Here is a 121896-nt window from a genome sequence, read left to right on the forward strand (position 1 = left end):
CGCCTTCATTTTCACTGCAGCATTACTTAAAATAGTGAAGATATGGAAACAACCTGTGTCCATTAGCAGATAAATGGATAAAGATAACGTGGTGTGTGTGTGTGTGCGTGTGTGTGTGCACACATGTGTGTGCATGTGCACACACGCGCACGTGATAGAATACTATTTCGTCATTAAAAAGGATGAAATCTTGCCATTGCAACAACATGGATAGACCTCGAGGGCATTATGCTAAGTGAAGTAAGTCAGACAGTGAAAGACAAATACCATATGATCTCACTTATATGTGTTTTGTTTAAAACAAAAACAAAAGTTTATAGATACAGAAAACAGATTAGCAGCTGCCAGAGGTAAAAAGTGAGGGAATGAAAAATGGGTGAAGGGAGTCAAAAGGTACAAATTTCCAGTTATAAAATAAATAAGTCATGGGAATGTAATGTACAGCATGGTGACTAGAATTAATAACAATGAAAATTGCTAGGAGATTACATCTTAAAAGTTCTCATCACAAGAATGAGAAAGAAACGTTTTGTAATGATGTAGGGTGACAGATGTTAACACTAAACTTACTGTGGTCATCACTGTGCAATGTATACAAACATCAAACCATTATGTTGTACACCTTAAATTCATATGCCAATTATACCTCATTTGAAGAAAAGGATAAAGTAAAGAAGACCAAATGAGGTATGTTGTTTTTGTTTGGTTATTTTATCTGTGGTAGTGCTATAAGCCAATGGATCCAGGCCTCGGTCAGTCAAGACTTCACATAAAAGGTCTGAGTTGAATATAGTTGATTTTGGAGTAAGTCCAAAGAAGGAAGAGGATCTACTCTGAGATGGCAGCACAAGAGAACATTATGCCAGGAAAGAGTTTAAAAGCCAGGAAATGAATCAGGCTTATGAATGGAGGGAGTCAAACACATCACTAAATCAGGAGGAGCAGGCAGATGGAAAACCAGAAAAATGTACCCAACTTTGAAAAACACCCATTGCAGTGGAGCTTGAGGTCAGACAGGCTGATGTTTTACTGGTTTATTCATCTATCTCATTGTTCTTTTTATCCATAACATCCTGGGTCAGGGTAATTTCCATAAGGCAAGACATATCTACTTTCTTTATGTTGTGCTCCTTTAACAGAGAAACAATGTTTCCTACATACTGATCTGTTGTCTGGTATTAGCCTTTGTACTCCAAAAAAAATGGGCTAAAAGGAAGAAAACATTTAATATAAACAGAGTCTTTTTTTCAAAGATGGGAATTTGGCATATATACTAGCGTTGATTTTCTGAAAATTATTCATTCACTTATTCAAATAATGCATTTTAACTCTAGATAGAGCAGGGTAGCGTTAAATGCTAGACAGTCTGCCTACTACCAAATGGCCACAACTTTGACGTTTAGTAATGTGAATTTCAAAGAAAACAGAAATTCTCTAGTTCTCCACTTATGTTGATACTGCTCAAAGCAAGCTATTAGGTGTAAATCTGAGAAAACAAACAAAACAATCTATGCCTTGGAGAGCTAAGCAAAAGGAGTTTCTAATTTGTTTTGTTTTGTTAAATTCCATGGGCTTTATACTTTGTCAAAAGATTGCCCTCTTTGCATAACTTGATAGATAGTTTTATAAATCTTATATTTATAATTGGACATTTGGGAAAGGCATCTCTAAGAGGTATTTGAGTATTCTTATCAATTATTTTAAAGATCACAAAATTAGTATCTAGTGATCTTTTAAGGTTTCTTTACAAATCAGTACAGTCAAACCCTCACCTTAACTGAAACAATATTATTTTCCTATGCAATAAAAATTTTCCAGTTATAAAAAGTACATATACTATTTTATCTGTCATGTTTTATCTACTTCAAGCTATAAGCCTTAACACTTCACTGTGCTGAGAGAGTGCGGACAGAGGATGTCCAAGTTTTGTTCATAAAGTCTTAGAAAAGGGGGTCTGTAGGTAGAGAAACATTCCATGGAAATACTTATGAAACCCAAACCAAATTGCCCCTGATATTGGGAGGTTTATTATGGCTTCTTTTTATTTAACGTATAGTCACTGATAAAGTAAAATACCTGTAAAATGAACCTTAGAAAGTCAAAGATGTGCTTAATTCTCTTCTAACAAAATGGTGGGGAAATCTAGAAATTGAGTTTCTTTGTATATGCTTGAGGTGTGTTTAATTTCTACTTCTTTAGTTTTCCTTTAGAGTTTAATTTTGCTGCTTATTATAATGCTAAGTTATATAAAGTGCTTAGAATAAGTATAAATATGTATTTTTTTTAAATCTTCACAATAACCCTATGAGCTAATTAATGGTTACCCTTATTTTATGGATTAAGAAACAGAAACACCAAAAAATGCAAATAACTTGAGATGAAAGTTATTGCCTTGTGTTTTGATGTTGTCACTGATATTCAACTATTCAAATATCACAAGTAAACTGTTTCTTGCTTTTGTAAGTTTTATTTTATTTATTTGAGACAGAGACAGAGACAGTGTGAATGGGGGAGGGGCAGGGAGAGCCAGAAAGAGAATCCCAAGCAGGCTCTGCACCACCAGCTCAGAGCTGGACACAGAGCTCGAACTCACGAAATCATGACCTGAGCCAAAACCAAGCGTTGGATGCCTCACCCACTGAGCCACCCAGGTGCCCCACAAGTAAACTATTTCTTGAAGGATAGTCATATAATATAAAATAACAGAAAGAGGAATATTTTTTCCTAATTATTGATTTTTGAAGTTAAAATATAATTGCCATTTTAACATACTGTACTTCCTTCAAGTTGAACAACCAGATACAACATGCATATGAGTTTAGGATCAAACTAGGCATTTTCATTAGAAATGAACATATCCAAATATAAATCATTATTTGAAAATTTTTCAGCTAGCATAAATAGCAAAGATTTTTATATGAATAAAGTAGGTACAAGTGTCTTGCCTCTTTTCTCTTTAGAATTGATTTTTTTTCCAAATATAAATAATTTTTAAATATATTTGTTGACTTCACATCTGCATCTAATCCAAAAAAAAAGGATTGAATTGTTACCTGTAAGTATTAGTGTAATGGCAATTTCTTGTTGTTAAAGTGACCATCCTTAATAAGTATTATAAAATTACAGATGGTCTAGGCAAGTCTTTCATTTGTCAGTTTTGAAATAACACAGTCATACTCAGGATGCAGTAAGAACGCAAAACTCCAGCCAGGTGTAGGATATAAAGCATGATCATTTCCTGAGAGAGGGCTTAGAGCCCCTTCTTCCCAGGTGCTTCGGTATTTTTTTAACAGTCTTCTATTCGCTTCTTCCACAGGGAACAGCGGAATTCCAAGCATCTCCCTTATAACTTTCAAAATAGGTCTTCCCACTATTTGCAAAAAATAATGTGATTTTAAAAAGCTACTATCAAAAGTTTTAGACAGTTTACTCAGAAGCCATTGTGAATCACAGGGAATTATTTTGTGGCCAAATGCTGATTCTGATCATCTAACTAGGTTAATAGGCCATTGAAATTCTTTTCCCTTATTTTACGCTAATCTTTATGTGGGGGGGGTGGAGGGCAGGTTAGGATACCAAATATCAACAGATCAGTTTTTCTGTGGCTTTTAAGAACTAGCTAATGAAAAGTAACAAGTCTGTGAACTACATTCTGGAGCTTAGAGAGAAAGAGAGTGACAGAGCATGAGCAGGTGGAGGGGCGGAGAGAGAGGGAGACACAGAACCCTAAGCAAGCTCCAGGCTCTGAGCTGTCAGCACAGAGCCCGATGTGGGACTTAGAACTCATGAACTGTGAGATCATGATCTGAGCAACATCGGGTGCTTAACTGAATGAGCTACCCAGGCGCCCCATGAACTTGGTTTTAGACTGCTATAGCTTTGAAACTGAGGCTTGTAAGGGCTATCTATAAAATGAGAGACTGAGTATATCATCTTCAAGATTCACTTTCAGCTATGTATTTTGATTTTATTCTATCTCTTTTAAATCTTATCTATAGGAAAAACTGAGAAATTGAATGTCCTTTTTCCAGTAAGTTCCTTGATTATAAGCAGAAAATTTTAGAACTGGGAAAGAAGCAACTTTACCCTAGTGTTGACTAATTATGTTTTCAAAGTATATTTTCAAGGAAATGATTTTGGGAGTTCAATCTGCCAACTATAGTTTATTATTTTGGAGCCTAAACTTAATACAGTATTAAATTCCCTATACAATTTTTTGGCCAGTTATTCTCATTTTTACAGGTCTCTTTTCCAAGGGGGAAGGAGTGATAACAAAGAACTGGTAAAAACAGAATGCTAATGTAAAGTAGAAAAGTAGTACATGCACAAAAATATAAATCATGGTTAGTTCAAGGCAACATTACATTTGCAGTGATGATACACAATCCTTTCTGAAAACGGTAGTAATTCCAACTATCTACATGGACATGTTGGAAAAATTTGGCTGCTGTGGTAAGCAGGCTCTAAGATAGCCCTCAGTGATCCCCACTTCTTGGAATCCACACCTTTGAATGAAAGCTGATCTTTCTGGAATGTACTTGAGACGTAACTCCATATCCAACTAAAAGGCAAGAGCCCATCAGAAAAATCTTATTCACTTATACCATAGGTAGAGCAGATCATCCATTTTTTAGCTGTTCTGCATTTGAAAGATTCAACTGTCAGTAGGAAGAAATAGTGCAAACTCTAACTATGACCTAAAACTACCCCAAATCATTATACATCTGAAATACACCTCCATGTTTTTGCATGAGAGTATCATTCATTCCCACATGAACTTTGAGAAATTTTGGAAGGATAAAATTAACACGTTAACATGACAATCACACTTTGAAGCTCTTGTTATATGCCAATTGTTTCATATAGTGTTCTTTATAAATTAGCCCACTCATAAAAAAAAAACCTAGGGCACTTAGACAAGCATATTATTGAAGGTCATATCTAGCAACTGATAGATCAGAGCTTGTATACAAGTCTATCTATCAGATTCTGAACCGTCTTTTTCCCGATGGTCCTATTCCCATCCCTCAAAGATCTGCTTGAAGAAGGCAGCACCCAACTTCCCAGGGAGTGTATATTCAGGCCCTTTCAGATGTCAGCTATCATAAATCCTTGTTTCCTCACAGGGCCAGATTTCCTTGCATCTTTCATTATCGGCAATGAATGTTACTGTTTTAGAATTCTCCAAAAAGTGTTCAGATTATCTTCTCAAAGGATGAGCCCCTTCAAAAGATGTCTTTCCGGTAGTACAGAATGGCTTTTCTTATGTCTTCTGTCAATTTCTTCTCACTCTCTTTGTCTGTCTCTCCTATTGCCAGATGTGTATTCCTTTCATATTATTGGAGAGCTCACATTCTGTTCTATTTTGGTTTCACACCCTCCATTAACTCTAGCAACTCTTCCATCTCTAACCCTGCAGAGTGTTGTGGAGAAGTGCTCCTTAAACCCTTTCCCTCTCTCAAGCATGCTGTATAATCTGTTTATGATGCTGGCATTCACCTTTGGCAGGAAGGAGGAATTCTCCCACCAGCCACCGAAACAGCCTTCCAGTTTCCATCCCCCTAGTTAAGGCTAGCAATGGTAACATAAATCTTGCCTCTTAGGGCACAGCTCTTAACAACTTGCTTGGCTTGGCAATCGGAAACAGACACATACACTGTCTTCTATGTAAGCTGATTTGAGCAGGTTTTAAGTTTCCATATGGGAATGAATGGGTAGGGATGGCAGGGTTAGTTTTCAATTTTGGCTCAAGCCTCCTAAGGAGGAAACACTCTCTGCTGGGCCAGCTAAGCTGCACATTAATTCTTTAACCCACCCTTTCTGGAAGGGAAACAATCCTCTCAGGTGAGCAAGCCTACGAGTAAGGCAAGTGGCCTATGAGTCAGTGCACAACTCCATTCTGCTGCAATATTGCCAATTGAGAAAGAAGACTTAGCTAAATAGCTAAAACTCCATTACCCTCTATTTTAGTGTTTGCCATAATATGCTTCTGAAATATTTATCAAGTGGAGATGTAAGAGTAAATTAACAAATATGAGTTAAATTATCTTAGTGTACCTGTGACAGATAACAGCAACTTTTTTCTTTAATTTTTTAGCCAGATATTTGATGGAATTTAGCAGCACCAGGAGCTTCCCAACCAATCTGTCATTTCCAAATGTGGGCATGGGGGTTTAATTGAGGCAATTTTAGAAGCTAAGAAGAAATATCAAATGTCCCAGATCTTTCATATTCACTGAAGATAATTAGACGTAACAGAGGAAGGAACTTTGTTCCATGCAACATCAATTTCCATGCCCCCCTCTGCTCTTCAGCTAGTATTTATTAAGTACTTGGTATGGAACAGATGCTGCGCTAAGCCCTGGGCTTAGAATAGTGAACAAAACCTGACCCAGTCCCTATTGCTGTATGGGGGTTGGCATTAACCAGATACTCACAGTGTCTTTATAAGCTGAAATAAATATTCTGGACAAAAGGAATATGGAGTAGATCGAGTGTAGGACTGGTGCATGATCCGATCTGTGATTTTTTTAAAACATAATTGCTGAATGTAGAAAATCAATTGGAAGAAAGCCAAGTAATTACTCATTAGTAAGATGCTCTGATGCTGTTCTGCAAGGGAACTGACTTTTCATATTAGTTAATAAAAATACACTTAGAAGAAATCTCATTTTATGTGCACTTGTCTAGAACTTTGAAAAAGAAATTTTACATCTATGTGGGAAACATGTAAGCTGGGCAATATTCAGGCTAAGCTACTCTATGTTCATGGAACTTTTAATGTTTTATTATGTATTCCTTTCATGCATGTTTTAACTGGAGTAGGGTCTGAGTGGGTGGCAAGCAAGTACCCTTTGTTAAAACTTGCTCTACTCATTTTCTCTATAAAGCTTCAGAATATGGCTACCAGTGGGACCAGATTCAACTATTTGTTATTTCTGAATCCAAGTATTAGGTCAACATAGATCCTTAAAAGAAATCACAATGCAAAATATATTGTCATAATAGATTCCTCTATGTATTTCCAGAAAAGAACATTGACTTAGGAAATTCAGCTAACAAACATGATATAGAAATGTTAGATTAGAATAGTATAAGAAAACGGTAAGTTTCTATTGAAAGTGACTTAAATAAACAGATTTCAAAATGTTTAATGAGACAATTCTCTCACCTTTATCTTTCTACCTTTATACAATATATATTTTTATATGTATTGTCTCTGAAAATTCTATTATTCTTCCATTATTCCTCTATAATCTTTTCCTATTTAACCTCAAATTATTTGAAATGCCATCTGTTTACCACTTCCTATACAGTCTAGACTTCAGAAAAATCTCTAAAATCATACTTCCTTCCTTCCCTTGCATTTCAAACTCTTCTATTTCACAAGGTAGGAACTAGAAATACCCCCATTACAAATGTCATCAAAGTTTACCACAGAGGGAAAGTATGCTTAATCAAAATAAAAATTATTTTCTGCCTATCAATTTATGAATTTGAAAACCACTGGTCACATTAGCCATACACATATAATTATTGGTTAATTTATGTTGAATTCAATACATGTAAGTTAGTTGGATAGTTCCACAAAGAGATGCTGTCTGATTAAATGTACATTTGCATGTAAATTTTTATAAAAATTAACATATCATCATAAAGTACAAATTCCTTAAAATCATACCAAATTTATGAATGTTACAAAACTTGTTTCGATGTGGTATTAAACTGAAAGAAACAGAACAAATACATTCAATTTTTTTCTGAAAGTTTTTAAGAAGCATATAGTTTATAAAACAGTTGGTGGGTCAGAATCCTCAATATGCTAATAGAAACATCTGCAGAAAATCTGGTTTTGTTTTACTTATCGTGGTAAGTAAACATAAGATAGCCACAAAGGGAAATGTATCTTATAAAATCTTATTTTTATGAGCCAGATCTTTGATATTAAAAGGAAATTATATCAATTACAATAACACTTAAAGCACTGAAGGGCCTTTTTCATGGAATTATTTTAATATGGAAAGCTGACAACACTTTTTAATAGAAAATACTGTTTTAAAAGGCATTTAAAAAAATCTTATCAGCAAAATTAGTGCTCCCCATTTTGGACATGAAATATTGCAAGACATCTGCATTTCTTTTAATGTTGCCAAAAGATGGTGTTATGTCTTCACTTGTTATTTGACTTAAAGTCAAATGCTTCCTAAGAGGTGGGGGTGGGAGGTTAAGCAGGAAAGAGAAGGAGAGGTTCTCCTCAAGACATCTATCATAATATAAGAGTATATTCTTTGTCAAATCTACTTATTTTCCAAAAATTAAATTCCTTCCAAATAACTCAGTATAAGAACTGACCTTACCAACAATATACTTATGGGGCTTATGGGATGCTATGTTTTAAATTTATTTAATTAAAATCTTCCGACCTTTAAGTATAAATAAGAAGGAAGGCACCTACTTTTAAAAATAATAGTGGCGCCTGGGTGGTTCAGCCAGTTAAACGTCCAACTTCAGCTCAGGTCATGATCTCACAGTTCGTGGGTTCAGGTACCATGTCGGGCTCTATGCTGACAGCTCAGAGCCTGGAGCCTACTTCAGATCTACGTCTCCCTCTCTCTCTGCCCCTCCCCTACTCATGCTCTGTCTGTCTGTCCGTCTCTCTCTCTCTCTCAAAAATAAACATTAAAAAAATTTTTTAATAATAATAATGATAATCAAGAGGGGCTTCTGGGTGCCTCAGTTGCTTAAGAGCCGGACTTTGGCTCAGATCATGATCTCGCAGTTCATGGGTCTGAGTGCCTGTGTGGGGCTCTGTGCTGACAGCTCGGAGCCTGGAGCCTGATTTGGATTCTGTGTCTCCCTCTCTCTTCCCCTCCCCTGCTCATGCTCTGTCTCTCTCTGTCTCTCAAAAATAAATAATGTTTAAAAAAATTTTTTAAAGAAAATAATAAAAGTAATAATCAAGAGCATGATGTAGTGAAAAAGGAAAGGCTGAAAGCAAAGGCAAGAACCATGTACTTTCCTTGACTCTTTAGTCACTGATTTGCTATGTGACCTTGAAAAGTCAAGGAACAACTTGAAGTGTCTCTTTACTTATCTGTGAAGTAAATACATATTAATGGTTACCAGCTGTTTCCAGAATTGATAAGTTTGGGTGTGATCCTCCCATGTTACAGTAATACACCCCAGCTAGGCCTGCCTGAGCCTGCTATCAAAAAGAATAGGGTATATCAGGAAACATCAGGCCGGTGGCAGATACCACACAGGCTGCCCAGCTGGAGGGAGTCCAAGATGGCGACTAGAAAGATCCTGAACTCACCTCCTCCTGCAGCATACCAAATCTGTAACTACACATGGAACAAGTCCCTCAGAAAAAGACCTGAAAACTTGCTAAACATTTCCTTCTCAGCTACAAAAAAGAAAAGACGGGGAGAGGCTGAGATGTGATCTTGTCATAAACCCCAGCACCAGTACAGCAACACACAATCTGAAAGGAACTTATAAATCCAGAGCTTCTCTCTGAGGGGAGAAAGGTTGGCACCCCACATCAGGCACCCCAACTTTTGTGATCTGCACCTGAGAGATGAGACCCCAAAATATCTGGCTTCAAAAACCAATAGGGCTGTCATCCACAGGACCCAAAGGGCTGTAGCAAACTGAGAAGCTGCCCTTAAAGGGCTCATGCACAAACTCACTTACCCTAGAGCCCCAAACAGAAGTAGCAGTTTGAAAAACACCCAGTCTAAATGTGAAGGATTCATTTGTTAATTTTAAAGTGTCCTCCAGATGGGCAGGGGCTTGTTAGGACACTCTCTGGGGAAAAGCCACAGTCAGGTCTAATTTTCAAGCATTTTCTCTACCTTGTTAAAGTCAGCATCAGGCAACTTTTTTTTTATTCTCAGTGGGTTCTATCTTCACGCTCCCCCTCTGTGATGCTCCACAGTGCCAGTATCTCTGGGGCAGGGAGGGGGCTTTTATACACACAGCTGATGTGCTGGTTTTTACATGTGGTGTCCCAGTTTTTGCAGGTGTAGCCCAGGGAGCACCCTTTGATCTCCTGGCTCTGGTGGCCAGGGGACTTGTACTCCTGGGTCCCATGGGACTCTAACAATCAGAAAGACAGTTCTTGGCAGACTACCACACTTAGGGCACTGCACAGATAGCAAATTAAAACACACCCCAAGTTTTTCTGATAAAGGTCCTATTTGGTTGTCTGGGAGCTTTGGCCTGAGGGACAGGCTTCTGGCTGAGCATGCTCATAGGAGACTACAGAGGTACTCAGGGAAGGAGGCCAGTGGATTCATTCTTTTTACTTTCTCTCTTTTTACTTTTCTCTCACCATTATCACCATTATCTCTCTGCCTTTCTCCTTTTTGCTGGTATCTTCCAGGAAGAAGCTTATACCCTTGTCTGATGCCCTGATTTTTGCAGTTCCTGCTGGGGGATACCTTTATATCACGTGGTTCTGGTGGCCAGAAGGGCTTCTGCTCATGGGTCTCACAGGACTTTGTATATTTGCATACTTTAAAAGTTGTTGCCTGAGGTTCTGGTTTTTAATCAGCCTGATAAGGTGCTGAGATCTCCCCCTTTGGGACACTGATAGGTCTTATCACACCCTCACAACTGGGAACCATGAAAAATAAAATAAGCTGCTTAGACAATCACAAGGATTCAAAAGACTACTGAAGGATAGAGCAAGGCTGAATGATAAGGTTCATCTCTCCTACATGAGGCCATTCTTTCAAGATTGAAAGAGGTGGATGTTACATTTAATACATAGAAACACAGAGTCAAGCAAAATGAGAAAACAGAGGACTATGTTCCACATGAAAGAACAAAACAAAACCTCAAGAAAAAAAATGAAACAGAGATAAGGAATTTACTTGATAAAAGTTCAGAGTGATAATCATAAAGATGCTCACCGAAACTGGGAGAAAAATGAATGAACACAGTAAGAACTTCAACAAAGAGAGAGAAAACATGAAGTACCAAATACAAGTCACAAAGCTGAAGAATACAATAACTGAACTGAAAATGACACTAGAGTGGTTCCACAGCAGACTGAATGAAGGAGAGGAAAGAATTTTACCAGCAGGTGAGCATGCAGAGAATGAGGCTGGGTGCATTGGGAGATAGGCCCTTCTTCTAGTCACTGCAATTAGGAAGAGAGGGCAAAAGTGCAAGGGGGAGAAAATAAGACAAAAGAGGGACACAAAACAAGCACATTTTTGAGCACCTACTATAAAATGCAGACAGCCATAGTAGTTCAGGGTAAAATGATGAAAATTAAAGAATTTGACTCTTAGTGGAAAAACCTTAGCAAAATTCCTGAAGTACCAAAGTGCTAAAAAAAAAAAATGTTACTTTCATTGAGGTGGCTTCAGATCCAAACTGACTAGGTTCAGATTCCTATTCAAATATACTATTTGTGTAACTAATTAATGATTTTCCCTTTGTCTCAGTTTCCTTAATTATAAAATGAAGGTAAAGATACTACCACTCAGGACTGATGCAAGGACAAATATGTTAATAATTGCATAGCACAAAGAATAGTGCCTGGCCAATTAATGTTCTCTGGGGCAAAAAAAGGCTATATGGTAATTTGTATTCTCTCAGAGAAAGATATAACAAGGATGGTATTATGTTTATGATTCAAAGAAATCTAATAGAAAATAATTTTAAGGAAGATAGCACTGCACAGTATGCTATTATTAATCTTGAAATGCCTTAATGAAAAATATCAATTGGTGTTTTATTTATTCCATAAATGTTTACTGTTTACTCACTATATGCAGATTTTGAAGAGATTTCTTTCAAAAAGCTCTTCTCATTATCTGACAAAGGTTAAGGTAAGAATAAACTTTCTACCAAGTACATTATATTCATTAATTTTATTCCCAGGAGATTTTTTTCCTCCAGTTTTGTATCTCCTTCCTAAAAAGACTTTCAACTTCCTGCTTTCTCTTCACTTTGGTCTCTGCAATCAGTCCTTGTTATTGTTTCCATTCTCATCTCAGGATGCTTCTCCTTTAGGAAAAGCCTCCATCAGTTCTGACCCTTTGTTGTCAGGCTTTGTATCATGGCCTGAGCACAGATAGAGCCAAATTAACCACGGCAGGGAGATTGCTGTTGTATAACAAACCATAACCAAAATGAGTAGCCTGATACAATAGCCACTTCATTTGTTCATTATTCTCTGAATAAGCTAGGAAATTCTGGTCTGGGCCAGCTTGATGGATCCCTATAATCAGATGGTAACTCCGCTGAGGCTAATGGTTTAGGATGGCCTTATTCATAACTAACTGGGTCTAGCAGGCCTCGTCTCTGGAAGAAGAGACAACCTATCTCTGCTTCATGTAATTTCTCATCCTTCAGTAGGCTATTCCTGGTTTCTACCCACAAATCCTGAAAAATGAAAAGAGAAGAGGCAAGTCCCCAGGTACAAGCACTTTTTAAGCCTCCACTAAATCACATTTGCTTGTGTCCCATTGGCCAAAGCAAGTCACACAGTCAAGCACAGATTCAAGGAGAGAAAAAAAATAGATTCCTCCCCTTGATTAGAGGAGTTTTGCAAAAAGGCAGTATACAGCATGCAAAGATAGGAAGAATTTATGACTCGTTTTCACAGGAAGCTAAAATAAATAAATGAGTAAATAAATAAATAAATAAATAAGGCAAGACATCACAAATATTGGGGAAAAATAAAATTTTTGATATTTGAAAATTCAAAAAAGCATTGAAGTGATTATAATGGAAAAATCAGTACTAGGGTATATTTCTTTACACTTATAATGATATAAGATCTTGATGTTTTAAATTACATATGGAGCAAATATGGACACCAATTTCTTTTCATTACTTAGTGTCTTAGTGCATTTGTGCTGCTAAAACAAAATGCCATAGACTGGATGGTTGGGGTCTGATAGTTCCCACACCTGCATTTTAGACTCTCATAGATACACATCATTTTCATAGTATTCATCATAATTGTAACTAATCACCATTATCAATTCTCCCAGGAAACTGTAATCTCCATGAAGACATAGGCCACACCTGTCTTGTGTCCTGTTGTATGCATCTCCAATGACTGACCAATAATGGACCCTTGATAGGGGATAGTTGAATGAACGGCAAAGCAGGAGAGAGGAAAGAACAAAGAGGTAAGTACACAAACATATGTTTGAAATTGATGGAGAGGATGTGAGCTGAGTAAGGGAATATAGTAGAGAGGCCTGCCAGCACAAGTTAACAAAGGAAATGATTATCCACTGAGGGAATGATAACAAGTAAAGATATATTCTGTAGGAATGACAATATAAGAAGGGTATGAGCAAAGATTTCCCATTTTGAGGGATTACAAGGCCCAAAGTGAAACTGAGACTAAGGGTGATGACAGTGGGGATAAATGGGACATTGGGCAATCAAACAGTTTGATAAATCAAAAATCCAGAAATAGTACAGTAGGCCTGGGCAAGAGGGGCACCTGCCCTGGGTTCCCACCCTGTGAAAGACTATTCTCTGGCCCCCATCCAGTCCTGCTCCTCCCGAGAAGGCAGGGAGCCCACCCAGAGTCCATATACCTCCTTTTAGATCCTATTTTGAATATCTGGGACCCAGAAATTCCATGTAAAGATTACTCTATATGTCTGTCCTCCTGAGGGTGGATCACACAGCTATAGTATACTCTCTGTATCAAGGGGAGAGCAAGACAGGACTGCTTTAATGGCAGTTTGCTCATGTGGTCTGGAGTATCTACTCACTTTTTATATATTTAAATATATATTCATTTTAAAATATAATATATTTAAAAATTTAAAATATACTTAAATATGTTATATTATATTACATACCATTCTATTCTATATGATATTTAAATATCATATATTTAAATATATGGCATATAGACCTCCATTTTTTTTTTTTTAATTTTTTTTTCAACGTTTATTTATTTTTGGGACAGAGAGAGACAGAGCATGAACGGAGGAGGGGCAGAGAGAGAGGGAGACACAGAATCGGAAACAGGCTCCAGGCTCTGAGCCATCAGCCCAGAGCCTGACGCGGGGCTCGAACTCACGGACCGCGAGATCGTGACCTGGCTGAAGTCGGACGCTTAACCGACTGCACCACCCAGGCGCCCCAAGACCTCCATTTTTAATCTTGACACCAGCTCTGCAATGTTAGGGGTAGGCCTAGCCAGGATGTTTACCTTCTATTAGAAAGCTATGATTCTGAAATGATCTTTCACTTTAAGCTGGTTATGGACTTCTTAATATTCGTAGCTCTTATTTTTTTTTATTTAAAAAAATTTTTTTTAACGTTTATTCATTTTTTTATATGAAATTTATTGACAGATTGGTTTCCATACAACACCCAGTGCTCATCCCAAAAGGTGCCCTCCTCAATACGCATCACCCACCCTCCCCTCCCTCCCACCCCCCATCAACCCTCAGTTTGTTCTCAGTTTTTAACAGTCTCTTATGCTTTGGCTGTCTCCCACTCTAACCTCTTTTTTTTTTTTTTTTTTCCTTCCGCTCCTCCATGGGTTTCTGTTGAGTTTCTCAGGATCCACATAAGAGTGAAACCATATGGTATCTGTCTTTCTCTGTATGGCTTATTTCACTTAGCATCACACTCTCCAGTTCCATCCACGTTGCTACAAAAGGCCATATTTCATTTTTTCTCATTGCCACGTAGTACTCCATTGTGTATATAAACCACAATTTCTTTATCCATTCATCAGTTGATGGACATTTAGGCTATTTCCATAATTTGGCTATTGTTGAGAGTGCTGCTATGAACATTGGGGTACAAGTGGCCCTATGCATCAGTACTCCTGTATCCCTTGGATAAATTCCTAGCAGTGCTATTGCTGGGTCATAGGGTAGGTCTATTTTTAATTTTCTGAGGAACCTCCACACTGCTTTCCAGAGCGGCTGCACCAATTTGCATTCCCACCAACAGTGCAAGAGGGTTCCCGTTTCTCCACATCCTCTCCAGCATCTATAGTCTCCTGATTTGTTCATTTTGGCCACTCTGACTGGCGTGAGGTGATACCTGAGTGTGGTTTTGATTTGTATTTCCCTGATAAGGAGTGACGCTGAACATCTTTTCATGTGCCTGTTGGCCATCCGGATGTCTTCTTTAGAGAAGTGTCTATTCATGTTTTCTGCCCATTTCTTCACTGGGTTATTTGTTTTTCGGGTCTGGAGTTTGGGGAGCTCTTTATAGATTTTGGATACTAGCCCTTGGTCCGATATGTCATTTGCGAATATCTTTTCCCATTCTGTTGGTTGCCTTTTAGTTTTGTTGGTTGTTTCCTTTGCTGTGCAGAAGCTTTTTATCTTCATCGGGTCCCAGTAATTCATTTTTGCTTTTAATTCCCTTGCCTTTGGGGATGTGTTGAGTAAGAGATTGCTACGGCTGAGGTCAGAGAGGTCTTTTCCTGCTTTCTCCTCTAAGGTTTTGATGGTTTCCTGTCTCACATTCAGGTCCTTTATCCATTTTGAGTTTATTTTTGTGAATGGTGTGAGAAAGTGGTCTAGTTTCAACTTTCTGCATGTTGCTGTCCAGTTCTCCCAGCACCATTTGTTAAAGAGGCTGTTTTTTTCCATTGGATGTTCTTTCCTGCTTTGTCAAAGATGAGTTGGCCATACGTTTGTGGGTCTAGTTCTGGAGTTTCTATTCTATTCCATTGGTCTATGTGTCTGTTTTGGTGCCAATACCATGCTGTCTTGATGATTACAGCTTTGTAGTAGAGGCTAAAGTCTGGGATTGTGATGCCTCCTGCTTTGGTCTTCTTCTTCAAAATTCCTTTGGCTATTCGGGGCCTTTTGTGGTTCCATATGAATTTTAGGATTGCTTGTTCTAGTTTCGAGAAGAATGCTGATGCAATTTTGATTGGGATTGCATTGAATGTGTAGATAGCTTTGGGTAGGATTGACATTTTGACAATATTTATTTTTCCAATCCATGAAAAGGGAATGTCTTTCCATTTCTTTAAATCTTCTTCAATTACCTTCATAAGCTTTCTATAGTTTTCAGCATACAGATCCTTTACATCTTTGGTTAGATTTATTCCTAGGTATTTTATGCTTCTTGGTGCAATTGTGAATGGGATCAGTTTCTTTATTTGTCTTTCTGTTGCTTCATTGTTAGTGTATAAGAATGCAACTGATTTCTGTACATTGATTTTGTATCCTGCAACTTTGCTGAATTCCTGTATCAGTTCTAGCAGACTTTTGGTGGAGTCTATCGGATTTTCCATGTATAATATCATGTCATCTGCAAAAAGCGAAAGCTTGACTTCATCTTTGCCAATTTTGATGCCTTTGATTTCCTTTTGTTGTCTGATTGCTGATGCTAGAACTTCCAGCACTATGTTAAACAACAGCGGTGAGAGTGGGCATCCCTGTCGTGTTCCTGATCTCAGGGAAAAAGCTCTCAGTTTTTCCCCGTTGAGGATGATGTTAGCTGTGGGCTTTTCATAAAAGGCTTTTATGATGTTTAAGTATGTTCCTTCTATCCCGACTTTCTCAAGGGTTTTTATTAAGAAAGTGTGCTGGATTTTGTCAAAGGCCTTTTCTGCATCGATTGACAGGATCATATGGTTCTTCTCTTTTTTTTTGTTAATGTGATATATCACGTTGATTGATTTGTGAATCTTGTACCAGCCCTGTATCCCAGGAATGAATCCCACTTGATCATGGTAAATAATTCTTTTTATACGCCGTTGAATTCGATTTGCTAGTATCTTATTGAGAATTTTTGCATCCATATTCATCAGGGATATTGGCCTGTAGTTCTCTTTTTTTACTGGGTCTCTGTCTGGTTTAGGAATCAAAGTAATACTGGCTTCATAGAATGAGTCTGGAAGTTTTCCTTCCCTTTCTATTTCTTGGAATAGCTTGAGAAGGATAGGTATTATCTCTGCTTTAAACTTCTGGTAGAACTCCCCTGGGAAGCCATCTGGTCCTGGACTCTTATTTGTTGGGAGATTTTTGATAACTGATTCAATTTCTTCGCTGGTTATGGGTCTGTTCAAGCTTTCTATTTCCTCCTGATTGAGTTTTGGAAGTGTGTGGGTGTTCAGGAATTTGTCCATTTCTTCCAGGTTGTCCAATTTGTTGGCATATAATTTTTCATAGTATTCCCTGATAATTGTTTGTATCTCTGAGGGATTGGTTGTAATCATTCCATTTTCATTCATGATTTTATCTATTTGGGTCATCTCCCTTTTCTTTTTGAGAAGCCTGGCTAGAGGTTTGTCAATTTTGTTTATTTTTTCAAAAAACCAACTCTTGGTTTCGTTGATCCGCTCTACAGTTTTTTTAGATTCTATATTGTTTATTTCTGCTCTGATCTTTATTATTTCTCTTCTTCTGCTGGGTTTAGGCTGCCTTTGCTGTTCTGCTTCTAGTTCCTTTAGGTGTGCTGTTAGATTTTTTTATTTGGGATTTTTCTTGTTTCTCGAGATAGGCCTGGATTGCAATGTATTTTCCTCTCAGGACTGCCTTCGCTGCGTCCCAAAGCGTTTGGATTGCTGTATTTTCATTTTCGTTTGTTTCCATATATTTTTTATTTTCTTCTCTAATTGCCTGGTTGGCCCACTCATTCGTTAGTAGGGTGTTCTTTAACCTCCATGCTTTTGGAGGTTTTCCAGACTTTTTCCTGTGGTTGATTTCAAGCTTCATAGCATTGTGGTCTGAAAGTATGCATGGTATAATTTCAATTCTTGTAAACTTATGAAAGGCTGTTTTGTGACCCAGTATATGATCTATCTTGGAGAATGTTCCATGTGCACTCGAGAAGAAAGTATATTCTGTTGCTTTGGGATGCAGAGTTCTAAATATATCTGTCAAGTCCATCTGATCCAATGTGTCATTCAGGGCCCTTGTTTCTTTATTGACCGTGTGTCTAGATGATCTATCCATTTCTGTAAGTGGGGTGTTAAAGTCCCCTGCAATTACCACATTCTTATCAATAAGCTTGCTTATGTTTATGAGTAATTGTTTTATATATTTGGGGGCTCTGGTATTCAGCGCATAGACATTTATAATTGTTAGCTCTTCCTGATGGATAGACCCTGTAACTATTATATAATGTCCTTCTTCATCTCTTGTTACAGCCTTTAATTTAAAGTCTAGTTTGTCTGATATAAGTATGGCTACTCCAGCTTTCCTTTGGCTTCCAGTAGCATGATAAATAGTTCTCCATCCCCTCACTCTCAATCTAAAGGTGTCCTCAGGTCTAAAATGAGTCTCTTGTAGACAGCAAATAGATGGGTCTTGTTTTTTTATCCATTCTGATACCCTATGTCTTTTGGTTGGCGCATTTAATCCATTTACATTCAGTGTTATTATAGAGAGATACGGGTTTAGAGTCATTGTGATGTCTGTATGTTTTATGCTTGTAGTGATGTCTCTGGGACTTTGTCTCACAGGGTCCCCCTTAGGATCTCTTGTAGGGCTGGTTTAGTGGTGACAAATTCCTTCAGTTTTTGTTTGTTTGGGAAGACCTTTATCTCTCCTTCTATTCTAAATGACAGACTTGCTGGATAAAGAATTCTCGGCTGCATATTTTTTCTGTCTAGCACACTGAAAATCTCGTGCCAATTCTTTCTGGCCTGCCAAGTTTCAAAAGAGAGATCAGTCACGAGTCTTATAGGTCTCCCTTTATATGTGAGGGCATGTTTACCCCTTGCTGCTTTCAGAATTTTCTCTTTATCCTTGTATTTTGCCAGTTTCACTATGATATGTCGTGCAGAAGATCGATTCAAGTTACGTCTGAAGGGAGTTCTCTGTGCCTCTTGGATTTCAATGCCTTTTTCCTTCCCCAGTTCAGGGAAGTTCTCAGCTATTATATCTTCAAGTACCCCTTCAGCACCTTTCCTTCTCTCTTCCTCCTCTGGGATACCAATTATGCGTATATTATTTCTTTTTAGTGTATCACTTAGTTCTCTAATTTTCCCCTCATACTCCTGGATTTTTTTATCTCTCTTTTTCTCAGCTTCCTCTTTTTCCATAACTTTATCTTCTAGTTCACCTATTCTCTCCTCTGCCTCTTCCATCCGAGCCGTGGTCATTTCCATTTTGTTTTGCATTTCATTTAAAGCATTTTTCAGCTCCTCGTGACTGTTCCTTAGCCCCTTGATCTCTGTAGCAAGAGATTCTCTGCTGTCCTGTATACTGTTTTCAAGCCCAGCAATTAATTTTATGACTATTATTCTAAATTCACTTTCTGTTATATTATTTAAATCCTTTTTGATCAGCTCATTAGCTGTTGTTATTTCCTGGAGATTCTTCTGAGGGGAATTCTTCCGCTTGGTCATTTTGGCTAGTCCCTGGTGTGGTGAGGACCTGCAGGGCACTTCCCCTGTGCTGTGGTGTATAACTGGAGTTGGTGGGCGGGGCCACAGTCAGACCTGATGTCTGCCCCCAGCCCACCGCTGGGGCCACAGTCAGGCTGGTGTGTACCTTCTCTTCCCCTCTCCTAGGGGCGGGATTCACTGTGGGTTGGCGTGGCCCGTCTGGGCTACTTGCACACTGCCAGGCTTGTGATGCTGGGGATCTGGCGTATTGGCTGGGGTGGGTAGGCAAGGTGCACGGGGGCAGGAGGGGCAGACTTAGCTCGCTTCTCCTTAGGTGATCCACTTCAGGAGGGGCCCTGTGGCAGCGGGAGGGAGTCAGATCTGCTGCCGGAGGTTTGGCTCCGCAGAAGCACAGAGTTGGGTGTTTGCACAGAGCGAGCAAGTTCCCTGGCAGGAACTGGTTCCCTTTGGGATTTTGGCTGGGGGATGGGCGGGGGAGATGGCGCTGGCGAGCGCCTTTGTTCCCCGCCAAATTGAGCTCTGTCTTCCGGGGGCTCAGCAACTCTCCCTCCCTTTGTCCTCCAGCTTTCCCGCTTTCCGAGCAGAGCTGCTAACTTATGTCCTCCCAGACGCTAAGTCGCGCTTGCTGTCGGAACACAGTCCGCCCTGTCCCTCCGCTTTTGCAAGCCAGACTCAGGGGCTCGGCTTGGCTGGCGAGCCGCCCCTCTGCCCTGGGTCCCTCCCGCCAGTCCGTGGAGCACGCACCGCCTCGCCGCCCTTCTTACCCTCTTCCGTGGGCCTCTCGTCTGCGCTTGGCTCTGGCGACTCCGTTGTGCTAATCCTCTGGCGTTTTTCTGGGTTATTTAAGCAGGTGTAGGTGGAATCTAAGTGATCAGCAGGACGCGCGGTGAGCCCAGCGTCCTCCTATGCCGCCACCTTGCCAAAGAGGCGTTTATTCATTTTTGAGAGAGAGATAAACAGAGCATGAATGGGGGAAGGTCAGAGAGAGAGGGAGACACAGAATCTGAAACAGGCTCCAGGCTCTGAGCTGTCAGTCCAGAGCCTGACACGGGGCTCGAACTCACAGACTGGGAGATCATGACCTGAGCCGATGTCAGACGCCCAACCGACTGAGCCACCCAGGCGCCCCTCATAGCTCTTATTTTTATGTGGAAAGTTAACCAGACTTTTCCACAACTATTGACTTAGGTTTAAAATTCCACATACTCTTTTCAATGAATGCTGAGTCATGCATTTGCTCTAGGGGTTTTCTGAAGTCAGGGAAATGAAGAAAATTAGGCAGAGATGAAGAACCTACAGGTATATGGTAGTTGATGATTTCAAAACCCTTTCGTGTATATTGTTTTAATTTGGTTCTTAGAACGACCCTGTCAAAATAGATAGGGAAGATATTACTTTCTTTCTTGACAGTTGAGAACAGTTGAAACTCCAAGAGCTTGCATCATGATGAATAACAGAACTCAAATCTGAACCCAGTCTTCAAATATCATTTTATGTTTCAAGTAAGGAAGGAGGTGAGGTATTTACAAAATTTGAGGTTTTTTTTTTTTTCTTAGCAAAACAAGATATATAAGCCTACAGTGAATACTCACGATGAGAAGATGGTGTAACATTTTTTTGAAAAGAAATAAATTCCTCTGGTTGGCTTCTGTTTGAAATCTCTGACTTCATCAATTTGCCTGGTATCCAGCTGGCTTATGCCCTAGAAATCCTGCACTTTTCTTTCATTAAGGGGAGAGAAAAGGAACAAAAAAGGGAAACAAAGGATATAATTTTAGGGATAGTTTTCATCTAACCCTTTATTTTTACTTGAGGTCATTGAGGCTCAGAAAAGTTAAGTGAGTTGCCTTAAATCTCAAAGAGATAAAAGGAAGAGCTGGACCATGAAGCCACATCTGATTCATATCTCTGAGGCTTCCCCTCACTCTGTGTCCTATGAAATAGACTTTACTCCATTCAATTAATTTTATTCTTTCTTCCTTAATTTCTTGTCACCTTCTATTCTTTTTAATATGTCTCTGCTCAGTTATTCAAACTTACTAGTTTGAAGCAATATATAAGAAATGCAAACAGGGGCACCTGGGTGGCTCAGTAGGTTAAGCGATTTCGGCTCAGGTCATGATCTCATGGTTTGTGAGTTCCAGCCCCATGTCAGGCTCTGTGCTGACATCTCAGAGTCTGGAGCCTGCTTTGAATTCTGTGTGTACCTCTCTCTCTGCCCCTCCCCAGCTTGCAGACTGTCTCTCTCTCTCTCTCTCTCTCTCTCTCTCGTTCCTTCTCTCTCTCAAAAACAAATAAAAACATTAAAAACTTTTTTCAAAAAAGAAATGCAATCATATATCTTATATTTTAATATATACATTTTGTATATATACTTCTGGTGTACAAAATATTTTATGTTCTTATTTTCACTATGCATTACATTATATGCATATTTTATGTCCTATTATATTCATACTTATCATTTCTAGTGGTCATAGCATTGCAGCAAGTTGATGACTCATAATTTATTTAACCCACTTTCCTATTTTTAACATTGAGACTATTTCAGTATTTTCTATTGTTGTTAGTGCTCCTATGACCATTTTTATTAATACACCTTTTTTATTCTACTGAATTATTTTCTTAGGATAGGTGTCAAAAAATGGTATTACTGAGCTAATGTGTAGAGATATTTGTATAGTTAAGTATGTGATACTGTGACATATATTGCTATATTGTTTTTTGGAAAAAAGATATATTAAAACAATGCTCTCCACTGGATGTTGTATGGAAACCCATTTGACAATAAATTTCATATACTGAAAAAAAATAAAACAAAAATAAAACAATGCTCTCAACAGAGCACGGTATCATTCCAATCTTACTAGTACTACATATTACATACCATTCTTTTCACTAGTTTCATAGGTATAAAAATGATAATTTGCTTTAGTTTATATTCCTTTGCTTACAAATAAGATAAATATTTTATCTGATTAAGCTTGCAGGAGACCTTCCGGAACAGGACCAAAGACGACTCAAGGCCTGCTTTCATTCATGCACTTGACTCTTAGGTGCTCCTGTCAGCACCTCCCTCCTCAGCCTCACGTAGGCAGGGTTAGAGTTCTCAGAGCATACAATAATTTTATTAAAATGGCTCTTCACACATACTCTTCAGTCTCCACATACTCTGACCCTTTTAATACCTTTGTATGTGTAAGAATGTTAAGAGTTGTCAAACTGGTTTTCAATAATCTCCTTTGAAAATTGGCATCTTGTACTGGCGCACCTTTTTGGAAAATCACAGCTTTGAATCTTGGTGCCTCAGTTAAAACTTCTGATTTAATAGTCTGCTGTAAGTATTTTATAATCATCTATCATTGAAATCACTTTATCATTTAAAAACCAAAAAGAGAATAGTTTCCCCACATGTATTTAATATAGTCATTTAAATTTTCTGTCAGGCTTTCTTTTTCTTTTTCTTTTTCTTTTTTTACTTAGCTCTCCAACTTCAACCAGTTATGCTTTTCTCTTGTTATGTGCTATAAAATACGGATTGATCTTCCTAGTGTGGTTATATAGTTATCCTATTACTCTGTCCATCATTCTAAATGCTTACTTACTTTCTTTTATTTCAAAAAGTTTATTTTTGAAATAAAATTGTTTTCCTATAGGATCGGATCAGTTTTTGGTTTCTCCTTTCTTTCACTAATCAGCATTAAGTTATTGTTATATAGTAATATGTTCTATCTATGGTTGGGTGGGACCTTTATGTCATTTGATAAGAGTTTATCATGCATGTAAGAATAGTTTGCAAACCAGGAGCTTTCAAACCAACAGTGGAATGAGCCTCAGAGTTATATTGTTATAAGATAGTGTATTAAGTAACAGTGCAGAGGCTTTTAATTCTTTATAATGATTGCTATAGCATTAGACTTTTCCCAGTGATAGGGGATAGCTTAAAAGTGGTTACCTCATGTCAATTTTGGGGCACAGCTTGTTTCATCTATGTTACTCTTCTTTAAAATATTACCTTACGCTGAGTTTTGAATTATCATTGGACTGAGGTTTTGATGGGAATGACATTAAAATATAAATTAATTTAGGAATAATTATAATAGGAATAACAAATTAAAAAAAACATTAATACTGCTTACAATGGGACAGATGGGTGGCTCAGGTCATGATGTCACGTGTGTTCGAGCCCCATGTCGGGCTCTGTGCTGACAGCTCAGAGCCTGGAGCCTGCTTTGGATTCTGTGTCTCCCTCTCTCTCTGCCTCTCCCCTGCTCATGCTTTCTATCTCTCTCAAGAATAAATAAACATTAAAAAAATTTTTTAAAAATACTGCTTGCAATGGACCAAATGCTGTTCTATTATAAATTATAAAGCATATGTGCTTTCCAGTATTAACTCATTTAATTCTAACAACAACTGTGGTCAATTTAATTATTGGCCCCATTTCATCACCTCATCCTGCATCAACAACTTTTTGGTAGCCTCATCCTAGGAAGAATGCATTTCCCACCCTTTGACTCTGGGTGTAGTCATAAAATTTGCATTGGCCAGTGAGTTATAAGCAGATAAATGGAGTGTTGATATGTGCTTGCTTGGTTGGGCTTTCTCTCTTGAGCTTCAGCTATGCCCTGAGAAGAACATATGTCCATCCCACTGATCCTAGGAAGAGATGAGAAACAGCTGGAGCAGAGCTGGCCCAGTGAATGCTCAAATCTGTAAGAGTACATTACTGTTGCTTTAAGCCATTGAGCGTTGGGTAGTTTGTTAAGTAGTGTTGTTTGGTGATAGATAAGTAACATGCCACACTATGAAGTAGGTGTTATTATTATCCATATTTTACAGATGAGAAAAATGAGGCAAGGAGAGGCTCAGTAAGTTACTGGCTAGCAAGTGGACTAGCACTAATTATACACCATAGTACATGCACCATAGTGCATGTTTTTGATCATCTTTATAACACTGAGTCCTTAGTTCAGAAAAAAGCTTATTCAAAATCATCTATTTAAATATTTTCAACTCCCAATATATAAATATATACTTTTCTTTATAAGGACTTTACACATCTCATCGAGTTTATTCTAACATTTATATGTTTTGATGATTGTCAGTTTCTTTGAACAGATTTTGAGCTAAAATCCTTTTTTCCTTACAAACCTACTCTGTTCATCAGTACTTCAATACAATAGAATTCTATCATTGTCACTGTTGGTAAATTCAGAGAAAGAAAAAAGCTTTAGCAAGTTATTTGCAGAGACCTTATTCCAATGCATTAGCACCTACTGTGTTCCCCAGTTCACTGTCTTTTTCACTCTTGACTTTATTGGCCTTTCTTACTTCTTGGTGTGTTAGTTTTCTGGTCCTTGGCTATTTGATATTCTGTTCTCTTATGATATCTTTCTCTTGTTTTCCGTCTCTTTGTACAACCATCTGATGTAACTTAAGCTTGTTTTATTCACATGTAAAATGGTAATAATAGCATCTATCTACATAGGTTGTGAAGAGCGCTGGATAGTATGTGAAAAACCACATAGTTTAGTGCTGGAACCATCGCATTATGGAGTAATATTCAATAAAAGTTGCCATTGTTGCAGTTTTATTCCTCTTGCTACATCTTGGTTACATTGTGGGCTCCATTTCATCTTCCCTATCCTTAAAATAGTTCTGTCCTAGTCCCCTTTCTCACCTCTTATCTCCTATCTTCCCTTGGGAAATTTTATCCACCCTATCTACCTGTGAATACAATTTTCTCTTCTGTGTTTTATACCCTGAGGTCCAGACCCATATATCTGCCTATCTACTGCACTCCTCTATTGGGATCTTTCAGAGATCTCAAGTTCAATAATACCAGAGTAATTTTTTTTCCATCTATTCCTCAAACTTGCTAGTCCTTTCATGACTCCTACCATTATAAATGGTACTACAAGGGTATCTGGGTGGCTCAGTCGGTTAAACATCTGACTTTGGCTCAGGTCATGATCTCATGGTTCCTGAGTTCCAACCATTCTGGGCTCAAAGCACAGAGCTTTCTTCCAATCCTCTGTCTCCCTCTCTCTGCTCCTCCCCTACTCGCATGAGCATGCTTGCATTCTCTCTGTCTCTCTCTCTCAAAAATAAATAAATGTTTTTAAAATTTTAAAATAAATAAAGAGGAGAGGGGAGCAGCCAAGATGGCGGAACAGCATGGAAGTCTTTTGTGTGTCTCGCATCCATGAAATACGGCCAGACTAACAGTAAACCATCCTATACCTAGAAAACTGATTGGAGGATTAACACAACAACCTGCACAACCTGAACCACAGAATTCAGCAGGTACGTGGCACGGAGAGGTGAACTTGGAGAACTTCTTGCTTTTGCGAGCTGATAGGACAGAGACTGGGGGGGAGTGGTGGTGGGGAGAATACAGGAAAAGCACCCCTCCCCAAAAGCAGCTGGAGAGAAAGTGGAAAATTGGAAACAGCCAGAGGGACTAAGCTAAAAAGGTAGAAAGGAGAAAGGAGAAAGGAGAGAGTTTAAATCCTATTAAGACTGTAAACAAGGGGAGGCTTATGGAAACCAGTTTGACAATAAATTTCATATGTTGACTAAAAACAAACAAAAAAACACAAAACAAAACAACAAAAAAAAAGGGAGGCAAAGTCTGCAACTCTGCAGCTTGATACCTGGCAGTGCTGTGGTGGGGAGGGCAAATCCCCAGGACCAGAGTGGGGTCCAGGAGGTTTTCGGGCCACATGGGGAAAAGCTGTTCCACTGCTGGCAGGATATTTGGTAGAGACTGTTGAAGCCACCTGGTCCCAGCAGACCCCAGAAAATGGCCACATTTGCTGGTGCTGGAACAAGGTCGTTAAGGGTGAAGCCTGGTGCCAGATGTGTGTTGTGATTTTCCATAATCCCTGAAAAGCTGCTGGTATACTATCTCACGAACTTGTTCTGGGGTGGGCTGGCACCTGGCCTCAGTCTTGGGGCACCAGCAGCAGCAGGGTCCAGCAAGGGTTTCTGGGTGCAGCCGACATTCAGCCATTGCTCATTTGGCCATTGCTCGGTGAGACCCTCCCACAGAGGGGCGGAATGGGTCAAGGCCACAGTCTTTCAGAAGTAAGGGGCCAGGGAAAACAGCCACATCTGAGACAAAACTCAGGAGAGAGGTACTGCCTGGGGCCTGGTCACAGACAGTGAAAAAGTGGGGAGTGGACGAAAGCTGAAGACAGAGGACGGGTGCGCAATTGATGATCCGGGAGAACAGAGTTCCGATACTAGAGACTGGGTGGCGCCATTTTCACCATTTCCGCACATGCACATACGCATGGCACCTATGGGTGCCATAACACTCCACCCCAGTAGGCTAGCAGCGCCATCTAGTGGAGAGCCGTTACACCGAGCCTGGCCCAACTGGGCCAACCTTGATCTTCAAGAACACAAGTCTCACTGCCTGCTTAGTTTATGGACTATAAAGCACTACATAGTCTGACTTCTAGGGGAAAACAAAATAATTTCAGTACTACTTCAATCTGTCAGCAGGTCCATCTATTCAATTTTCTTTCTTTTCTTTTTTCTCTTTTACACTTTTCTTTTTCTTGAATACAGAAAGAGAAAAAATTCATTTTTATTTTCAATTTTTATTAAAAACATTTTTCTTTAATTTTTATTACTATATTTTTTACTTTTGTGTAAATTTTTTTCAAATTCTATTTTACTTCCATCATTTTATTTTAGTCTACTACAGTGTATTTACTTTTTCAAATTTTCAAACAATTTCCTTTTTTAAATTTTTTTGTTTCTTTCCTTTTTCTTGAATACAGAAAAAGAAAAATTCATTTTTATTTTTAATTTTTATTACAAATATTTTCCTTATTTTTTTCTACTATATTCTTTACTTTTGTGTATATTTTTTCAAATTCTATTTTACTCCCATCATCTCATTTTAGTCTACTTCAGTGTATTCATTTTTTCAAGTTCTCAAACGATTGCCTCTCCCCCCCTCCCCTTTTTTTTCTCTAATCTGTCAAACCACTTTCAACACCAAGACCAAAACACACCTAGGATCTAGCATCATTTATTTGATTTTTGTGGGTGTGTGTGTTTTTAATTTTAATATTTTTTAAATTTTAATACTTTTTTAATTTTAATTTTTCTACCTCATTAATTCCTATTCTCCCTTTAAAACGACAAAACGAAGGAATTCATCCCAAAAGAAAGAGCACAAAGAAATGATATCCAGGGATTTAACCAACAGAGATACAAGCAAGAGGTCTGAACCAGAATTTAGAATCACGATAATAAGAATACTAGCTGGAGTCGAAAATAGATTAGAATACCTTTCTGCAGAGATAAAAGAAGTAAAAAATAGCCAGAATGAAATTAAAAATGCTATAACTGAGCTGCAATCACGGATGGATGCAGCGGCGGCAAGGATGGATGAGGCAGAACAGAGAATCAGTGATATAGAGGACAAACTTATAGAGAATAACAAAGCAGAAAAAAAAAGAGTGAGATTAAGGCAAAGGAGCATGATTTAAGAATTAGAGAAATCAGCAACTCTTTAAATAGGAACAACATCAGAATCATAGGGGTCCCAGAAGAGGAAGAGAGAGAAATAGGGGTAGAAGGGTTATGTGAGCAAATCATAGCAGAAAACTTTCCTAACCTGAGGAAAGACACAGACATCAAAATCCAGGAAGCACAGAGGACCCCCATTAGATTCAACAAAAACCAACCATCAACAAGGCATATCATAGTCAAATTCACAAAATACTCATGCAAGGAGAGAGTCATGACTGCAGCAAGGGAAAAAAGTCCTTAACCTACAAGGGAAGACAGATCAGGTTTGCAGCAGACCTATCCACAGAAACTTGGCAGGCCAGAAAGGAGTGGCAGGATATATTCAGTGTGCTGAATCAGAAAAATATGCAGCCAAGAATTCTTTATCCAGCAAGGCTGTCATTCAAAATAGAAGGAGAGATAAAAAGTTTCCCAGACAAACAAAAATTAAAGGAGTTTGTGACCACTAAACCAGCCCTGTAAGAAATTTTAAGGGGGACTCTTTGAGGGGAGAAAAGATGAAAAAAAATATATATGAATAAATAAATATCAAAATCAACAAAGATTAGAAAGGACCAGAGAACACTACCAGAAACTCTAACTCTATAAGCATCATAATGGGAATAAATTCGTATCTTTCAGTACTCACTCTAAACATCAATGGACTCAATGCTCCCGTTGAAAGACATAGGGTAACAGAATGTATAAGAAAACAAGATCCATCTATATGTTGTTTACAAGAGACCCACTTTAGACCTAGATACACCTTCAGATTGAAAATAAGGGGATGGAGAACCATCTATCATGCTAATGGTCAACAAAAGAAAGCTGGAGTAGCCATACATATATCAGACAATCTAGACTTTAAAATAAAGACTGTATCAAGACATGCATAAGGGCATTATATCATAATCAAGGGGTCTATCCACCAGGAAGACCTAACAATTGTAAACATTTATGCACCAAATGCGAGAGCACCCAAATGTATAAATCAATTAATCACAAACGTAAAGAAAATCATCGATAGTAATACAATAATAGTAGGAGACTTCAACACCCCACTCACAGAAATGGACAGATCATCTAATCAAAAAATCAACAAGGAAACAATGGCTTTGAATGCGCAGTGGACCAGATGGACTTAACAGATATATTCAAAATATTTCATCCTAACGCAGCAGAATACACATTCTTCTCCAGTGCACAGGGAACGTTTTCTAGAATAGACCATATACTGGGACACAAATCAGCCCTAAGTAAGTACAAAAAGATCGAGATCGCACCGTGCATATTTTCAGACTACGATGCTATGAAACTCTAAATCAACCACAAGAAAAAATTTGGAAAGGTAAATACTTGGAGACTGAAGAACATCCTACTAAAGAATGAATGGGCTACCCAAGAGGTTAACGAGGAAATTAAAAAGTTCATGGAAGTCAATGAAAATGATAACACCACAACCCCAAACCTCTGGGACACAGCAAAGGTGGTCATAAGAGGAAAATATATAGCAAACCAGGCCTTCCTAAAGAAGGAAGAAAGATCTCAGATACACAACCTAAACTTATGCCTTAGGGAGCTGGAAAAAGAACAGCAAAAAAACCCAAAACTAGCAGAAGACAGGAAATAATAAAGATTAGAGCAGAAATTAATGCTATCAAAACCAAAAAAACAGTAGAACAGATCAATGAAACTAGAAGCTGTTTTTTTTTAAAACAATTAACAAAATTGATCAACCACTAGCCAGTTTGATCAAAAAGAAAATGGAAAGGACCCAGATAAATAAAATCAAGAATGAAAGAGGAGAGATCACAACCAATACGGCAGAAATCAAAGCAATAAGAAGAGAATATTTTGAGTAATTATATGCCAATAAAATGGACAATCTGGAAGAAATGGAAAAATTCCTAGAAATATATATACTACCAAAACTGAAACAGGAAGAAATATAAAATTTGAACAGACCCATAACCAGTAAGCAAAATCGAATTAGTAATAAAAAATCTGCCAAAAAACAAGAGTCCAGGTCCAGATGGCTTTCCAGGGGAATTCTACCAAACATTTAAGGAAGAGTTAACACCTATTCTCTTGAAGCTGTTCCAAAAAATAGACATGGAAGGAAAACTTCCAAACTCTTTCTATGAAACCAGCATTACCTTGATTCCAAAACCAGACAGAGACCTCACTAAAAAGGAGAACTATAGATCAATTTCCCTGATGAACATGGATGCAAAAATCCTCAACAAGATAGTAGCCAACCAGATCCAACAATACATTAAAAATCATTCACCACGACCGAGTAGGATTTATACCTGGGATGCAGGGCTGGTTCAATATCCGCAAAACAATTAACGTGATTCAGCACATCAATAAAAAAAAGGACATATGATCCTCTCAATAGATGCAGAGAAAGCATTTGACAAAATATAGCATCCTTTCTTGATAAAAACCCTCAAGAAAGTAGGGATAGAAGGAGCATAGAGATCATAAAAGCAATATATCAACAACCCAACTCTAATGTGATCCTCAATGGGGAAAAACTGAGAGCTTTCCCCCTAAGGTCAGGAACAAGACAGGGATGTCCACTCTTGCCATTGTTATTCAACAGTATTGGAAGTCTTAGCCTCTGCAATAAGACAACACAAAGAAATAAAAGGCATCCAAATCGGCAAGGAGGAGGTCAAACTTTCACTCTTCGCAGAGGACATGACAGTCTATATGGAAAACCCAAAAGATTCCACCAAAGAAACTGCTAGAATTGATTCATGAAGTCAGCAAAGTTGCAGGATATAAAATCAACACACAGGGATCAGTTGCATTCCTATACACTAACAATGAAGCAACAGAAAGAAATCAAGGAGTCGATCCCATTTACAGTTGCACACAAAAAAAACCATAAAATACCTAGGAATAAATCTAACTAAAGAGGTGAAATATCTATACACTGAAAACTATAGAAAGCTTATGAAAGAAATTGAAGAAGGCACACAAAAAAGTGGAAAAAGATTCCACACTCCTGGATTGGAAGAACAAATATTGTTAAAATGTTGATACTACCCAAAGAAATATACATATTCAATGTAATCCCTATCAAAATAACACCAGCATTCTTCACAGAGCTAGAACAAATAATCCTAAAATTTGTATGGAATCAGAAAAGACCCTGAATAGCCAAAGCAATCCTGAAAAAGAAAACCAAAGCAAGAGGCATCACAATCCCAGACTTCAAGCTACACTACAAAGCTGTAATCATCAAGACAGTATGGTACTGGCACAAGAACAGACACTCAGATCAATGGAACAGAATAGACGACCCAGAAATGGACCCACAAACGTATGGACAACTAATCTTTGACAAAGCAGGCAAGAATATCCAATGGAATAAAGACAGTCTCTTCAGCAAATGATGCTGGGAAAACTGGACAGCGACATGCAGAAGAATGAACCTGGACCACTTTCTTACACCATACATAAAAATAAATTCAAAATGGATGAAAGATCTCAATGTAAGACAGGAAGCCATCAAAATTCTCAAGGAGAAAGCAGGCAAAAACCTCTTTGATCCTGCCTGCAGCAACTTCTTACTCAACACGTCTCCAGAGACAAGGGAAACAAAAGCAAAAATGAACTCCTGGGACCTCATCAAAATAAAAACTTGTGCAGAGTGAAGGAAACAATCAGCAAAACTAAAACGCAACCGACAGAATGGGAGAAGATTTTTGCAAAAGACATATCAGATAAAGGGTTAGTATCCAAAATCTATACAGAACTTATCAAACTCAACACCAAAAAAACAAATAATCCAGTGAAGAAATAGGTAAAAGACATGAATAGACACTGCTCCAAAGAAGACATCCACATAGCCAACCGACACATGAAAAAATGCTCAACATCACTCATCTTCAGGGAAATATGAATCAAAACCACAATGAGATACCACCTTACACCTGTCAGAATGGCTAACATTAACTCAGGCAACAACAGATGTTGGCAAGGATGTGGAGAAAGAGGCTCTCTTTTACATTGTTGGTGGGAATGCAAGCTGGTGCAGCCATTCTGGAAAACATTATGGAGGTTCCTCAAAAAACTAAAAATAGAACTACCCTACGACCCAGCAATTGCACAATGAGGCATTTATCCATAGGATACAGGTGTGCTGTTTCGAAGGGACACATGTATCCCCATGTTTATAGCAGCACTATCAACAATAGCCAAAGTATGGAAAGAGCCCAAACGTCCATTGATGGATGAATGGATAAAGAAGATGTGGTATACATATATATATATATATATATATATATATATATACACACACACAAACACACAATGGAGTATTACTCAGCAATCAAAAAGAGTGAAATCTTGCCATTTGCAACTAGGTGGATGGAACTGGAGGATATTATGCTAAGTGAAATTAGTCAGTCAGAGAAAGACAAAAATCATATGACTTCACTCATATGAGGACTTTAAGACACAAAACAGATAAACATAAGGGAAGGGAAACAAAAATAATATAAAAACAGGGAGGGAGACGAAACAGAAGAGACTCGTAAATATGGAGAACAAACTGAGGGTTACTGGAGGGGTTGTGGGAGGGGGGATGGACTAAATGGGTAAGGGGCACTAAGGAATCTACTTCTGAAATCATTGTTGCACTATATGCTAACTAATTTGGATGTAAATTTTAAAAAATAAAAAATTAAATTAAATAAATTAAATAAATACATAAATAGTACTATCATTTAATTATTTATAATAAGTTTATATACCATATAAATTTATATACCATTCATAAATTAAGTTTATATGCCATTTACATATTTGTATTACTTATAAATAAATAAGTAAATAAGTACTACCATTCAGGCAATTTCCTCAAACCAGAAATTGGGCATAATCATTTATTCCCCTTATTTTTATTCTTCAATCACTAACTTCTCTTGGTTTCACCACTGAATATCATATAAATTGATATAATTTTTGTTCTTCTGATTTATGTGGTTCTTATAGTCTTTAATTCATTTGACTTTTATAAATTCATACAATCCACAATTGGGAATGTGCTATTTTCTGGATGCCAGATCAGGCACTGACTTTTACTTAGTAACCTTGACTCTAGATTTCACAGCTATCTAGACTCCTTGAGACCAGACACCAGCACATTTCGATCTCAGGAGGTCAGCACCTTAGACCTTTGGCCCATGCAACTGGGAGAATACTACAAATCCTGACGAAAGATATCACTATGGAAGAGCTGGCTTTAGAACTTAGTTTTTCCTTCTAGTCTTTCCCTTCAGTACATGTGAACTCAGCAGTGCCTGCCCACGCTATTGCCCATGTCATTCACCCACTTAAGCTTTAATGCCTTTCCCTTTTTTCTTGGTCCTGGTGGCTTGGCTATACCCCAACTTTAATTCTTCCTGCCCTCTTACAGAAACTGACTGTTCCCTCAGATGTTCAGACTCTACATTTATCCACCCATTTTTCAGCTGTGTTCCCCTTATTACATTTGATAGATGGCACCAAACTCACCCATTAAGCAACCCTATTAAAATTTTTTGATGCTGTAGCTTCTAAGTCAGTGTTTTTCAAAACTCTATCCACACCAGAATCAGCTGGAGAGCTTTTCTTAACATAAATATTCCCAAACTCTGGATATTTTGATTTGTATCTTGGGTGGAGCTGGGAATTTCCTTATTTAAAAAATCCCTAAAGGAGTCTAATGACCAGCCAGGTTTAGAAATTGATATTCTAAATAGAAAATTGCTACATAAATAATACAGAATTTGACTTACAATTTAAGCAGTAAGAACAGATTTTAAAATTGTTGAAATTACCAGGTTTCTCACTGTAATAATTTTGTTTAAATGTCTACTTTCACACGTTTGAAAAAAAAAAAAAGATCTCTTCTTTGGCAGTTCAGATCTTCTGAGTTTCTAAAGTCAAAAACCTTGTCACTCTTGGGTAGCAATGTTTATACATGGTTGAAACTTTAGTGTCACTCATATTACTCAAATTATTACAGCTTATTTCAACAGAGACTTTCCAAGAAAGGACAGTAAGTGATCCTTACTTAACAATTACTTAATTAGTAATTGTGCTCTCTCTCTAATCAGAGAGCTCTTGTTTCTTGTGACAATGACTCAAAGTAGCTTTAGTTCCGTAGTCTTTTTATTTCTTAAGTTTATTTCTTTTGACAGAGAGAGAGAGAGAGAGAGAGAGAGAGAGAGAGAATGTTATGTCCTGCTCAAAGGACCTCATCACTTTTAATGCCCCCAAATCAAGTTCTAACCCTTCATACTTTTTCAAAGCTTTCCAATATATGGGGTGATCTGAACTTCCTAATATTACTTCCCATACTCTCCCAGTCCAAACATATCTCAGCCAGTTGGTTTTCTCTTTCCTTTTACCTGAAATGCCTTTCCCTTAACTTCTCTTCTCTCCCAAATTTTAATTTTGTTGGTCCTTTCAGGCATAGCTTTAGTCCTACCTCCTGAGTAAGCCTCACCTGAATAATCAGTCCATGCTAATTTCATCTCTAAGCACTTCTACTTCTCTCTCTCTTTCTTTCTCCCCTTACTAAATCAAATGGTACCTTTAATTTTTATAATGCCATTCCATAACTATAGGACTGTGTAATGTGACTATATCTGGGCCGAAATAAATTTATGATGTGGTTCCATTAGTGAAGCTGATGCCTGAACACCAAAAATCCTGGCTCTAAAGTCAGAAAAAAACAGTTCAGTTATAGAGGGTCTTTAACCTGGGATTTCATGAGGACGCTAAAACTACTGCTTGGAGTGTATGAAACCCAATCCTATAATGAGAAATGTGAAGTTTCTGTGCTTATAATACCAGTATATGTACAATAATGTATAGTGCATTCAATAGCCTCTGATTTCATTCTGAAGGTATTCCTCATGGATGTGGGAATAACCATTACCCATTTCCCACTTTGGCTAGGGCACCCAACCAATGGATTTTCCCTCTGAGTCACATCTCATTTGGTCTGCCGTAGCATGACTATTCTTGTTTCTTGGCTCTTACTACTAATTGCAAATAGTTCTTAGTCTCCCCTAATATAGTACTGTTTATTCCAAAATGGCATTTTTAGGGCCAGAATTCTGCCCTTCTATCTTGAATGTGGAGAGCATGCATGCCTTGTGTAAAGATTAGAATTCTCCAACTCTGGCAGCTGTGTTCTCTCTGTGCTGTGTGGCTGGAAAAGACCTTAATGCCTACTTGTGGGAAGATTATCTTTTGAAAAACATGGATTTTGAAGTCAGACAGATTTGCAAGTCTAAATTTCCTGTAAAAGGGGGATAGACAGCTTTTCCTCAGCTGCTGCTAACGTGCTCCATTCTTCTAAGGAAGCTATGGCCAGAATAGGGTGAGGCCCTCACTTCACCCTGTGACTAGCACAGCTCCTGGCAGCACCCACTCAGCACCCACCTGCACCATGGCCTCGGTCTGGGAGCTTGCCTGCTTCTACTCAGCCCTCATCCTGCACAACGATGAGGTGACGGGTCACGGAGGATAAGATCAATGCCCTCATTAAAGCAGCGGTTGTAAATGTTGAACCTTTCTGGCTGGGCTTGTTTGCAAAGGCTTTGGCCAATGTCAACATCAGGAGTCTCACCTGCAGTGTATGGGCTGGTGGACCTGCCCCAGCAGCTGGCGCTCCACCAGCAGGAGGCTCAGGCTGAGGAGAAGAAAGTGGAAGCAAAGAAAGAAGAATCCGAGGAATCTGATGACGACACGGGCTTTTTGACTAAACTTCTGTAATCTGTTCAATAAAAAGCTGAACTCTTAAAACCAAAGAGGGTGTGGATAACAAAATAACAGCTCCCTCAGTTTACAGGTCACATCCCTGTACCACCCCACCCACTAACACACCCAGTCTAAGTCAGATTTCTTTGTTTTAAAATTTCTTCTAATTTTGTTCCTTTTATTCAGAATATTTCAGAATAAACTCCAAACCTTTGGAGTTTGGGGATGATCTGTTAATCTCTTTCCATCAATGTAAACTCCACAAGAACAGACACAGTGCCTGATTTAGCTGACCATTACTTTCCCAGCTTCTAGCATTGGCCCAGCTCCTCAGATATTTGTTCCATGGAAGAATACCTCATAAAATTGGTGGATAAGGAGAAGAGATAAAGCATATAAAGCATTATATAAATACTATACAGCATATGTGTGTATATTTATGTATACACATATATATATATATAATCATTATATACAGCACGTGGTAGGTATTCCATGACTGTTAACATCATCATCATATTATTATTTACTGTTTCTTTTGCTTGAAACCTGAACTGAGGGGCGCCTGGGTGGCGCAGTCGGTTAAGCGTCCGACTTCAGCCAGGTCACGATCTCGAGGTCCGGGAGTTTGAGCCCCACGTCAGGCTCTGGGCTGATGGCTCAGAGCCTGGAGCCTGTTTCCGATTCTGTGTCTCCCTCTCTCTCTGCCCCTCCCCTGTTCATGCTCTGTCTCTCTCTGTCCCAAAAATAAATAAACGTTGAAAAAAAAATAAAAAAAATAAATAAAAAAAAGAAACCTGAACTGAAAAGGACCCTCTTTTGGGGCTTCTGGATGGCTCAGTTTGTTAAGTTTCCAACTTCGGCTCAGGTCATGATCTCACAGCTCATGAGTTTAATCCCCACATCGGGTTCTGTGCTGACAACTCAGAGCCTGGAGCCTGCTTCAGATTCTATGTCTCCCTCTCTCTCTGCCGCTCCCCTGCTCACACTCTCTCTCTCAAAAATAAGTAGACATAAAAAAAAAAAGGACCCTGTTTCTTGCATAGTAACATGGATACTTCTTGTTCTATGTCACTGACCACTCCAACTAAAAGTGGCTAACCCATCTGAAATGTCTGCTGGCGTTCAAGCATCTCGTTAGACCCACGAAGCTGGAAGCCTTACCTTAGTGCTTTCCAATGTCCCAATATTCCGTTCACTCATTACATATTTGGTGATTTAACTTACTGAATTGCTAAGATCATATTTCTCACAGGTTTCTAACACTGCTCATCTCTCCACAGACTAATCAGAATGGTCTCAGGAAAGAAAATAGACTAGCAGAAGGCTACACGTTAGTAACATTAACTGTATGGAGCACACTGCAAGTTTCAAAGGTGCTAAGTTTCCATTTACAAATGTTTTGCCTAGAAACTAAATAGGAACTTTAGCAATAGGAAAGAATTAAAAATAAATTGGCTAAGTGAAACCTAGATTTATGCTCAGGCATTTGGGAGAATCTGACTTTTCATGTGTCAGCCCATAGTAGGTATTCAAGAAAGAACCGTTGAATAAATTTGGAGAAAGAAAAACATGTCTCAGTGGCTCTTGGCATCTGTTGCCTTCTCTCTCAATACATACCCTAAATCCTTTTCCTGACTGAGCAGAGCTTTAAAACCCCATAATTCTAGTACAAGCATGCATATCTTCCCCGTCAGCACAAGCTTTTACAATACTTTCACTCCACATAGTTTTTAAAAAGTGATGAAGTTCCCTGAATTATTAGATGGGAAACTGTGGTTTCTTTACTGCAGGAGTACAGACTGGGCTCTCCGTTCTTGAGGGTGAAATGTGTAACTCCTCTTCCGCCCTACATTCTTGGCTGGAGACGCCCTGTGGGTAAGTTTGGGAAGAGGTAAGAATAAGGGGGCAATTTCAGTATCTTCACGTGGGGAGAAGCTAATGAGGAAGTCAGGCTGGAAAGGCCAGCAACAGGGAAAGGAAATTCAATTTAAAAACTTGTAGTCGAGGCTGCTGGAAAAAAAAAAAAAAAAAAAGAGGCGGGGATAAAAGGAGTAGGAAAAATGGGGAGGAGGGGGGCAGAAGGGAGTAGTAAAGGAAAACTAGAAGAGTAGAAGAAAGGGTATGCTACGCAGTTTGTTGTTTCTCCTGCTCTTCCTCTCTCACTCCCTCCTGAAGCTAGAAAAAGTTTGCAAGCGCAGCCTTCGGGATGGGGGAGAGAGCTCTTCATTTACAGACCAACAACAAGAAGCGCCCGCTTCCCCCCTCCGGATCCGCACCGCCGCGGATTTTCCCCTCTCCGGATGATGGAGGGCAGCCGGCGAAACCCAGAGAAGCGTTAGCCCTGGCGGATCCCGGATCCTGGATCCCGCAGGGATCGAGGAGGAGCGCGCAGCTTTCTCTCTCTCCCGCAAAGCCCCCCCTCCCTCCTCCTCCCGGAAGGGAAAAAGGAGAGCCCGAACCTCTAAACCAACCTTACCCCTCCCCCTCTTCCTGGAGGAGCTAAAGCAGAAAGTACCGTCCTGTGATTCACTGGACAAAAAAGAGGGAGGAGGCAGCCACGAAATCCCAGTGCCAAAACTAAGTAAGTTAGCTGACACAACGCACCCATCTTGCAGCGCGTCGGCCGGGTGCACCCACTCCGCGGAGAGCAAGTGGGCTCGAAGTGGAGTGGCCACCGGGGCAGGAACACCGCTTCGCTCCCTCCGCGCTCCAGAGGCCCGGAGAACTTGGTGCCCGAAGTTCCTGCAGAAAAAGGGTGGTGAGCTGTGGAAAGAGATCAGGAAACTGGGCTTTTATTCCCCCTTACTTCGCCGCCTAGTGTCGGGGAGACTGGCAAACGCTTTGGAGAGGACCGGGAGAAATAGAGAGCCCTGGAAAAGTGGAGAAAGTGGTCAGGAAGTCGGTCCACTTCAGGCAGCCGTTTATCTGTCAGGGTAAGAGCGCGGCGCGGCTGCTCAACCCTCCCCCTCCCCCCCCCCCCCTCCAGTGCCTTCCAGGTGAGGGGACCGCCGGACCGCCGGTCCCCCGACCTGTGTGCGCGGGCGGCTGCCAGAACCTCGCTCCTCAACGTCAAGGGCGCTCTGGCCACAAAAGGTCCCTACTCAAGGTGATTCCTTGCTAGACTTTTTGTCCCGAGAACTTTCGGGTGGAAGCCTTCACTTTTTTTGTGTGTGGAAGCTACTCAGGGGAGCGAGGAGGAGGAGAGAGTCAAATCCGACGGAAAAGAGCAACTCCTTGTTTGTCTGGCGTCCCATCACTTGTAGAAGGTTGAAGCTGTTGGATGTGGTGACAGCCGAGAGGAGCGCAGGACTTCTTTCCAGGTGGGGACCGTCCACCGCCTGTGCGATCTACCCCTCTCCCGCGTGCATGTGTGCGTCGGCGGCCGCACCGGGTGCGTGGTTCTGCGAGTGGAGTCTCAGCCGGGACCCAAGTGAATGGCCCCCAGGGGGTGTGCGGGGCCCCCTCCTCCGCCGACTCCGCCGGCCTGGGTTTGGCCCGGAAAGATGCTAGCCATGGGGGCGCTGGCAGCCTTCTGGGTCCTCAGCCTCCTCACCTACGGTTACCTGTCCTGGGGCCAGGGCTTGGAGGAGGAGGAGGAAGGGGCCTTGAGAGCTCAGTCTGGAGAGAGGCCAGAGCCCAGCACATCTGCCACCTCCCAACCCCATCTCATTTTCATCCTAGCGGATGATCAGGGATTTAGAGATGTGGGTTACCACGGCTCGGAGATAAAGACTCCCACTCTTGACAAGCTTGCTGCCGAAGGAGTTAAACTGGAGAACTACTATGTCCAGCCTATTTGCACACCGTCCAGGAGTCAGTTTATTACTGGAAAGTAAGTGTTACTGCTTCATGTATTTATGCCTTGCAGAAATCTTAAGCATTTAACTAAGACCCCGCTCCTAATTTAAAGAGTAACAGAAAATATGGGGAACGAGAGAATGAATGAATGAAATGTGGTATTGATTTATGTTAGTATTAAAATGGATTCCCTGTTAGTGATCTTGAACAGCTTGTCACTAGTCTAGGCTCATTACTCTGCTTACTCTCAGAGCCTGCTGTGAAGTGCCCTCCAGGTTGTTAAACAAGATCAGGACATTTTGAAGTCTCACCTACCAACCAGATGTCTCCAGAAGGGGTCTCCTTTTCCAAATCCATTTTGACTTTTGAGCATGCTCAGATTTGTTTCACGTATCACAACAGAATTCCCAGTCACCATCACTGATAAGAAGGACAGACTAAAACGTTTCTGCAACTCTCGATTTGTTCTTAAATCTAGAATTGAATAATCAAAGCCACAGGTCCTCATGGCCAGAAAAGAGGTCAAGGAAATAGATGGAAGGCGATATAAAATCAGTGTACAAATGACTCTTTTTGGGTCTTTGGTAATTTTGTCTTACTGGATCACTAAAGACGGTCATGTGCAATTACCAAGGCCATTCTCAAAATGCAGGGAAATTCAATGATAAATGTTCAACAGGAGTCAAATTTCATCTGAAGTTTTCTGCTGCTCTCACAGGTCTGGGAATTTTCTGGTTAACTCTAAGAAAAATCAAGTTATTTGGGTGCTTAAGTAAAGCGTTTTTAATATTGTCGCTTTGCTCAACAGGTAAACCTTCTACTTAAGGTGTTCACTCATTTCCATATTTTCATTCTATCCTACTAGAATATAGGTTATTGCTATTGATTTGGATGGCCAAAGTCAGTGTGTGGAACAGAGATAGTCTAGGAGGTCTGGAGGTCAAGCTACCACTGGACAAAGATAGTGGGGAATCCTTAGTGGCTCAGTATATGTGTCCTGTGATTTCAGTCTCAGGGAACCCTGCTTCAGTGAAGTTGTTGTTGGAATTGAATCCTATAAAAGTAGCCAGTATCCGTTGGAAACATAAAGACTGTTTTGTAAGAATCTCTGTCTTGCAGAGACTTTTGCTTACAGCATGATTTCCACTGCTTAGCAAACTGTCAGAACTTAGCATCATTGCCAAAAAAAGAAAAGAAAAAATCCTATCCTTTCCTTTCTTGAGAGAGAGAGATTAAAAAAAAAAAAAAGAGTCTCACTGTACTTCAGAGTAATTTTAAAGGTTAATTGTGGCGTCAGAAAGTCAAGGGCATTTGATATTTATAAAGTAGCAGATTTTGGCTGGAAAATAAGTCCATCTGGCCGCCTGCAGGTCAAGTTCTTCATGTCTAATCCCAACCACTCTTATATTTGGTTTATGAATTAAATGTGTCTTAAAATCTCACTGAACTTCTTCAATTAATTTATAGAATTTAGATTTACTCAGCTAGCCAATGGTAGTTGAAAATATGTAAATGAATTATATGAATTTATCTTTCACAATAAAGCATATGCTTTAAGGCTTTTCACCAAATAAGAACATTTAGTTCCTAAACATTATCTTGTACTGATAAAATATCTAGGTTTTATCTTTTAATCTTTAGGTTTACCCAATAACATGAAACAGAAATGAAACTGGAAATAATTCCTAGCTTTTTTTTTCTCTTTTTTAAATTGAACATGTTACACAATGTTGCATTTGATTCAGGCGTACAACATAGTGATTCCATGACTCTACATTATGCTGCGCTCACTGCTGTGTGGCTAATTTATCTCTTTTGTCAAAGGGTGACTCTCTTGTTCTTTCAATGCAATCAAACATCTTATGAAAAGGTTTTGTCTCCTATTAAGATTTTCTATTCAGTGCAACAAATTGTGTAAGTGCTTTATAGACAAAAAGTTTAAATAGCTACTGTAATTCTATTTAAATTTTTATTTGAATTAAACAGTTGAAGACATTTTCATTTACAGTTCTCTTTTTAGACTGGAACTTTCCTGTAAATGAATGAGATGTAAGAAAGAAAGTAGTTCTAGAAGCCCAGCTATGGGCCTAATGTGAATAGTGCAGTGCCCAGGGAATATGGTTATTTGTCCTCTTCAGGAGCACATGACTGTACTCTCTGGATCTTCTAAAGTACAACAAAACAAAACAAAAACAAAAAACAATAAAAATCTAAATGGACTGGATTATTTTAAGAAAAAATGGGTTATGTAAAATATAAGAGGATTCAAATATCTTTGCATTTGTAAAGAAAGTTAAAATGATTGAAACTGAGACTACTTTTAATATTAACAAACCTACTCGCGTCAAAATGTAAAAATCTATTCCCTTATACTATACAAATCTGTAACAAATTCCAGATTCCTTTAATCATTTATATTATACTCGTCTGGCAATGTTGAATATCATTCAGACTGTCAGTAAGCACTAGCTGTGTGCGGATCCCTGTATTGAAGATCTGTGGAACAAGTAGGAAGTGGACCTTAATCTTTGGATAGTGGTCTTCAAATTTAAATCAACAAAAATAATCACTCAAAATGCTAGATAAAATGGAGATTTCCAGGCGCAACCAGCAATTCTACTTCAGTATGTAGGGGGTCAAGCCCAGAAATCAATAGTGATTTAACCAACACCTCAGGTTATTGTGATGTTAACACTATTAATACAAATTAAGTGTTCCAGGAGAATGCATTTTTATCTTGTTTAACCTTTATAACACTATGAGATAGTTGCTGTTATTATCTTCTTTTTATATAGTTATGGCAAAAGATTTCAAGAGAGATAGTAACGCAGGGGTTCTGTACATGGGGCTTTGAGAAACAGCCTTATATGTGTTCCAAGTTGGCCTCATGATACAAAGGTTGGTTGAGAAAGTAGCTGCCTACATTTGATTTATTTCAAAGTAATTTTCCCACCTTTTGTTTTGTTTTTCACAGTTTTACACATAGACATGGATAAATGACATCATTTCTTCTTAGAATATAGTGACGTCTTCAGAAAAGGAAAAGTTTTGCAAAATTTAGACATGCATTTTATGTAGACTTTAAAGTAGGAAAAATTGGCCATCTTAACCGAATTTATGTCTTTAGCAATAATTTTGTTTTTTTATTATTTTGTTATTCATTTTTCTTGTTAAATTTTTTTTTCAACGTTTATTTATTTTTGGGACAGAGAGAGACAGAGCATGAACGGGGGAGGGGCAGAGAGAGAGGGAGACACAGAATCGGAAACAGGCTCCAGGCTCTGAGCCATCAGCCCAGAGCCTGACGCGGGGCTCAAACTCACGGACCGCGAGATCGTGACCTGGCTGAAGTCGGACGCTTAACCGACTGCGCCACGCAGGCGCCCCTGATTTTTCTACTTGAAATACCAAGATGAGCATTTTTATAAATGCAAAGGTAACTCAAATGTGTATTTGTAATAGGATATTGATAAATTTATTTCATTTTAAAACAAGCCCTCCCTATTGCGGAGGGTAATCACTTTCCTGACTTCTAACACCTCAGGTTAATTGTTGCCTATGTTTAACTGTATCTTAATGGAATTATAGACAATGTACTCTTTCATGTCTGACTTCTTTCTCTTTACATTATGACTGTAAAACCTTTCTGTGTTGTTGCCTGTAGACATAATTCATTCATCTTCACTACTGAACAGTGTTCTTTTGTATAAATATACTACAATTTATTCATCCAGTTTACTGTTGACAGACATTAGGGTGGTTTCGTGTTGAGCCGTTATGAATAGTGTTTTCATAAACATATCTGTAGGTGTTTGCTGGTGAACATATGTATACATTTCTCTTGAATATCTATGCAGTTGTAGGATTGCTGGGTTATGGGAATGTGTGTATTTGTTTTCTATCAATACTGCCCAACAGTTTCCCAAAGTGATTCCACCAGTTTATACTCTTAGCAATACATACGCTCAACAATGTATGCAGAGTTCTATTTTCTTCACATCTTTGTCAACATTTGATACTGTCTTTTTTGTTTTAGTTATTCTGATTGTTATGCACTGGTATAACAGTATGGATTAAATTTGCATTTCTCTATTGGCTAATGAAGTTGAGCATCTTTTTGTATTTTTATGGACTACTTGAATATTCCCTTTTAAGAAGTGTCTATTTAGTCTTTTCCTATTTTCTCATTAGGTGATTGCTTTTCTTTGTAGTAGTTATTAATATATTTGTTTCTTTGTCAGATATTTAGGTTTTTTGTTTTGTTTTGTTTTGTTTTGTTTTCCGATGCAAACACATGAGGGTTTATTTGCAAGTTCAAGCTTGGGCCCAAGTATACCCGACACAGCGGAGCAGGGACTTGGACGACTTTGTCAGATATTTGCACTGCAGATGTCTTCTTCCACTCTGTGGCTTGCTTTTTCACTCTTAATAGTGTCTTTTGACAAACAGAAGGTTTTAATTTTATTGTAGTCTAATTAGTAATCTTTTTCTTTTTATGTCCTATTTAAGGTATCTTTGACTAAACCAAGGTCATGACAATGCTCTTTTTTTTTTTCCTAAAAGTTTTATTGTCCTATTTTTATATTTAGGTCTATAATTATTTGAAATTAAATTTCTGTTATGGTATACGTCAAGATTCAAGATTTGTTTCCATGTGTACCTCCATTTGGCCCACACTATTTGTTGATAATCACTTTTATATAAATCAGATAAATGTAGACATTGGGTCTTATTTCTGGACTCTATTATGTTCCATTAGTCTCTTTGTCTATCCTTTGCCAATACTACATTCTTAACTACTGTAGCTTTATAATATTGATATCTGGAATTAAGTTCTCCTACTTGTTCTCCTTCAAAATTGCCTTAGTCCTTCTTTACCAGTTCATTCATTGTAATATGAAAGAAGGGAAAATATGGGTGTACAGATGCAAATAGCATGGAAGATTTGGTTTTGGAATATGAAGTAGTTCTTTTCTGAATTATACTACTTTCTAAGTGAAATAACAAATGAGGTCATTAGCTAAGAATAAAGATCTGGAGGTTTAAAGACAGAAATAGAAAATATTCTTCCAGGAGAATGAGAAAGTGAATTAAGTAGAGAAATGCTGTACAAATACGGGGCACTCAGCTGAGCCCACTTGAGATTTGTGGTGATAACTTTAAACAGAAACTATTGTCTGTTTTTCTCGTGCCATGGCCAGGTGCTGGTGTGCAGAAGAATCGCCATTGAAGAGGTAGATTTAACTAGATTTGGAGCTTTGCTAAATGAATAGAGTGGGATCATGGACTCTAAACTTGGCAAGGAAAAGGGGAAGACTAGGAGGGAATTATGTTCTCTAGAAAAGTGCCAGGGTCGATGAATTTGCTATCCGGCTGGGGTCAAGTGAGACACTCTTATAAAGTTGAAAAGCAAGATAGATAATGGTAGTTGGAGAAATGTATGCTTGGGATCAAAGTTGTGTGAGTAGCACAGTTTGGGGAAATGACGGGGGGATGGATACTAAGGTGAGACTGAAGAAAAAATGTTTGGAAATGAGGAAGGCAAGGTGTTAGAAGAGCAAGGTATTGGATGGATCACTTCAGTGGATATTGAAACCATTAACAACAATGAGAGAAGTAATATTCAACAGGACAGTGAACCAAGTGATGGAATCGTTTATGACTGAGAGGTAAGGGGCAGGGCCTGGAACTGGGTAAAGATGTCAGACAGGGAAGATAGTGAGTCTATAATCTATTGCCTTGGTTTTCAAAGGAGTTGAGCTTTTAGAAGGAGACAAGAGCCAAAATTGCCTGGAAGTGTCAGTGAGGAGCTAAGAGGACCCCCGCCCCTGTTTCAGGCTCTGTGATAATTGGGGTATGGGTAAAAGAACAGCTCCAAGTTGAGAGGATGTCAGGGATACCCAGCAATCAACTAAAGCAAGAAGGTGGAGAGAATGTCCAGGAAAGAGGGGAGGTCATATTGAATTTTGCTAATGGCATACTTTCAGTAACAGAAGGCTTCTTGGCTAGGGTTAGAGAGGAGAGGAGAGGGATTGACTGAATCAGAGTAGAGGATGTACAGAGATACATGGAGATTCAAACCCAAGTGAAGAATGATACATTGAGAAGACTGGAGTTATAGTGAAAACACAGATGGTGCTGAAAAGCACGTTGGGTTTTTTTCCCCAGAAGATCTCCTAGGAAATTAGTGTTCAGTTTTAATTATAGCCTCGTCCTGGAGAGTGACTGAGCTGGGGACTCCTGGCCCTTCATTGCCAACTACTGCAGCCATAATCAGGCACATAGTCAGGAGCCCTGGGGGCATCATTTGGTCCAGGAAGATAGGATCCATGTAGACTTCCTCTGTAGACTGCAATGGGCAGTGGAAACAGGGGACCATGTCTGTTGGGAGTTTATAACGTATTGTTTGTAGATATGAAATTATCAATTAATGGGGCTCCTAGGTGGCTCAGTCGGTTGAGTGTCCGACTTGATTTTGGCTCAGGTCATAATCTCTCATGGTGTGTGGGTTCAAGCCCTATGTCAGGCTGACAGTACAGAGCAGGCTTAGGATTCTCTCTCTTCCTCTCTCTCTGCCCCTCCCCTGCTCGCATGCATGTTCGCTCTCAAAATAAATAAATTAAAAAAATCAATTATCAATTAACAATTGTTCTGGTGTTGAAAACCTTGAAAAAGTAATTGAACTCTTTCAGCCACTCTCATAGGAGAAATATTCAAGGAAGCTAAGGGGAGTAGGGTTCAATTATTCCATTTCATAGGCATGCGGGTACACATTTTCCCTCTACTTGTATTGTAAACATAACATCAAGAGTCATGCATGCTTTCTCCCATCTACTTCTTTTATCCAAAGCCTAGTTTTAAGTAGGGTTCTACACACTCAGAGTACACAATAAATATCAGTTACTAAGAGTTCACTTATTACATGCATAAATATTTAGTTAATGCATAAACATTTAGAGAAATGTTTATGGTTAAAAGTTTAGAAGAAACAATTTTTTTCCAAGGCTCACTTGGGCTTTGGCAAATGAATGTAACAACAAATGGAGAGGGTGGCTTTAAAACCTCACATATCCATTTCAAAAAGAACAGCTCAATAGAGGAGACAATTCAACAAATAGCTCCCTCTTCCTATTTGATCATATGGGTTTTTCTGACAATAGAATCATGGTCTAGTAAGCTATTGGCACACTCTTGTAATCCAAGTCCCTAATTTTAAATGAGGCTTTTTAAAAAGATTTCCTTTGAAATGAATCTCTATTCAGGTGATCCTGGTGAGTTTCCTGAATGGCTGCTCTGAAAGGTGGAAATTTATCCAGGTGTAGAGAATTGAGAACATTTTGTTTCATCCAAATGACCTCTTTGAGAGAGATCAAAGGTGAGAGAAGCAAAAGACATAGAGTCCCTGCTTCTAACGTGAGCTCAGTATGAAAGCCTCTTTTATTTCAAAGCTTGATTTCATTCATATTTTTCCTATAGCAATATTCCAGAATTAATTTCACTATGATCTTTTTCCGTATTTCACCTTGATATAATTATTGTGTGTTGCAATGTCCTTCTATCATTGTAGATAGTAAATATTCCCAGTAGTGTTACTTTATTGAGACATGCATTCCCGTGTGCTCCATTGCAAAAAAAGACTTTTTACCTCATTTACTTCCTCTCTCTTCTAATTCACCCAGCATATTTGCTTTACTCAAACATGACTCTCATTACATCACCAGCCTCAGCAAACACCCTTCCTGCCTCACCACTGACTACCAAAGAATAAGAAGAGAAATGAAGTCTTACTGACAACCTTATCATGCTAGTCATTTTTCAAACATCCTGTCATTTGATCTTCATGGCTACCCTGAAGGTAAAATATTTTTATTGAAAAATATTTATGAAATATTTAACAAATGTCTTCCTTTCATGGATGATATATGAAAGTTTTAGAGAAATTACCTAAATTGATCATGATCACACAGCCACTAAGTGGTAAGGCCTGTATGTGAACCTATACTTGTGTGGTTTCAACAAGACCCTTGCTGTTTTCATCACATCATTCTGCACTATATGAAAATTGTAAGCACCTTAGTCAAGTCTTTAAAAAAGTGTTTAGCCTTATTTTCCTCTCTCAACCTTCACACTCAACCCCAGCAAAGAGAATGATTCAGTTTCTTGAGCACGTTACATAGTTCACTTTCTTCTTTCTTTTGCACATACTGTTTTCACTTCTTGGAATTCATACCCTATCTCTCTTTGCCCAAATGTCAGCCACTCAGACTCACCTAAAATACCACCTTTCCTGTGCAGTTTTCCATGATTCCTTAGCCAGAAATAATTTATTCCAGTGATTACCTTTCATAATTCTTTCTATTACTGTCTCATTATGCATGATTTCCCCCTTGTTCATAGCTGTCACTGAAGCTTGTACCTCCCTTGCCAGTCAGTCCCCAGAACAGACCCTGATTTATAATCTCTGTAAATCTCACAGTGCTTTGTACTAATAGACAATAAGCATATGTGTGAAAAATGAATGAATTAATACATGAATTAATGAATAAATGATTATTTCCTTCTGACAGGCAATGTGATAGAGAAGAAATAACATAGACTTTATAGTGAGGAAATATGAATTACAGTGCTGATTCAATGAACAAGTTCCTGACTGTGACCTTTAATAAGTAGTTTAATCTTTCTGAGACTCCATGGTTACATCTGTAATATAGGAATAATGATATTATTTATATTACTAATCTCAAAGGTTATTCCATTGGTCAAATGAGGTAACATGTGAAAACGTTTTGAAAACTTTTAAGTTTATATAGTTTTTAAGTAAAAAGTCTTTTACATTTGGAGCTACCTCTCCATAATTTTTAATTACGTACAAACTTTAAAAGAACAATTTGGTCTTTTTAAAAGTTTTCTGTAGAAGAGTCATATCTCTTTTCCAATTTCTATCTAGCAGTGCAGAGTTAAAATTAAATACCATATGCTTTAAACTTTATACATTTTATCCACCAACATTTTTCACATAATATTATTAGTTATGAGATGTTCGGGAAGGTGACTAGGGGTATATTTTTTTTAAAGCTTCTGCACTTGGAGATTTTGTGTGTTGTTATCATCATGCTTGGCAGAATCTGATGGAATACTGCTAAGCTCATGACAACTGAAAGCAGATGCATATTTAAACAATAAGTTAAGACTACAACACTAAATGAGAAGTAATGGACATAGAGAAATGGAAAGATTACTTCAAATTCCTTCAGTCAACAATAACTTTTTTATTGAATATCATCAACATATCTCATTCAGTTTTGAATGCCAGTTCACCCTTGGGACTACTAGTCAGTAGTTTTGCAATGGTTTTGAATTAAGACATTGCTCTTGGCTTCGCGGGAATTGGAATTTTATATGCTCTATGGCCACTATTTCAGTCACCTCCGAAATGATTATATTGCCTGCAGCATCTGACTGTAACACTAGGACGTGAGTGAAATTTCAACACAGTCGAAATCATACCACTCCCCTGCTTACAATCCTTTAGAAGCTGCCATTATCTGTGACTAAAACCCAATTCCTAAGCATTCTATATAAGGACTTTTAAAATATGGCATCTGATATGGTTCTGGTGCAATCTGCCAACGCATTCCCATTTATACCTTCTTTGGGTTATCACTGCCAGGGTACTTACACTTACCCACAAGGGCTATGCCCCAAATCCTCATTTTTCCATCTAAGCATGGAATATTCCTCACTCTCCTCTGGGAAAATGCTACTGCATCTTTCCAGACCCTCTGCTACCTTCATCTCCTGTCCAATCCTTCTCTGATCATTTCTTTACCCCACACCAGGCAGAATCAAGTGCATTCTTCTGTTTCTGCAACCTTTCCTCTCTATTTTTATAATAAATTCCAATTATTTTATTTACCTGTTTCCTTCAAATTCCAAAATGTACAACAGCACACTAAACTGTACACTTCTTACCACATAGTCTATTTTTTAAAAATACATACCCTAGTGATTAAAAGCAAGGATCCTGTAAGACATCAGCCATGTAACTTAAGCTATATGTGCCTCAGTTTTCTCATGGGAAGATGGTCATCATAATTATAATACCTACTCAAAGGGTTTATTGTGAGGCTTAAGTGGGATTGTGTAGGAAGAACACATAGAATAGAGTCTGCCACATAGAAACCCATCTATATATGTTCTATATATTTATATATATAAACCTTGATTATCTCGGTTATCACCTTCATGCTGGACAACTTTAAGCTATCCAACAGATAATTAGTGTTGATAATCAGACTTTCAATAAATATTTATTCAATAATTGTACTGAATCAAGTGAAAAGCTCTTAATGAGAAATATCAAAAATATGGTAAGTGTATATGAGTCACATACTTGAGTTTATTCTGAATTTTAGGAGCTTCCATATTTTTCATTGATTAGTACAATGACTTAAAATTTTAAAGGAATTTGTTTTGTTTTTAAAGTTTATTTCTTTATTTTGAGAGAGAGAGAGAGTGAGAGAGCAAGAGAGTGCACACACACATATGAGCAGGGGAGGGGCAGAGAGAGAGGGAGAGAGAGAAAATCCCAAGCAGGCTCCATTCTGTCAGCGCAGAGCCCCATGCAGGGCTTGAACTCACAAACCATGAGATCATGACCTGAGACAAAGTCGGTCGCTTAACCTACTAAACCACCCAGGTGCCCTAAAGGAATATTTTGATTTAAAAATTGTCAACATCTGGAGGCGCCTGGGTGGCTCAGTCAGTTAAGCATCTGACTCTCGATTTCGGCCTAGGTCATGATCTCACGGTTCATGGGATCAAGCCCCACGTTGAGCTCTGTGCAGCCCAGAGTCTGCTCGGGAATCTTTCCCTCTGTCTCTGCTCCTCCCTCCCTCCCTCTCTCTCTCTCCTTCTCTCTCTCTCAAAATAAAGAAATAAACATTTAAAAAAATTGTCAACATCCATATCACCATTGCTGATCAACTGAGATTTGATACTCCATTTAATAGAATTAGGTAGACATAAATATTCAGATTGGTAACAACCTTTAACAATTGTTCAAGTATAACTTTAAACTATTATATTCAGAGAAAGCAGCCATGTTAAGTGGAAGTTATTTGAGAAGCAGTTTGCTATGTGGAAAGAACAGTAGGCATAGGGTCTAAATACTAATTCCCACTTACAGTAAAACTTTAGATAGGTTACTGCATGCCTCCGAGTTTCCTCATCAAATGAGCATAATAAGAGCTAACAGACCATTAATTTCTGGTTTGGTTATCATATTAAATGAGACCTTGTTGGTGAAAGAGCATAAAGTATTGCCTGACATATAATAGATGCTTCATACATTCTAGTGTTAGGTTTAGCTGAATTCTATGGGGCATTTATTTTGAACAGAAAAGGAAAAATCTTTCCAAATTCTCAACTACTCTTTTAAATTTTTTCCAAAGTGGGGATGTGTAGAGCCTTACCACAAATTATATGACAATACTCAGGAACCCTTTGGGTTTACCTTATGTAGGCTTTATAAACCTTTTCTTGGGTATGTGATATGGCAGCAACACAGTGATAGAATTCTTAGAATGCAGATGGATATCACACATAATGTTTTTTCAGCTCCTTCATTTTATGACAATGAATGAGACTCTTTTCTCCACTGACCAAATAGAATCAATAATAGTGCATCTCTATCATAACACCAACACCGATCTACCAACCACCTGGGCCTAGTAGGGAGACAAGCCAGAAAATAATCACTGGGTCATTGCCCCCTTGCTGAGGAGATATACTGATGTGCTTTCTCAATACTTGGTTGGTGTCAGGCTGGATTGGAGAGGGTAAGGTAATCAGACCTGGGTAAGAAGGAGGCTGAGGAAACTGACTGGACGCTATGGGAGTACTGGATTGTTCCATGCAGTGTCCAAAAAGGCTTTGTGAGCATGATTTGGCAGCATTCAGTGTCCAGTAAGGTCCAGCGAACAGGTAGGCATAGCAGCAGGAACATGAGTGGCGACCAACACTTGATTAAATTTATCACCACAAATTGAAAATAGGCACTCAAAAATGCACAGCGATCTTCTTAACTCCCTCTAGTATGTGTTCCAGTCTTGAGGACTACCATTTCAAAATTTCCCATCTCCTCAAATTGCCAATATCCTCTCATCAGCTCATTGCCTTACTTCAAAATTCCATTGAGACAACAGAAGCAATAATGAATACTCTAAACCATAATATTAATGTATACTATAAATTATCTATAATTTTAATTTATTACAAATTTATAAAAAGACTTGCCATAATCTTGGATCAGAAGACCTCAAGAATTTTTAAATTGTTTTATCATACTTTAAAAAATTATCTTTGGGGTTGAATGTTATAAGATTAAAGACTGTGTCATATTTTTTGAACATACCAGGTTCTTGCACAGAATAAGTATGTATCATAAAAGTATATGAGCTGAGTGTATCAGGCTCATCAAATTAAAGTTTTTTTTTTTTTTTTTGGTTTAGATAATTTTTAACACACTTGAAATATAAGCTCAGATACTTGAAATCAGTTTTGGTTTTTACTTTCTTTTTATTTGTTTGTTTTTTTGGCTTTGGTTCTAGTTTGGTTGCATTTGCAATGCTCTGAAGTCTAATTTAATCATAAATTTTTCTAAGAGATTAGTTGAAGATAAAATCTTGGGAGTAGAGAAGTAACATTTACTTGGCATTTAACAAGTGTTAAGAAGTGTATATGTGTGTGTGTATATATATGGGTGTGTGTGTGTGTGTGTGTGTGTTTATTTACTTTGAGAGAGAGAGAGAGAGAGAGCAGAGGAGGGGCAGAGGGAAAAGGAGAGAGAGAATCTCAAGCAGGTTCTACTCAGCACAGAGCCTGAAATAGGACTCAGTCCCATGAATTTGAAATCATGACCTGAGCCAAGATCCAGAGTCTAACACTTAACCAATTGAGCCACCCAGGAGCCCCAGGAAATATATATTATTCTCTAATCTGTCTATGTATGTATCTCTCTTTGTCCCAATATGTATATAGGCCTCATCACTCAGGGGTAAATATTATTAATCACATTTTATATATGAAGAAATCAAGCTCACAGAAATGAAATATCTTGGCCAAGACCCCATACATAGTAGGTGATGAGACTAGAATTCCAACCTTAACACTATGAGTGCTCCACCACATTGCTCAGATGGTTGACAGGGTAGGTTTGGTATAGCTGCACAGCTTATCTTTAGAGTAGAAATCAGTAAATATCTTATTGAAGTAAAGCCATAACAGACTAAAATAGACATAGCAATTCTAAAAGGCAGAAATTCATTTTCAAATTGGCTTACTCACACAATTTCAGGAAAATTGAAGGAAGTTCTTGTTATCCATTTGTGTCATATCTAAATTAAGGATGACACTATTAGTTTACCTTTCAAAATTTGTACTACTTAAATTATTAGTCAAACTACATTTTCTCATATTGAGGTGAAATGAAGAAGTTAAATGGCCCATGAGGTACTTAAAATATAATCCCAGGTCTATTATTTTAAGCTTACTTATTTATTTTGAGGGGTGGACATGAGGGGCAGAGAGAAGACAGAGAGAATCCCAAGCAAGCTCCACATTGTCAGCGCAGAGCCCGACATGGGGCTCAAACCCACAAACCGTGAGATAATGACCTGAGCTGAAATCAAGAGTCTGATGCTTAACCATTTTTTTTTTTAATTTTTTTTTTCAACGTTCATTTATTTTTGGGACAGAGAGAGACAGAGCATGAACGGGGGAGGGGCAGAGAGGAGGGAGACACAGAATCGGAAACAGGCTCCAGGCTCCGAGCCATCAGCCCAGAGCCTGACGCGGGGCTTGAACTCACGGACTGCGAGATCGTGACCTGGCTGAAGTTGGACGCTTAACCGACTGCGCCAGCCAGGCGCCCCTCTGTGTTTTGAAGTAATAGTTGTTTAGTCCCTATAAAATGTTTTGTTTAATTTGACTTTGAAAAGTTTTAAGGATTTTTTTCATATGTATTGTTGACTCTAACTTCTTAAATATTAACAATTAGATACTTAGAACTGTAAGATGTATGTAATAGTGTGGTGCATAAGAATCACCCGGAGAACTTGTTAAAACATTCATTCCTCTGGGCGTCACCCAGAAATTTTGTTTCAGAAGGTCCTGGGTGGGGCCTGAGATTCCTCATTTCCAATAAACTGCCTGGTGATGGTGAAGTTGCTAGTCTGGAGACCACAATGAGTGCTGAGTGACACTGCGATACAGTTTTGGTCTCCTAAGGCTCCATGTCATTTTATTGCCATCTTTTTTTTTTTTTAACGTTTATTTATTTTTGAGAGACAGAGTACAAGCAGGGGAGGGGCAAAGAGAGAGGTAGACACAGGCTCCAGGCTTCGAGCTGTTAGCACAGAGGCTGAAGTGGGCCTGGAACCCACGAACCATGAGATCATGACCTGAGCCGAAGTTGGACACGTAACCAACTGGTCCACCCAGGCGCCCCTGTTTATTGCCATCTTTACTTCTTTCTTTTTTGCCACTATTTAGCACCCACTGTATGCACAAGCCTGTTTAAATACCATCTGACTAGCAAGCACAGTTAATTTTTGAGGCTTTCTTTACATCCTCTACAGTTGAAGGCTTGTTTCAGGTCACATAGATCTGGCTCTTGGAAGAGACAGCTTCTCTATTAATGCGCTTCTGCTCTCCCACAAAGTGGATGATAAAAAGATTCCAATTTTGGGCAAAGCAACTGGCACAAGAGCAAAAGCAATTGAATTTCTGAGAACTGAATCATGAAATTAAAAGTGCTAGGAAATAAAGATATTTTAGCACATTGTTCTCTTTTAGAACCTTTCTACCACAATGCCGACTTAGAGAAAATGGACATTTATTTTGAGGTCTCCTTTAAATCAGTAAATTAAGAATTTTATCTAATTTGCCTCAGTTTCAGGATGAGTTCAGGTATATCCTAATTCTTAAAAGTGTTGTAGCTAGTCTGAATTAGCTGAAGAATTCAGTGTCATCATTTACCTTTAAATGAAATCGGACCATTTGGTTCAGTAGTCTCACATTTGCTAAAATAATTCAGTGATTTGGTTTTAACAATAGAACTTCTCAGATCTCTTTTCTGATGTGGCTCTGAACGATCACAGATGCCAAAATAACAAAACAAAATAAATAAATGATTTAAACTTAAGGTTTTTTTTTTTAAGACAAATGTTAAGCCTCACCACAAATCTATGAGGAAAGGGAATGTTAATATTTCTTAGTCTTACAAAGGAGTCTCCCAAGATTAAATGTAAACCCTTAGAAGTTCTGTAGAGGAGAAAACTATACTTTGACTACTTCATCACACTCACGTGTAAGCTTTCATGAAGTTTCCATTACCAGTTAATGGTTCCTGAGGTAATCACCCTTAACTTAATTGAGCTTCTTGTTTTTATTTCCCTGAGATTCATTCATCATTCATTCATTCATTCAATATTGAGCACCTACTCTTTGCCAGCTACTGTTCTAGGCACTGGGAAACATATCATTCAACACACCCTACAAAAATCACTGTTCTTGTGACATATATATTTTAGTGCAAGGAGAAACAAGTAAGTAAAATATATAGTATACCAGAGGATGATATGCTCTGTGAAGGAAAATGTAGCAAGAAAGGGGATGGGAGTTAAGAGGGCAATATTATGGAGGTCACGGAAGGCTTCATTAAGAAATGAAGTGAAGGAGGGAGTCTTGTATATTGATGCTCTGGGCAGACACAACAGTAAATGTGTAAGCCCTGTGGTAGGAACACTATTGTTCAGGTTCCGTTAAGAACTCATCTACCTAGATCAATCAGAGGGAGAACAGGGAAGAGTAGGAGGAAGTGGGGTCAAGGTCATTAAAGGAGCCAGACTGTGTAGTGCAGTGAAGACCAGGACAGGAAAAAGACTTCCACTCTGAGCAAAATGGGAGCTACTGAAAGGCTTAGAGAAGAGGGGTGACCTAACCTAGCTTAGTTTTAACTGAATTGCTTTGGTGCTTTTGTTGAGGATAGATTGTGGAGGTAAGGTTTGCAGCAGGAATACCTGGTAAAGAGATCATCTGTTAGCCTGTAGAGAGATTGTGGGCTGTGGAGATGGGTGATGGAAAGCAGTGGATTCTGAGTATGTTCCACATAAAATTCTTTTATGGACTACCGATGGGTTAGGAAGAAAAAGAGGAGTCAAGGACAACTTCAAGGTCATTCATTCTGCTATCAGCAGGGAAAAAAAGTGTGTTCCCTCAAGAAGGTAAAGTTACTACCCATTACAAATTACAGGGATGCCTTTGGCAATTACATTTTACACTTCAAAGCCCACCAATAAATTAGAGCCTTTGTTTCTCCCTTCTTTTCTGCCTCTCTGAGTTTTTATAGTTTGAGGGAGTGCTATAACATATATATTTTTTCATTGAGTAGTACAGTGGAGGGAAAAGAACATAGTAGGTGGGGTTAAAAGACCTGTATTTGACCAAACCAGACAGAGACATAGCAAAAAAAGAGAACTACAGGCCAATATCCCTGATGAATATGGATGCAAAAATTCTCAATAAGATACTAGCAAATCGAACTCAACAGCATATAAAAAGAATTATTCACCATGATCAAGTGGGATTCATTCCTGGGCTGCAGGGCTGGTTCAACATTCGCAAATCAATCAACATGATACATCACATTAATAAAAGAAAAGATAAGAACCATATGATCCTGTCAATCGATGCAGGAAAAGCATTTGACAAATTCAGCATCCTTTCTTAATAAAAACCCTCAAGAAAGTCAGGATAGAGGGAACATACTTAAACATCATAAAAGCCATTTATGAAAAGCCCACAGCTAACATCATCCTCAATGGGGAAAAACTGAGAGCTTTCTCCCTGAGATCAGGAATACGACAGGGATGTCCACTCTCACCGCTGTTGTTTAACATAGTGTTGGAAGTGCTAGCATCAGCAATCAGACAACCAAAGGAAATTAAAGGCATCAAAGTTGGCAAAGATGAAGTCACACTTTCACCTTTTGCAGATGACATGATATTATACATGGAAAACCCGATAGACTCCACCAAAAGTCTGCTAGAACTGATACATGAATTCAGCAAAGTCGCAGAATACAAAATCAATGTACAGAAACGAGTGGCATTCTTATACACTAATAATGAAGCAACAGAAAGACAAAGAAACTGATCCCATTCACAATTGCACCAAGAAGCATAAAATACCTAGGAATAAACCTGGCCAAAGATGTAAAAGATCTGTATGCTGAAAACTATAGAAAGCTTATGAAGGAAATTGAAGAAAATATAAAGAAATGGAAAAACATTCCGTGCTCATGGGTTGGAAGAATAAATATTGTCAAAATGTCAATACTACCCAAAGCAATCTACACATTCAATGCAACCCCAATCAAAATTGCACCAGCATTCTTCTCCAAGCTAGAACAAGCAGTCCTAAAGTTTGTATGGAACCACAAAAGACCCCAAAGAGCCAAAGTAATATTGAAGAAGAAGACCAAAGTGGGAGGCATCACAATCCCAGGCCTCTACTACAAAGCTGTAATCATCAAGACGGCATGATATTGGCACAAAAACAGACACATAGACCAATGGAATAGAATAGAGACTCCAGAATTGGACCCACAAAAGTATGGCCAACTAATCTTTGACAAAGCAGGAAAGAATATCCAATGGAATAAAGACAGTCTCTTCAGCAAGTGGTGCTGGGAAAACTGGACAGCAACATGCAGAAGAATGAAGTTAGACCACTTTCTTACACCATTCACAAAGATAAAGTCAAAATGGATGAAGGACCTGAATGTGAGACAGGAAACCATCAAAACCCTAGAGGAGAAAGCAGGAAAAAATCTCTCTGACCTCAGCCACAGCAATTTCTTACTTGACACATGTCCAAAGGCAAAGGAATTAGAAGCAAAAATGAACTATTGGGACCTCATGAAGATGAAAAGCTTCTGCACTGCAAAGGAAACAATCAACAAAACTAAAAGGCAACCAACAGAATGGGAAAAGATATTTGCAAATGACATATCGGATGAAGGGCTAGTATCCAAAATCTATAAAGAAGTCACCAAACTCTATACCCGAAAAACAAATAATCCAGTGAAGAAATGGGCAGAAGACATGAATAGACACTTTTCTAAAGAAGATATCCAGATGGCCAACAGGCACATGAAAAGATGCTCAACATCACTCATCATCAGGGAAATACAAATCAAAACCACACTCTGATATCACCTCATACCGGTGAGGGTAGCTAAAATGAACAAATCAGGAGACTATAGATGCTGGAGGGGATGTGGAGAAATGAGAACCCTCTTGCACTGTTAGTGGGAGTGAAAATTGGTGCAGCTGCTCTGGAAAAGTGTGGAGGTTCCTCAAAAAATTAAAAATAGACCTACCCTATGACCCAGCAATAGCACTGCTAGGAATTTACCTAAGGGATACAGGAGTGCTGATGCATAGGGGCACTTGTACCCCAATGTTCATAGCAGCACTCTCAACAATAGCCAAATTATGGAAAGAGCCTAAATGTCCATCAACTGACGAATGGATAAAGAAGATGTGATTTATATATACAATGGAATACTACTTGGCAATGAGAAAGAATGAAATCTGGCCATTTGTAGTAACGTGGATGGAACTGGAAAGTGTTACGCTAAGTGAAATAAGTCAGGCAGAGAAAGAAAGATACCATATGTTTTCACTCATATGTGGATTCTGAGAAACTCAACAGAAGAATGGGGGGGAGGGGAAGGGCGGAAAAAAAGTTACAGAGAGGGAAGGAAGTGAACCATAAGAGACTCTTAAAAACTGAGATGGGGGTGGGTGGGGGAGGGGAAAGTGGGTGATGGGCATTGAGGAGGGGACCTGTTGGGATGAGCACTAGGTGTTGTATGGAATTTGACAATAAATTTCATAAAAAAAATAAAAAATAAAAAAATCTGTATTTGAGTTCTGGCTCAGCCACTCACAAATATTTCAAAGGAAAGACAAAGAGTATGGGTGAATGTGGAGAAGGCAGCTGTGTCAGAGCAAGAACAGGGGCTTGTTTGGTCTCCAAGTCACCCAGAATAGCATTAACTAGGCGAATTCACCAATCCCATCACTTCACCTCCTCAGACATGTAGACACAAACACTACACATTATTAGAATTGCTCAGAAGGTTGCTGAAAAAAGGAAACAGACAAGAACAACCAATGTATAAACTCAACATTCCTCTCTATTGCTATTACACTGAAAATGCTGCTACTTGAGACAGATTAAATACCAAGTGTACACACACACACACGCACACCTCCCTTTCTCTTGGATTCATGTCAAGGCTAAAGAGTCTGAGTGGTAGTTGGTGGTTGGTTCTGCACCTGTATTTATAGAGTTATAGTGTTTAAGGATCTACTTCTGTTAAGAACTTTTTTTTTTAAATTTGAGCTGTGCCCATTTTGTTCCTTAGTTTAAAAATGGCTAAAAATAGAACATCTGCTTTTATTTTTAGAAAACACTTATATAAACAAACTTTTCCACATTGGCAATCTCTTCTTTTTGTTCTCTCAATTAGTAAAATTGTTCTCTAGACAATTTATGAACCACCTTGGGTAAGTTGTGTCACTGATGCTGGTTTCTGTGTTGTTTTCTGGGATACACTGTGCAGATCCTGAAACAAGCTTTAATGAGATGAATATTTGTTTCAGGGCATTTATTCACCTCACCTACCCACCTCATATTGTGATCACAAGGTCCACCTTCCATCTCATATAACAGTGAGCCCAAACTTTCCCTTCCTTGGATTTTTAAGCACAAGAACTGTAGAAAAAAATTGTATGCCGATGCAAAAGAAATTTTCAAAAAATTTTTTTGAAGAACACTGAATCTCAAGAATCTTTTACCATCTCAAATTTCTTCTCAAAATCCCTTAATTTTAAATCTTTGTGGGAAACTTTAGTGAAGCCATGTTGTCCTGTCCTCTAAGGGTTACCTCACTTCCCAAGTGCTGAGGTCTTTCTGGGCCCCTGGAGTGGGGCTAGGGTATCATGCCTCTGGCTGTCTATGCAGGAGCCATACAGTCCTTGCTTTGTCTCAGGGCTTCTGTTTGACCTCGAGGAGCTGGCCAGTCCACAGGTTTCTCTGCCACATGTAAAGTGATTTATTTCCGTGTTGGGCCTGAAACTTGTTCTGTGACTTACAAACCCTTTTTCTGTTGTGGAACTTCTTACTCAAGTCTTGATGGAAAATATATATGAAACAGATGAGAAAGTAGAGAGTCTGGTGGAGGTTCCTAGCCTCAAACTCTTCCTTGTAAGGCAGGCTCAGGGCCTCTTTGCCCAATCTTCAGGGTTCCTGGGTCATGGTTTGAAACACTTAGGCATATTTTATTTACTCTGTGAGTGATTTTCTAACAGGTCAGGGAAGATACATTACAGATGTATTACTGACTTAATGCTTAAATAAATAGTTTGTTGACAAATGCAGTCAATCTCAAGAATAGAGAATATAGGGAGCACCTGGGTGGCTTAGTTGGTTAAGCATTCAACTTGGGTCAGGTCATGGTCTCACGGTTTACTAGTTCGAGCCCCACATCAGGCTCTGTGATTGCAATGGGGAGCCTGCTTGGGGTTCTCTCTCTGCCCCTCCACCACTTGCTTTCTCTCTCTCTCAAAATAAATGAACTTAAAAAAAAAGGATAGAGAATATAGGCATCAAGTTACAAAATGTAAAAATAATGACATAGCGGCAGCAACCAAAAGCTGCCAATCTCTTAAATACATCTTTTATAAGTAAATGCTTTGATTACAACATATTTTCTTTTACAAATCATGATGTTTTTCATGATTCTTTTAAAGAATTGATCATAGTCTTTAAAGATGAGGCAGTTAGTAATAATCTTAAGGTATTGTAATGCTATAATGCAGAGGCATGAAAGATGTTAATATTCAAATACAGGTACATGGATGCATGTGGAAAATAATAATAAAAAACAATATCTGTACAGTGGAGAAGACATCCTAGGTAATAATCAGACTTTCAGTTTTTTTTTTTCTTGTCATCAAATACCATTTCAATAGCCCAAGAGAGCAAAAGAGAGTACAAGGAGACTATTATTCTATAACTAAGTCATAGGTAAGCCTGTTGCACAACAGTTATTGAGAACACTTAAAATGTGTCCTCCTTCTATGCATAGTCTATAAAATGCCGACTCTGACTCCACTACCTTGTTATCATCTCTCTTTATGTAGCAGGGAAATCAGTAGGAAACTTTCTAGGTAAGAAATGAGAAGCTGGAAAGACATAATAATAATAAGATTGGAAAAAAAGAACAAAATTTCAAGAGATAATCAGCGATAGAATGGACATTACTGAATTCCCAAATGAACATAGCTTGAAACGAAATGAGGAAAAACTGGAAGACTTTCAGGAAAGTTCTCTTTGGGTGGCAGGTAGATTACCTAACGTTAACCAAAGTAGACATTAATCAAAATACAAAGTTGTGAATATTTTGACTTTAAACTGCGCTATTTGTCTTTGTATTTGCATTCTGTTTTTCAGAAACCAAATGACTTTTGATTATATGCAACCATATAAAGACATTCTGGGGGCGCCTGGTGGCGCAGTTGGTTAAGCGTCCGACTTCAGCCAGGTCACGATCTCGTGGTCCGTGAGTTTGAGCCCCGCGTCAGGGTCTGGGCTGATGGCTCAGAGCCTGGAGCCTGTTTCCGATTCTGTGTCTCCCTCTCTCTCTGCCCCTCCCCCGTTCATGCTCTGTCTCTCTCTGTCCCAAAAATAAAATAAACGTTGAAAAAAAAAATTAAAAAAAAAAAACATTCTGGTGACACAGTTAATCCCACATCATTGTCATCCCACTGTAGTTGCCAAATGGTCTAAAAAATGATGATTAAAATAAAAACATAGTAAATAAATATAAACCGAAACATAGGAAGTGTTTGTAAATTTTTTTTAAAATTCCACACATGATCATTATAAACCCTGTAAAAATAAAAAAAAATGATAGCAAACTGAGGTTCTTCTAGTAAATGTTGAAATTCAGAAAAGATAAGACATGAAAATAATAAAGTGCTGTTTCTCTATTACCCTGGTCTCTTATAAAAGCTAAAATTCTGTCCCTTTTGAGACTGTGAAGTTGTTCACAGGTTCACATATGTGCCTAATATTTTAATAGCTAGCTGTCTCACAAAGCTTTATTACTCTGACTCATGTTTTGCCAGAATGATTCAATATTAGAGAATCAATTCACTAGATCAGAATTAGTCTGTGCATTTGAAACATGAAACAGAAGACTTTTTTTTTTTTAAAGGAAATGTCATGCATATTTAGAAGTAGAGCTGTTAACAGAACAGAACACTGGACTGAGGGTGAACAGAAATTATTTCCCCTCTCAGTGTGCTGTTGACTTAAGAAGTTTATGTTCTGTGTGAGCCACTCACAAAGCTGTCTACAGCAATGTGAAGCTGATTACTTAGTTTAACATTTGCCCGAAAAGAAATGTTCTTTTTAGACAGTTTTAGTTATTATTAAAAAATTTTATAGTGATTTTAAGTTGCTATTTTAAGAAGGAAGACATTTTTATCACCCCCCCCCCCCCCACCAAAAAACAAACAAACCAACAACAACTAAAACCACAAATGGCTTTGATTCTGACAGGGTTACCAAAAGGGCCAGTGGAGTAGAAGTAGAAATGGAGAGACTGGTGGAAACTGTGAGAGGAGTTTGACTTTGAAACAAAGGCAAGAGGGAAGTGTTCTGTTGATTTAAAAAGCAGCAGGGTCAAAGAGAGGGTATTTTCAAGACATGTGCTTGAAGATGTTGGTGAAGGTATAGCAGAAAATAAAGGGGAATTAGCAGAAAATAGCGGAAAATAAAGGGAAAAGTAAATCTTTAAACAAACACAAGCGGTAAATTTGTATCACAATTACCCTCTTCTCTTAGCCTCTTTGCAATCTTATTTGTCCTAGAAGGTCCAGACCAATGTCTGTCTTTCTCCAAATCCTCCTTGCCTTAAGCTCTGTTATGCATACATTATATATAGAGAGAGAGCCTTAAGCTCTGTTATGTATACATAACATATACATATGTATATTATAGCCAACAATAAAATATTCAGGTTAACATCCATAGAGAAAAAATATATGCAATCTATGAGGTAGGGTCTGATATCTGTCAAAGTGAACAGTTTATAGAGGTTCTATAATTATCACAGGTTTCTGGTTTGGGGAATATAGTATGAAAAGAAAAATAATGAATGGATTTCTTAATTTCTCTACACACAGGGAAACCTTAGACTGCATTCTATCTTTAGTCATAGCATTGATAACACTGTGCTACTGGTTATGTGCATAATTTTTTTAACGCTAATTTTGCCTCTATAACTCTCTCCCTGGATTTTCATAGAGTAATGCTTTATGTACAGGGACATTCAATAAGGTAGCTGATTTTTCATCTCTTTTTTCACCAAACCACCTCACTCTTCACGTTGCCTCAGGAGAACTGTTGTTCAGTTTCTTTTCCATGGTATTTTGGAAGGAAAGAGTAAGAGGAAATAGAGGCTCCAGGCAGTGGCAACAGCTGGAAGGCATCTCTAATTAGATTCCAGGTGGACTTGGGCCCCATTTATAACTTTCCATATGCTGGCTTACTGTTCCTTTTAAAAAGGTTCCCAAAACAACATGCATATTTAAAAAGATTTGCTGCACTTGTGTATGTCACTCAATATGAACTGTTTTCCTTGATCATCTTAGCATGGAACATAGAATGGTAATCACTGAATGCTAACTTAGAAGATATTATCCAGAAAGGATGTCTTAGGAAGTCTGTGTGTTGACTGATTTTGTTATTTATCCATGAAAGTTTTAAGACTTCCATTGCATCCTAAAATTAAAAGATACAAGCCTTATAGATGAAATTCTGACTTCTAAGTTTTTTTCTCACATGTGATTGGGAGTCCTTCTTGTAAGTTACTGTTATTTATTTATTTATTTATTTATTTATTTATTTATGTATGTATGTATGTAAGAAACACAAGAGATGCAAACCACTGTGTTTAATATACAAATAAATCAGTGGCCGTGAACTATGGAAACATATGTTGTGCATTTGTGTTTATAGTTGTGTGCTCAACAGTAGAGAGAAGGTTTGGAGTTGTTGGGTTTTGTTTTTTCAGTGTTCTATCCTGGAAAGATTAATTTAAAATTTTCCTTCTCAATGAAACTAATAGTCACATTTGTTGCAGAAGAACTTTAAAGACCCATTGCTATTCTCAAATAAATGGCTAGTCCACTTAATTTTAGATTTTATTTTTCCAATAAAATGTATTGCTTATTAGTTTTGCACTTATGAAGGATTTGTTTTTGTATTCACTTTTCTTCAGAGAGGTCTCTGAAATTAACTTTTTAAAACTTTTTTTAATATTTTATTTTATTTTTGAAACAGAGAGAGAGGGAGCAAGAGTGGGGGAGGGGCAGAGAGAGAGGGAGACAGAATCTGAAGCAGGCTCCAGGCTCTGAGCTGTCAGTGCAGAGCCCAACCTGGGGCTGGAACCCACGATCTACAAGATCATGACCTGAGCCAAAGTTGGATGCTCCCCCGGGGGGCCCCTTAACTTTTTTATAAAGAAGAAACCCCCTAGTGTTTAAGGATGTTAATAAAGATATGTAAATGAAATTGTGGTAATACCTTTTGGAGAGCTGAATATAAAAGAACCGTCACTATCCCAAGGCATCAGACATCACATTGAAGCCTTTATTGCTATTAACTTACTATGTAATGAAATCTTCCTCAAGACCCTCCTCCCCAAATCTAGCTTTGCATCAAAACATTTCATATTTACGATCTGCCCACAACTACTAAGACAGTAATTATTCTAAAGTAAAATGATTCTCTAATTCACAACATACATCTTGCCTGTACAATTGCAATTGCCTGTGAAATGGTCCACTACCACCTGTCTCTTCTTTCCATCATTTTCCCTTCCATAGCCACTGGAATTATCTTTGTGAATAACCTATAAGATAGTGCTCTTGACAATGTGGAGCCCGCACTTTGGCATAAAAGAGCCTTTACAAACCAGTCCCTCACTCTTTCTGGTCTAATTTCTCACTGCCCTTCCAAGTACCCTGTAATCTGTGAACACTGATATGTCACCATTCCATGAACTTACCTCTTCTACATATCTCTTTGCCTTTCCACAGGCCATCCCTTTTGAGGTGTTCTTCACTCCTTTCTCATTCTGTTTATATGTGATTTATCCTTCAGAACTCAAGTCCAATTTTACTTCCTTTGCTTATTCCTGTAGACGGGTTTCTCTTTTTTTTATTCGTAGATTTTATTTATACTTACCGGTACTATAGCACTCATTGGCGTATTCTCCATTGCACTCTGAGCTCGTCAGAGGCATAGGCCTTGTCTTATAAGTTGAAATTCAGCCTGTACCTAGCATTACATGGCCTATAGTAAACAGTCAATAAATATTAAGTGAATGTGTGTTCCTGCTGATTTCTAACATATTTGTAATATTTCTTAGTATTTTCACTTTTAACATCTTACAGCCCCTTCTCTTTATTTTTTCTTTTAAATGACTAATAATTAACTCTTTGTATTCTAAGGGAACAATATACTAATCACATCCTGTAAGAAGGGGAGGCTCCTTTATTATTTTTTTTAAGTTTTTTAAAATGTTTATTTATTTTGAGAGAGAGAGAGTGAGTGAGCACAAGCAGGGGAGGGGCATTGAGGGAGAAGGAGAGAGGGAATCCCAAGCAGGCTCTGTGCACTGTTAGCACAGAGCTGAATGTGGGACTCAATCTCATGAACCATGAGGTCATGACCTAAGCTGAAATCTAGAGTCAGACACTTAATTGACTGAGCCACCCAGCCATCCCAGAGCCTCCTTTATTATTATGAATTATTTGAATATTAATTTTTTATTCTAAATCTATGTTTTCATAAAGAAGGCTTTGCCTTACTTTCTTTCAAAATCCGTACAAGGTCTATCCCCAGTATTATTCTTATATTTTTAGACAAAGAAATTTAATACTGTATTATTTTTTTTAGCTTGGGCATATAGCTGGATAAATATTCAACTTCCCCAGTGCTGGTTTGAAAAATTATATTTCAATACATGTCTATTTTATTAACTTGCCCCATCTACTATTCATCTAGTCTTGGTAAACATATGGAATTCAATGAATACCTGGTAATAGTTTATATCTTGGTTCTAGCTGCTTAAAGTACAGCTTATGTCAAGTCAGTTAGAAATATAAAGACAAAGAATAGAAAGGGAAAAAGAAATTATTATCAGAATGTAAACCAAACAACTACCATTTGAGTACAATCGTCAAAGAAGCATAAATACATGCTGTATATTTTTTTGATATTTTATATCCAGTCAGGTTTGACTAGTAATATATCCTGTTGAAAACAGTTGCCTTATACCTCTACCATAATTTTCAAATCAAATATTTTACATTTATAAAATTGTTTTGTCCTTCCTGATTGAACCTATTAATTTTATATATTATAAATTATGTAAATAGAAATTAAATATCATAAATTATTTGCTATATTTCCTTAATATATTAATTTTCCAATTAAAATTAGGATATAATAAGCAGAGGTTGAATCATCTCCTTTGTCTTCTCATAATTAATATGTATTATTATCCTAGAATAATTAGAAAATAAGTTTTATTTCCTTCTGTGGTACATTTGGATACAGTCCATTTGCTTATGTTAGTTTGGAGTTACATCATAGCTGAACAATCCCCAAAAGGGAAAATTTTTCATTCAAAAAAAAAAATCTAGGGAAAAAAATTCCAAAACCTCCTTTGATTTAAAAAAGTCATGGTTACTTTCAGCCACATGGGTAGGAAAGTTTTCCTTTATAACCGATTTTAAATTCCAGTTAGGCTTCTTCTGTCCTTCCCCATATTCAGTGGAATTGGAATACTTATAAGCTGTCATTTTCATAACTTATAAATGCCTTAATTCATTCCTTGGCCTTGATTTCCTTGAGCTTTTGTTTTTGTGGAGTGTTTTTCTGTTTCATCATGATTGGGTTACACATGGAATAAGAGCTTGATGTGAAGTAAATTTTAGCAAACTAGTTTTCATAAATTATATAATGTTGTATAACGATAAATTTGTATTATAGTTTATGTATAATAACTGCATTTTTATGACACACAGACACAAAAGATTTGTGGCACTAGCTCATCTCCTGACTTAAACAGTGTAGAATAGAATAGATAAAACAGAATAATCCAACCAGCATTGAATATAACTTACATGAAATATTTTCACATAGAGGAAAAATTTATCAGTGAAGATAAAAAGCTTGCATGTATATCTACTACATTAAGTTCTTGATATTTGGGCTTTTTTAACCTATAAAATGGTACTCTTGTACCTAATGCTTACATTGATAAAATGATGATACAATGCCAAGAAGTGGTAGATACTATGAAGAAAAATAAAGCAACTTCAGGAAAAAGAGAATGAGAGGAATTGCCCTATTTCTATAGGGCACTCTGGAAAGGTGTCTTTGAAGAGGACACATTTGCGACCTGAATGAAAGGAAGCAATTGGTGTAGGTGGAGGAAACAACAGTAGCAAAGGTCCTGGGATTGGAGCTGGCTTGGCATGTTTGAGAAGTGGGCAGTAAGCTGGTGTGGAGTGAATGAGCAGAGCATGGTGGGAAATGAGAACAGAGATGGAGTCCGTCTTGCAGCTCATGGTAGAGACTCTGAAACTTAACCTATGAGTGAGGAGATGCTGCTGAAAGGTTTTGAGCGGAAGTGTGACATGATCTAATTTAGGTTCCAAAATGATTTTTTGTAGCTGTCAGTACTTCAGTCAGGCTGTCTGAGGCAGAGGGCCACAGCCTCCCAGAGTAAAGGATAGCGTGTCTCCCAGGATAGAGTAGAATTTGCTTTCTCTACTTGCATTTTGGGCTAGGTCAAGGGGAGCTGGTCCACAGAAGTGAGTTTTGCCCCTCAAACCCTACTGTAAAATGTAGACTCATACACCTGCACAAATGCAGTCTGACTCCCCATGTTTCCAAGGCAGGCTTCCCCACTGCTTCCTGGAGCCTAACCCAAGTATTTAAGTGCAGGGAACACCACCATGGGTCATTGCAGGCTCCAGGAGCCTCCATAGATTATGCATCTAACACTGGCCAGCTGGTGAGTATGGGGCCCTGCCCCTGATCCCAGTGCATTAGTGGAAGAATTTGGTAAAGTTAGGGCAACATCATAAAAAGGCAGCTCTTAGGTCATTTACAGACCTTTCATGAAGGCAGCTGTGCACTACCATCAGGGGGTTGATAAGGACTGAAGAGTACATTTATTTTGGCCTCTGGACAAGATCAAAATCTATAAAGAGATCTGTTAATTGCACTCTTTGTTTCTGTTAAAATTATTGAGTTATTGGTGTCCCTAGGTGGCTCAGTCTGTTAAGTGTGAGACTCTTGATTTCAGCTCAGGTCACAATCTCATGGTTTGTGAGTTTGAGCCCCGTGTGGGTCTCTGCACCGACAGCATGGAGCCTCCTTGAGACTCTCTCTCTCTCTCTCTCTCTCTCTCTCTCTGCCCCTCCCCTGTTCTCTCTCCCTCTCCCTCTCAAATAAACTTAAGAAAATATTTTTAAAAATTATTGAATTGCCATTTGCAAATGATTAAAAAATAGCATTCTTATTTTAGCTACTCAGTACTTTATAAACCTAGTCCCTATTTCAACCAAATATTTTCACATTTATCTCCAAACTAGAGTGAATATACTTGCTTTAAAGTTTGAGACAACTGTCTTCAACTTTTCTTGAATATTTTACTACAGAAACATTTCAGGCTTTTTAAATTTTTTTTTTTTTTGAAGTGTGAGCTCAAACACACTTAACATGAAAACATGTTAACTGCTATGGCAATTATATAATTAAACACATGGTATCTATTTTTCCCTCATCTAAATGAATATATAACTTTTATCTTTAGTCTAGAAACACTGATAATTGGGACAGCACCTTAATTAATGGTGATCAAAGTTAGTGTGCCTTGAAACTTTACATTAACACATTTTGTTTTAAGTCAGTGCTCTGTGTCCTGAGGCATTACATTTTTCATGATTTGTTGGCCCACTTGTGTAGAGCATGTGTCCGTACCCATGAGGATCCTTCAGTGAGGTTGTAGCCTTTTTGTATGGCTACTGTCTACCCAAACTGCAAAATTCAATACATAGAAAAAATATTTTGTCACCAGTGGAACCAAATAGAACTGTTTAATAAATTTTAATAATACTTAAAAATTTTCAGTTTAAAAACACTGATTCCAGGGCCTCCTGGGTGGCTCAGCTGGTTAAGCATCTGACTTCAGCTCAGGTCATGATCTCGAGGTGAGTGAGTTCCAGCCCCAAGTGGGGCTCTGTGCTGACACCCCAGAGCCTGGAACCTGCTTCGGATTCTGAGTCTCCCTCTCTCTCTGCCCCTCCCCCAACTCCTGCTTGCTCAATCTCTCTCTCTCTTTCTCAAAAATAAATAAACATTAAAAAATCTTAAAAACACTGTTTCCATAGTATGAATGGCTCAGAAATATTATCTTCATGAATTATTAGACCATAGCACCTATAGTTGGAACATACTAAAAGACAGCAATTTCTAAAAGTACCATTAGAAAGTATAATCACATTATTGTTTCTGCAATGGAGAATTTGTTAAAATGTTTCAAAGAGAGGCAGCATACCATAGTAGAGCTCACACTAGATTTGGAATTAAAAAACTCATTTTAGAATCAAAAATTATAGCTAAAAATACTGTCTTTTGCTATGGAATCGTAATGACTTCCTTAAGCCTTCCTCCTTAAGCCTCAGTTTCCTTATCTATAAATGAGGATGACAATGCTTATCAAGGTTAAACAAAGCAATGTGTAGACAAGAAAGCACTATACAGATGTTAGCCATTATTATTTTCATAGTATTTAATCAAGCTGTACCCATATGAATTTGGTGCTTGAAAATACCAAACAGACTGAATCCTTGTGCTTCCTGTTATAATAAAAACTATGACACAACCCCTGCAGGATGGCATGGAACCTGGGCTTCCAAGTAATTTAATTTAGTAATTCTGTTGATAGTCTTTTCTGGAATTTCCTGTTTAATTATGTAATCATTTAGATTACCACGAGTCCATGTAGATTTAGGACCTAAAAGAAGTTGATGAATTGGTTGAGTTAATATGTTGATAGTAAGCAGTCTGACTACTTATTTTGATAGGCTCTAATGAGAATGTGGGGGAGGGAGAGATAAGTATCCTGCATCTACCACACTGCTCAAAGACTTTCTCAAGCAAGATGTATCCAGCGTCACTGGATCTGGCACAACTTTGAGAAGCGGTTTACTGTGTTTCCCACGAGTGTCTCTGGATTTTGGTTCTACCCTTCCATTATCTCCTTCCTGTGTTAAAAGTACCTTGATCTCCCTTTCCTCAGATTTCTCCAATAATTAGGTTCATCCATCTGGCATAGACTCAGAAACAGATGCTGTGTGCTCACATATGCTAAAGAAAACAGTCATGAAATTGAGAAGAGGAATAAAAAAGAACACAGCTCTGTTTGTTGGGGTAAAGAATGGGACCAAAATAACACAAGACAGATAAATGCACAGACAATAGCAAAGGGGAAGCATTACTGCATTACAACAAATTGGAAATCATTCCTAAGAGGTTCCAGACATCTGGCTCCTGGGTTTTGGGGGTTGAGTACCCATAGACCTCTTGGAAACAGTGCAAATTTAAAAGGCATGGCTCTATTTTCAGCAAGTGGGCCTTTGGTGGCTCACTGCCCAGTGTGATCTGGCTTCATCTGTCTCGCTGCTATGAGATAAATTCCCACCTATTGGCAATACCCATACATCAAAAAATGCCTATAATAACTGCAGAAATCTTTGTTCCAGGAACAGTTTGTGCAAAGAGCGTTAAAGGAGATAGATGTGGACTTCTAAAGTACAATCTATGTTTAACTCTAAATGAAATGAAGGGAGATATTTTAGTTTTGGAAGCAGTGCTTCGTAGGTATTTTGTTTGAGGCAGAATTTGAAATAAATGTTTCATTTATTTTGTTTTACAAGTATTTAAAACATGTATCTTCGTAAAGAATGAAAACATAAACAATAACGTATGCCTAAAATTGTGTTCTATGTCATACTCCTTGCGGATTATATTTTTTTAAAGATCAGAGGAAGCTACTATGGAAACGTTATATATCAATTTTAATGAAAATTCTGTGTTAACTGCCAAGAATATTTTATATATACACTGGGAAGGAGGGAGGCAAAGAGGAGGGGCACCGTGGCTAATAGATTTCCCTAGAGTCACTATGTATTGGATATATTTGCATATCTAATGGGATGTCAGTGACTCCAGGAAACCAGAGGGCATCCCTTCAGAGGCCTAAAATAGATTTTGGTGGTAATATATTATTTTAATTACTTCTTGTCTGAGAAAGCTATCAGAAACCCAGAACAATAAAAGCTATAAAGAACCATACTCACTTAGGCCTATACCACATTCTAGAATGCTTCTAATATATTTAGAAATGTTGCCTTTTTGAATCTCACATTTCTTGAAACAATTTTATTCAGACTTATGTCAGACATCTTTGATATCAGTGACCTTATTTGCTTCTGCTAACTTTCTGATCCTTTTTTTTCCCCAGAGCACTTTATCTGACTGATTTAACATTCAGCACTTTTAAAATTCTTTTTTTGTGCTAGCACTGATCATTTTTTTTTTTATTTTACAGATACAAAAATTGAAAATCTTTTTTTTTTCCTTACCTTTAGAATATTTTCTCCCTTAATTAATTAGTTAGCATTTTCACTAGGCTGATCTGGTGCCACATATGTATGGCCAGTATTGGGGGCAAAAAGGTGCAGTTCTTGTTTGAAATTCAAATTATTGCTAAGGATTTTCACTGCATGACATTGGTCTTAAATCCATCATACTGAACAAAAAAAGCCATATGTTATGTTTACAAAGTATATATTTGTCTCAAGACTTAAAGAAAAAAATTTTTTAATGTTTAATTTTGAGAGAGAGAGAGAGAGCACGGTCAGGGGAGGGAGAGAGTTGTCTCAAGACTTTAACAAAAATAGAGGGGTTCTTAGGTGTCTCTGTAAGCATCCAACTCTTGATTTTGGCTCAAGTCACGATCCCAGAGTCACAAGATTGAGTCCCGCGTTGGTTCCGTGCTGAGCGTGGAGCCTGCTTAAGATTCTCTCCCTGTCTCCCTGCCCCCACTACCATTCACGCTCGATTGTGTGTGTTCTTTCTCTTTCAAAAAAATAAATAAAATAAAAAAATTAAAGGAAATGGAATGTATTTTGTTTGCATCCTTTTTAAAAAGCAGAATGAACTTCAAACTGAAAGATTGATGAAATATGATTATTAGGAAATAGTAGCTTAAGAAGTAAATGAGATGTGTCTACTCTCCACAAATTTTAAGAGAGATGGCCAAGACTTTAAAGCCAGTTGTCACAAGCTTTTTCCATGCCATCTTCCCAGAGTTCTAATTTACTGAATCAGGATACCCTATAATCTTTGAGCATAGAAAGAACAACCCTGAACAGACCTCACTCTAGATACTAGGTCTGTCACTTCAGTTTCTTAATCCTTAGTTTCCTTTTTATAAAGCAGGGACGCTGTTATTTTCCAAAGGTTGTTCCAAGAATGAGAGATATATTGTTGGCTTATTGCTAGATATATAGTACTCAATAAATTGTAGCTATTATTGCTAAATCTGTGCTACTTCTTTCTTTTCTTTTGTATTGTCTTTATCTCTCTTTTTTTTTTTTTTTTTTTTTTTTTTTTTTTTGAGAGAGAATGCACATGCATGTGCAGGACTCAGGGAGGGACAAAGAGAGAGGGAGAGAATCCCAAGCAGGCTGTGCACTGTCAGCACAGAACCCAACACAGCGGACTTGATCTCTGAACTGTGAGATCATGACCTGAGCCGAAATCAAGAGTTGGATGTTCAACCAACTGAGCCACCCAGGCACCCCTGAATCCATGCTATTTTGATCTTAGCTTTCAAGATAGACGTCTACAATGATACCAAGACTCCCAGTGTCAAAGCTATTTTCTGACACTGATATCAAACCTCCTAAAAATGTCATTGCTATGTCCTCCAGCTGATTGCTGACTGGCCGATCCCTCTTGATTGTGTCCCAGTTCTATCCCAGTTCTTATGTGAACCGTTATCTAAACTGGAATTTTTGGATAAGCCTAAGAGATTTGCCTCTCCTGCAGAGGGCTGGCCTTCTCTAGCCTATAGGTCTCTTGGTCCTTCTAACCAGCTGTCACTCACTTTAGTAACTATTTCTTAGCCCTTTATTGCCCTCTAGTGATTGCTTTCCACACTATCTCATTTGGTGGTTTATCCTTAATGCTGAAGCATTTGTTTACCTGGGTTAAAAGACTGTAAGAACAGTCAGCTGAATTGAGAAGCCACAGTGGGTTAAATTACATTCCATATTTTAAACATTAACATGTGTGTGAAAAAACTGAAAAGCAGCCATAGAAGACTCCTGAAAAGAGAAGGTGTCACAATATTGAAGATGTGTAGGATCTCAGTGTCAACAACAACAAAAAAAGACCAGTTAGTTGATTATAGCGCCCTGATAAAAAAAAAAAATTCTACTTGACTAGGAAATGATTGTTATTCAGTAAGTTAGTAAAGGAATCAGTGATCATTAGAATCTACCTTAGATTCATTGAGAAGAAATCATGCCCCCAAAATATCATTTACTTTTCTTTTAGCATGCCAATATCAGGGGAAGTTATGGATATACTCTATCTCAGTTTCAGCAAAGCTCATAGAAAATGCAATCCTTTTTAATAAACAAAAAATTAGATTGAGTGGTAAGTAAAAAGTTGAATGAGCCATTCAAAGTGAACTGAGTACTAAATCAAAAGTTAGCCTGAGGGCAGGTCTCCAGTAACATTTTATAAGGCTTTGATCTGAGTTAGCGCTGTCCCCTCAAAATCTTTAACATGTGATTCGCATGAAGACATCTATTGCCAAAATTGACAGAGGAGGAATAGCTAACGTGTTGGATGACAAAATCAAGTATCTTCTGGGTCTCTAAATGGCAGGAAGAATGAGAGAAAACATCAAGAAATGGAAAATTCTCTGTGCCGATTCACAAATTAAACCGTTCTGCTACAGATGAAGGAAACCTGGCTTAAGAAAAGTATAAGTGAAAGAAAAAAAAAAAAAGAACAACAAAAAACCGGTAACATAGGGCTTTAGCTGCCGGCAGGCTCACCCTGTGCCAACAGTGTGATGACTGCCAAATAAGCTAATGTGAGTCCTAATAAAGTGTAGAGTTCAGATCAAGGAAAGGAAGAGTCCCATTGAATTTTGCACTCTTCATACCGCATCTGGCGTAGGATGTTCAGTTTAAAGTGCCAGATTTTAAGAGGGACACTGACAAACTGAAGCATGTGCCAAGGAGATCTGGCAACTGCAGGGCGTGAGGATTGGCTGAAATAGCTGCGATGACTCAGAAACATGGTAGCTGTCTTCACGTATTAGGAGAACTGTAATGTAGAGGAGATGCTGCATTTATTAAGATTCCAGACAAGTAGAGGCTGGATCAATCCAAATAAGAACCTTCTATTAGCAAACTCTTCAGAAACAAAATGAGCTGTCTGGTGAGAAATTGAACTCCCTGCACTGGAAGTGTTCTAGAAAAAGCCGTAGGACTAAGAAACAAGTATGCCTCTTTATAGCTTTACTGTTTGGGGTGTCTAATGCCTTTCTTGTAAATCTTTAACTTTTATGATTCTGTTTCCCTTCTCTCTTTTTACATTTCTGTCTTCAAATACAGAAACCTTCATTTGTTTTCTTTTGCTCTCCAATCCCTCCTCCCAAACTTGTACAAAGTTGGACAAGGCAGCGTCATAAACAGAATTACAGGATATCATGGCCAAAGCAGTATGCCAGTGTTTCAACTGTATGCAGATTTCTTTAAGAGTAAGATGCTGGGGCGCCTGGGTGGCTCAGTCGGTTAAGCGTCCGACTTCGGCTCAGGTCATGATCTCACGGTCTGTGAGTTTGAGCCCCGCGTCAGGCTCTGTGCTGACAGCTCAGAGCCTGGAGCCTGCTTCAGATTCTGTGTCTTCCTCTCTCTCTGGTCCTCCCCCATTCATGCTCTGTCTCTCTCTCTCTGTCTCAAAAATAAAAATAAACATTGAAAAAAATTAAAAAAAAAAAAAGAGTAAGATGCTGTCTCAGAACAGACTCCAGAGAAAATAACTCCCATTCCTATCTCCAGTTATGGTATAATCAGAAAAGCATAGTCTCTTAATAGGTAAAGGTTTATATTTGGTGACTATGAAAATAAAGAACACACTTTATCATAAGCCTAAGGAGCTTATGTGCAATGTTTCGATATTCATATTACAGAACCAAGCAGAATTTATATAACTTCAGAATTTGCAGCCCTTTTGAAGCAAAATCAGTTCTCGCTCTCTTTCCTTCTCTCCGTTCCTCCCTCTTTTTCTCTCTTTCTTTCAGGATTTATCTCACAGTTGTCTCATGGTGTGTCTCAGCAGAACGATCAAGTGTCCCATTCCTATGTTTCTCTTGAGTTGTTTCCTTATTGCCAAACCACACTGCCGGGTCCAGGGTTCAACTGGCTGCTGTCTCCCACCTCTGCTGTACTAGGAATTGCTTCCCCTTCACCAGCTGGCAGTAAGGCAACCATGAGGGTACAGTGGGAAGCAGCTTTGGGGGAGCATAAAAAGAATGGGAGGGGGTGTAGAACAGAAATGTCCTTCCTCCTTTGTGATGGATTTCCTTCACGGCAGCTCTAGACAGCTGAAATCTCTTCCAAGGGAGGGAAATGGAGAAGCTGCTCCTTCAGAAGCAGGTTTCTCCATTCAGATGGCCCAATATTGCTACTCATATGTAATGACTTTTCAGTACATTTTACTAGAACTTATTTTTATGGCCTGAGAAACCATGTAGTTTGCATCGTATAGCATGTGTTACTCTGGTTCCTTAGAGTCTTGGCATTTACAGTGTCTGACTCCATTCCCAGATTAAAAGTTGGGAAAACCTAGGGAAAAAAAAAATCTCTACACCTCTCTTTTCTTTCCTCCAAAGAGTCTTTAACATCAAGTGGAAGAGAGGCTGTGAACCTTCATAACAAGAATCTACTTCTGCTGTGCAGGGTTGCCTGATGGTGTCAGGAGCTAATATGATATATATGGAGCAGAGTGTAGATTGCAAAAGTGTCTTATTAGTGATGAGACCATCAGCTTCATCTCTTCATGCCTCCATTTCTCCATATTTAAAATGACACTGATATATGTATCCCATGGAGGTAATTATGAGGAGAAAACAAGAAGGAGGTAAAACCCCTTAGCACAAGGACTGGCATGGGGCAGATCCTCAATAACACTCAGATTTTTCGATTCCTGTCTATTTTTCAGTTGGACAGTGAATGGACCATCAGTAAATGCCTGTGCAATAAAGGTGGGGGCTGTTGAATACCAGTATTGTTCAGTGTGTGCAGATCTTGAGTTTCGTTCAGAAATGGCAGATTCTAGGGGCACCTGGGTGGCTCAGTCGATTAAGTGTCTGACTTTGGCTCAGGTCATGGTCTTGCGGTTTGTGGGTTCAAGCCCTGCGTTGGGCTCTCTGCCAACAGTGCAGAGCCTTGAGCCTGCTTCAGATTCTGTGTCTCCTCTCTCTCTCTCCGCTCCTCCCCAACTCATGTTCTGCCTCTCTCTCTCTCTCTCAAAAATAAACATTAAATTTTTTTTTTAAAAAGAAGAAAGAAATGACAGATTCTAGTGTGTGCTTCCTTAACTTCCATCCATGCACTTCCTTTTCTTCCTTTGATGAAAGTCAAGCAGAAAGGGAAATGATGGTCTCTGGTATCACTGCATCTTCAATTCTAGACAGAAAAAAACGTGCTATTGGTGAGGTAGCACATTTCTTAAAGATGGACTTTAAGAAATTCTTTGAGCATGTGTTGCAATGAAGAGATAGAGAAAATTCCAAGAGCAAGGGTTCCTGGCTTGCTCAGCCAGTAGAGCATGTAAAACTCTTGATCTTGGGTTGTGAGTTTGAGCCCTGTGTTGGGTACAGAGATTATTTAAAAATAAAAGTTTTAAAAGAAAGAGAGAAAGAAAAAAAGAAAAGAAAAGAAGAGGAAAGAAAGAAAGAAAGAAAGAAAGAAAGAAAGAAAGAAAAAGAAAGAAAGAAAGAAAGAAAGAAAGAAAGAAAGAAAGAAAGAAAGAAAAGGAAATGCTAAGAGCAAAGCCAAATACCATCTAAGAAGCCTAGGAGAGGATGTGGAATGGCTAAATCCAGCTCATCTGTGACGAAGAACTGTAGTGTACTCTTTGTGCTTCTGTGGTGATAGAACTGTTGTGTTTTCTGGTATGTGCTTTAATTTTTGTGTGTGCCTTAGAATGTGGTTCTAATATATGATTGCCTAGACATAGATAGAAAAAATCCGTAAAGCACAATGAAAAACAAGGGTCTAAGGATAACATTAACAACATGCTTGGAAAAAATGCTAGAATGCAGCATGCTTGCAACTGTTATCAGAGAATACTAAAGTATAAGTGTTTGGTTTTAAAATAAATAAAACTGCCTACATGGTATAAAATATGACATTTCATATAGCTTTAGGGTTCGAGGGAATGCCCAAATCTTTGTTAACTATAAGGGGGTTTCTGAAGAAAAGAGTAATAATTTTTAAAGTCTTTCCTGGTTTAAATTTCTTGGTGATTGTAAACAATTTGTGTTTACCGATCTGTAGTTATGAAAGAATATAAATTTCGACAATTCCTTACCCGGGCTCATATAGATAAGACAGTAGAGTGAAGGCATAAATGACTCACAAGCTTATTATTTCTGTAGGAAAGGAAAAGTTCTCCTCCACCCTCTTTGGATCTATGACTCTGTCTCAGAAGTAAGCTGACATAAGACAGATTAACAAGAGAAAAGCATTCAAATTCTATTGAAGTTTTACATGTACATGGAAGCTTTCCTTCACAAGACCCAAGGAAGTAACCAGAGCAAAAAGCTTTTAATACTTTTTACACAAAGAAATAATAAATTTGTGAAGAATGGTGAACAAGTAACAAGGTTTCTTTACACAGCTTTCTTAGCCCTAAATTCCTTGTCTCTGGTGATTAGGATGCCTTTCTTCCTCCTGGTACAGGGAGAGAAACTTTCACATGGAAGGTTTATCTCCTGCTTTTTAGGAAGGGGTGCTTCATGCTTCTGCTGTTTTCTCAAACTCCTTCAGCTTAAGATATTCAATATATTATATTTTAATATATTTTCATCAGATACAAAGTTTAAAGACTTACTTTCCAAGTACTTTACTTAAAGAAAATACTCTATATCCAGATATATTTGGTCATATGTTTTACCATATTACACTTCTCTAAAGAAAGTACAAAGTATCTCAAGCTAAATGATCGAATGCAAAAAGTAAAATTTATTAAGTAACTTGTAAAACACAGTTTGTATAATTTCTTTATTTAACTGGCAAGGCACTTTATTCTCTACTGGGTAAAGTAAAACCTATTTTTCGCCTGTAAATCATAGTGAAATTACCTAAACATCAAAATTTGAAAATTTTGGATATATGTCAAAATATCTTATTGACAAAAATAAAAATCAAATGCTTTCCACTTAGTTTATGGAGAAATGATAGTCATCAGTTTCTTTTAGTGTATAATCATCAAATGTTACATACCACTCATTTTGCTGATGTCTCATCTCTTATATATGAAAATTTAATTATATTAACTTTCATTATTTTTAATGTTTATTTATTTTTGAGAGAGAGAGAGAGAGAGAGAGCACATGTAGGGAAGGGGCAGAGAGAGAGAGAGGGAGACACAGAATCTGAAGCGGGCTCCAGGCTCCGAGCTGTCAGCACAGAGCCGAATGTGGGGCTTGAACTCACAAACCGTGAGATCATGACCTGAGCTGAAATCAGATGCTTAACCAACTGAGCCACCTAGGCGCCCCTAATTATATTAAATTTTAAATTGCATAAGTAACTTTTAACTGTTATTACAATATTAATAAATTTTCTATAATTAAAAAAATCATAACTATGTTTTGGAAAAGAAAATAAGAACCTAGAAACCATTGTACAGGAAAACAAAACAGCTATAATTCAAATCATTAAAATAATTTTCATGCTACATTTTTTCCTCATGGGCTAACCTCTGAGCTCAATTGTAATAATGTATATGAAAATAAATAATGTGATTTACATAAAATATAAAATATTATAAATGCATTATTATTGCTATTATTAAGGTCAAGGCAAAATACAAATGTATGCACTTGAAGAATTTGGCATATTAAATATATAAATCATGTTTACTGGCATGTGTACGTGCATGGGTGAGTGTATATATTATGTGTACATATAATGCAGCCTTTCTGGATTTCCTTTTTACTCTAAAATGTTTGGTGGAGACCATGTGCAAAATTTGGGATGTGGATCCACTGTGAAATATAACATATTTAAATTATCTCTAATATCTCAACATTCTTTTCTTTCAGGTACTTTTTTTATGCTCCTAAAAGTGCCACTTGATGTGCAAAGGAGTCTTCTCTGTGTGGAACTTCCATGTGTGTCTGCCTCATTGTATTTATGCGTAATGATTTGCAAGTCATTAAAAGATGGTGGATACATTTAAGATTTGTTTTCACTTTAATTTTGGAGTACAGTCCCTATTGTTCCTAGTTCTAAGAAAGTACTATAAAGAAGACAGATAAGAAATTGATGAAAAGGACATCTAGAAGAGTGAAGGAGTAAATTCTGGCTCGCTTTTTATTTATTTCCTTTTATCCAACCTGGGGAACACAGAAGTGACCTACACTTCCTTTATTTTAAGTTACTCATCACAATAACCACCAGGCACATTATATTTAGACCAAGGGGGAAAAGTGATAATTAGTGGGGTGGGGGGGGGGAGGCGGGCGTGGAATTTAAAGAGTGGAAGGAAAGTACTTTGTGTGAAATTGTTTTCTCAGATCACTTTGCCTGCAACCCAGAAACAGATTGACATTTTTAAGTCCCCAGTATCCTCTTCCAACAATCAAGATTATTGGTTCAGGGGCACCTGGGTGGCTCAGTAGGTTAAAAGTCCAACTTCGGTTCAGGTCATGATCTTGTGGTTGGTGAGTTCAAGCCCTGTGTAAGGCTCTGTGCTGATAGCTTCAAGCCTGGAACCTGTTTGAGATTCTGTGTCTCCCTCACTCTCTGCCCCTTCCCCACTTGCACTGTCTCTCTCTCTCTCAAAAAATAAACATAATTTTTTTTAATTATTGGTTCAAATCAGAAAAGGATATGTGTGGAAATTTCTAGGTAGAATTATTTTTATTTTCATTAGGAAGAGAGTAAGAAGAAATCAAAGAATGGGCAAAATACAGCTACTTCTAAACAATAGTTGTTTTACCTATTTATATAAATGTCATGCATAAAGGTAAACTGCATTAAGAATTTTAATATTGAAATGGACAAATGGGATTTATGATGCCAAAACTTGTTTTCTCATAGTTGTTCATGATGCCTGTTTTGAATGAATGACAAAAAAAATTCTCCTAGAATTTGAGTATCTTAGGAATAATTACATATATTTCAAACACAATTATGATATTACCCATATCTCTACGAGTCAATTATAATTCTAACTATTCAAAGTTTACCAATTTCTGTTATCTGCTCTTTAATTGTCAGAAATGGACATTTGAAGAGAGACCATCAAAGAACTAATCACAGCAAATCACTTTCTATTCGGATTTTAAAAATGCCCCTTTGATTTTTAATGCACTGTTGTTATTCTTGTTAACATGTAATTTCAAAATATAAAAATACTTCTGTCATTCAAATATAAAATAAACATGTCAAAGATTTATTAAATTCATTAAGGAGAGACCCATTAAGATGTCAATATTAATTTAAATGAGAATTTGAAGAATGATATATATGCAGTCATGAATGCTGAAGTGAATTTGTTAGTAAATGCAAGACTAGTTAATTTTCATGGTGTAATGAAATACAGTGTTAGGGGTCATCTTTTCTATAAGGCAGAGATCAGTTATTTCTCTACCAGACAAAATTCATTTGCATTGCTACAAATGAGAATCATTTGTATTACCCTCAGTTTTCTAACACTTAACTTCTAACCCCTACAGAGTTGTAAAGTAGCCAAGTCAATAATAAGACTCACATTCCTATAGAATTGACAATTCCCAGGGGATCTGGTAGAAGACTTTACCCCCCATCATGGACCTGAAAAGGACATTCAGAAATCTCCTTCACCCTTTTCCAGGTCTTGAGAAATATTTCATTCACAATGTATATAATTTTATTGGACATACTGATCTTGACGACTTTTTTTTTAGGTAATAGATCCCTTTTTGTAACTAGACAACTTTTAAACCATCAGGCCATTTTATGAGACCTCATCTACCTGATGAGTCTCAAACTTTTAAGACTCTCAAACTCAAGCTCAGACAGAGCTGTTGATTTCTTTCTGTCTTCTTCTACGTTTGCCCTTGTTCACACAATTATGTAATTCCAAATCCTAGAAATCATCTTGGCTTCTGCTTATCCATCTGTCCCTTCCCAAATACATAGAGCCACACAGATATATACATATACAAACACACACATATACACATCTCTTGTCTAGCCCTGTCAGATCTATGAGCAAATCATTTCCTATATATCACTTCTCTGAGTCTCCTGGTTCTAAGCCACAAACATCACTTGCCTGGACTAGGACAGCAGCATTTATATTGTTTCGTCTTTGGTCACCAAAATTACCTTCTCTATAAGTCAGCAGAAAGATTTTGAAAAACTTAAATTGGATCATATTACTTTTCTGCTTAAAGCTTTCCAATGGCTTTACCATTTCAGTTAGAGTAAAATAAAATTTTCATGACATGGCCTACAAGACCCAACACAGTCTGACCTCTACCTCCATGGCCTCCTTACCTGCCATCTTTGCTATTCCACTGTGCTCCAGCCACACTATCTTTCTCTCTGGTCATGGACACATCTCACCGATTCCCAGCTCAGGGCCCTTACATTTACCATTCCTTCTGCTTGAATGACTTTTACCCATATCTTCACTGGGCTTCATCTTGTCATTCAGGTGTCTAAAACCTACAGCCTCAAAGAATACCTCCTTTGCCCCCCACCTAATGTACTTTTCCTTTTTTTTTAACGTTTATTTATTTTTTAGAGAGAAAGAGAGAGAGAGAGCAGGGGAGGAGCAGACACAGAATCCAAAGCAGGCTCCAGGCTCCTACCTATCAGCACAGAGCCCAACATAGGACTCCAACTCAAACTGCGAGATCATGACCTGAGCCACAGTCAGACATTTAACTGATTAAACCACCCAGGCACCCCTCTAATGTACCTTTCTTTAGTCACTCCACCATTTGCTTCTTTAATTTTTTTCCATAGCAGATTACTACTTGAATTTTCTTATTTGCAGCTGGTTTGTTTATTATTCAACTCCCCTGTGGAGAGAGTAGAGCTAGGGTTCATGTATACTCTAGTGCCTGTCCCAAAGTGGTGTTCAATTAATATTTGTTAAAGCATAGGTAAACCCCAGTAAAATATGTTTGTGGTATTTATGGAGGAATTTCTGCTCTGTTTAGGAATCTAAACTGTTACATTAATGTGAGAGAACATGATGGAATGGTGCTCAGGACAATAATAGATCTGATACAATAGAGCATAAGGGCAGAAGAGACTCCTGCATAGGGCTTTGGTAGGTACTTGGATGTGAGCTAAGGTATGAAGCACGGATTCAGGATCATGGGAGCCCCAGGATAGGAATAAGAGCAGGGTAAGTTGAAATTGGAGTCTATGCCAGATGCTGACTCCTCTCTGTCAAATTTTAAAAAGTATCTGAGCAACTCTAGACACATAGTGATAAATGTTGGTCAAAAGAAGTCAGTGGCCTCCCGATAAACCCTGTTGGGGTTTCAAGACATGTGTGAGGATCCACCAAAGATATTCAAAGCCTACATTTATGGATGAATATTTTGTGATTCTTAGTAGAAAGATGCCTTGTACTCCTAGTTATTGTTCTTTAGTATCTAGGTAAATTTCTGACTCATTAGGCAAGATATTTTCCTCACATGTATTTATTAGCTGCACCAGTTAATTATTCTAGGCTATGATTGAACATACGGCTTGGGTGCTATTTAAGTAAACATGTGGTACATTTTTTTCATATTCTTGTGACTTTTCCATTTTAAGAAAAAGTTCCAAAATTCTAGCAGATTGTGCATTGTGTATATGCCAAATTAAAATGAAGATCTGCAAATATCACTTATATCCACTGCTTGCCAAAATCTAAGAACATTCCCTAGTCATTGTTGATTGTGCTTACTTTGTGGCTCAGAGTCAAGAGGAAAGCCTTATGGCAGAGGCGGCATTTGAAATGGACCTTTAAATATGGAAGTGGTTCCAAAACAAAAATTTATATCAAGTAAAGTCTCAGGAGTAATATTGCTTGGGTATACTTGGAACAGTGAAGAAGTGGATACTAGTTACTTGGGTCTGTGAAAACTTACAGCCATAATTTCAAGGACCTCATTCTGAGATATCTATACTTTATGTACTTTTCAGGTAACTGATTTTTTAGCAGCAAGTTTATATCACTGGGATTTGTTTATAAAATATTGAATTGAAAGCTGATAAATTAATTTGAGCAGAAAGGCCTAGGAAGCAAAAAGAAAAGGTGGACATGTGAATTCATTGGCTATTACCATGGTTTGACTAGGTCTTCAAGTAATCCCATGATCTGATCTTTCTTTACATTTCTTGCTTACTACTCATCGCTTCCATTCCAACAAAATTGGACAGTTCTTGTGCTCTTCAAATTCAACACATTTACCTACTAAGGCTCCTTGTAACTGGTATCCATTTTTCCTCCTGTTTAGTCATATTTCAGGGAGGTTATGTCCTTGACACTTTCTCCAATCTGCTGCCACCACCATCCCTGTAATTCCACTTTTGGGAACCATGATCTATCATTGCACATTCCTTATCTCTCTAAACCTCTAACTTCTAATGTACAATAATAATAGCATCACTTCCGAATTGTGCTAAAGCAATTAATGAAAAGATTTTGAGCATTCTTGTTTTTGAATTGATGCAGTTTCAACTTGGCAATATTAATTTAGCCTTTTGTCTTCCTATATAGCCATTTATATACATGAATTATTGCTGCATCTAGATTCTAATTTAATTGAAAGTGGAAATGGAATATTATTTTCATTTTCACCAGAGTTATGATGCTTTACACATTAGATATTTATGTTTTTAATTTGAATTAAGTTACATTTTACAATGGTTAGCAACATATCTATCTTGAATTATGATTATGTTAGGGCTGCTGGGAAACATACCAATATCAGATACTTTAGTTTGTTGCAAGTCATTTGAGGGCATATAGGCCATGCCTTCTCATCTTTGCACTGTCCTGTTACATTCCTAGATTTTCTTCCTACCATATCGTTTCTTCCATATGGTAGGAACCAAGTAAACATTCACTGAATCAAAACATGAACACAAAGGAAGTGACTCCAGTATTCTTTCAAATTTCTGAGATGCCAAAAAGCAAGCCACTTTGGCTTGCTTATTCATGTAACTGAGAAGTGTTTGTTTTATTTTACAACTTTAAGAGTCCCTAGAAACTCCTAACTAGTGTATCTTATTTTCAGAATAGGGGGTGTGTTCACATGTTGCTGTGTACATCACATTTACATCTAGAAAGAAGTCATTCATTCATTATAGAAATGTTTATGAGCTGCTAAAGTGTTCGTGGCTCTGTGACGAGCACAGGATTCAGATATGGAACCGAGTGGAAAGAGCTATATAGTTATTTTCTGTTGATAAACTCTCAAGGACTACTCACCTGGAAGGCTATTTTTGTCCCCGTAACCTGTAGGTTTACTTCAGGAAGGCATTGTAGAAGCTAGAAGAGAATAAGGAAATCAGTTGTGTAAGGAATCCCTAAGAATCTTATTCTAAGAATAATCTGCTTTATTTTTTCTTAATTTTTTTAAACGTTTATTAATTTTTGAGAGAGAGCGTGCAGGGGAGGGGCAGTATGAGAGGGAGACACAGGATCCAAAGCAGGCTCCAGGCTCTGAGCTGTCAGCACAGAGCTCAAGGTGGGGCTCGAACTCATGAACTGCAAGATCATGACCTGAGACAAAGTTGGACGCTTAACTGACTGAGCCAACCCAGGCGCCCCAAGAGTAATCTGCTTTACACATATATCCCAAGATTTAAGAAACATGCATGCCATCTGTCAAAATATTTACATTTAACATTAAAAAATTATCTTATTCAAGTTTATAATCCATTTTAAATTTATTCTTCAGTGCAACTCTTAGAGTAAATTTTAGGCCAAGTTTTAAAGTGGGTGAGCAGTGCCTGGGTGGCTCAGTCGGTTGGGTGTCTAACTCTTGATTTCAGCTCAGGTCATAATCTCATGGTTCATGAAATTGAGCCCCATGTCAGGCTCTGCACTGACAGCACAGATCCTCCTTGGGATTCTTTCTCTCCCTTTCTCTCTCTGCCCCTTCCCTACTTGTGTGCATGTGCTCTCTCTTTCTCTCTCTCTCTCTCAAAATAAATACACTTAAAAAAAAAAAGTAGGTGAAATCTATCTTTGGTAACTCCACCTCCTTTTTAAAAAAATGTTTTTCATTTTTGAGGGAGAGAGAGAAAGAGTAGGGGAGGAGTGGTGGGGGGGGCAATCCAAAGGGGGTTCTGTGCTAACAGCAGTGAACTGTGAGATCCTGACTTGAGCTGAAGTCAGAGGTTCAACCACTGTACCACCCAGATGCCCCTCCACCTCGTTTTCTAGGTCTTCTGTCTTCATCATCATTTTCTAGGCATTCAGCGTTTTCCTGTTACTTTAATCCAGTGTGACCTACTTCTCACTAAGGTTTTAGTGTATTTAGATTCAGTAATATTCTTGTGTTCACAGACTTCAATGCAATATAACTAAAAGTGGTAGCATGAACATATGAACAGAAGATATTAAAGATACATTAATATTTTATTTGAAATAATCAAATTCTTAGAAGTGTTTTTTATTTTGCTTTATTATTATTATTATTATTATTATTATTATAGACAGGGCATGAGCAGGGGAGAAGGGCAGAGGGAAAGAGAAAGAGAATTTTAATCTGGCTAATGCTGAGTGTCCCACGACCCCAGGATCATGACCTGAGACAAAATCAAGAGGCAGATACTCAACCAATGGAGCTACCCAGGTGCCCCTATTTTGCTTCATTATTATTCTGCTATTATGAGCTACAAAATAAAAATGGTTTGGTATTTGAGCTAATAAAATATCCTCACCTCTATCCTTAATAACCATGCTTTTCTAATTTTATTTATTTATTTATTTATTTATTTATTTATTTTAATATTTATTTGAGAGAGAGAGAGAGAGCGCGCGCGCGTGTGCGCGCGCACCAGTCGGGGAGGGGCAGAGAGGGAGACAGAATCTGAAGCAGGTTCCAGGCTCTGAACTGTCATCACAGAGCCTGACGCAGGGCTCAAACTCACAGACTGTGAGATCATGACCCGAGTCAAAGTCAGACAATTAACCTACTGAGCCACCCAGACGCCCTCTAATTATTGTTAGATTAATGAAAATTTACAGTGAGTTTGATTCTGATTCTAAAAGAATCCATGCTAGCTTAAAAAAATTTTTTTTAATACAAGTGTGATGACCACTGGGTGTTGTATGTAAGTGGTGAATCACTTACTCCTGAAACTAATGTTATGCTATTTGCTAACTGGAATTTAAATAAAAACTTAAAACTCAATAAATTAAATAAATAAATAAAATTTGAAGAATGACTTTTGTGGTTAGAAAGTTTCAATGTAGTATAAAAAGAAGAAACTAACATATTTTTAAAGTTTATTTATTTTGAGAGAGAGAGAGCGAGAGCAGGGGAGGGGCAAAGAGATAGGGAGAGATAGAATCCTAAGCAGGCTGCATGCTGTCAGCACAGAACCTGACGTGGGGCTCAAACTCACAAACCGTGAGATCATGACCTGAGCCGAAGTCAGGAGTTGGACTTTCAACTGACTGAGCCACCCAGGCATCCCAAAACCAAAATATTTTTTAAAAATTAGACCACTGCTTCTAATTCTAGCTATTAAAAATTTGTCTTTATCTAGTAACATTCTCTAAGTAATTCTTTGTTTTTAATGCAAAAAGTGTTATTCTGTGTTTATGGATTATAGTGGGGATGATAATATTATTGTCTTTATTTTATGAACAGGTGTTAAAAACAGTATACTTTTTTTATATTCTTTGCCTAATATTTAGTATATAAATCCTATATAGCATCTGCCTAATAATAAACTGTCAATATTAAACAAGTATCAGTTGTTAGCGTTGAGGCCATCGCATATTTTTTTGTCCCAACAAATGCCCTCCTCAATGCCCATCACCCATTTTCCCCTCTCCCCCGCCCCACCCCCATCAACCCTCAGTTTATACTCTGTATTTAGGAGTCTCTTATGGTTTGCCTCCCTCTCTGTTTGAAACTATTTTTTCTCCTTCCCTTCCCCCATGGTCTTCTGTTAAGATTCTCAGTTTCCACATATGAGTGAAAACATATCATATCTCTCTTTCTCTGACTGACTTACTTCACTTAGCATAATACCTTCCAGTTTCATCCACATAGTTGCAAATGGCAGGATTTCATTCTTTCTCATTGCCAAGTAGTATTCCATTGTATATATAAACCACATCTTTATCCATTCACCAGTTGATAGACATTTAGGCTCTTTCCATAATTTAGCTATTGTTGAAAGTGCTGCTATAAACATTGGGGTACATGTGCCCCTATGAATCAGCACTCCTGTATCCTTTGGATAAATTCCTAGTAGTCCTATTGCTGGGTCGTGAGGAGTTCTATTTTTAATTTTTGAGAAACCTCCTCACTGTTTTCCAGAGCAGCTGCACCAGTTAACTTTCCTCATTTGTAATGGTTAACTTTATTCCCTTCTCCACTCCCCCATGACTTTAAATTAAAATACTCATAATATGTACTATTTCAGTGATAGTATGCATCAGGCACTGTGCAGTGCACCAACTGTAATAAAGAAGTCAGAAAAGGCCTTCCCCTGCTTGGATCTTTACATACTAGTTCTAGTAAACAGGGAGTAGAGGACAAGTAAGAAACCAGTGATTAAGATAATGTCAGATTATTCTAAACAGGTTGATTTAGTAGAGATTTAACATGCAACCTTTACTCACACACATTCATACAATTTATTTATTTATTATGTTAGCATTATGTACACAGGAAATTACAAATTAAGGTGTCTGTGTGTGAAGTGTGTAAAGCAGCAACCTAATGGAAGTTGTAGATGTGTTTTGAAATGTTCTTCAAATTTGTTTTACTGGATAAACCAGAACCCCCGTTGGAATGCATCTGGTCTACTTCTGTCTACTTCTACCATGTAAATATCCTCTTTTTAAAGGTAGCAGATACATTCGTTCTCTTTCTTTTGAATGTCAATCTGATTCATGAACGAACAAGCACGCAAAATTCATTCATGTATTAATTCCTTCATTAATTCAATAATTTTTAATTTTTTAATGTTTATTTTTGAGAGAGAGAGAGAGAGAGAGAGAGAGAGAGAGAGAGAAGGGGATGGGCAGAGAGGGAGGAAGACATAGAATCTGAAGCAGGCTCCAGGCTCTGAGCTGTCAGGGCCTGAACCCAGGAACCATAAGATCATGATCTGAACTGAAGTCGGATGCCTAACCGACTAAGCCACCCAGGCACCCCTCATTTAATAATCTTTAAAGTGACACCTTTATTTCAATGTGCTGTACAAAATGGAAAACCAGGATGGTAAGACTCAGATTCTACGCTCCAATAAATCATAAGCTGTGACATATGAACCCTTCCCTCATCTTTCTGCCCACCCTTCCAGAATTAGTTTCCTCCTCTTCAGAACATCTAAAGAATTTCTGTCTTGTATATGTTGCTATAGATGTCTTATCCTCCTTACTTAGCTATTTCTTATATATCTTGGCATTCTTCAGGACATCAAAAGTTGTTCCCTACACTTAGAAGTTGCTCAGTATGTTTATTACACAAATGAGGGAAAGGTCATATGAAGTCAGAGTGCTTGCTCATATGATCACAATATTTTTTACAGGCTAGAACATGATGTTTTGCATTTATTTTGCATTAAAATTTATGGTTGAGGATATAATGGACAACACCTTCTCTAAGGATTTGGTGTTATTTGACATTTAATCCCCTCAGTTAGTATCCTTAGTTAATTACTTAAGTTTTGAAAGAATGTTTAAAATGCATTTTAAGTTTTAAGAGAGACTTTCAAAAAGGCACTATTAATTACTATATTAGGGGAAATTTGAGAATCATGCTATACACTTAGGATAAATGGGAAAGCAGAGGAATAGTTGAACAAGCTGTCAAAATAAGGACATAGGGAATTCCTAAATCAGGTTGCAAGAAAACTGGTTTTCTTTGCTGTTACTTTCTTAGACCAGATCATTTTCCAGTACAGCAAAATATAAACCCCAATTTTATAATCCACAATTTCATATTATTATTTTGAACCATATTAATACTTCTTTCAAGGAGGGAGACAAATTTAACTTGGGCCTTATTAAGCATGAGGCACATTTTAGACATTAAAGTGGAGTTGTCAGGTAAACAATTAGATACAAGAAAGCGAGTTTTGGAATAGAGATTATATCTGAAGATATACATGAAAGCCATGAGACTTATGGAATCCAAAGATAAACCCAAGCACTCTAGAGTTAAGAGGTCAGTGAATGAGGTAGAGTCAAAAGGATACTAAAAATAAGCAGCCAGTGAGTTAAGAGGAAAAGTAAGAGAGTGTGTTCTGGAAGCCAAGTGAAGGAAGTGTGTAAAGAAGAGGCAAATGATCAACTTTGTCAAAAGCTACCAATGGATTCAGTGAGAGGAAGACTGAACATTGATCATTGGATTTAACAACATGGAGGTCAATGGTGATCTTGTAGTAGAATGGTAGATAGAAAATCCTATTAGAATATGTTCAAAAGAGGATGGGAGAAAACTGGTGGTGGACAACAAGTATTGACAAGTATTTCAACGAGTTTTGGTGTAAAAGTGAAGAGAAAAACAGGGCAGTACCTGAAAAGGGACATAGGGTCAAGAGAAGGTGTTTGTAAATGGAATAAATAAGAGCAACAACATATGTAAGCTGATGAGAATGGTTCAGCAGAAAGGCAAAATTTGCTGATGTTGAATATAGAAAGATGCTCTTGAGTAGGCAAGAGAGGATGAGATCCAGTGTGCAAGATGAGGGATTGGAATTAGCCATGAACATAGTAAGGAAGACAGAGTGTTATGAACACAAAGCAAGGAGGTTGTAGATTGGATCGGGTAACTTGTGGAAATTAGAATAGAATCTGAGTGATTCTGTTTCCTTTGTGAAATCGGTAATTCCTTTACCAGAAAGAGGGAGAATGAGGGAAGAGCTGTTAGAGACCTGAGGAGAAGAGTGTGGTATGAAATATATATCTAGAAAACTGAGAGGCAATGAATGAGGAAAATAAAGTGGGACTAGGGGCCAGCATCAGGGCCCATTTGAGATTAGTAATCATGACTTCAAAGTAAGACCAGTACACATCATTTCAGGTTTTTCTCTGGAAATGGGTTAGGCAGTGAGTTGGATTTAAGCAGAATTAGAGTTTCACTGAAAGAGTATGATAAAGTTAGAAAGAAGGAAAGAGAGTGGTACACATGTGTAAGGAGGTAATTATAATTATGGTGTGTGGAATTTAAACTAGACAATTAGGTATAGAGGTAGTGGAAAGTATAATAAGTGGATTCTTAGTCTCAAAGAGGACAAATATTTTATTAATTAGGATATTAGAAGGAATGAGCAGGAAAAAAGTTGGCATCAGTGATTAGAGAATGAGGTGCTTAAAATTGGGGTTTCCATAAATGGTAGTGAGAAGATCTTCTAGGGCATGATCACTGGAGTTGGTAGCTAGGAAAAAAAGATCATGGGAGGAAAGGAAGTCAAGTAACCAAGAGTCCAAGGCATTGGAAGAATCATTTGTGTAGATATTGAAGCAGAACTGAAGAATGCTTTATGGTAAACTAAGAGCCAAATTCTTCAAGAACTGAAAGGGAAGAATATATGGAGAGGGGATGCTAGAAAAATGAGATGCAGTAGATTCTATAGTCTGATAACATGGGGTTCAGAGTTGGGGTTACAGGGAGGAGAAAGAGAATTGTTTAGAATTGGTAATGAAATGCAAGTGGGTTATTTGCCCCACTTCCAGGCCCAGGGTGTGAAAGGTGTCAAAGAGAGAAGAGCCGCCACTTGAGAGGGTTATAGGAGATGGAGTGTGTTCAGAAGAGAGCCTGTTTTGAATGGAAAGAAACCAAAAGATAAAGGTCACATTCAAGAGGAGATTGAAGATCAAGGGGACTATGCTAATGACTGGCTGAGAGCTCCTGGGGAGGAGTCAGGGATGGGAACAGAAAGATGAATATATAGGGTCTGATGGAAATTAAAGACTGAGACATGAGAGACGCAGGTTTCACCTGGGGTTGTGACCAAATAGGATTAGGGCTGAGCAGGAGAGTGATGGGGACCTGTCAGTGTTGTGGTGGAGAGTCTTGCCTCTGGCCTGCAGAACTGAGAATATACTGTTGGGAAATAAGCATGTTTAACAAATGATGTTTGAGGTTCATGAGTAGAAAGGTAGAGTGTGAATAAGAATAGAGTCTAACTTTTTGCTAGAAAATTCTGCTTTAGATCATTTACAAATTGATGATATTCTGTAGAAATTTAGCCTAAGCTGATTCTTAGCTTATAAAGGAAAAGGCTCTTTAGGGAATGTCTTTTATGAGTTTTGTCAGATCTAGGCTGATACTGTGGTTCCAAGAATTCACATATGTTTTGACATTGACTTCTTGGGAAAATCTGGAGTTTCACATAATATGATTTATTTTCCCTGTATTCTCCTTCCGTTCCCCAGAGTCTAAGCTTCACCAATAATATTTAGCTTTATTGTGGTTATGACAGGGACTTAATTCTCTGGGCTAGCCAATTTTCTGGTCCACGCAGCAGATTTAATTATTTTAAAAATGTGTTTATACTATGGGGAGCTTGGCTGGCTCAGTCAGTGGAACATGAGGCCCTTGATCTCAGTTGTAGATTCAAGTCCCACATTAGGTGTGGAGATTGCTTAAAAAAACAAAAGCTTAAAAAAATACTTTTACACTCTTAAATCCCTGCTTAAGAATAAAAATCAGATAATTGCCAACTAAGTAATTGCAAATTGCTTCCATCTCTGAACTATTTACCTTTTCTTTCATTTCTTGCATCTTTTTTTTCTTTCACTTGATCTTAGCCAAAAGGCTGAGAAGCGATCCTTTTCTGACTTTCTAGCAAATTCTCTTCATTGCCATTTTTGAGGCTGTGACGTTCAGTTCCTGTCTTTGTTTCTTGGTTTCTTATTAATCTCATGACTCTTTCCTGATTAAGATTAATAATCTCATTGCCCCCATGTTTACATTTCTGTCTGTTTTGATTCAGATACTAAATTGCATTTTAATTTCTCCTAGATAAAGATACTTCCTGCTTTTCAATTTGATTCTAATTTTTATTTATTTTTTTCTTCTAATTACTACTTTTTTACTTGAAAATCCTTTGAGCCTCTTGACATAAGTTCTTGCTTGCATGCAAAAAAACTTCCTCAAAGGAAAAACATTCTCCATTCCAAAATAATCTAAATATTATTTTTAATCATGACTAAGTAAAAATACTTTCTTGGAGACATTTACTTTAAACAAAATTCAGTAGCATAATAAAATCAGGGATGGGGCAGGAGAGAACACATCTAATCTTTCTTGAGGGTAGTTTTCATTTTTTCTAAGCAGGTGGGAACAATGGCTTCCTTTCATAGCTCAATTGGCCTTCTCCTCTACCTTTTTGCTTTGCTTATCTCATTAATTCTTTTCTCCTCTTCTTTTTACTTAATCGTGGATCATGGTAGGTCCAAAAGGAGTGTAAAGTTGTTAATGAAGAGGAAAAATTCATACTTATTCTTTTTTTCTTGCTCAAAATGTTGAATTTGGGCCAAAGCAGAGGAGGCTGAGCCATTAGTCTTTATTTTTATGCATATTTATTTATACTTCTATTGGCTACAGTTAGCAGACTTAGAAACATGTGTGGACCATATTGAAAAATCAAATTAAAAAGCAGTGCTTAATTGTTGATACTTAATTGGATGATATTTAACTTCTAAGTTTCCAGGATTCAGAGAGTGGTATTTAAGTTTTCAGCCACTGCACTGAAAATGAACCTTTTTCTTAGAATATTAGATCATTATTAGATTCTTAATAGCCAGGATCACAAGATAAATACATATACCGAGTTGAGCATTTATTCTCTTAAAATACAAATTGTCGTGTGTTGTAGAATAGTCTTGCGTTGGCATGACTGCTGCATTCATTCTCTGCTTGAATGGAAGCCAAATTATAAGCAAAAACTGGTTTGTGAACCTAGAACTGGTGGACATGATTAGGATTCTAATGTTTTATGGTTTCTAAATTGCTTTTATAACAGTTGCCCCAATTTATGCACATTTATTTAATCATGTAGTATCTATACAAATAATATTTAATATGCCTTATGAGAAATAACACCCCCCTAACAGAAATTTTATAAGAATGATAAAATACTTGTAAATAGTGTTTTTAATCTGATTTTCTTTCTGCCTTGCATCTTCCCTGAGGTGGATACATCCAATTTGGAAACCACTAACCAAGTACTTGTATCTTTGCTGTAGAGATAAACTTGTCTCAGGAACGGACAGATTGAAGAGTCCAATAAACAAGGCACTCAAATGACAGCAGTCTCAGAGACACAAAAATAAAAACTGCCCCTCTGACTTAATTTTTTTGGATAAATTGCAAATCATTGGCCCTCATTCTGAGTTAAATATATTCAATTCCTTTTTATATAGGTGCTAAGACATTGGTAAAATTAACAGTGGATGTCACCATCAAATGACTTACATATACCAAAATTCTTGCCTAACATGTTAATTTTGTTTAATTCTCACAGGGCTCATCTTATTTTTTTTCCCTTCTGAGTTTGTGAAGTTGCTGCTCTCACACACCCCTTCACAGAAACCCACACTTTGCAGTGAAGCTAGTCCTCATTCTGTGAAACTTCCTCTGATTGCCTTGACATCGTTAAAAAAAAAAAAAAAAAAGATGTATATGATGGTGGCTTCTAGAGCTCCATTTTCTATTTCAGTATTTTTCTCCCTCATATGTGGGCTCCATTGCCTCATTTCGCAGCACCCTTTCTGGTGCAACTCATTGCCTCGTCCTGCATTTTAAGGACAGCCCCACGGCTTCATGTCTATCTCTTCCAGATTCCATTTTTCAGAACTTTGTGGTTCCACATTTCTTAGTAAATGTACTATCTCCTTGCTGTAACCTGAAAGCTAAAATATCTTGAAAACTATAGAGTTCTACTGGCAAAGTCATAGCAACAGACATCCCAGTGAGCTAGTTTTACCTAAGCTTTTACCACACAACACCCTTACCCACACTTTCAACCCTCGCTCTTGCCTACCATACTGAACTACGTAAGAGTCCACCACTGTGCTTGTTCACATCATTTAGCCTCTGTCTGAAAGATTCTTTACCACCCTTCTTCACCTTTCCTTTCTACATTCTGGTCTCTGCTTAAATATTTTCCAGGAAACATCTCCTTGAACTTTCTTGAACTGCAACATTCGAGTCCCCATATCACATTGTCATCACCCCTATGTGAGCACTTAACACACTGAATTGAAATCACCAGGACATTTATCTTTTATTTTTTGGCTATAAACTCCTTTAGATAAAGCACTGTGTCTTCTTTACTTTTGTTTGAATAGCACATTGTTGGAGAAGGGAGGGAGGGATAAATAAGGAGGGAAGGAAGAAGTTATAGAGCTAAAGAAGACTAAAGAGCTATGGGTCTTTTCATCTACCTTTAGACATGCAAAAGTAAATATTTGCTGGAAAGCCTTCATAATGTGAAGGAAGAGACATAGATTTGAAGTTTTATACTTATGACATAAAATAAAACAAATTATCTTTTTTCCAAGCTATTCATCTCAATGTTCCTGCCTAATTTATTTCTTATGGTTCTTTTTTAGAATTTTGTACCACTTTGATATGCAAATTTTAGACATATGCATTGCTCTGGGAATATATTTCATATTTTATTGATTATAATATCCCATTAATAGTGGAGAACCCAATATATTATATAAAACCACATAAAATATGTCAGTCAGTTATAAAATGCTTCACAATTTGGGAATTGTTAAGTTATGAAAAATGTGCATTTTAGGATTTGGGATTATAGTAATAATACAATAAAATCTAAAAATTATTGAATGTTCACAAGATGCCAAGTACTTTACATACATTATAATACTTAATTATCAAAATAACCCTAGAGGTAAATTCTACTTTTATTATCTTCTTACATATAAGGAACCTAAATGCACAGGGAGGGGTGTGTGGAGGGGTGTATTATGAGCGTGGAGAGAATGAGAGAGATTTATTTTAAAGGACTGCAGAGGCTGGCAAGTCCAAAATCTGCAAGATAAGTCATTAGGCTAGAAACCTAGGGAATAGTTGATGCTACAGTTCAAGTCCAAAGGCAGAATACTGGGAAAATTCTCTTTTCTTCAGAGAAGGTCAGATTTAAATGATAATCTCACCTAAAAAATATTTTCACAGAAGTATCTAGAATAGTGTTTGGACAAATATCTGGGTACCATGGCCTACCCGAGTTGACATATAAAATTAATTATCCCATAGTTCACTGAGCACTTTTGTATGAAGTACAACAAACCGCATTGTTCCATGGAGTACACTGGAAAGGAATTTGACTAGTACTAAAGCATTGCTTTTCTAAAATCAAACAAAATTGACATGTTCAATAAATCACCAGATAGAGCACTCTAAGTTAATGTTATATTATTTCATGGTATTCTAAAACTCTTTGATGCTAATTATTCTAAATGCTACTTTTTGTTTCTATAATGTATGAATAAAAGTAAGAAGATTGCTTTAAATGTTACCATTTTCTCCATAGTGAAAATACAACAGTGATTGATAGGAGTTGAAGCCACCATAACTTCCATCAAATAATTAGAGAACATATCTAGTATATTTATATATTAGGGGAAAAAAGCTTAGCATTAGAGCTGATAGGATAATATTACACATACCTTAATTAAACATTGAACAATAACTAATCATAAAAGAGCTGGAATATTTGTTAATAATCCTGTTTACATTTCAAATATGAAAATTAAATGTTAAATTACATTTCTTCATTGCTTACAAACTCTTAGTAATTGAAACCATTTAAAACTCAATAACAATATTTGATTTGGTCTGGTTTTTAACTTCGCACCATGGATTTCAGCTCAGTACTTTCCTAACGTAACATCTTTGACTAAGGCATGATGTTTTACTTAAGCAGAGAAGTAGGGACGGATATTCCTGCATTTTTTAAGTGATCTTTCCTGTCGTAGACATTACTTTCCTCACAAACTTGATGTTGATGTTGTTCTCTTTCCCACTTAAATGGAGAAGATGAATCACAAGAAAAAAAAAAATCTGCCCTGTTCATGTTGTACGAGCATGATTGTTGTTACTTGGTTTATTCTTAGGACTATGTGAGAATTCATTGATATTTGCCTATTTGTTCAGACTCATTGTCCACCTGAAGTTTCACCAAGGTACCCCGTTCCTGGTGTTGTCCACAACTCTGCCTGCATGCGGCCGTCTGAAAGATGAAATTTTATGTTGCCTCTGGGTTAGAGACTACTAAGTGCACCCTTCATTTTAGTAGTTTGCAAAATAGAAAGTGACTATAGTTTTCTGACTAAGAAGAGAAGCGATGCCATTTGGAAAGTTTAATTAACACAAGACTGGTGAGATCATTCCTAGAATTAGGGGTTAATAATCACTGAGATGGTGGCTTCATTTATATCCTGGATATAAAAAAACCTATTTAACCAGCCTTATGGTTAACCCAGCTCTTGGTTAAAAGTTACATTCCTGGTAGATTAAACGTATTTTACAGTTTCAGGTGAATAATTCTGAGAGCCTCTTGCCCCTCCTCAACAAACAGTACACAGAATTGTCATTCAAGATAAGAAGAAAAAGAGTATGTATAAACTAAAAGAATCTTACCTAAATCTGTTGCACACACCTCCCACCCTCCAGTCTCCTAACAGCCTGGCTCTTTCTGTTCTTCCTTATGTTGGTAGAATGAGTAATACTCTGCAGTTTATGGAAGTTGCTGAGCATGTGTGTCAACAAGATTCTTTTCTCTCAAGACTTGTCATCAAATACCATGGTTTCCTATAGTTTCTTTTCATTTTAACCAGAGCTGACTCAAAGTTTAAAGCTTATAATTTTTCTTTCTACACTCTAGTTTCCCACTGGTTTCACAGCTATGGTCATTTAAAATGTGTATCTGTATATCTATTTCAGAGAATTGTTAGCAGCATTCTGTTCTTTGTTTGATGAATCTCATTCAACTCCATACAGTGCCGACACAGTCCAGCCATCCCATTTCATTCCCATTCACTCCAGTGTGTCATGATTGGTGCCATTGCTTTTAATCTAATACCTTCAAGACCTTGTCAGTAGCCCAGATTAAATTGTTGAAGAATATAAATGTGACATTTGTCATTATTTTGGACCTCCAGGTTATTTAAAAATTCTAAAACTTCATTTTTATACTAAAATGTGATAATGCACATTAAATACTTACCAGATTGACTTCCCGGAGTAGACAGTCAAAACAGGTCAATTGTCATTAAGTCATGACCCTTTGTGGACTTTTATTTAAGTATGGGCCACTCTTCAGTCAGCCTCTGAAGAGACATATTGCCTCTGGATTCTTTACAATTTTTCTTTTAAAAAAAAGTTTCATTTTAGGAGAATTCAGTCAGTCTTTCAGCTTTCCTTTTTTTTTTTAATGTTTATATATTTTTGTGAGACAGAATGTGAGTGGGTGAGGGACAGAGAGAGAGGGAGACACAGAATCTGAAGCAGGCTTCAGGCTCATCTGTAAGCACAGAGCCCGACACAGGGCTCGAACTCATGAGCTGTGAGGTCATGACCTGAGTTGAAGTCAGATGCTTCACTAACTGAGCCACCCAGGTGCCCTCATCTTTCAGCTTTTAATTGCCAATAAAAGTTACTGATTCCTGGAATGCCAGAACTGAAAGGACTGGAGGCTCCCAAATTCCAGACTTTTTATTTTACATAAGAAGGGTTACAGTTTTTCCTGATACTGGTTTGTGTGTTTCTTTGAGTGTATTACCAGTGGTGATTTGGACCTGTTTCTGGAAATATACGAACAGATCACAGTGTACAGATATGTTTTGAAGTGATCTTGGGTAATTTTTATGTTTGCTGCTCAGTGCTATGAATGTGTGCTTTAGGCCTGTTCATTTGTACCTAATAGCTACTGAACACTGTTCTAGAGAATATTTTATGATATTTGAACACTCACGCAAACATAAATATTCCAAGGAAGCCTTTTGATCCACACTGAAACTAGCCTGCTACAAGAACTAGAGAATAATTACAACCTTTGGCCCAATGGTAGCATTAAATTTTCTAACTCTTAGAAACTAGCTGTTGGCTTTATACAAAGGAATATCAAGCTGCTTTCTCTTTTATTAAAACTCAAAGCAGGGTAGAGCACTGTGTTCAATACACAAAAGGAAGTGCTTCATTTTTATAGAAATAGTGTGTTTCTTGTTCCTAGTAGAAATAACTAATAAATTTTGACCATACTCACTTTACAGAGCATGATTCCTGTTAGATATGAAACTATTTCAATACCCAGATTATCTCTATGGGAGGGATCTACAGGACCGTCTTGCTCCTGGTACTTAATAATAACTAACCTTTCATAATATTTCATTCTTTAAAGAGGAAGTTTAGGGGCACCTGGGTGAATCAGTCAGTTAAGGATCCAATATCAGCTCAGGTCATGATCTTGCAGTTCTTGGGTTTGAGCCCCACATTGGGCTCTGTGCTGACAGCTCAGACCCTGGAACCTGCTTTAGATTCTTCTCTCTCTCTCTCTATGCCCCTCCCCCCCCAAATAAATAAGCATTAAAAAAATAAAAAATAAAGAGGAATTTATACACATTATCTTATTTTAACTTTCACAACAACCAGAAGAGAAAGGCAAGTGTACGAGTCTGACCATTGTAGATTGGTAGAGATTTAGTTAACTACAATCCACAGCTCACTTCTGTAGTCAGGACTAAAGAAAGCCATTCCCATTCTTCCTTTGCATTTCTCAGCATCTGCCCATATTCCAGATTCCTCTTTTTGTCACTTTGAACCATGAATCTCTGCCTTTCTCCTGTCTCCACAAGATCCTCAATGCTTTTCTGAGGCATGACTAACTTTTCTGAAAATTCAGGGACATGTTGCATAGCAAACGGTCTCTGCCATTTCTCTGGCTCTCCGTCTCACAAACCATCCCTTCCCAAAGTCCACATACCTCAAACATGCCCCCCACCTCATACAGATTAGGAAAGTTAGGTTCAGGAGGGGTAAGTGATAGATCCAAATCATGGAGAATGACCTGAAGAATGACAGATCCAGGGCTCCACTAGTTATTTTAACAATGTCAACAATAACCATTTGTTTGGTACATTATAATTTATATAGATATTTCGTTTGCATTAACACATTTTAATCTGTTTAATAACCCTGTGTGGGAAGTATTATTCCATTTTGCAGAGCAGATGTAGATACATACAGAATTGATTTATCAAAGGCACTGCCAATTTGTTATCACTCGACTTTACACTTTCCTTTGCAATTTCACTTACATAAAATTGATTTCAACTCCTAACATACATCTTACTGAAGTCCAGTAGTGTTCCAAGGACTTCTGTTAATTACTAGTAGCTCAAAGTCTCATGGTCACCTCTTTCTACAGCCTTTGGTCTCAGCTGAATCTCATGTTCTAGACTAGATGATAGGTTTCTCAGCTTCAGTGCAACCTACATATAAAAAATAGTCCTTTTTATGTATTTATTTTTAACTTTTTCTAAAAACCAAAGCCAACTACTCTAGAAGCTGAAGGAAGCAACCTGGAAAATTTTCACCACTAATGTGCATTTTGCCAGAGTTGGCTTACTAAAAAATATTTTTTTCATCTTGTTGCAGAGTTAATAATGGATTCAGTATTGGAAATTTTATACCTAATCTCATGTTATTTTTTATTACAAAATATTGCTTCATAAAAATGTTTGTTATTTAGCTTTGGTAATGATTTATGTGTCCTTTCAGAAAATTTTAACCATAGAATAAAGAATTTTATGACATCAGTGTTTTGTCAAATTTTTGTCCTCAGGACCTGCTTGCATTCTTAAAAATCACTAAGAATGTCGAAGAACTTTTATTTATAGGAGTTAAAAGTGTTGTTTTTTACCATAATAGAAATTAAAGCTGAGAATTAAAAAAAAATTTTTCTTATTAATTCATTTAAAAATAATAACAAACCAATTACATGTTAACACAAATAAAATCTTTTTATGAGTACAGTAGTACCCCCTATCCACAGGGGATATGATTCAAGACCTCCCGGTGGATACCTGAAACTGCAGAAAGTCCCAAACCCTATATATGCTATGTTTTTCCTACATATACATGCCTATGATAAGCTTAAAACTTAGGCACTCTAAGGGGTGCCTGGGTGGCTCGGTTGATTAAACACCTGATTTCAGATCAGGACATGATCTTGCAGTTCTTGAGTTCCAGCCCCACATCAGGCTCTGAGCTGAAGCTCAGAGCCTGGAACCTACTTCAGATTCTATGTCTCCCTCTGTCTCTCTCCGCCCTTCCCTCACTAGTTCTCTCTCTCTCTCTCTCTCTCTCTCTCTCTCTCTCTCTTTCAAAACTAAATAAACAATAAAAAGTTAGGCACTCTAAGAGATTAACAGCAACTAATCATAAAATAAAACAATTATAACAATATACTTTAAAAATGTTATGTGAATATGGTCTCTTTCCCTCAGAATATCTTATTGTACTACATTTACTCTTCTTGTGATAATGTGAGATGCTAAAATGCCTGTGTGACAACATGAAGTGAGGCGAATGATGCAGGCATTCCAATGTAGTGTCAGGCTGCTATTGACCTGACAATACATCAAGAAGATCATTTGCTTGGACCATGGTTGATCAGGATTAAACGAAATACATGAAACCACAGAGAGCAAAAGTGCAGATAAGGAAGGACTACTGTAGAACTATATTCTCCTAAAAAATAATAATGAGAAGATTAGCACTATTTTTTACTTTCACTAATCTGTTTAATGGCTAGCTTAATAGAAGATAACTAGGTTGTCATTGGTATACATTATTACTATTGAAGTACATGAAGAAAATTAGCTTCATGGAGGCATATAGTTGGAAACAGGAGATGTATTTGAGTAGTGTTTTCAGGTAAATGTGGGTATTCTTCTTTGATACTACACCAAAATTTGACAAATGGTAGTTTCTTAGGGAGTCTTACTTACCATTAGGTGAGGTCAGACAACCAATTAGTTGGAAAAATGTATTAAATCTGCCAAAATTCTAATAACGTCATTGCACTCTAATTTTTCCTATTGTGCTTCTGTTTGTTAGCCACTGTTCTAAGCACTTTAGATCTATTAACTCATTTAATTGTCTTGATAACTCATTGAGGAAGGTGCTATTATTAACCTCATATTATGCAAATAATGAAACTGAGGCTTAGAGAACTCTGAAATGAATATTCCATGTTACTGCTCAGCTCTATTGTTTCACAGGATAGTAAATTCAAAATGAAATAAGTCTAATGACAAGGATAAATAATAGAATTTCAAAGTTACTGGTAAGCATATGACATATTGAACACTAATAATACATTGGTTAATTACAAAGGGAGATAACAGCCCCCCTTTGGTAGGCCAAAATCACTTATTAATCTCTTAGCATGCCTCCAATTATATTGCCTATTGCAATAGAACGATCTATTTTTGGTAACTTGTTTCTAATACAGTATTTTTCTGAATATGATATCGAAGAACTACATTAACACAGCTTATGAATATAATTTTTACCAATCATTGCACTTTTGTGTGAACTTTCCCTTATATTGCTAATAAAAATACCTTAAATTAATTTTAGGAAAATGTGTTTGGGATCCTAGTAAAAGAAAGCTAGACATAGCTTTTCAGGATTTACATAACTCTCTAGGATTGCAAAATCTCAGGAACATAGGGATAACAGTTCGGGATGTTATAACACAAATTTCTAGAGGAGTTGTCAGACAAAGCATAGCAGGAAGACATAATTCCTCTTGATGGCACAGGAAAGGAGTGGTGAGCAAGAGCAGAAGCAGTACCATAAAGAACAATTTTTAGTGCAGCCAATCTTAAGGGTACTTTCTGGAAGCTTTCCAGAATAGAGTCAGCTGAGAAAACTATGCTTAATAATGGGTATGCTTTCTCGAGGTCATACATGCAGCATTTGCATAGTATTTTAGAATGAGTTATGATATGAGTTATGGTATGAATAAAAAATAAGAAAAAAATTGAATAGTGTATCCCAGCTGAGATTTATCTATCAAATCTTCCCTCTGATAGATAAAATAAACATTAATATTAAAGCACTCAAGAGAATTTAGGGGAATAAGTTTATCTCTACTCCTGAAATATATCAAGATGCATATATTAAAATAATACTGGAAGTTATGACTCAGACAACTAGATCAGTTGGTTTTTGTTTATAAGACATTACAACTCAGCATACCATAAATATTCTTATAGACTCAACACCTGTTCTTTTCACAAACTGACTCCATTCAGAATATTCATTGCATAAAAATAAGGCTAAGTAATTGTCAATAACTTGGGTCTCCTTATAGAGCAATGTGAATTATTATTTTTTGAATTCCTCATAGACATTTAGAGGAATTGACATATTTTGTAAATAAAAGGAGTCGGGGGTGAGCAACTCCATGGGCAAAACTTCAGTCTGATAATTGCATATTCCAATCTGACTGCCAGGAATAAAGAGAATGGGCAAGATACTAGTTCATTAGCTCCAAGCAATGGAATCACATGTTTGTTTTGGTTTGGTTTTGGTTACATCACTTGTATACAGTAGGGCAGTGGAGGAAGAGGACATGGTGTTGAAGAGATGATGCAAAGGAAGGGCACAAGAAGAGACAAGATGTCATAATAATTGGTATAACTAGCATTTGTATAAAATTTCACAGTTTACAGTATGTTTTAAGTATTTCATTTCATTTAATCCTAACCAAAAAGGGGAGAGGGGAATCCTGTGGAGTTGATGCATTGCTATTATTAATACCTTTTTTACAAATGAAGACTGAGGTTCAGGTTAAGTGGTTGGCTCAAGGTTACACAGCCAGTAAGGAGGAGGATTTCAAATCCAGCCATTGTGATTCCTAAAACTGTAGGCTTTTCTCAGTACCACCACATAGGCTGGATTGTTTCCACAGTACATCCTAGAAAACATCCTAATATGTCAAGTCATTGGGCAGAATGTCCAAAGATAAACTATGCCATCTACTGATCCCTCCACCAACCTGATTTCTAACAAATGTAAAGTACACATTCTCCCACTTACTACCCAGGAGATGGGTATGAGACCTTGGGCTGTAGACCCAACCCTGACTACCAGGGCAAAACTTTTGGAGAAAATAAAGAGGATTATTGCCAGATCACATGTGACTTAAATATTGGGAACTTTCCAGTTAGTGCCTTTTTTTAGTCTCTAAGCAGTGAGCTCTCTCCTGAGGAAAATAATGTGCCTGTATAATGATTACTTTTTACTTGTAATTTTTGGATAACTTTCCTGGAAAAAAAAAAAGAGGGCTGACTAGGCTATGTAGCAAGAGAGATGATAGTTAACTCTGATAAAGGTGTTCTGATTATAAGCCAGAGTGGGGAGAATCTCCTTCCCTCGGATATATTTCAAGGCAATAGGTTTTAGCTATTAGAGATCTTAAGAGTATATTTATTTTTCCTTTTTTTTCTAGTTTCAAAAATTATTTTTATTATCACTGTGAAACATTTCAAACACACTAAATCTTCTTAAGAATAATATGACAAATATTCTGAGCATTTTTCTACATAAAGGAGAAAGTTGAATGAAAATAATTGCAATATTATATAAAATTAAGACAGTAACAGGGGTGACTGGGTGTCTCAGTTGGTTAAGCATCCAACTCTTGGACTTTTGGTGTTGCCTCAGGTCATGATCCCACGTTCATGGGATTGAGCCCTGCATTGGGCTCTGTGCTGACAGCAAGGGGACAGTTTGGGATTCTTTCTCACCTTCTCCTTCCACCCCTCCCCTGCTCGCCTTTGTGAGCGTGTCTGTACACACTCTCCTTCTCTCAAAATAAATAAAACAAACTTTAAAATTAAGACAGCTATTATAACCATCCTGTTATACATGTGGTAGATGAAAGAGTATCTATAATAATTATCAGCGCAAAGGGTCCATTTTAATTTGCTAATTTTCTTACTCTCATTTAAAGCTATGTATAAAGTTCAATCTTCTACAACATAAAATATCAATTCCACGTCCTTATCTGCACTAATTGCTTATTAATACTGCCATTTTAATAATAAATCCTAAGCTACTCAATATAGTTTAATATCTGTATTCAGGACAGAATCAATAGTAATCAGTGTTAGAATTTAGAGAGAAACCAATAAAAGGGCAAAGTCACAGACAGAAGTCCATGAATTCAGCTTTTAGAGAAAAAATTATCTAATACATGACAGTTGGTTCTCTGTCCTAAGTCTAATGGTGCCTGCATGAAAATGCATGGCTCCAACCTTGAGAATTTGGCCATATCAACTGATGGAGCTTTTATTCAATAATTGCGTTTTTCTTTAGTAAAACTGCTTTGTAGCATAGAATTATAAACATCCTTTAAAAACAAATGGTAATCAACTGAAAGTGTTAGTAAACCTACTGGCTTTGAAGAATTATGTTCAGAGTCTTTGCTGTAGATTTCCTGGTGTAATCTGAGACCAGCCCCATCCACGGAAAACAGGGAAAGACCTAAGAAAAAATCATCCACTCCAAATTTGTAGGTGGCTTTTTTTGTGTGTGTGTGGTGGCATTTTTAACAGTAGCAAAAGGAACTCACCTAAAGACTTAATCTTGGATGGCAACAAGATGAATGGATCCCCACACCAGCTCTCCAAATCTTAAAAGCTTATAAAGAGGTCCTAACTAGGTTCGGTCACCTATATATGCCCTATATACTGCACAGGTGTTTTCAACATCACAGGACCATCTCAAGGCTATGTCCTTGAAGCAGCATCTGGGAGCAGGAAAGGCAAATGGAACCCACATTCCCAGGACAGAGGAGGGGGTGAGGAGCCCCCCAGTGCCCAGTCCAGCTCATGAGTCAATTGACAAATGTCTTTTTGATCACATTCCCCAACAATTATATTATATAACAATTATCTATTCCCTGCTAAGCCATCTTTACTTTCAGTTTATTTTCACCTGGCTTGCAGCTAAGACACTGATGAGTTCCACATGAGTTTGACATGAAATACTTTCACCTATGTGGGGATAATTTCAGGTTCAAAGATAATCAGTTATTTGAAAGATAATTCCTAACCATGGCTAAAAGGAAGTAATTCTGTTTAAGAATGCAAGAAGTTACCACTTTTTTGTTGAGCTAATTCCTAGAAAAGCCACGTGGTGAACATAAATGTTAAACTCTTCATAATTTTTCTCTCTTTAAAGTTAGAACTACAAAGAAAATGTTGGACTTAAATATGGCAGTCCTATTTCTAGAAGAATAATAATGATAGACTAATGCATACAGAGGAAAACGAGAGATCATATTTTCAAAACAATTGAAAGGATTTAAATTTTTTTCTAAGGAATCAATATCTTACTTTGAGAATTCTAATATCAAAGGATATTAGTTAAGGGTATTTTCCTTAACGCACCCTGTCTCTAGGGCAAAGTTGGTAACATGAAATGTGGTTCAACATTTAAGAAATCTCTGGTCCACACCTGTGCATGCATTTTCTGTTTGAAATAGAGATTAAAACTTGCACTTAAAAAAAAAATGACGTAATAATACTCTGTGGTAGTAAAGAGAATAGCAAAAAGAAATAGAAAATTTTATTTTCACACTATAGTTACACTGTGCTTTGTGAAATATATGTGACCTTAAAATAGTCTCTACAAATTAAATAATTGTAGGGGCACCTGGGTAGCTCAATCTGTTAAGCATCTGACTTCAGCTCAGGTCATGATCTCACCGTCTGTGAGTTCGAGCCCCATGTCGGGCTCTGTGCTGACAGCTCGGAGCCTGGAGCCTTCTTATTCAGTGTCTCCCACTCTCTCTGCCCCTTCCCACTCACACTCTGTCTCTCTCACTCTCAAAAATTAATAAATGTTAACTTTTTAAAAATTAAATAACTGTAAATAAACCTCTGGAGTTGCCTCTTAAATTTTATTCTGTAAATAATTTTACCGAAAAGGAACATACTAATTATATAAGTGAATATTCATTTAGACAGATGTTTGGTAATCTTTTGCTTATGTATTAATTTTTTTAAGGGAGTAGAAAGTATGGTCTTCAAAAGGAATAATTCCAAAAAGAAAGGCAACATGGAAAAAAAAGAATCGGGGAGAAGACCCTCTAGTTGAGAACTAAATTGACCTTTTGGTGGAAACTACCAAGAATTCACACACACTATAGAAGAGTCTATAACTGAAGGAAACAAAAGTTTATTCACCTGATATGCAGCAAGCCAATAAAAACTAGTATCCACCTTTTGCAGTAAAGAAAGACAGGCAATTTTTGGTGTGGTGCCCCCAGGAGATTAGGGAGCTAATACTCTAAAGTCCCAAACTCCTTTGGGGCGCCTGGGTGGCGCAGCCAGGTCACGATCTTGCAGTCTGTGAGTTCTAGCCCCGCGTCGGGCTCTGGGCTGATGGCTCAGAGCCTGGAGCCTGCTTCCGATTCTGTGTCTCCCTCTCTCTCTGCCCCTCCCCTGTTCATGCTCTGTCTCTCTCTGTCCCAAAAATAAATAAAAAACGTTGAAAAAAAAATTTAAAAAAAAATAAAATAAAGTCCCAAACTCCCTGATTGTTTGCAAGTGAGGGGTTTTAAGGACAAAATTTGGGGAAGGGGTTTCCTAAAAGGTGGACACCATTGATTGAAGGCCCACTCTAGCAGGTGCTCTGGTGCCGCTTTGTCTGATTGCCTGGAGGTCTTCTCCATCCCAAGAGACTTGAAACCTGAGAAATATCTTTATTCTTTTAATTAGGTACAGTCGGTGATCTATCTCTAGGGTAGTGCTGATTCATACCTATAAGCTAGTAGAGTTCCGCATTCCTACAGGTTCTTTGGTCAGTCCAGTGGTGCCTGGGGCGATATGACCTCAAGCGTTCATTCTTTCATCTGCACTGACGAGATGGACACCAATTTCAAGATTAAAAGGGAAATTTCCAGAAAGAAATCACTAAACATGTGTTTTGCAGCCATGTTTCTAATGAGACCAGGACAACTGTATTCAGCGTAGCAAAATCTTTGATGTTGTAAATGTTAACATATTGTGGATGAGCAAGGCAATTGCAGGAATGAACAACAGGCTCTCATGACAAGGAAAGACCATTCAGAACCAGGAATTTTAAGTTACCTGACAAGTTATTTATTGATTTATTTATTTTTGCCTAAAGGGAGCATTTTCTCTAGCTTTGAAGGGATACTTACATAATTTATTTAGTTCATTCCATCTGCTTTCTTCTGGTCTAAATGTGGTCTCCTGAGTAGGTGTCCCTAATAGAAGAACCCTCTTTGATGAGATGAACATTTTCTTTGTTTGAATTTAGATTTCTTTTTTTATTTTAAATTAAACATTAGTGCCATATGTAATTAGTCTGAGTAGAGTAAGCTAAGTTTTTGACACCCATTCACCTAAGTTTCATTTACAGTATTTTATATAATATATAGAAATTATAAATGGTATTTACATAATATATATAAATTCTATATAAATTTATATATCAGGAAATGCAAGCTTCGTCTTCTCTTACAATTATTATTATCTCCCTGGAAATAATGATGTCTAACTCTTTGGTGTATATCTTTACATTTTTTTTCTTTCTCTTTCTCTTTCTATGAATACACACTCATTCTCATTCATTTATTCATTCAACAAATATTTATTGATGTCATATTATGAGCCAGGTATTGTTTTAGGAGATAACAGCAGCGAACAGTTCCTGCCTTTGGGGAATTTATGCATTTTTTTGTTATAAAAATGTAATAATACAGTAGGTACTCTGGCAGTGCCAGATGTTCTTTTACTCAATAATACATCATAAGCATTTCTCCACATCAGCACTTGGAGCCTCACCCTATTCTTTTTTTTTTCTTTTTCCATTCATGTATCATGCAATAGTTTATACTCAGCATCTACACATTTTGTCAACCTAAAAAAAAAAGCAGTTATTTTATCAACAAAATGGGTTTCTTCAGGAATGGTAGAGAATTATAATTCAGGACCTGCAAGCTACAGCAAAGCCATAGGCAAGTCCAACAGACTAAGGAGAAGAAGACTATTTTATGGAGAAGGAGGAAGTTGGGAGGGTTGTTTTTAACTAAGGTCCATTGGAGAAAAAACAAGAGTTCAAAGTGATGATGGTTTTTCATTGGCTGAGTTGCAGGGGTCCTCAATTTCTTAAAGCAGATGCAGTATACATCTTTTCCTGTTGGGACCTGTAACTGATCATTCTTACCTGTTAAGATTCTTTTGATGGGTCTTCCTGTAATTGATGTTGAATGGTATAGCTCCCGCTTCTAGCCTTCCAGCTCTACCTTAGTGGAAAATTAATATTTTCACAGTGTTCACTTTCCATTCAGGACTCAAGCAACTAAAATCTGGATTTCTACTAAAATATAGTTTAATAGGTTGTTAAAGAGAAAGAATTTCCTCTGCCCTTCAAGATCCTTCTATTCTAGACTTAAGAATCAAATTGACAGTAAACAGATTAACAGGAGAAAATCAAATTTAGTTTCATACTTACCAGGATCCACACGGACAAGAACTTCCAAAGAGAGTCAGGCAATGTGAGGTTTATTTGAGCTAAGAAGAGGGGTAAGCCTTTGGGGATACAAAGGGAAGGAAGTTTATTAGTAGGAAGGAGAAGGGAGATGTTTGGAAAACAAAGGTTGCCCTATTATGCCATCAAGTTTCTTAGGTAAAAAGGAACCTGTGTTAATAGCTCTCTTCCTGGTACATCCAGGGAGTTGTGGCAGAGGTGGCAGTCTGCCCTTGGCCCCTACAAGATCATACAGGCTTATTCCCAAGTTTCGTTGGTGCTTTTCAATTCTCACTTTTCTTGGCTTCTCTGCAGTATGTGATGCAGGCAACTCTAAAACTGCCCTTGACTACTCTAGTGGACACAGCAGCTGTTTCATCTCAAACTCTTTCCCTGTGCTGCTTGTCTTTCTTCGGAATAGTGCCATTTCCTGGGCTCTATCTTTGGCCCTCAGTCCCCATTTTGTCTTTATTTATTTCTTTTAGGTTTATTTATTTATTTTGAGAGAGAGAACACACATGGTTGTGAGTGGGGGAGGGATAGAGAGAGAGAGAGAGAGAGAAAGAGAGAGAGAGTCCCAAGCAGACTCCACACCATGCTGTCAACTCAGAACCTGACATTGGTCTTGAATCCACAAACCGTGAAATCATGACCTGATACAAAACCAAGAGTAGAATGCTTAACTGACTGGGTCACCTTGGTGTCCTGTCCCATCTTGTATTTAAAAAAAAAGTTAATATTTGTTTATTTTTGAGAGAGAGAGAGAGCACCTGAGCATGGAAGGGGCAGAGAGAGAGAGTGAGGCATAGAATCTGAAGCAGGCTGCAGACTCTGAGCTGTCAGCACAAAGCCTGATGCGGGGCTCAAACTCATGAACCTTGAGATCATGACCTGATCCAAAGTCAGAGCTTAACTGACTGAACCACCCAGGTGCCCCAATCTCATCTTGTCTTTAAATGGTGTCATGTGTTCCCATGAATTACCACCACCTATATGTTAATGAGTCTCAAATCGTGGAATAATTTCATCCTATACACCTCCGACTGGATATCTTATAGGTGTTTCCAACTAAACACAGAACAGAACTCACCATCTTCCCATTCATTCCTGTTCTTAGATTTCTTAACTTCATGCAGGAAAACTCCTTTCACCCACTGCCCAGCCCAGACACTTGGGACTCACTCTTACCATCCCCTCTCCCACATTCTCCATAGCCTGTAGCCTTCTCAGATGTGCCTCCTTAGAATCTTCTTTGCATCCCTACTGTCACCCATCTCCATTTCAGTTGTCAGCATTTATCTCTTACACTAGGGCAAACCTACCTAACTTTGTCATGTTTCACTCCAATCTACCCTTCACGCTACAACCAGAGTGAGTTTTCTAATGCAGACTTTTATTATATATTACTCTTTTCAAAAGTATTTCTTTGGTTTTCTGTGAGCCTCACATTAAGTACAAAAATCTTTGTACAGCTATGTGCTGTAATACAGCTCTCTGTAACTTGCACCTACTTATCTCTGTAGTCTCATGTTCCACCAAGGTGTGTCTGAATCTCTGTTCTCATATTCTAAACTGTTGATCCACAGAGGGCCAAATTCTCTCCCTTTGTGCATTTGAACATTCTGCTCCTCTTACTGAAAAACTCTTTGCCTTCATGTCAGCTCTTAACCTAGATGGCTGTTCTTCCCTCAAGAATCACCTCAGATTCGATTCATGTTCCCTTGTGACTCTGTGTTTTGTCCATATTGTTCCAAGTGTTTCAAATATCTGCCTTTCCCTCACATTCACCTAGGTACACCATCAATGCCCTCAGATCAAACATGACCACCTCTGAGAGCATTTCCTGAGCCTAATATGAGTACTCAGAGAATGCTCTGGTTGTCTTTGTTGTAGTATTTATCCCTATCACAATAGTCCTCTAATTGTTGTCTGTCTCAGACACTAGACTTGTTACCTAAAGATCTATCATAGCCTCTAACTCAGGAAACAAAGGGGAAGCCCTGGCAAGCTGCCACAGCCAACTGCTCCATCCTGAGGAATCCCAACAAATCAAAAGCAGAGCTCCTGGCTATGTTTGCCAACACTGTTGCCCAGCAAACTCAGATAAACTCGTCACAAGAGAAGCCAGTAAATTCAAGGGAGGAGTTTTAGAAAAGAGAAGGAGGTAAATTTATTTTGGGTGAAGGCAGCTAGCGGAGGTGGCAGGTTCAAGCCTTAACAACCAACATGGGGCACCTGGGTGGCTCAGTCAGTTAAGTGTCCAACATCAGCTCAGGTCACGATCTTGTGGTTCATGGGTTCGAGCCCCACATTGGGCTCTGTGCTGACAGCTGACAGCCTGGAGCCTGCTTCGGATTCTGTGTCTCCCTCTCTCTCTCTGCCCCTCCCCTGCTCTGTCTCTCAAAAATGAATAAAAAAACCATTAAATTTTTTTTTTACAAAAATAACCAACCTCTACACTGAACAACCAGCCTCTCCACTGGCAATATGGACACCTGAAGTTTTATGAGGAGAGGATGGGGGTGGGGGCACGTGCAAAAGAGCAGGCAGAGATTGATCATGGATGGGACTGGATATGTGTTTAGTCCATGAACCTGGGTGGGGAAGGGGATGTGTGGTCTTCTAGGCATTCCATTGCTATCAGAGCTTTCCTGGCCTGGCATTTGGAATTTTCCATTCATTGCAAACCACCTACATCAATGCCTCAAGAAAGTGTGATAAGAAATAAGCACAATGGGTTTTAGTTAGAGCATGAGTTAAGCAGTCTTGCCTATTTCTGCTTTTAACTGTTGGGGTCTATAGTTGAGCAAGAAGGCTCACTGAGTTCTTTGAGGGCAGGAATCATTGCTCTCAATCATTGAATGTTGAATAAGTAATTCATTCTAAACCATGTCTAGTTGTTCATCTCATGAATGAATATCCAATGAAATTCATTCATTCATGAGATGAAAAACTTATTATGATACCTCTCTCCCACGTACAACCTTTGTCAGAAGACATAATTAACTAAAAGATGAAATTAAGTCCTATAAATAGAACAACAGTCTTGGAGGTAAAAGAGTCTTTTGGAAGGAAGTGGTAAAGGAATACCTTGCAGAATATGGAAAATTAGTTATATTTTTCTAACTTATAAATATCTAAGTGACATTTGATTCATAAACTATAGTCTCTTATACTTGGTTCCTTCCCTTCAAAATATCAATTTTTCCTACACTATCGGCTAACTTCATATTCTGTAACAATCCTACACTTTAGAGTCTGTGTGGAACTGTGATGATTCATATTTTACCCTTATGAGTGTTTTACATTTATAAGGGTACATTAACTACGTAATTGGATTAAAACAATAATATTACATTAGACTTCCCTAGACAAAAGAGAATTCAAAACCACTGCCACTACCAGAACCCAGTGACATAAATGAATATTTAAAAAGATTACAGAAGTCTTTACACGTTCTAACACCAAGCTGAAAAGCCCACTTAGCTTTTGTCTTTTAAGCTGGCAGGAAAGTGAGAATGATGGCTATTGATTTCAACAGATTTGACATCAACTCTAGGTTTACTATTGTTCATATGGAATTTTCTTCACATGGTAGCCAGATGGTAATAAAAAAAAATAGACTGAATTTCAAAATTAGTTTTTCTTAGTCATGATCATTGCATTCAGAAAATGCTATGTGAAAAACCTATTTTTTAAGCTAACTTTATATTAATCAAAGAAAGATGTTATATATATATGATGCATTGTGGAAACTTCTTTATCAAATACTTGTATGTAACATTATAAACTTGTTTTCGTGAATCTGCTCTGAGATTGCATGGGGTTCTTTGAGGAAACATTGACCTATCATCCTTGGTCCATAAATTCTTAAAGTTAGAAGGAACCTTAAAGGTAACTAGTACTCCTTTTCCAATTCAGATATATCTTTTACACAATCCCTGACAGATGATCATCTAGTCTATTTTGTTTTTCATTTCTTTTTTTTTCCTAGTTGGGTTTCTTGTTTGTTTGTTGTTGTTATTTTTGCCATCTGCCTTTTTGTAATGTTATTCATTAGTCCTAATTGTATACTTTGGAACAAAACAGAGATCAACTGGTCCATCCGCCATCTACCAAAATAGCAGCCACATATCTGAAAGTCCTTGTTTTTTTTTTTTTCCTTTTCCTTTCCCTCCCTTCACTGATTTAGTCTTATCAGTTCTAAATTCATTGGATTTATCCACTTACTTCCATTTTTATTGCCACTAGGTGGTAGTCCAAGCCACCATCATCTTTGACCTAGACTATTGTAACAGCGTCCTAATTAATCCCTGTTTCAGTTCTCATCTTTCACCAATCTACCTTCTGTACCAGTGGTCTCCAAATTGGAATACGTACACCCAAGGGCAACACAGGGTGATTCATTAGGATACAAGAACAAATACCAGAAAGTCTATTTATTTTGATCTACTTCTTTTTTTTAAATTTCAATTGTGTATGCTTTATAATGTTCATAAATTGGTATAGCAGTGGATGTGTGTGATTTATAAATTAAAAAATGTACATATATTTGGGGAGAACATGCTTAAATATTGAATACTCTATTCCAGATGTGTTCTGATTAACAGAGTAGGAATATTACTTCTTAGAATTTGCACACTGCCCTTATATAATGTAAGATCTTATTAGCATTTTAGCTCTTTACATATTTGCTTTTTTATCAAATTCATAGTCTGATATATACAACTTCCCAGATGTATAATGATCATGTAAATGATTGTTTTTTAACATGTAGTGCTTTCCACTTATCCCAATTAGATTTCCTTACAGTTTTTTTTTTTAATTTTGAAACACTCTCATAGAAAAAGTCAAGTACTGCACATGTACAACAAAAAATAACATTTTCTCCTGAACCATTTCTTTGACTTACATTATATTGGCACTTTTCTAATATTTTCAGCCATTTTTTGTAGAATATCCCTCAGTTTGGGTTTGCCTGTTGTTTACTCGGGACTAGATTCACCTTATGCATCTTAGGCTGGCACACCACAGAAACAATGCTGTTCTTCTCTCATTGCATCCTGTCTGCAGGCACAAGATGTTGATTTGTCCCAATTACTGAGATGTTAACTTTAATCGCTTGATTTATATGGTGTTTATCAGGTGCTTTCACTGTACAGTTACTCTTTGATTACGTGGTTTGTAATTATTATGTAGACTATGTCATCTTATTCCATAGCAACCTTTTATTATTTACTTATTTCTTTTTATTAGTATGGACTCAGGGTTTCCTATTTGATTCATTGGTATAATTCTTTACTATCACTATTTATTTTGATGCTCACATTATCCCAGATTTGGTCAGCAAGAGCCCCTTCATTCAGGATTCTGCATCTTTTTGACATATTCCCCTCACTCTTTGAGCCCTTCCTTAACTTTTGATCTGTATATCGTCGTCTTTGTTTCAACATTTCAGGTCATTTAGATTACTTTGAATCTTGATTATGCCACTTATAATATTGACTATTCCACCTAGATAATAAGCAATTCTTCTGTTTCTTATTCAAGTCATAGCAATAATGGATGATAATGGATATGGATATATCATGGATTATAATAATCAATGGATAATAATGACCAATGCATTGAAGCCAAGGAAAGAGCCTTGTTGTACTGCTCGAGACTACTTTCCAGATCAGCAGTCTTCGACCAATTAATCAGTTACATTAATTAATATACTATTTTGTAGTGTATTTTGAAGAATTATCTGATTGATAATCAAGCTAGTTGCTGCTGCCAACTTAAAGTCACTATTTTGCCAAAGATTCTTCCCTAGATTCCAACCGTCTCCTTCCTGAAAGAAAATAATTTGTTACTATTCAGTGGTGTTCTCCATGACTGAAAGCACTGTCTCAAGCCCCACCTGACCCCAAGGTTCAAGGAGCTCATGCCTTGAACTCACCCCCGTTGCTGGTACAATCTTTACCTAGAGCTCACTTAGGGGTGTCAAAGCTTTGGGGATGGGAAGGTAGTGGACAAAACAAAACAAAAGCTTAGTCCCTGGCACACATTTTACACTCAACATATTGCTTAACTGAACTAATAAATACTGAAGATTAATGCAAATGAATTAACCCAAACTTTAAATGGGTCTAGCTGTTCAGTAATCTGTTTGTGTACCATGGAAAAGTCTCTAAAGCCAAAAAATCTGGATTCCAGAGTAGAACCTCAAGATTTACAGCTGTAAAGCCTGGCAAACCACTCAATTATACTAAATTACTCTGAGTTTCAGTGTTTTTGTCTTCCTTGTTATTAGATGAAAGTAATAAATGGATTACCCCTGCCTAGTCCACAGAGTTGTAGAAGCCAGAGAAATAATATAAATGAAAATTTTCTGTATGCCTTGATTGGTGTGAATGTGTAATATTATTATTATTCTGGTGAATATACCATGTTACCATGCAGTTATTTTTTTTCATTATTTTATAATAAAAGAATCATGAGCAGATTTTTGAAATGCCCATCATTTTCCTAAGCTGTTTACCTAATACTGATCTTTTTTTAAAAAAAGAAAATTAAGCTAACTTAGCAAGACTTTTCTTTTTGGCTCCACCTAATTTGTTTTTGTTTTGTTTTGTTTTGTTTTGTTTTTTTTAACATGCTCACGAGGCATCCCCTTAAAAAATTATTCTCAATTTTTTTCTGGGATCACGATAAGCCTCACTATTTGGTTTACAAAAATCCTCCCCATCTTTCATTAGAAAGTTAGAACCGATTTGCTTCTCAAGACTGATGCCATCTTTCCTCTGCTCCTTGATTTTTCAAGAAGTACTGATATTAACTCTGTAAGAGAATAGAAAGAGCATCAGCTTAAGCTCTGTCATTCAGGAATTCATTTCACAGCTTGGAGGAGCAGGTTGGAGGAATTGGGCTCATCTCTACATCTCTATTCTCTTGTCTCTAAAATTTACATAAGGGGCACCTGGGTGGCTCAGTCTGTCAAGCATCTGGCTCTTCATTTCAGCTCCGGTTGTGGTCTCATAGGTCCTGGGATCAAGCCCCATGCCGAGCTCTGTGCTGACAGTGCGGAGCCTACTTGGGATTCTCTCTCTCTCTCTCTCTCTCTCGCTCTCGCTCTCGCTCTTTCTCTCTCTCTGTCCCTGTCTCTCTACCCCTCCTGTTCTCTCTCTCTCTCTCTCAAAATAAATAAACTTTTAAAAAATGTTTAAAGTTAACATAAAAGCATCCTACTTCTTACTGTTGCAATGAGGACTAAATGCAATAATACATGTGAAAGAAAGCCTATACATTATAAAACTTTACACAAATGTGTAACATAGTAACTCAGAACTCTGATGTAATAATAGCAAAACCAATCATTTGCTGACATATTCTCCTTACCAGACTCTATGCTGTCTTCAATGCCACAGCAACACAATATGTATTATTATCTCTATTTTACAGAGGAGGTAACTGAGGATCAGAGTGGTTAAGTACTGCCCAAAGCTACACAGCTAATAAGCAGTGGAGCAAACTCAAACCCAACAGTGTCTGACCCCCAAACTGTACCCCTAACCCATGCCCCAGATTCTACCTGAAACTCCAACAATTTGGCCTCAGTCTCAAGTTCATTTAATAAGAGTCTGTCCTGAAAATATCTCTTCTGTTATGAGCCACTGCCTAATCTTTTTGTTGTTGGTTCTGGATTTTCCCATATGAAAACTGTTCTAGGCTGTGGGGAAGACAGAAACCACACAGTTAATAATTCTGACCTCTCTCACTTATCTGCTAACACTATACCCTCTCCTGAAAGAAGCACACCTCTTCTTTCCTACTATTTTTTGTGTAAACATTTTCTGTACTTCCTGCTTTTCAAAAGGCTCAATTACTTTTGCTTTAGTACTAGCTGAGAGAATGCCCAGTTTGATTAGAAAGATTGAATTGGTTAGCCATTCAATGAATTGAATAGATGCTCTGGCCAAGTACATTTTCTGCATAGAATTATTTAGTTAATAATTCATCAAAATGCTTACCCATACAGATTTTTCAGTTTTTAAATTTACTCAATGCTTATGATGATAGGTGTTACCAATTTGTCATGTCCTTGTCACAAAATCAATAGTTTCACAAGTGAATGTTTTGGATCTTGAACTAGATCATCAAAAATTATCAAGGAGGGGCACCTGGGTTTCTTAGTCCATTAAGCGTCTTACTCTTGGTTTTGGCTCATGATCCATCTCACAGTTTGTTTCATGAGTTCAAGCCCAACCCAGAACTGGGTTCTGAGCTGACAGTGCAGAGCTTGCTTGGGATTCTCATTCTCTCCCTCTCTGAAAGGCCCTCCCCTGCTTGCACGCACTCACACACGCACTCTCTGTCTCAAAATATACAAACTTAAAATAACCAGAACAATATACATAAAATAGTATTTAAAAAAGTTACCAAGGATAGTAACAATACTGTCTGACTTTGGTGCTAAATAATGCTTTTGAAATGCTTATTTCTTTGAGAATTGATTACATTTTAAATTCTTACAATTGTGATAATTGTGAAACTTTGACAGCTAAATGATCAGCAGAGCAGACAGGGCCCATGTGAATGTTGCCTTGCCTTAGTGACCAAATATCCCTATAGACCCTACAAAACCAAAAGCGTGTGACTACAATTGATACTTCAAAAGAACTCGCAGTTACATTAACCTTTCATTTGTAGATTTAAATAAATTGAAGTACTCACCCAAGGTATGTATGACATGTTGGCCTTTCTGGTTAAATCCATTGTAAAAACTTTTACTTTTGATCTCAATATTACTCTTTGTAACTTGATTCCAAGAATATTTTCACATTTACTTTAAAACCTTCTACAACCTTCATTTTCTCAGAATTTCTATATTTTCTATTTTAAAAGTCCTTTTGAACTTATATAATAACTATGGAATCAATCACTTTTAAATGTCATTAACTGATAGGCACATCTTGACCCAAGTGAAAATTCATACACTATGTGATAATAACCATTCTCTGAAAAAAAAAATCCTTGGCAAAATATCTTTGGGAAAAAGAACAATGCCAGAAACTAACGTTCATTTAATTTTAATGTATAGAAAGGGTTACCTTGTTTTCCTAGACTACATTGTAAGTGAATGTAACTTTTTTAAAAAGGGAGACACTGTGGAAAATACATGAAAGAACTCATTTCCTGCTGTTTGGGCGAAAATGTAATCCTTCCTTAGCATTAGCTAAAATACTTAACCTAGGATGGTTTTTCAGCAATAATGTATTGTGAGCCAGAAAAAATTCTTTCTCTTTACAGAGATCTAGCAGACTGGGGACTAATTATAAAATATTTTTGTGACAATCAAACAGGAGACTTTTGTATAACTTTTGCATGTATTTTTAGTACTTCAGAATTAGCTTGAATTAGAGATCTCAGGAAATGATTTGGGAGCTAATGTGAGTTCTCTAGACTAATAATAATAATAATACTCTATGTACATTCATATCCTTTCCCTTATCACATTAGTTTTCAACATTACATAATTAGTTAAGAGATTAAAGTTTATTCAGATTAATACTGTTAGAAGAATTTTAAAGACACTTTGAGGTAAGTGGTGAAATCTCAGTTTCAAAAGTACCGATTTAGAGTCAAATGTATTTCAAATGTTATATATGAAACTAACTAGGGTAAGACTTGAATCAGCAGTAGAAATACTGAATTGGTCATATTTTAGTTGGGGTGAAGTTTCTCTTCACAAGAGCATTGTTTAGTTTAAGAATCTTTATAATATCTCTTTTATCCTGCACTGACAAAATTTTTTACTCTTATCAAGGTATCAGATACACACCGGACTTCAACATTCTATCATAAGACCTACCCAACCCAACTGCTTACCTCTGGACAATGCAACCCTACCTCAGAAGCTGAAGGAGGTTGGATATTCGACACATATGGTTGGAAAATGGCACTTGGGTTTTTACAGAAAAGAATGTATGCCCACCAAGAGAGGATTTGATACCTTTTTTGGTTCCCTCTTGGGAAGTGGTGATTACTATACACACTACAAATGTGACAGTCCTGGGATGTGTGGCTATGACTTATATGAAAATGACAATGCTGCCTGGGACTATGACAATGGCCTATACTCCACACAGATGTACACTCAAAGAGTTCAGCAAATCTTAGCTTCCCATGATCCCAGAAAGCCTATATTTTTATATATTGCCTACCAAGCTGTTCACTCACCACTGCAAGCTCCTGGCAGGTATTTTGAACATTACAGATCCATTATCAACATAAATAGGCGGAGGTACGCTGCCATGCTTTCCTGCTTAGATGAAGCAATCAACAATGTGACCCTGGCTCTGAAGACATACGGTTTCTATAACAACAGCATTATCATCTACTCTTCAGATAATGGCGGCCAACCCACAGCAGGAGGAAGTAACTGGCCTCTCAGAGGTAGCAAAGGAACATACTGGGAAGGGGGCATTCGAGCTGTTGGCTTTGTGCATAGTCCACTTCTGAAAAACAAGGGAACAGTGTGTAAGGAGCTTGTGCACATCACTGACTGGTACCCCACTCTTATTTCACTGGCTGAAGGACAGATTGATGAGAACACTCAACTGGATGGCTATGATGTCTGGGAAACCATAAGCGAAGGCCTTCGTTCACCCCGGGTGGATATTTTGCACAACATCGACCCCATTTATACCAAGGCAAAAAATGGCTCCTGGGCAGCAGGCTATGGGATCTGGAACACTGCAATCCAGTCAGCCATCAGGGTGCAGCACTGGAAACTGCTTACAGGAAACCCTGGCTACAGTGACTGGGTCCCCCCTCAGTCTTTCAGCAACCTGGGGCCAAACCGGTGGCACAATGAACGAATTACGTTGTCGACTGGCAAAAGCATATGGCTTTTCAACATCACGGCTGACCCATATGAGAGGGTGGACCTATCTACTAGGTATCCTGGAATCGTGAAACAGCTCCTACGGAGGCTCTCACAGTTCAATAGAACCGCAGTGCCTGTCAGGTACCCTCCCAAAGACCCTAGGAGTAATCCTCGGCTCAACGGAGGAGTCTGGGGACCATGGTATAAAGAGGAAAACAAGAAAAAGAAGCCGAGCAAAAATAAGGCTGAGAAAAAGCAGAAGAAAAGTAAGAAAAAGAAGAAACAGCCAAAAGCAGGTTCATTTCCAAATTGCCATTCAGGCATTTGCCATTATCTTAGATAAGTACAAATTTTTTTCCTGTCTGGTTAAACTTAAGTCGGTCTTAGTCTTTTAGCTGTTTTCTAGAGAGACCAGCAAATTTGGCTCAATAATTTTACTGCCAGAAGTAGCAGCCCTGTTTTCATGTTGTGCCACTCCAGAGACTGCTGCCACCTGGTCATCATGTGGAAGACGGTTCTGTTTTGTGCCAAAGGTGCTACCCTTGCAAGCCACACTTAGAGGAGAATGGAGATGCTGATTTCTTTTGCTCCTTTACAAAAATGGTCCTTAATCAGTGCAACTGTTGTGCTTTCGTCAATTGACCAGACACTATGCTTTAAAACTGCGATCAACGGACATGCTAATTTGATGGAAGTTACAGGGTAGCATGATTAAAAACTACCTTTGATAAAGTACAGTCAAAGGTTGCATCACCTGAAAGGCCTTGAAAGATACGTTTTCTTCGTGAATTATTGTATCTCTGTCTTATGATACTTGGTTTTTGAAGTTAATTCCATTTCACGTATCATTTCCTTTCCTGTGAAAATAAGCTGTTACTCCCATGTAAACAGCTTGCACCTCATTCTGTCATGCATGAGGGAATGGCATATAAGAATGTTTGAGCACACTGCCAAAACGTGAATGTAACTATTTTCTAAACACTTTAATAGAATGACGTTTCAACGCAAAGTATGTAATTTATTTTTACAGAAAAAAATATTAATTATTTTGTTTTCACAAAAAAGTTATACAAATAACTTTTAATTATTTTATTTTTATTTTCTAAATACTGTTAGAAGAATTTTATTTCATATCTTCAATATTACCAAGCACTGTAGTACTATAAATTACTGTAATACTGGGTGAATTCGTAAAAGATAAAAAGAAAATTATTCAGCAAGAATGATAATCCTCATTGTTCAGCCATTATTTGAATGTAAAAAGATGAATATATTCCTTACAAATTACTTGGAATCAGTGTTGTACAGGGTCGAAAGACAACTTTATTGTCTCTATCATAATAAACACCTTATTTATGTGTCTTTATTATTAAAATGACTTATTTTATGGCACTAGAAACTTTATTGTGGCTTTTCTGATCTAATTTCTAGATGAAATTATATTCTTCATCTTAACAACAAACATCTTTACAAATAGGCAATTACAGGTATGATTTGCTAACTACCATAGTAAATAATATGGATTTTTTCAAATAGGAGATGTTTCCACTTGGCTATTTCATAGACAAAAATGTCCTTTTGTTAATAAATAACATTTATAATGATCCTACTCTTATATAAAGTGGACACACTGGGGAGACAGAGAGAAATGAAGATATGGATCCTACCTGGAATAATTAAAAATCAGGTTTGGAACTCACATGTGTGAATACCATGAGGAGGATTAAAGGAGCATGATCTTGGGACACCTGGGTGGCTCAGTTGGTGGTTAAGCCTTCGACTCGCCTCAGGTCGTGATCTCACAGCTTGTGAGTTCTAGCCTGTACCGAGCCCTGTACTGAGCCCCATACTGGGCTCTGTGCTGAGCATGCAGAGCCTGCTGAGATTCACTGTCTCTCCCTCTCTCTCTGCCCCTCCCCTGCTCCTGCTCTCCCTCTCTCTCTCTCTCAAAAATAAGTAAATAAACTTAAAGAAAAAAAAAAAAAGGAGAGCATGGTTTGTAATAAAATTTATCATGGGTCATCAATGGGCCTAGATTGATGTGGCTCCTCTGTCTGCCCTAGAGTTTTCTTTAAAGTGACTTCCCCTAATACAAGGGCCTCTAAGCCTCATAGTCAACACTTCAAAAATCACAGAAAGAAGTTACAACTGTGATAACAAAATGTATGCGGTGGTATGGCAGCATATCATTAAATACATTTGTATCAGAATTCAAGGGACTGCCTTTCACAATTTATGGAA

At 37.6% G+C, this 121896-nt stretch overlaps 1 protein-coding gene and 1 long non-coding RNA gene across 6 annotated transcripts; one reads left to right on the forward strand and one right to left on the reverse strand.

The window, feature by feature from the left end:
- Positions 1-32658: 32658 nt before the first annotated feature.
- LOC125164097 (uncharacterized) lies at positions 32659-41815 on the reverse strand. Of its 2 annotated transcripts, none has more exons than XR_007151640.1 (3): positions 41804-41815; positions 36617-36625; positions 32659-35498 (listed from the first exon to the last, which is right to left on the reverse strand). It is a non-coding gene; the product is annotated as an uncharacterized LOC125164097 (long non-coding RNA). The 2 variants fall into 2 exon arrangements; XR_007151639.1 differs by having other exon boundaries at positions 32659-35512.
- ARSJ (arylsulfatase family member J) lies at positions 37588-121030 on the forward strand. 4 transcript variants are annotated; one of them, XM_047856587.1, is made up of 4 exons: positions 37589-38952; positions 39314-39464; positions 79077-79145; positions 118594-121030. In XM_047856587.1, coding segments are annotated over exons 3-4 (1407 nt in total). In that variant the 5' UTR covers positions 37589-38952; positions 39314-39464; positions 79077-79143; the 3' UTR covers positions 119999-121030. The 4 variants fall into 4 exon arrangements, with proteins under 4 accessions (XP_047712541.1, XP_047712542.1, XP_047712543.1 ...); XM_047856585.1 differs by lacking the exon at positions 79077-79145 and having other exon boundaries at positions 37588-38390; positions 38619-39464; XM_047856586.1 differs by lacking the exon at positions 79077-79145 and having other exon boundaries at positions 37588-38213; positions 38619-39464.
- Positions 121031-121896: the final 866 nt, after the last annotated feature.

Source organism: Prionailurus viverrinus, chromosome B1, assembly GCF_022837055.1.
Source record: "Prionailurus viverrinus isolate Anna chromosome B1, UM_Priviv_1.0, whole genome shotgun sequence".
NCBI classification, from domain to species: Eukaryota; Metazoa; Chordata; class Mammalia; order Carnivora; family Felidae; genus Prionailurus; species Prionailurus viverrinus.

What these genes read in the sequence shown, in the direction of transcription:
- ARSJ (XM_047856585.1), top strand. Translation starts at nt 39,067, where the DNA reads ATGGCCCCCAGGGGGTGTGCGGGGCCCCCTCCTCCGCCGACTCCGCCG. An exon ending in AGTCAGTTTATTACTGGAAA is followed by an intron (nt 39,465 to 118,593) that starts GTAAGTGTTACT and finishes ACTCTTATCAAG; the next exon opens with GTATCAGATACACACCGGAC.